We start from the raw sequence: 114,488 nt of genomic DNA, 5'->3' as shown, positions 1-114,488 counted from the left end.
GTCAGTTAGAGCCCTTCTCTGGAACTTTTGAACTTGAGACTATTCCTTTCTGGTAGGAGACATTGTAAGGCTATTAGCCCCACGGGGCCATAACCCCATGGGGTGGCAGATCCCATCTGCAGTAGAAGAGGGTTAAGCTGGCTGGCAGAGAGAAAAGCACACGAGGCTGAAAGAGGGAGAATCCTGGTGGCTCTGTCACTCTCTCTCTCTTCTTCCTTTTGTTATAAGAACTTTCCAATAAATTGCTCCCTGCCCTCCTTTGCATTCTGCCTAAGCTAGTTCAATCTGGGTTCTTGTTGCTAGCAACCGGAATAGTCTTAGCTAATGCAGAAGGCCGCGGTGCTCTCCCAAAGCATCGAAGCTCTTTGGAGTTTAACACAATCTGTATTTCCTGACTTTCCATTTGGTGTATGAATGAAGATGATGACTTTTACGAAAGTGCCTGCTGTGGGTTTATAAATCAATAGTAAGTCTGATCCTGTTCGGTCAGATGCGGCAGCATCTTGCACACCTCTCCCCAGTGAAGGGGTTGGCCTGATGTATACTCTCCTATACTAAGGTTTTTATTTTTCTACCTGTTGATCCAATATGTCCAAATGAGGACTCTTTGCATAGCTCCTCTGGGCAGAGTGGTCATGAGTCCTGGACTCCCACCGAAAGATACTATGGTTACATTTCTTCACTGGGTCTCGAGACTATTCTTTACTCTATATTTCTCTGAGTCTCAGTCATCTTCTCTAAAAAATGAAAGGGATGTTTAGACCTTTAGTACCCTTTCCAACTCTGAGTTGGTCATTAAAACTTAGTCTAATATTAACTCAAGAGCTATCGGTGGCCATTTGCTTCATTGGTCTTTGTGCTGGCTTGCATGAGACAACCCCTGTCATTTCACAGTGTGGAGATCTCTTCCTCAGTTCGCCTCTTCAATGTCTAGTGTCTCACTGCCCCCGCCCCCCATGCCCCCTGGTGTTCTGCAGGACGAAACTCTAGCCCTTGGAATGCTCCTCAATAAAGGAATCATCGATCAAAAACTGCATGTTCTAACCGCCTTGGGGGTTCACAATGCACATTGACAATGTAAAGGCTATGAGAAATGTTTGTAAAGAAACCTGTGTGACTTACCTCGCCCTAAGATTTTCCAAACTTATTCGGTCATGGAACTCTCTTTTTGCAAAAACGCGCGTGGACAACCTGTACCGGGAACTGCTGGTTTACCCTCTTCCCACGGGGTGTCTCCAGTAGAGTGGACGCCACAACGGCCTTTGTGGGAGTGCATCTGAAATGTGATATCATCTTTAATTGCCCTGCTTCCTGAGTGTAGCCGTGTGTGAACTGAATGGTGATCGTACGGAGATTATGATTTTGTTTTATTACTAGGTAGCATCATATTACTCCTTTCCCTGAACTCTAGTGGTTGTGAAGATTCTCCTCACTGACCAGAAGAGGGAAGCAGAGGATCTGGGATGGCATCTGAGGCCCCTGTTGCAACTTGGGAACAAAGCTAAGATAAGGTAGCAGCAGGCTCGGGGCTTGCCTTGAATGCTGCTCATCTCCCACTCAGAGAGAGCCATTCGCATTTCGAGCACATCATCTGCAGAGAGTGAGGCCCCATTGCTGGAGACCATTACCTCACACCATTACATGTTTCCTAGAGCTTCTACGAGAAATGGGTTTCCTTAAGGTTGGGAAGCACCATAATATCCATTGGGAAGAGCCTGATGGAGACAGCAGAAAACCGTGAGGCACAGCCAGCAAAGGAGCAGACATGGACGGTACAACAGTTTCTCAAGAACTGGGTCTTCCTCACAGTGTTTGGTTCCTCTGATCCCCATGAGCGGCCGCTGCTCAGCTGGGCTCAGAGCAGAGTGGTCCCCGCCAAGGCATTAGCCCCAGAGGTCTTACCACAGCAGATCTGATCACCTGTGTTGCTCGTTTGGGGTGAGATGTTATCCTTTTGGGGTAACATTGAGCTTGGGCTTAGAAGTCCACAAGAGAGTCACCACGCTCAGAGGACGGGGTCAAACAAATGCATGCATTTTATTATGGTTCTTTGGTCCCAGACACTACGCTAGGTCATTGAGAGGCTGCAGTAACCACCGAAGGATTTTTTTCCTTACACTTAAAGGCAAAACTCAACATTATGTATAGACCAAGTGACCTCCTTGATACCTTGTGCCCTAAGCTATACCTCTTTCTTGGGCTTCTATATTTTAACTTTCTGATGGCAAGAAAAGATGAATAATCCCAGCATGCTAAGGAAAGGAGAGAGAAACGAGCTCCTCCTAAAGATCCGGAATAGAGATGGTGTAAGTCACTGACCGCAACCCTGCTTAGCACGCCCGAGGTACGAAAGAGACTTTCCCCAGACATGTACATCCACAAGAATACTGTGGCCAATAAAATCCCTTTGAACTTGACTCATCCTCATTACCCTTTTTATCTCTTTCTTCCTTAGATGTGTAGGTGGGAACTAAAGAGGGGGTGAGGTAAGGAAAATGTAGTGGGGAACATAGAGGAGGCCATTTTCTTCCTCCTCCGTCTTTCCCCTCCCACCTGCCTCCCCCTCCCCTTCTTTCTCTCCCATTCTCACCTGCCAGAGCCCCTAAAAGTAAGTTTGAGAGTCACTGTGTTGAAACGTCACCCCCCACGCTGTGTTCTCTTGTACTTTCTGCCTATTATCTCCTGGTGGCTCTGTAAGAATGAGGGGTTTGAGTGTTATAGATGGTGTGTCTTCTCTTCTCCCTCCACCAGCGGAACCCAGAAATACCTGAGCTCTGCCCTATCAAGTGCCCCTTCCTGCCATTAGTTCCCCAAGGGAGTTCTGTGCAAGGCAAGGGGCAGCAGCAAGTGAGAATGGATAGCTGAGCCGACACCTGACAATTCTCACTGAAACGTGTCTGCCCAAATTTATATAAGAAGCCCTCACCTGATGGGACTGTACTGGAGGATAGGACCTTTAGGCAGGTAATTTCGGTTAAAGGAGGTCGTAAGACACGAGAGATCTGGGTGTGTGTCAGACACACAGAGGAAAGGCCATGCAGGGCCCAGCAGCTGTCTGGGAGCCAGGAACAGGTGCCTCCCCAGGAACCAACCCTCATGACTCCTTGATCTTGGGCTTTGTGGCCTCGGAACTGTGGGAAAATACATTTCTCTTGTTCAGTCACCGAGTCTGCGGTAGCTTGTCGTGGCAGCCCCAGCAGACCAATGCAGTGCCACAGTTACCCATCCGCTTCGTCCCAAATGCACACACAGTAATGCCACTGCTGCCCGCTAATGATACGACCACTGTGAAGAGGTTTTTTTATTCTGAAATTAATTTTGTCCTCAAGAGCATATGCTACCAGAGACACACGGTCAAGTCACTGTGTGTCAGAGCCACGTGGACCAGTTTCTTCCCATGCGGTCATGCCACCCTTTAAATACAAGTTAGGGTTGTTTCCTTTTACTTTCAGGAGTTGCCTTTAAATTTTTAAATTTTTTCATAATTATGTACGATATTACAGGATTCTAAAGCCAAATGTGGAAGTCATGCTTTATTTATAGAACCCTATCATTAGCGATCATGTGCCCAATTAACACTGTGTTTCTCCAGAAGATTTAGACTGTACTAGGGGGACATACAGCAACTTTGCCACAGTGGAATTTGTGTCTTCTCTCTACTCACTTTTAATTCTCTCTCTTTTTTCTGCGTGTGTGCTAATTTACCATAATGTATCTAGCTGTAGAGTTCATTTTTGATCCTGCTGAAGACTTAGTGTGCTTCTTGAGCCTAAGGATTTATGTTTCTATCGATTCTTTTTTTTTGGATTATATATATTTTTTAATTATTTTATTGTTGTTCAAGTACAGTTGTCTGCATTTACCCCCCACCACTCCCCTCCCACCTCAGCCATCCCCACCTCCCTTGTTTTTTTCAATTCTTAAAATATCATAATAATTTAAAAATATTGTATGTTATTTTCTTTCATATTTTCTTTTGGAACTAAAACTAATTGCTCCTTCTCAGTCTATCTTTCCTCTTAGTTTCTTTGTCATATTTTCTACCCCTTTACAATTTTTTGTTATATTCTAGTTTTCTCAGATATACCTTCTTAAATGGTGTTTAAATCTGCTATTTAATTTTCCCTTTGAATTTTAATTTCAGTCTTTTTATCATCTACTTCCCTTTATCACATAATCATTTAAAAAATACCTATTTTTACAGTTTCTTCAGACTGTGCATCCTAACCAGTGGATTATTTTGTCACATAGTAATTTTTTCTTATAAGGCGCTCTTCAATGGGTGATATTTTCCTCCTTTGGGCTTTGCGTGTGCTCTTCATCAGCGTTAGCAAGCTTCTCTCTCCCAACAAAGCCAGGTGGTAAATACTTCGGTCTTTGCAGGCCACATCCAGTCATCTAGTCTCTGTCTGTTCTTATTCTTCTCCTCTGCCTCTCCTACCACCCTTTGAAAATGAAAAAAACATTCTCAACACAAGTTGTGCAAAAACAGACCATGGGGGCGGGTCCTAGGGACTTGCTAGCGCCAAACCAGTTTTACTTTAATTTTTTTTACTTGGAGATGCCTCCAACACCTGAGTAGTGGACATTTGGCCTCCACGCTCATGCAAAGCACAAGCTCAAGGTTTTGGTTTCTACAGGAAGAGTTTTTTCTCTAATGAGAGAAAACTCTAAGAAGACTCAAGTTTCCTTGTCTCTTTTCTGTTCCAGGGAATGGTATGTTTCTTGTTCCCAGTTCGTTCCTCGGCATCCCAATTTTATAAAATAATCTTAGTCACAGCCTCCCACTTTATGCAGGCCCCAAACCATACATCCTATCCTGTAATGGAAAAAAAAATCAAGCTGATTTTTTGGCTATTAGAGCCAGTATTAGGGTTTGATACCCCCAACCGCATTTCCTAAGTCATCATTACATCAGTTTTTAATTCTGGCTTTAAGTTCCTTCATTGTTTATATAACTAGTTTTTTCTTTCTTTCTTAGGAGCCCAACTATTATTTAAATTGTGTATATTATAAGTCATCTGCCATTTCTCTGTGTTGCATGAAGCAAGGGGTCCCAGTTAGCTTAGCCTTCCAAGTTGCCAGAGTAACTGAATCAGAAAAAGGGTTGAATTTTATCAAAAGCCTTTATTCATCCATTGTGATTATAAAATATGTCTTACTGGAAAAAAAATCATGCCATTTTTTTTTCTTGAATTTTAAGTTATCCCGGCATTTCTGGAATGAAGCTTTCTTGGATGTGAACCACGAGGCATTTCATACGCTATGAATTCGGTTTAGTAGGTTTATGATTCCAGAGGCATAAATAAGATTGATTTAAAGTTTGACATGCTTTTCTCTTTTTCTTTCTTTCTTTCTTTCTTTCTTTCTTTCTTTCTTTCTTTCTTTCTTTCTTTCTTTCTTTTTTGTGTGTGTGTGTGTCAGATTTGGTACCAGAATTATCTGAGTTCTGTTAAAAAAATTCAGTTGCCTTCTACATGTATTTTTATATGTGTTTTTAAAAAAATGTTTGATTAAATGCTTATTTTTTATACCTTTCCCCCCAAACAACTAAACCTGGATTTTCAAATCAATCCTGTTCTCTTTTTGTTTTGTTTTTGCATTAATTTATTTTGGTTGTTTACTGTTCCTTTCTTCTTCGTATAGTCCTTATTCTAAGCTCTTGAATTAAATGAACAGTTCAATTATTTTCATTCTTTCTTCAGCAATGAGAAAACTTGGAGTCCCTAAGTTTCGCACGTGCTGTGCCCAGCCTCTGACTCTGCCCCAGGCTGCAAGCCCTCCTCTGCTGCAGTGCGCATTCCCAGGTCCTCAGAGGGCAAACTCTTCCTTCTGTCCAGAGCTCAGCTTAAGTGCCCTCCGAGAGGCCTTCCCGACCACGAGTAGTACCACCCCCACGCCAGTAATTCTCAGTCACATCATTGTGTTTTATTTTATTTTGTTAAAGATTCTATTTATTTATTTTTACACAGAGGGGAAGGGAGGGAGAAAGAGGGGGAGAGAAACATCAATGGATTGTCTCTCGTGTGCCCCCAACCAGGGACCCGGCCCACAGCCCACATGCGTGCCCTGGCCAGGTATCAAACTGACTACCTTCCAGTTTGTGCGGCGGTGCCCTACCAACAGGGCTACGCCAGTCGGGGCCTGTTTTATTTTATTAAAGCAAGCGTCACTCCTGATATTTTCTTGTTTTATTCATGTCCTTCTTGCCTAGCTATCTTCTCCCAATCTAGTAGGAACACAAGCCCACAAGAACGGATTCCATCTTTTCAGTGCTGAAGGTCTTGCTTTTAGAACAATAGCTATCATCTAGCAGTGATCAGTAAATGTTTATTACACAAACACATGAGAAGTGCTCTCGATTTCCTTGTTTTAAAAACAGCCTGCCCCGGCTGGTGTGGCTCAGTTGCTTGGAGCATCAGCCCGTAATTGAAAAGGTGAGGGTTAAATCCCTGGTCTGGCCCATATGATCCCCTGGTCCGGGGGCACACGGGAGGCCACCAATCGATGCTTCTCTCTAGCACCAATGTTTCTTTCTCTCCCTTCCTCTCTCTCTCTAAAAACAAGAGAAAAGATATCCTTGGGTGAGGATAAAATAAAAATAAAGTATATAATTTTTATTTCATTTTGTCATAATAACAACCTGGAAGTTTGCCCTTCACCTCAAGTGGATGGTTTATTTGTTTGTTTAATTTCCAGTTTTATTACTCTGTGATATGATAAAACGGCTCATATAAATTTTATGGTTTAAAACTTAGAGTTCATCTTTGTATCTTATCATAAGATCACTTTTTGTAAATGTTCCACCGAAGCTGAAAATGATGGCATTTTTACTCTTTGTAAGAGAAGAATTCTATTTATGATTCAGATTTTCTGTGTTTTTGACAATTTTTGTTTATTTTAAGGGTCAAAGTTTGAGATGTGTGTTTAAGTCTCTCACAAATATTGTATTTCAAGCATTCTTCTTCTCTACATTTCTAACATAGTTGTTATTGTCACAGAAAGCTCCAGCTGTTAGGTCTGTATTGTGGATTATGCCTTTGTTCAGTATAAAATGTTTTTCTTTGACCCATTTAATCTTCTTAACATGAATTCTGTATGTCTGGAGTAGGCCACCCCCAGCTCTTTTGCATGTGTGTGCACGCGTGTTTGTCTGAAGAGAGAATCTGGGAACCTCTGGCCTAGAGCTCTGATGGGTCCAGGAGCCCCTGTCCTTTCGTACAGCAAAAGGTTAAAATGATACCTGGAGGGCCAGGTGAATTCAAAGGAGGATTTAATACAGTGTATATTTCAGATGCTTCTCTTACAGGAAAAAAAAAAGAGGATCTATTGGCGAATCCTCAGGAGTGCTGAAATTACAACTTTACCGGATCCCAATGTTATCAGAAATTGCATACTGTCAACAAGCTTCACAATGTCCTACGATGCCCACCAAGACTGTCACCAGAGTGGCCGCAGTTGGGATTCACCCTGGACTATGTAACTGGCCCTTTTTTGAAGGAGTCCCTGGCACTGACCGTGATTTGAGACAGCCAGACAGCTTCCTACGCGTGGAGAAGGGAGCCAGGATGAGGCGCAAGGTACCGGAAGGCCCGAGTGCTGGGGGAGAGTGCTGTTTGCCCACGCTCCTCGGCTTGGGTGTGGTTAGCAGTGGTTTGGGGCACCCTCGGCCACTCCCACCCAGTCCTGGGCCTGGTAGGGAGGTGTGGGAGAGCTCGTGATGAGCTCTCGTGATGGGGCAGGGCCCTGAGAAGTCAGCATTCTCCATGACACAAAACCAAACACAATGTTCAGGTCTGGCTTCACGGAACCTGGAGATGGTAGCCAAATAAGAAGTAAGCAATACTGTAGAGGCAGAACCTGGCCCGAATGGCAGAAGACCTGGTGTGATTCCCGGTCAGTCAGTGACTTGCCATATGTCACTTTTCATCGTGTGAAAAATGGGCATGAGCAGGCAGGGGAGCACCTCACTGCCTAAGAGCCTTCTGCAAGTGAGTGAGAAAAATGTGCTCGCTTGTGAAGTGTTGGGAGCTGTTAGAAAGAAAAATGTAGTCAAAAATAAAAAAAAGACAAACAGTACAACTGAGCTGTAGAGAAAACTGTGATCTGCCACCAGATGCCCCTTCCCTTTCAATCAAGGGCTGGCTGTCCCAGCTGCGGAGAGCTGTTGGCCAATGACCCTAGGCTGCAGGGAGCCTCCCCCGACCCCCCTACCCCGCCTTGGGCTGGTCCCTGTCTCGGAGCGGCTCACACGCAGTGACTGATCAGTTGAAGGTATAAAGGTCTTGTCATTCTGTTCCAATTTGGGAAGCCCTGAAGGTCAGCTAGGCCCAGAACTCATGGAGGAGCCTTCTGGGCCTTCGCTGAGATGGCCCAGGCTGCCCTGAGGGAGCCCACTGCACCTTGAGCTGGGGGCATAGAGGGGATTATGTATTTCTTCAACGTTCGTTCTCCATCTTAGGAACATCTTAGTAATACATAGACTGATGGGGGACTCAAGAGTTGGGAAATTTTAGTTTAAGGTAACGAGTTATAAGCCTAGCAAGTAATGTATATGCTAAAGCTTTTTTTTTTTTTTTCCAAAAACTGCAGATAAGGCCCGACAGCTGACCTCCTGGGGCACTGCTAAAGATTACCGCCTGGGGACCACTAGAGGCATCCAGGCCTTTGTGTTCCAGGGAGAGATAGACGACCACCCGCCCCTGGGAACAGCTAACTGCCCAGGACAGGAATGTTGCAGCTTCTTTCACCTAATCCTCCCTGCATCTCAAAGCCCTCACCACACCTTGTTTATTCCCTGTTATAAAAAGTCTGGCCTGGAAAGAGAAGGGAAGATGGTCTGTTAGGGTACGAACCTGCCATCTTCTCAGAGAGCCAGCCGGCCATCTGAATAAAGCACCCATAAAGATTCAATCACTGTCGTTGCTTGGGTTTGGCAGTGACAGGCAGCCTGAACTCCGGTGTATTTTCCAGTTTCAAGACCTCACTTAAAGGAACCACCATTTCTGAAAATATGGATTTCTTAAAGAGCTAAAATTGAAGGGAAATTTTAACAACAGCTACAATCAATTTAGCACTTAATATGTGTCAGATCCTAGTAAGTGCTTTATATCCATTAGCTCATTTGTTTCTGAGAATATCTTCTGAGGTAGGTAGATACTAATTTAGTTTCACTCCATAGCTGGGGGAAACTAAGGTGAGGAAGATTAAGTAATTTGCCCAAGTTCACATCTAGGAAGTGGTGGGGCAAAATTTGAAATTCAATTCTGTCTGACTCCACCACAGTAACTACACAATGCCACCTCTTCAGACCAGGCTGCAGCGCGCTTCCCTGTGGTTCCTGTGCACAACCGATTCATCTGAGCACTGAGCCGAGAGCTGGATTTTCCCAAAACATGAGTGGACGCTAAGAACGATGTGAATCCTGGCTGAGCCCCTATCTGCACCCCTATCTGTGACCTTGAACAAGGCAACTCTCTAACCTTCAGTTTCCTCATCCACAAAATGAAGATAATATTGGTCTTCTCAGAACATTCTTGGGAAGATTAAGTGACATAATGCAGGTGAAGCATTTAGAACGCTGCCAGGCACATAATCAATACCCAATCAAAGTCAGCACCGCCGTGATTACAACACTGCATCACGAAGACCTGAAGGTCCTGGAGCCCACCCAGAAAGCTCTCTAAGGCAGAGCCAGCTCTCATCAGCTCTGGCAGCCAGCTTCTGGCACATTGTCCTGTGGCCCCGAGTCCCTGCCGAGCATTCTGTGTTAGCACAGCACCCTGGCAGGTCGCTCCCCGTGGTCTCGCTCTGTGGGGCTGGACAGACTGGACAGACGGGACAGATGGAGAGAGCAAACATGGCAGGCTGTGCAAACCACTCTGGAGAGTCTTGGAGGGGCCAGGGCCTGGTGGGGGGCTGTGAGCGTACCCAGAGGAAGGCATGGCTTCTGTCACGAGGCCCGAGGTGTTTGGTTTAGGGGATGAACACCCTCCCAGCAACAGCTCGGATGATACGATAGAAGAATGTGGCCTGTGACCCAAGCGTTTCGCTCTGTTCTGTCTTACCTGAGGCCAGCGTAGATGAGTGAGTGGCTGACATTGGGATCTGGCCTGCAGTGCCTGATGGGGGACGTGAGTGTCGACATGTGGTTGAAAACTCTGGAATGCTGCCCAACTGGTGCTTTGGGTGTTAAATTCCCAGCAAGGATGCAAAGGAACTGAGAATGAGAGGTGCTGACCTCACCATGGTGCTTACCCATGGGGTAAGGGGTCCCAGTGCTCTTGTTGAAATGCAGGCAAATTTCCTTGTGTGCTTCACTTACTGAAGGGTCAGGAGTGGATTTCTTCAGCAGACTGCGCAGCTGCGGAAGCGAGCGGGGTTGCGCAGAAGGGACTGAAATATCAAAAATGGCCTTGAGAGAATTACCTCTCTTTTAAGAGGTTTAAAAAAACTGATACACTCAAAGTTTTTTTGCTTAAAACTGTCTGTATAAACCAAAGAGGTTGTTGAAATTACAAATAGACCCCTCCCTTTTCAGCAATAGATAAGGCCTATTTTCTGTGGACCCTACTATCCTGCATATTTTGTAAATTCCAGACATATTTGAATATTGAGAAATGTTTCTTGGGCTATTTCCAGTCCTTTCCATGGACATGGAAGACAACAGACGAAGAAGGGTTTCATAGGTTTGCAATGCCTGGCGTCCCTTTTTCCCAGACCAGTGCTGTGCTGCAGAGGCTGTACTGGCAGCCCATGGGCTGGATTGCGTTTAGCCTGCCAGTGTTTTAAAAGACATTTGAAAATCTGAGCCAATATTTAAAATGCAAGAGATTTCCCTTATAAACACATACAAAATTCTAGTATCTCTTAAAAAATGGATACGCCTGCCATCCTCTGATCTCCAATCCCAAAGACTCTGTCTACTGGAGGTAGGTATGAGACACCTCATTAGACGGGGCCTGTCGCCCCCAGTTTCCATGGAACCTAGCAGAGCGGGCTGGTTCTGTTTACCACCTGCGTGACTCCCGTGTGCTCCTGAATGGCCCTGTCCTGCTCTACAGCCTACCATTCTCTGACTTTTGGATGGTAGGTATATCCCTGACCTGTACTGCCCTGGAAACAGAATTTTGGGCTAATACTCATGTATCTTGTTGGTTAGGAACAGAGAACACAAGAATAAACTGGTGATGGTTTGGAGCAACATGGCAGCTAATTAGTTTATGGTTGACACCAAAGTCAGTTCACCTCCCAGGGGAATAGCATGGTGAAGGGGCGACAGGGCAAGCACTGGGAATTTACTCCAGGTTCTGCCTTGGGCTAGCTGTGTGAGCCACGTTGAGTCACTTTTCCTCTCTGCACCTACAGAAGGGAGAGATTGAAGTCGGTGAAGACATTGAGCCAGATGTCAGCTCAAACTCTTCTGTGCTTCTGCTTCTGAGTCAGATTTTCACGTGAGGGGGATCACCCTTGGGAGCATATCTTCCAGAGGCGGGCAAATCTGTAAATTGCCTTCAGTGGGTACAAATGAACAGGCAGGGAGCAAACGACCTTGGCTGTCTCAAGTTCAGAGCAGCAGAGAGGCCATAGCCCCAGCCCAGCGAGCAGAGGTGCGGCCTGAGTCGCTGCAGCAGACTCAGGTGCCAAAGCTTTTCTTTGCTTTAGTGCAGGGTCAGGTCTGGCCAGGGCCCTTATTTAGAAAACCATAATAACGACCACTGAGAACATTTCTTGCCAGAGCAAACATCTCACCGCAAACAATACCACTGGGAACTCTATTCCAGAGAGAGAATTGCACAACTCTCAGGGCATTCAGAGGAACTCACAGGGACCGTGCTGTTTCCTGCTCCCCCTTTAGAGCGCACACTGTATTACAGCAAAGGGAACCTGCTTCTCAAATTAGAGTAACGATGAAAATAAATAGTTACTCCCAAGACTGCACTAAAAGAAATCAAGATAAGTCAAGAGATCAAGCACAGGTCCGTGAAAAAACCCTCATAACCATTTTCCTTGTGTGCTCTTTGGTCCATCTGTGGATCTCCCACTTCCCTGTGGCCTAGCACCATCTGTGAGTGTGAGTTGCACTGGCTTCTGAGAGTAAGCCCTTTTCTCTCTTTGGCAAATGTGGTGGTTGCACGTGAGGTTCAGTTACTTGTCTGAAAACTTGATCTCAGGTATGATTTCCCAGGATCCCCCAAGTGTGAGTAGGTATGAAGGTGGGGACTTCTGGGAGAGATGTGGCTTCTTCTGAGAGCCAGATACCAAATGAGGCTCTTAGAGGCCTCTGTGAGGAGGCCAGCTTGACCTGGGCTGAGCCTACTGGATTGATCTTATAGAACCTTGCATCTGTATCTGGAGGCAGCTGACTTTCCAGCTTGTGCTGGAACTGTGGGTCTCCTAGAACAGGCTTCTCAAACTTTAATACGCATACACATCACCCGCTAGGTGAAGATTTTGATTCAGTAGGTCTGGGGTACGGGCCAAAAGACAGTCTGTGTTTCTAGCAGGGATGATGATGCCCGTGCTGCTGGTCTGGGGATTGCACTTTGAGTTGCAAGGCCCTCCGCTAGTGGTTCTTAAAGTATTCCATCGAAACAACAGCTACAGCACCACCTGGGGACTTATTAGAAATGCGAATCTGCCCTCGCTGGGTGGCTTAGCTGGTTGGAGCATTGTCCTGTACACCAAAAGGCTGCAGGTTCAATCCTCAGTCAGGGCACACACCTAGGTTGCAGATTTAATCCACAGTTGGGATGCATAGGGGAGGCAACTGATCAATGTTTTTCTCTCACATCAATGCCTCTCTCTCTCTCTCTATCTCTCTCTCTCTCCCCCCCTTCATCTCTCTCTAAAGTCAATAAACATATCCTTGGGTGAGGATTTTTAAAAAAGAAATGCAGATCTTAGGTCCCACCCCAGACTTACTGAATCACAAACTCTGGAAATGTGGCCCAGAAATCTGTATTCTAACAAATCTTCTAGATGATTCTGGTCCATGCTAGAGCTTGAGAGCCATAGTTAACATACATCATTATTATTGGTTGAATTGTGTCCCTCCCCAAAAGATATACCGAAGTCCTAATCTCCCATACCTGTGAATGTGGTCTTATTTGGAAATAGTCTCTGTGGATTCAATCACATTCAGATGAAGTCATTAGGGTGGGCCCTAGCCTAATATGACTAAAGTCCTTAAAAAATGACGACCACGTGAAGACAGAGAGATACACAGGGAGAAGATGGCATGCGATGACGGTGGCAGAGATCGGATGCACTGATAAACCAAGGAATGCCAAGATGGCCAGAAAAAAAAGAAAGCTGTAAGAGGCAAAGCAGGACTGTTTTCTACATGGTGTACAGGGAGCACAGCACTGCCCACACCTTGATTTTGAACTTCTGGCCTCCAGACCTGTGCGTCAATACATTTTTTGTTATTTTAAGCTGCTCAGTTTGTGGTACTTTGTTATGGCAACTAGGAGGGACATGCGGCTAAATTCCCGCCATGGGAATGTGAGCAGAAGTGACGTGAGCAGCATCAGTGCCATGTTATTGGCAGAGGAGAGGGTGTGTGCTCCATCTGTTTCCTGCTGTGTGGGGAAGGGCAGCGGCTGCAGCAGCCACCTTACACCAGGGGGGGCCACCACTGCGGGTGTGTGTGGGGGGAGAGCTGCCCAGTGCCTGTCTCTCAGATGACCTCAGGGAACAGCCTGCGTGTCTGCTCTGGACCTGCAGCCTACCCTTCCAAGAGGGAGCATTCAACTTTTGTCTCGAGCCACTGTACCTTCGGCCTCTCTGCAGGACTGTTGAGCCCGTACCCTAACTCACGCATCCAGGGCCTACCTTTTGGCCTGTCTTTAGCTTAGTTCAGGACCACAGATGCATTTACCCAATTTGTCATAATCTGTGTGTAGTTACAGCATGAGGATGCTCTTGAGTGATTTTCCAGTATAAACATATCATGGTCCCCACCTGGCTGTCATTTCTTTTACCTCTTCCTCCCCTCTTTCTCTGCTCACTTGCTCCTTCTTTCACTGTCCAGATGCTTTAAATATTTGGAGAAGAACAGAAGTCACGGATTCATGTGTTTTGGGTTTGTTTTTTTTTTTTGGCCAGGTCACGATGTCTTGGGGAGAGTGGACTGGAAGAGAAAGGGGGTGTGAATGAGATTCTGAGATGGAGATGAAAGCCTTAAGTACCTGGAACTTGGTTAATCACAGCTCGTAATGAGAATGCTTCTACCACATCTTTAAAAGGAAGAAAACTGCAACAAAATGAGCTGTTTCAACCCAGCTGACCCATCTCCACAGCCTGGTGTGATGGGACGGGGTTTGTCATAATGGCTGGGAGGCTGTCTTTCCAAACCTGTCTCAGTCCTGCTTTGTCAACCGAATGTGTTCATATAAACGTATAAATAGAACGTCCACTTTAAGAAACAATGCTAAAATGCTATGGACTGTCCATTGTAAAAAACAATGTCCATTTTAGGGAACCTCTGCTAAAAAGTAGCCTACAAATGTGCAGGGCTTACTGTACAGGATGTTCATTTTAGCAGTTTGCACTACTCAAAACTCTGGAACAAACTAATGCGCATCAAAAGGAAGTTAGCCCTGGCCAGGGGGCTCAGTCAGTTGGAGCACTGCGCCCACTAAAAGGTTGCAGGTTCAATCCCTGGTTGGGGTGCATACAGGGGGTACATTGATGTCTCTCTCTCTCTCTCTCTCTCTCTCTCTCTGTCAGATCAAAAGACATATCTCTGGGTGAGGATTTTTAAAAAACAAGAAGATTAAATTAAAAAGTATGGTTTATCATAGAAGGCAAAGGCAGCCACATCAAAGGAGATAGGTGTGTATGGACTGACTTGCAAAAATGTACTGATAAGTTTTCAGCAACATTAGTATATTTCTTCTAAAAATGAACAACTGATATCTATGTATATATTTTCACATTCCTAGAAAAAATAGTTTGGAAGAATACACACAAAATTATTAATAATGGTTACCTCTGAGGAGTAGAATTAGGAGAGATGGAGTATGTTTTTCATAGTTTACTCTACATGATTCTGTGTTGCTTGAATGTTTTTATAACAGCAGGAATTCACTGGGAGGAGGGGTCGTGCTTATCCTGCTCATTGTCTTCGCGGAGAGATTGTAAGAGGGAGCGACAATAATAACAGTTAAGTTATGTAGCACCTACCATGTTCTAGGATGACCCTTGGACTTTATATATGTTAATCTACATAATTTTTCATAGATATGCTATGAAATAAAGACCATCGTCAGCTCCATTTCACAGAAGAGGAGACAGAGGCACAGAGAGGTGAGCAAGCTGCCCAAGGTAACGAAGTGATGGAGCTGTGGTTGAATCCAGGCAGCCCGGCTCCAGAGACCGCTCTTCACCACCACACCATGTTGTGTTGATTAATTGACGGAACGAACAAATGCTAATAAACTTTTCTTGCTAAATCCCCGATAAGTAGAAGAATCAATGGACCGATAAAGCTAGTTCCCAGAGGATTCTGCTTAATCAAGATTCTACAGTTTATCTTTCAGTGCAAGGTAATGGGCTGTTTATACTCAGAGCCTTCCAAATGCTGAAAAGACACTGATGTTAACAGTTGTCGATGAGTGACGGGGAAAGGGCTGAACATTTTAATTTAAAATAAGTGAAAGAATTAATTGCCAGCAAATTAAAAGGCTTCATCTGTCATTTCTCTGCTCCTCTGTCTTCCGCCTTCCACCTGGAACAATAACAGGGCGCTGTGAGCACAAGCGTGACGGGCTGGCTTTTCCTTTCCAAGCTGCCTCGTTTTGCAGCTTGCGCTTACATCTGGGGATGTAGGGAAACTTCTGTATCCTAGAAACATCTCTATTCCTTAAGAGACTGATGGCACTCTTCCCTCAGGCAGAAAGGCTAAAGTGTAGACATGAGTTCCTGAAGCAGAGAAAGTAGATTTCATCCTATTTGTATCCTCAGGATCGGGCAGATTGCCTGGCACATAGTAGGAGCTTTCCATGGAACTGGCTATCAGCACTGTCAGATCAACAGAAATCGTGATGGTAAAGAGGCTGAGAAAAATAATAAATAATAATAAATAATAAATAGTCCTTGATTGAAACAGTGCTTTCTAAATCTACAAATAACGCTCAGCAAGTAGATACTAAGCACATACTATGCACAAGGCACTGTGAGAGATACAGGTGAATACGAAATAGTCCCCATCTTCCGGAAGCTTACAGTACAGTGAGACACACACACTACGTTGGCACTGTATCTTTAGAGGGAGGAAAAGAATTTTATAAATTTGAAGTCAAGAAAAAGCAGCATCTCTTTCTCTCTTTTTTTTTTTTAATCTTAAAGATTGCTTAGGAGTGATTTTGAGGGTTTATGAAATGTACAAGGTCTGTCCCGAAAAAGTCCAGCCATCTTTAATATAATGAGAATGGTTTGCACAACATCAATGTAATTGGCAGCCAAGGAGAGTGGACTTGGAATGCACGTGCAGGAGCAATGACAACTTCAATGCACTAGTCAGTGGGGGTGGTAGACACCGCTGAGTGAGCATGTGTACTGTGTGGCTGTCATATTCAAAATGACTGAGCGAGCAGAGCTCAGCAAACTTTGCATTTAGCTTGAACATTCCTCTGAGGAAACTATCTGGATGATTCAGAAGACTTTCAGGGATGATACAGTGAGTGCAGCGCAAATAAAACTTTGGCACAAGTGCTTCAAAGATGGTTGAGAATCCGCTGAAAGTGATCCACGTTCCGGAAGGCCTGCAACCAGCAGAACATCTGAGAATGCTGAAAATGTACGGGCTGCAATCAACAACAGTGGGCAGCTGACCATGTGAGAACTAGAAGCTGCTCTGGAGACTCCAAAAACTACTGTCCAAGATTTTGATGCAGGATCTTGGCATGAAACGTGTTGTTGCAAAATTTGTTTGGCGGCTTGTGCTATCAGAGCAGAAGGAACATCGTGCTGCAATTGCTAATGACTTGATTCTAACCGCTACCAGTGAACCAGATTTCCCCAAGAAGGTTGTGACCAGAGATGAATTGTGGGTCTACGGCCACAATGTAGAAACAGAGGCCCAGTTGTCCCAGTGGAAGTCGCCTGGTGCTCCATGCTCAAAGAAGGTACTTTAAAGTCGCAGCAAGATCAAGACCGTGTTAACTGTGTTTTGTAATTAGGAAGTTGTTGTCCATCATGAGTACACCCCTCCAGGCCAAACAATTAATAAGGATACCACCTCAATGTTCTTTGTCAGTTAAGAGATGCAATACGATGAAAACAGCTGCAGCTATGGGCAACTGGTGATTGGCAGCTTCATCCCAACAATGTGCCCACTCATGCCTCACATCTGGTGCAGAGTTTTTTGGTGAGGCATCAAACCACCCAGGTGATTCAGCCCCCCTACAGCCTGGATTTGGTGCCAGGTGACTTCTGGCTTTTTCCAAAACTAAAATCACCTTTGAAAGGGAAGAGATTTCAGACCATCGATGAGACTCAAGAAACTACGATGGGACAGCTGATGGCGATTGGGAGAACGGTGTGAGGTCCCAAGGTGCCTGCTTTGAAGGGGACTGAGGTGTCAGTGTCCTATGTACATTGTATCTCATATCTTCAATAAATGTCTAGTTTTCATATAGTACTTGGCTGGATACTTTCTGGACAGCCCTCATACACGCATGCCCAAACTGAATTTTAGCAGTGTGTGGGAAACAAACAGAATCGCTACCCTAGGACAACTAAATGTGGTTTCCTGGAGAGAGGGGGTTGGTTTATCTGTGCAGAGTTGAATTAAGGGTAGATTTGCAGATAAGCACTCTTCCATGGGAAATTCGATGAAAATCCCACAAGAAAAAGATATAGCCTATTTGACAAGGCAAATGATCTATTTGGAAGAGGGAGAAAGGAGAGGAGAGCTTAAATTAACAACTCTGCTGGCTACTTGATCCTCAATTATCTTAATAGAAAGGGCACGGAGCACTAAGTAACAGGGACATAAAACTGGTGGAGTTAGAAAGTGGTGCGGAATTTGGACCACTCACACTTCTGTCTTTCTCAGAGTGGATCTGCACAGGAACTGAACTTCCGCACTGCCATATGCCAAGGATATTGCAATTCTCAGTTGTTTCCAATCAGAGACATTAACACCTGACTGAATATTCTTCATGAACCTTTGAGTCTTTGGGAAGACAGCATAGCATAGGGGAAGCATTGATGTCAGACTGCCAGTGTTCCAAATTCATCAGCTGTGCTGCCCTGGACAAGGACTCTTGTGTGGATGGTAATATATTCCAAGGGTTACTGTTAAATGAGATGATATACGTGCCATATGTGGCACATCATAAGTGCTCAGTAACTGCTAGCTATTATCATGTTCCATAGTTACAACAGGTGATGTTGCAGAACCTTACTTCACAAAGGGCTTTACAAGCACATTCCAGGGGGGAAGCCCTGGACTTAAGAGTCAAACCTCTGTGCTCATTCACATCTTAGTTCAAATACTGGCTTGCTCCTCACCGACTGTGCAAACATGAGAAGGCAGTTAACCTCGAAGCTCAGTTTCTTCACCTGTAAAATGGGATAGCAGTACAGTGTATAAGGTAGTTGTGAAAAATAAATTAAATAATGTACGTAAGTTTTTGAGCACACACTAAGTGCTTGATAAATGTTCGCAATGATTAATGCCCTATTTCACCTAAGAGCTGTTATGAGGGACCGAAGACTCGGGGCCCTGCACGGTGGGGTTTTTCATGTCAGCTGGAGGCATTCCAGATCACACTCCCGGGCAAGCGGAGCAGCTGGCTGAGAACACTCCCCAGCGCTGAGCCAGCAAACCCTTCCCTCGAGACGGAGAATTGCATTTGAATTTGGCTCAGTGACATAGCCATGTCCTTCACCTCCCTAAATGGGGCCATTAAAAGTGGACATTCTCTTCTGGTCTTATCTCTGGTTATCGGGAAGAAAGGGTGAGGAGGTCATGATAGGCTCTTGATGTGCCCAGAGGGCTCTTGGTTGTCCTCAAACTTCTTGGGGCACACCTAAAATTAAAGGGATGAAGAACATGGAATGGAAGTATGGGGCCAGCTGGGGCCTCTTGGATCAGCCCCACACAGGGCTGTAGGATAAGGAGACTCAGCTCTGAGATCTGCTGAGTCAGAGACGATTGTCTCCTTGCGCAGGCCTGTAGCAATCGAAGCAAAAGAACTTTCTCTTCCTATTGATCCCACCTCCATTCCCCCATTCCCTTTCTCTTTTCCTCTCCAGTTACCTCCCGAGTCGCACTTCCTCACACCCCACACTCTTCCTCTGTAGAGATGCCCGCTCACTCAACTCTGTCTCTGGGTCGCGTGCACACCTAGTCCTCGATGCACAGCTCGCGCTGACGTAGGTGAGTGTCCGCACATGTCTATGAGATTTCCCCAGTGTGCACGTGAATATGTGTATTGTGTGATCCACACACGTAGGTGTCAGACGCTGAAACCAATCGTGACGCCAAACCGAGAGGAAGCCCGCGGGCTTGGCTAAAGCAAACCTGAAATGTGAATCAACACTTCGAAGAAAATGGCTTGATTTAATTTAAGACACGTAATATAAATTTTAAAAAGTCACTCAATTTTCAAGTAGATACATTTACATGATTGAAAAATAAATAAATAGACATAAATGTCTGTTTTCTACCCGTCCTCCGTTGTGTTCACTTTTCACTTCCCCTTCCCGCTGGTAACCGTGTTAATATTTCCTGTGAACCCTTCCACAGACTTCGAACACACAGACCAGCAGATACGAATTTAAAATGCAGTCTCCTCCTGTCTACGCACATGAGAGCGCGCTGTGCGCGTCCTTCTGCGTCGAGCTTTCATTTCCACTTCATGCTCCATCTCGGAAATCTTCGACACCGATTCATTGAAGTGCCCGCGTTCTCTTTTTCCGGCTCCCCGCGTTCGGAGGCGTGGATGTCCAGATGGTGTTTAATGGTTCTCCGGTGGTGGGCATTTGAGGTGTTGCCAGCTTCTCGCCACAGCGAACGCTGCTGCGAGGAATATCCAATTCTCCGGGTCATTCCTGAATTTTTCTCCTAAGGGGGCACCAGTTGACACTGTAGGAGAACGCCCACTTCTCCCTTCCTTACCAACGCTGGGCCTTAAAAACACGTAGGTTTTTACTCATTTGATAGGAAAATGGTATCTCATTGTAGTTTGAATTTGTATTTCTCTTAATATAAGTAAGGGAGGTTGCCTCTTTATGTATTCAAGAGCTGTTAGTATTTTTTTCTGTCAACTGTCTCTACATTTTTGCCCAGTTTTCTTCTGGTTAAGGGAACTTTTTCTTATTGACCTATAGGAGATCCTAAAATATTAAGGACATTAAACATTGTGTGTGAAATGAGTTACCAACAATTTGCTCCGAATTTGCCATTTGTCCTTTCACTTTGCTCAAGGAGATTTTTTGCCAAGCAAGGATTCTTATTTGTATGGAATTTAATTTTAAATCGTTTACTTGATGACTTCTAGATTTTGTATCATAGTTGGAAAGGTCTCCTATACTCTGCATTTATAGAGAAACTTGCCTTTTAGGATGTATTTTTTACATGTAATATGTGATACGTTTGGAATGCATGCTAGAATGATGCACTTCTGCATTTCGGGTGACTCTGAAGAGCAGGGCAAGGTCAGAGGGGCGTTCCCCTGTGGGCTGACGGCTGGGGTCAAACGCTTTGTAAGATTCTCACGGCTGTGCCAGGCTCTCGTGTCGCTGCCCACCCGACCGCAGTCCTGTGGCCCAGGGGTGGGTGTCCGACCCACAGCAGGTCAGTCAGATCCCGTTTCAGGAATTCTCGAACTTGGGATCAGAATGAGAATCAGTTCTTGCTGGAGGCAGCCATAAGAAGTAAATCTTGGGACATCCACGGGCCAGACTTCCCTCCATAGGAAATAGCCGGGCAGCAGTGAAAGACGGAAACCAACACAGAAAAAGGCGGCGTGATGGAACTCTCAGCAATAAACAGGAACGGACGATAGATACACACAACGACACGAATCAGTCTGAGTGAAGGGATCTGGACAAAAATAAGTACTTATCACGCGATTCCATTCACACAGAACTCTCGAAAATACAAACCACGCGATAGTGACAGGAAGCAAATCGGTCGTGCTGGGAAGGGCAGGATCGGGAGAGGCGGAGCAGGGCGGGAGAGAGGACTTACGAACAGGCACGGGAAAAATCTGGTGTAATAGATATGTCCACCGACCTGATTGTAATGATAGTTCCATTTCAAAACTTAACAAAGTGTACACTCTAAGTAGGTAAAGTTCATTTTATGTCATCAATACCTCGATGAAGCTGTTTTTTAAAAAAGCAAATGTGAGGGGGGAAAATTAACACAGAAAGAAGCTGAAATGAGAAGTGTATGTTTAGGAGGGAGGGAGGGAAAACAAGAAAAGGAATGATCTCACGTACTGTCTAGATCTCTTGTTCTGGATACTATCTAGAAAAAGAATGATTTTAGATAGTGTCTAGATGCTCAGCTGCATCTCCAGTTTGCTTTCTTAACCCAAACTTAGGTTCTCAGGATGGTATATTTACCACTTTGCCCGAGCTGTGAGTCTGTATTTTGGAGATAATAATAGAACCATGTGTACCCCCCCCACCAAGACACAGCCCTAAGGTTCCGCTTGGCTCCTTTTCTTCCTTGCCTTTCACATGCAGTTTATCAGCAAGTACAACCAATTCTACCTGCAAACATTCTTGCACGTGTTCTCCCCCATCCAGACCTGTTGGGAGTCCAGCTGCTCATCCTCCTCCAATTAGACTCTTTCCAAGCCTCCCAACTGGGCTCTGTCCTCCCTCTTCCACCCTCCACATTGTTTCCAAGGTTACCTACTTAAAGTATAGATCTGATCCTTTCATCCCCCTTCTTAAAACAATAATATCAACAACCAGTGACCACTTCCCACGTCCCTCACTGCGCCTCGCAGCCTGGCCCCAGAGCCTTCCACCATTCCCTACTCCCCTGGTAGGCACCTAACTCTACCCACCGGGCGTGCCTGCTCCTGAGTAAACCTGTCCTATTGTCCACCTGACACACTTCTAACACATCTAAATCGAACTCAAATGTTACCTTTTTATAGCTTTATTTGGCTGTGAGACTGAGAGGCTGAATTAATTGCTCCTTCATCTGTGTTCCCATAGCTCTTATCATCTCTGTATGGTGATAGATGAGTCTGTCTTTCCCATAAGATGATAAACTTCTGAATAGCAGGAAATGTGTCTTAATTCAATTTTAGAAACCCAGAAACACCATAACTCATAAAATGTAGCAGGCGCTTAATTAATGTCTTTTCATTGATTTAAATCGAGGGGAATCAAAATTGATCAATAGTTGTTCAGTCTTTTTGAACACCCCTTAATAAAAGAAAATGTTACAAGGAATCTCAGTATGTAACTCGGATGAAGGTGGAACTGATCCGGCTGAAGAGTAAATGAGTTTGATCCAGAGGCTATTTTATTCTGGTTTGCAACAGTTTTCTTTCTACCTGCACCCGGGTTTAAGAGGTGTGCTTTTATGCCACCTTCCTCCATTTCCCGGTCTTCTCCACCACCTGATAAAGATGCCACTCACTCTCTCTACAAGTATCCAAAACCCTCCTGGATCACAAAAGACCCAAAAAGACAACTCCCCTGTTTTTCCAGGCATCCCTGCTCAGGCTTTCCTGTGTCCTAAGAAAGACCTGACTGTGACTGAAAAAAGTTTTTGGACAAAGATATCATCACCCACTAAGACAGTCCTTATAAAGGGGCCTCTGGCTATTTGCTCAAATTAGCAAGCTAGTTTCCAAAAAGTTAGCTGAAAGAATAAGTGCATCTCCAAGGTGCCAAGGGGTCAGGGAGTTAAGCCACTGCTGCTGGGTGCTTCTTCCTTTTCTTCTTCCTGAATGCAGAGTCTTCATTTAAAATTTTGAGTCTGTGATCTTTTTCCAGAGTTTCACTTTATAGACTTGATTCTGATATTGTTTTCTCCCATCTTTTACAATTCTCCCCACAGTTTTATAAATATAAAACCCAGTCGGCTACACTGGGAACACATTTGTGGCATGTAGAATTTATGATAAAGATAAAACTGAAGCGATTTCATTGTATTTGCAGGAAAAATGAGGGCACTGGACCAAATGATCTCCAAGGGCTCCTCCAACCTTGCGAGTTTATGATTCCAGAGCAGATGAGAATACATCATAGGTTTTAGGTGAATTATGTGAGAAAATAAATTGTTCTTTGAGCAAATGAATAAAATCTAATGGCAATAAATCTCAGAAAGAACATTTCAAGAATCATCTTCAATGCCTCATTTCTTGTACAGTTTCATTTTTGTGTTATTTTTCTTACTTTCTAAGAAATGCCACTGGCGTAGGGTTTCAAGTGTGATTCAGCAAATGGTATGTCTGCTTGTGAAACCTTCCAGACCCCCGGACAGAGGCCATGGGACCTAGAGTCCTGTTACAAGGTCATCAGGACTACAGAGGAACGACAGAGAACTTTCCCAGCTGCTAAAACAATGTACAGAAAGAAGGAGTTTCAAAAGCTGGTTTGCTGGTAAGAATTCAAAATGCAATTGCCCAAACCATTAAGGTTTTATGGTTAGGTTACCAGGCCTAATTCCAAGAGCCATTTAACTCAAAATATAATATAAGAGGACCATTAAGAGCTTTATTTTGATACATTTAGCCTAATTTATAGCATCTCTTTTTTGGATAAAAATCCATTTCGTGTTTCCTGCTGCAACGCTGTGAACATGTCTCCCTCAGCCCGGTGATAGACACAGACCTGCAGAGCTGGGGACCGCGGCGACAGGGGTTCGCAGCCACCTGCTAACCACACAAGCTGTATATCTGCCCGAGAGAAGGCAAAATTGCTCCCAGCTGGGGAGCCAGGAAAAGTTGCCTTGAAGAGTGGAGTTCTGACTGTCAACTTTCCCATTCTTGTTTAAGTTATTCTATAAATCAAACATTCACAAAGGACTGCTTACCTTTACATTAATTTAAAATCCTGTTTTTTTTTTACCATGATTGAGTACTCAAAGGTTATTTTGCTCTTTGCTATAATTGGTGAATGGTTTTATGTTTCTTGATTATAATTAATTTGTTTTCAAATTTCAATATGATCTCTAAATTGATCATTATCACAAATAGATGTCAGTACTTGGCTGTATTTTCCCTTTTAGCAGAAATAAATGTTCCACATTTTTTTGAATTAATGTCTTGTGGATTTTGTTTTGAACTGCTGGGAGAGAAAAAAGAAACATAGAATGATAAAGTGTATTTTGAACCAAACATGGGCTCAATTATTCATTCAACGAACATTTATTGAGTACCAACTACTCGGCTAAGTCCCATGGAGTACACAAAGATGAATAAATCACACTTCCTGCACTCGTGAAAATCATGGATTACAGGGAATAAAACATATAAATAAATAACTCTACTAAAGGTAAAATGAGTAAGTGCCGAAAGAGATGAGAGTCCCTTGAACAACAAAGGAGGAAGAGAGGACATTTAGTTGAGACGAGAAGTTTCCGGAGAAATTTGTGCATACACTGATTCCTGTTCAAGAGGCAGATCTAAAGTGATAGAAGGGAGTGGAAAACCACCGATGATGTAAGCAAGCAGAAACTTGGTTTCTTTAATACGACCTTTTCTCCTTCTTTCCTTTCGGAGAGAGGCTGGCCTTGTCCAGACTACGAGCATCCTGACTTACCTGCTTCCCCTTCCTTTTCTTGTCTCCTCCGTTAATCATTAAGCCCTCGGGAAGATGAGGTTCTGGATGGTATCAAATGATCTTAGGAACACAGGCTAGGGTCTGTTCACCACAGAGCGAGAGTTTCAGTCAAACTAGAGATAACATCTAGGCCTTAGTTGTGTTTCAGCTCCAGAACAACCCCGCTGCCCACACCCCTGAAAAACCGGGTGAAGTGATGCCATGGCTGATGTCAGGACCAGCTGCAAAGATCAACCACATCCTACCCTCCCGCTGACCAATCACTGGAGGCCACAGTCCTCACCATGACCCTAATACCCTTGTCCCCTACAAAACCCATCCCCTAGAAGCTGGCAGGGAGCCAGGTCTTGAAGCACACCAGCTTACCTGTGCCAGGCTTAGCATCATTTCCTGAAATAATAAAATCTTACATTCTTGGCTGCAAACTCCTGTTCGAGTTTGACTGGGTTTTGATGCATGCAGGCAAATGAACGCCTTTAGCCTAGTAACAGTGACTTTAGGAAAAGTGGCAGGAATTAGCGGAGTGATTTAGACAGCAGACAGGTACTAGCTCAATAACAACTGTATGGATTCAAATGAAATTGAGATGCTTGAACCATATGAGACCGGTATGAAGCATGAGGGGGATCAAAGTTTGCCACACCAAAATATGCCTTTTGGTATATTATTTTAAATGGCTATTTTTAAGAAACAAAAGACTCAGAACCTTTGGCCCTCCCCCTTACCTCCCTGAAGGAATTCAGATAGAAAAACCTGCTTAAGGAAAAGAGCTATTCATCTCAGCAATTCACCTTAGCATAATCACCTTGGCTATATGAACTAAGTAAGAGTGGCAGGCAGGGAAATATCTAGGGAAGCCTGTTTGGTAGACTCCCCTCTGTGTCCCATTGTTTCTGGTGGCCCGGCAAGAATTGGTTCACCACATGTTTGGTCTTTTTCATCTACCTGTGAATTGCCTTCCTCCCCTTTGAAGTCCAAACAACCACACCTCTCTCCAATGGCATATAAGCATCAACTGCCCAATCTGTCCTCAGGGTCCCACATTCTTACAGAACCCCCATTACCTGCATACGTAATAAGGTTGCTTACGAGTTCTCCTGTTAAGCTGTCTCATGTCAGTTTAATTCAAGGCCATCCAGAACTAAGAGGGGAAAGGGGAAATTCTTCCCTCCCCACACTGGAGACTAAGGAAAAGAGGATTTCAGGATCTTATCTGTCTTATCTGTATTCCTAATGCCTGGAACCATGATGGCGCACAGTAAGCTCACAGCAAATATTTCCTGGGTGAATTATTGAAAGACTCAGTGCTGCAAAATAGCTAAGAAGTCGAGGAGTGGGAAAAGCCATTCGATGGTACAATTAAGAGGTTGCTGGGAGGTGAGGTGGAGGGTGGTGTTATCACCCAAGTCAGGGACTTAAAGGAAGTTGTGTTTCTGTGCCAGAAGACAATAGGGTGCAGAGGCAATGGGGAAGGTCAGAAGAATGGATTTTAGTGTGGCTGCGCTGATACAGACAACATAAGGGAGGAGCTGGTGTCCAGGGTGGTACTGAGACAATTGAATAAGGGCTGACACCTAAAAGAAGCACCATAATTATGTGCTAAATTATTCTTTTTGGATCTCTTACAGGGATGTGTGTGTGAGTATGTATGTGTAGATAAGTGTTTGTGCTTCCACATTTGTGGGGGCTTGGGTCCATGAAAGGAGTATCTATTAAAAAGAAATACTGTTTATATCTACCGGGATATATATTTGTGTGAGCGAATTGTAGTCACTTGAACTTTTTGCCTCTCTTCTTTCTTCTCTCCTTCCCTCCTTTCTTCCATTGTTTGCCACCCATTTTTAAAGATCTTGACTCAATAGGCTAAGATACTCCCCTGTAACAAGGTTCTCATTTAGATATCCTAGCAATCAAAGAGGGAAAAGGGAATTCTGACCAATGCCACACCTGACAAAGGCCCAGGGACAAATGGGGGTGGGTGTTGTTTTCAAGCTAAATGGGTGAGGAATCTACTTTTCAATGGATGTGCTGGCAGACTGCCCTTCTTGGAAGGGTGTTTCGAAGCAAAGGTAAACTTGGGTTCCTTCCATTTGTGTCCCCTTTAAACTATTTCGGTCAGAAAATGTGGTCTCAAAAGGCTTTCCCCAACCCAATCGATAGCCTCCAATATCACTTAATGGACAGAATCCTAAAGAAGCAGTTCAATATCTATAACATTTAATCTTTTTCAGAGTGGCCCACCACATTAGCTTTAAGTGTCTCATAAAACAAGGCCACGTCCCAAGTCTGTGTTGCCGTAACATCACCTTTAAATAAAACATCAAAAAGACTTTTTGTCTTGACATAAAACTATCTTCCTGCCCCTATTTTAATACAATTTCCTGAATTCCAGTACATGTCATACCTAATGGAGCAATAATTTTTAATTCATCCATCTGCCCAGTCTGTGAAGATTTACATCATCACAAAAACACCATGCCAGAGCAGTGACTCACCTGTGTCGATGACCTCAAATCAACGAGCCAAGACCCTCCCTTGGAAATGAGTTCTAATTTAAATACCCTGGCAATCACGAGAGGCATGTTTACATTTAGTTTGGAAAGTGCCCAGTGTCTAAGTCAGCAGTGCTGGGCTATGGACACTCCCCCTTGGGGGTGTTTGGAAATGTGTGGGGTTGGGGGGGGTGCCTTTTTGGTTGCCGCAGTGACTAGGAGATGCTTCTGGCACCAGTCACATCAAATCTCTGAAAGCCACCCACCGGGTAGTTTCAGGTCCACATGGATTTGTTCCCTTTTCCCACAACCTTCTGTCCCCTGTGTCAATTGTGTATGTGTTTTTATCATAGTTATTATTGTTGTTATTATGGTAATATACACATAACATAAAATTTACCATTCTAACGTTTTTAAAGGGTACAATTCAGCAATGCAGCGACATGGAGTACATTCACCGATCGTGGAACCGCTACCACTACTGTGGTAGGCGGTTAGACAGACGTGAGCAGAGCAAGGATGAGGGAGCAGGTTTAGAAGGTCACCAGGGCAGAAAGCCATGGCTGCCTAGCAAAGGGCAAAACTGGCTGAGCAGGACCCAGGCTGACCTTTCCTCCCCCAGCACATCACTGGGCACACAGTTTAGACCCCCGACCTTTCATATCCTGGTCACGCAGCTCGGACCCTCCCCTGACCTTTCCTCCCCGGGCACATTGCTGGTCCTGTGGGTTAGACCCCTCAGACAGGGAAAGGACAGGAGGCTGGAGAAGAACCCTGAAGCATCGAGCCCCCAGGACAATGAGGTTCTGACCCGCATCAAATACATCTAGGCCTCAGGTGTGTTTCAGCTCCAAGCCCAGAAAAGCAGCAAAACCAGACAAGGGACGCATGGCTGACATCAGGGCCAGCTGCACTGACGAATGAGCCCCTGCTCGGGCACTGACCAATCAGCAGAGACCACAACTCTGAAAGGACACACTTGGAAAGCTGATAAATATTCTACTGGGCTCCCACTCCGAGACTTCCAGAAAAATACTCTCAAGATAGGGGACCTAGCACCGCAGCTCTCTCTATGGAGCATGCCAGTGCCTTTCCCCATCCCCTTCCTCAAGCTACGTTTTCCTTACCTCTCTCTCTCCTCAGTTCCAAGCACTGTTCTTTGGCCTCTGTACTGTGTTTCCTGAGCCCACTTCTCCTACAGCTTGGAGCGAAAGTCACTTCCGCTACCTCTGTGACTCTCTAAATAAACTTTCTCTCCTAGTTTGCACTTGGCTCTGATTTCTTTCTCAGCCAGAACTCAAGTACCAAGGTTGCTGATCCAACCTTGCCTAGTTCCAGAACATTTTCTTCGCCCCAAAAGGAAACCCTGGAACCATTAAGCAGTTACTCCCCACGTCCACCACCTCCCCAAATCTTCTGGGAATGACTAATCTGCTTTCTGTCTTATGGATTTGTTTATTCTAGATATGTTATAGAGAGAGAACCGTGCACTCTGTGGCCCTTGTGTCTAGCTTCATTCACTTGGCATACTGTTTTCAAGGTTCACCTATGTCGTGGCATATTAGCACATCATTTTATATTATGGATAAATAATATTCCATTGTATGGATATACTTTATTTTGCTTCCCCATTCCTCCATTGATAAACATTTGGGTTGTTTCAACTTTTTTGCTATTGTAAATAGTGCTGCTGTGAATATTTGTGGGCCAAGTTCTTATTTGCACCTGTTTCAGTTTGGGGGGGTATATGCCCAGGAGCGGAATTGCTGCGTCATATGTTCATTTTAAGTTTAGCTTATGTTTAGGAACTGCCAACCAAGTGATCATCTTTTAAGACATCCTTTCTGAAAGTCTTTTTTGACCTGTCCTTTCCCTTCCACCCAAGAGATCCCTCCTTCTATGTATTACCACCCTCTCCAATGTACACATCTCTCCTGGCACCTGTACTTGAACTTAATAACCTTATATTACCTGCCACCTGTTAGTAGGTTGTGAACTCAAGAAAAGAACTCAGGTGTTACTTTTCTTTGTATTGTTTACTGCAATTTGGTGGATTGTAAGCTATCAATAAGTCTTTGCCGGGGAAATGACAGTTCTCGGTGCAGAAAAGACTGTTTCAAAGAGGGTGACTTTTCATTTGGGGAATGAAGAACTGTAGATACTATAAAGTGGTAACCGCTGTTTTTGACTTCGGTGGCTGGGGCTGTGTCAGCACACCCAGGTTGCTAGTATACTTATTTAGGCAGAGAAAGAGTGTGTATATACATGTTTGTTCTGGGTTCAAACTGAACTAGAGCAGTTTGCATTTCTTATCCTGCAGCTTTAAAAAAATGATTTGAGAGAGAGCAAAGACAGGGGAAACAGAGAGAGAGGTCAATTTGCTGTTCCACTTACTTATGTATTCATTGGTTGATCCTTCTTTTTGCTCTGGGGATCAAACCCACTACCTCGGTGTATCAGGGCGATGCTCTGACCAACTGAGCTACCTGGCCAGGGCCTATGCTGCAGCTTTTTTAAAAAATCATTATTGCATTTTGTTTTTTACATTACCTTTTAGTCCCCTTATGCCTGCCTTCCCCCCAGCAATCACCACACTGTTGTCCATGAGTCCCTTTTTCTTTTTCGCTCAATCCCTCCACCCCTCAACCTCCCCCCATTCCCACTGGCTGTCCCTGCAGCTTTTGGACAGTAAGCTACATTTACAAAATCTATTTACCAGCCAAGTGACCTCATCAGTGTGGGAGGAACTTGTCAGAACTTCATCCTCAAATAAGCCTGAGCTGCAGCGCCCCCCCCACTGCTACGGTGATGTCTGAAAATGCACGTTTTATAAACCATAGTTTTGCCTAGAGAGTCTAGAATTGTTGGCAATCTTGCAAAAATCACGGGGTTTTAATTGAATTGCTTTCAAAGAAGCTTTACTTAATGGGTCATAGGACAAAATGTTGAATTAACACAAAGAATTTCCTAATGGAGTGAAAACAAATGGGAGGTGGCTTCCCTTGTGCGCCTCCTGTAATTGGAACCAGCAATCAGTGTCGCATGAGGGCTCCCTAGTGGAGTGATTTTTGTCTCTAAGTCAGCACACAGCATTAAATGCTGAAAAAGGGTTGACTTTCCAAGTGCAGAACTGCTGAGGGTCAAACAAAGAAGTATCAGGCACAACTTTTGCTTGCTAAAAGCTTAAAACCTAGCTAGGGAGGTAAGCCATGGACACATAAAAGATAACTATCAATTTAGGAATACGTGAGAGCTACAGGAGTAGTATAAACAGTTGGTGGTATTGGGGGTGGAGAAGGGGTAAGAAGGGGTGTTACATGAGCAGCCCATGAGCTGTGGAGTGCCCCAGACGGGCAGAGAGGCTGCAGCGTTCCAAAGGCAGAGAAGATGCCTTTCAAGAGCATGCAAAGGTTAAGGGCCATCGAGCAAATGCGTCTAAATGGAGCAGAATATTCGGGTAAGAGAAGACGGGGATACAAGAATGGCGTGCGTAAACTGGGAACCAGATGGAAAAGTGTTGAAAATAAAAATTAGTTTAGACTTTATCTTGCCCAGACTGAAAAACTGGGATTCTGAGTGGGGCCAGTAACACATTGACAGTTATCGTTACGAATACATCATCTAACTAGGTTTATAGACTGGCTTACAGAGCAAAATAATGGAAAAGAGAAATAAGTTCGGAGACTACTGGTGTTACAGAGCAGAGGGAGGGGGTGGTTCCTTCATGATAAATTATTACAGAAAGGATTCCCCCTTTCTGTCTCTGGAGGTTCCTTCCCCCACGCCCACCTGCTAGGTTCGCAATGCCCGCCGCCAGAGGAAAGACGTCTCTCAATGCCAGACACTGGTGAAAAGGAAAGGAATTGTTTATTTAAAAGTTACACAAACTTAGAATAATGACCTAATGTCTTCAATAAGATACTAAAGTCCTCTAGAATACCCACAGATGCACAGTCCTTCCCTCTCCCTGTGCCCAGTCTGGGGTACCGTGTCTCAGGAAAAGAAGTAGAAGTCCGTGATTCAGGCTCCCGGCACCATCAGCTGTGTGGCTGCTGCAATCTCCAGTTAATCCAAAGCCATGTCCATGTGGCACCTTCTCATGGCCCACCAGCAAGAGTCCTCTCTCCCCTTTCTCTATGGCTGCAAAGTCTCTCCTGCTGCCTAAGCCGCGTGGCAAGAAGAAGCACTCCAAAACCACACGGTCCTCTCTACTCTCCTTCAGAACCACGTGGTCCTTTTCCCCACTTCAGAACCACATGGACCTCTATCTATCTACTTGCTTCAGAGCCTCGTGGTTCTCCCTATTTACTTCAGAGCAGCATGATCTACTCCTTTCTCCCCCAAAACATTGTGGCCCTCCTCACTCTTTGAAGCCGCATGGTCTCTTCTTTCTCTATGGCTGCCGGGCCTAGGTTTAAATCCCAGTGCCCATCTTCCTTTGCAGCCCCATTTCCGACTCCTCCTACAGTCAGTTACACCTGCCAGCATCCCTGTATTCTTCCAGCTTTACTGGGCTGCCATAGTAAGTCTGGGCAGGTGTGGCCCCATGGCATGGAGCCAATCATCTCCACGCTCTCACGCAGGCCCTGTAACCAGGGGGAGTTGCTTCCCAGTCCCATCCTGGGTGGAATTTGGTCCCATCCCCCTGGCTCAAAGCAGGGCCACAGCTACTTAACACATCCATGAAACCAGTTAAAGGTTATAGATATGTTAAATGACTGTGCCAGGGGTTAGCTGCAAAGCTGTTGCTACCCAAAACAGCTCTGAATGGCCCTGTTCCATGTGTCCCATTCCCCCTGGCTCAGGCTTGTGGGGGTGAGGACATCCTACATACATTTTTCTAATATGTCCTGGACACCCCGAGTCCTGGACCCCATCACAAATCCCTTCTTGGGGCCCTCCTCTTGGCTGCACCCTGCTTCACTGGGACAGCCCAGCTGAGAACTGAGAGCCTGAACCAGAGCAGTGGCAATGGGGTGTATGAAGGGCGGGGTTAGGAGGTGGATTCACAAATAAAGTTGGGTTTTCTTTAGTTTTAGACAGGCATTATAAAGTGGTGGTTTCTCTGTGTAATTCACTATTTCTACTCCATATTTTCTAGACATTCCTCTGTTGGAAATCAGGACCTCCTTAGCTGATAGAGGGCATCGGGATAGGCTACTCCAAAATACGCCACTTTGGCTTAAGGATTACTTGGAGCAGAAGGCAATTAAGAAACATGCACAGGAGGAACTGTCTGTCCTCCCTCTTACCACCTGAAAGAGGGGCATAAATTTCCCTTTGTAAAGGCATCTCCCTCTCCAGCACCAGAAGCAGAGAACACTTAATCAGGGGAGATGACTCTAATCCTTGAAGACACCCTTAACTTGAGTCTGCATAACAAACCTGAGTGAGCAACCTTTGTTTACCATACATTTCCTGGTCACCCTCCCACAATTTAACGGCCCTAAAAGCCCAAACCGCCCCTGTATTTCCACTGTCTAGTCACTTCTCTGTGATTTTATCACCCTTTGTTAAAGTGGTATATAACCCCCTGGGTCTAACCCCCTCTTTGGATTTTTACTTCTTTTCAGTGAAGCCCCCACATGCATGAAAAATAAAACTTGCTCCTGTTAATCTGTCTTTTGTCAGTTTAATTCACAGTCTCCAGGAACTAAACCTAAGAGGAGAGAGGAAAAGTTTTTCTTTCCCTACAGTGACCATTCAACAATGCCCTCAAGCAACTGGCTGGCACTCAGTAAGGCTGGAGACCTTCCTGGAAAGAAGGAGTAGCTGCAGGAACCGCTGGATGACCTGAAGGTAAAGCTGTCCCGGCTGTGCATCGCCAAAGTGACAGGTGGTGTCTTCCAAGCTCTCCAAGATCCAAGCTGTTTGCAAATCTATTGCCCGTGTTCTCAATGTCCATAACCAGACTCAGAAAGAGAACCTCAGGAAATTCTACAGAGGCAAGAAGCACATGCCCCTGGGTATGAGGCCCAAGAAAACACGTGCCATGTGCCATTGGCTCAACAAACACGTAGAGGAACCTGAAGACCAAGAAGCAGCAGTGGAAGGAGCAGCCAGACCCACTGCAGAAATACTCAGTCAATAAGCACAAACTGGCTGATGTTAAAAAATATACCGCAGTTTGCTGTGTGTAACGCCACCCGCTTTTTTGTATGCATTATACATGGGATTATTATTCTATAATAACCATGGTATGAAATCATTATACCCATGTATAATGCACATCCTTATTTTCCCTCAAATATTTGGGCAAAAAAAAGCACATTATACATGACAAAATACAGTATATATCATTTCTCTTCTTCTTCCTGAGTCACTTTCTCACTCCCTTATTCGTCTGATACGTGTATTTGTTTATTGTCCGTCTCGTCCCAAGAGAATAATGTTGTATCGGGGCAGGGACCTGCTCTTTTTCATCACTCTAACCCCACAACCTGGAATAGTATCTGGTACGCAGTAGGAACTTGGGAAGCAGGCTCTGAGATGGAGTTGGTGTGCATGACTTCTATTAGGGGTGCTCTTGGGACCAATAGCGATAACAGGGAGAGCAGACAGAGAACTTGGGTGGTGAGACAGTCTTAATGAAGGCCTCAGCCAATCTCACAGGAATCCCTGAAGCTGGGAGGGCCCTTCGCAGTTGTATCAAATTGGGGTGGGAAGCCCGTGTAAACTATAGTTCAGTCACTCATGGGGGTTGCCGTAGGAGAGGGGCATGACCTTGAAAGAGGGGTTCTCTTTAGCTAGGCAGCTGTGCAGTGCGCTGGTAGCTGAGCCCTCACTGGACTCCCAGGAGCTGGGGAAACAACTCCTCCTTTTCTGAAGGGAGATCAGGGAGGCCCCTCACAATGCCCACCACAGCACTTAAGAAAGTGGTTGAGAAATGAACTTGCTGACACTGAAGAGCAGAACAGATGGGGTGAGGATTCATGACACGCGACAGAGGAAGGACATGAGACCCAGGTGAGTGAATCCGCCATTCACCTGCTATGTGTGGTGCTCCACGGGATATGATGCTCAGACCACGTAACAGAGAAACCTCCATGGTGCAGAGCAGCGTGGCACAACGAAGCAGTGCCTACAGAGAGAGGAGGGAGGGCCCCTTCTGGCTAGGGGAATGAGGAGCAGGATTGGGGAAGGCCACGTGGGAGAGGCTTCAGAAGCCTTGAAAGAGCGACAAGGTTTTGCTGAGCCGAGCAGGTGGACAGGCAGCTGGCAAGCTAATAGGAATAGATCAAGGGCTCGGATGTAAGAAATCCTGAGCCACAGGGTCGACAGTGCTCTCCCCTCTAAATCCTCCAGCTTCGTTGCTCATGAATCCCTCAGATGCCACACAAGTTAAATCTAAAAGAGGAGAAAGTGTTGCCTCTTTGCCTGCTGAGTCTTTCAGCCTCTGGGGGGCAATTAGTAGGAGTTCTAAGTGACTGGATCTATTTTTAGAACTGTAACGGTCCAATCATCAGAATCATTACACTGCCTATTGTGTTTGAGTGGACTATATAAAGGAAAAACCACACCCGTCTGAAGAGAAACCAGTGGGGCAGGTAGCTGAGGCCCTGGTTGCAAAAAGTTTTGAATCAAATAAATAGGTGTAAAGACCTTCACTAGTGTAACCTTACAGATGAGAAAACTGAGCACAGAAAGATGAAGGGCCCTCCCCAAGGTCACACAACGGACCAGTGTTAGAGGTAAATCCCAACAGTGAACTCACAGTCCCGGGCCCCTTAAATGACCACTGAGATCTTTGGCCAGAGCCCCTCACACGATGCCTGCATTCCCCCTTATTTAATCAACAGCATTAGGAGCCACTGGCCAACCCATTTGCTTAGTCAAGTGGCAGTTCTCACCTAACTGTGACCACTGCAAAGAAGAATGACAGACATGGGCTGCGTTGGCCTGGAGTCCACGTTCCTGCAGTTCATGAATGGCAAGCTGAGAATAGACTATGGGTTGTACTGTTGCGTAAGGAAATGATTCACAAGGCGCTGGCAGCGACCACTGGCCCTGACCACTGGCCCTGGCTCTGACGGAGTAAAGAAAACAAGGTTGTGATTTCAGAGAGCAAAAAAGTCATTTGAAACCATGGTTTCAGCTTGAGATTCCAACGTGGCCTTGTGTTTTCCCGACAGCTAACCAATTTGTTTGCATAACCTAATCACAACCTGAACAGCCACTTCCTCATATGGCTCTAAAATGGCCTTCCCTCCCCCTCCTTATACTATAAATGGATCCACTTTTCTTACGTAACTAGATCCCTTTGTTCCACGGCAACCTCAGTCTTTAGGTTGGAATGCATGGGATATCTTGTGACCAGACCAGGGACAAAGATGGGACTGGGTGCCAACACTGGTCACAGCAGCATTTGACCCCCTGGAGTCAGAAACTTGATGGGAAATGATGTGATTAGAAAGAGACAACAAGCCCACATATGAAGCTGTACAAGTCTGATCACAGGTCTTAATACACTTAAAAGCAGGTAGAGGAAATAAGAGAGGAAGGCCCAAAACTCTGGCAATAAATGTGAAAGTCAGCTGGTGGTTGGTGGCCTCACTCATAGGTCTGCTGGTTGACTAGCTGTCAGTAGAGGTCATGGAGGTTACTAACCTCCCGTGGGACAGAGAAGTATAATCCTCCTCTGAGGAGGAACAACAAATATTTGGTTCCAACTGTTCAATCTTCCATCATTGTCCTTTCTGTTCATGTGCAGCTCTGGGAAAGGACACATGTGGAGCCTAGAGCAGGCTGGGACCTCACCTCACCAGGCAGGCCTGCAACATCATCCCTGGAGCCAAAACAGCACCACACCCAGCCTTTCTCCCCAAACCTTGCATGCATTCTGCTCAGAGCAGAAGGCGCGTGTGTAGTCTGGAGTAGCAGGGTATAGAAAGGAAGGAACAATGGGCCTTATCTACAGGCTGTTATGGGTTGGATTGTGTCTTCCCAAAAAGACATATTGTAGCTCTAGCCCCCTAGTACCTCAGAATGTTACCTGACTTGGAGACAGGGTCTTTACAGAGGTAATTAAGTAAAAATGAGGCCATTAGGATGAGCTGTGATCCAATATGATTAGTATTCTTATAAAAAGGGGAAATTTGAAGTCAAACACATTCACAGGGAGGATGATAAGAAACACAGGAAAAGACAGCCATCTATGAGCCAATGAGGGGGGCGTGGGACAGACCCTTCCCTCACAGCCCTCAAAAGAAACTAACCCTGCCGACACTTTGATGCCTGACTTCCAGCCTCCAGAACTGTGAGACAGCAAATGCCTGTTGCCTGAGCCACCCAGCCTGTGGTACTTTGTTAGGGCCGTGCTTACTTAGCAAACTAACACAGCGAACACCTCCAGTTGCTTACTAGGGACTGTCTGGGTGCTCGTTTGAAAGGGTTTCTAGAGCCACACCAGGCTAGCAGGACAGAGACCCATGATCAACTGGTAAGCTCTTCCACGAATGTGGGGTGCAGAACAGCATTAAATTTAGAGCCAGCCGACCAGATCATGCACCCAGGCTCCAGCACATTGTGACTCTGTGATGGCAGCAGGGGTCACACAAACTTGTGAACTGGCGAACTGATGTCCGGGTCTGCCAGGAGTCCATGCCTGAGGGCCTCGGCGAAGGATGCGGGAAGGGGAATGGAGAGCAAGGACGGAGAGCAGAATGCAGAGCTGGCGATGAGGCAGCCAGCCCCTCCCGAAGAACAGAGCACTAGCAATGGCTAAAGGAATGTCCAAGTCTCGAACAAAATGACATCTCCTTAATATTTAACTAGAGGTCAACCTCCCTTTCAATTAGCCTTTTTGAAGTTTGCTGCATTAAGACCACTGGTCTGCTTTTCCCAGCTCTGCTGAATATTATGAGATTTCTCCACCTCTAGCAGAGTATCATAAGATTCCAAAGCCTTGCTAACTACAAGGCGTTTCCCAGGGCAGGTCTCAGAGTGCGTTAGTGTATAGACAAAGCCTGAAATATTGACGAAAAGGTGCGGAGGTGTGGGTGTGGTAGTTGCTTTTGGCAAGGGAGGGCCTCTCTTTATTTCCTTCCTGCTGGCAGATTCAACAACAAACTCTTTCGTTATAAACTCTGAGGCGTTAGTGTGTGTGCATGCATACACGTGTGTGTATGTGTGTGTGTGTAAATGTTTTAGCATGCTGGGTGCCCCACAGAACACCATTCTAATTTGGAAGCAGGACGGCACTTCTGCTGCAGGTATCAAGGTAAACTTAGCAGGCTCCGCACAGTAGTAGTAATGGTGAGATGCCATCTGAAGTGACTTCAGAGGCAGTGACCTTCAGCGGGAAACTCAGAGCAGAGTGAAATGAAAAGACAGCGTATCTATTGTCTATGTAACCAACATCCCAAAACTAGTGGCTCAAAACAACAATGATTTCATTTGTCCATGATTATGTGGGTCCGTAATTTGGGCTGGGCTCAGCAGGGTGATTCTTCCATCCACCCGTGGTCATTCAGGTGGCTGCAGCCAGCTGTCAGGTGGCGAGGGCCTGGCTGATGCAGGGGACTTCAGCTGGGATGACCCATCTCCGCCCCATGGGCTTTATCACAAGGTGGTGGGAGAGACCCAGCAGCCAGGGAGGTCTAGCCCAAACACACAAGCACTTTACAGGCCTCTGTTTATGTCCCCCTTGCTGATGTCCCAAGGCTAAGCCCAGAGTCAGTGTGGGAGGGGACTGCACAAAGGCTTACACACACAAAGGCGTGATTGTTTGGGGGCCTTCAGTGTGAGAATCTCCCACAGTTTGCCTTTCTGAGAACCTCTGTAACCTGTCCTGAGACTCTCAGAGGTAAAATTTGCGAACAGCTGAAGGGCTACCTTCGGAGGCAGGTTCAAGAGCTACTGAAGTCTTTGTTACTTCCATTACTATGATCCCACCTGTACACACAGCCAAGTAGGCCTGAGGAAACTCACATTATTAACCTTGAACAAATGCCTTGAACTCTGAGACTCAGTTTCCCGGGGGGTTATGGTAAGGATCACGTGAGCTCCCCCGGCCGTCAGTGAAAAGCACAAGGCTGCACACATGAACAGATGCTCCTCCGTCAGCCAGGAGAAGCCGCGAGGGAAGCCTGACGCTGCTGCCCAGGGAACTGTACAGATAGTGGACGGGAACAGACAGCTCCGGGCGAGTGGGCTGTTTAACTCTGTTTTTTATACAGAAGTTCATTGCTTTTATTTATTTATTATTTATTTATTATTTTAAAAATCCTTACACAAGGATATATTTTTATTGATTTTTGAGAGAAAGAAAGGGAGAGAGAGAGAAACATCGATGGCAGAGAGAAATATTGGTCGGCTGCCTCCTGTATGTGCCCCGACCAGGGATCGAACCCACACCTAGGTAAGTGCCCTGACGGGAGGTTGAAGCTGCAGCCTTGTTGGTGTTGGGGATGATGCTCCAACCAGCTGAGCCACGTGGCTAGTGCAGTTTAAACCATTTTTTAAAAAATTCACAAGATCTTTTGGTTCCAGATAGCATTAAGTTAGCCTTGGTCTCTGTTTCTCTCTCTCCCCCCAAGACCAGCAAAGAGAAAACAGATTTTGTATTTGTTTCACACAGCTGCTTTACCTTTTGTTCTAACCCTAAATGGTTTCTCTATCTCATATGCAACCTGTTCTCTCTTGCTTCTAATAGCCTCAACCACTTTAAGACATCTCATCTTACGAGTATTTAATGGATTACACTCCGGATGGATCCCAGCTCCCCCATCCATCAAATGTTACCAAGTCATTTTTATGTATCTGGCGTGGCGCTAGGGCCTGGCGACGCAAAGATGAATGAGGCATAGTTTTTATCCTCTAGGAACTCATAGACTAGTGATGAGATAGATGCACAAACAGGAAATGGTACTATTATCGGGTGCTATGAAAGAAAAATGTGCACCTCTTCAACAGCCATGTTAATGATCCCTTACTCTGTGCATGCCTTATGCTGGTGCGAAATACAAAAATGAATAAAATGTCTTTCTATTTTTTTAAATTAATCCTCATCCAAGGATATGTTTACCAATATTTAGAGAGAGTGGAAGGGAGAGAGAGAGAGAGAATCAATGTGAGAGAGAAACATCAGTCACCTGCCTCCCACCTGTGCCCTGACTGGGGATCAAACCAACAACCTTGGTGTGTGCCCTGACCGAGAATCGAACCAGCAACCTTTCGGTGGTGGATGACACGGCTCTCCAACCAAGTGAGCCACCTGGCCAGGGCAAAATGTCTACTTTTAAGGAGTCTCTAGAGAAAAAGGTGAGCAAGTCAGCAATCACAACTTAGGACACAGAAGTAGGCATGAGGTTCACATGGGGGCCGAGAGTATAGCTCCTATTACATTGAAGTGGTGGTGGAAAGTTTCCCACAGAATGTATATAAAACACGAGAAAGGTGAGCGATAGTTTCAGGCAGAGAAACATGTACAAAGGCACAGTGGCTTGGGAGAGCGTGAGGTTTTCGAGAAACCCCTATACAAAGCAGCTCAGCAGGCCTGGTGCACAAGTGAGGGGGCAAGCGAAAGCACAATCTGGAGCAGCAGGCCGAGGCCAGACCGCAGGCGCTGGAGAACCAGGGTTGCTGTAACCTGGGAAGTGGTCTGATTGGATCTGCATTTCAGAAAGATCACTCCAGCAGCAGTGGGGGGACTGGCACACATAGGGGCACACTGGGAGCAGGACAATGAGGTAGGAGGCTGTTTGATAGTTCTCTTCAAATGGGAAACAATGAGCGATCGAATTTAGGTGATATTATTGGGGACAGAGAGAAAGAGGTAGCCTTGGAAGGCATAGAGGGGTGAACTGTGTCCTCCTCTGAAAAAAATGTTATGTCGAAGTCCCAACCCCAGTACTTCAGAATGTGACTGTGTTTGGAGACAGAGTCCTTTAAGAGGTGACTGTGTTAGAGGTCAGTAGGGTGGGCTCTGATCCCTAGGACTGCTTTGCTTATGAGACTCGGACTCAGAGACATGCAGAAGGAAGACCATGTGACAACACCAGGAGAAGGTGACCGTCTACAAGCCAAGGAGAGAGCCCTCCGAAGAAACTGACCCTGCTGATGCTGTGATCTTGGACTTCCAGCCTCCAGAATTGTGAGGAAATAAGTTTCTGTCACTTAAGACACCAAGTCTGTGGCACTCTGTTATGGGAACCAGAGCAAACTAATACAAGGAGGATGAATCAGGAGGCTTGGGGAGCATGGGGAGGAGAGAGTAGGGGGTGACGTTCAGGTTTCTGACTTGGGCAATCTGGCATGGGATGCAGCCGTTTTCCAAGAGGGTTAGCCCAGGGAGAGCGGGGGGTCACACATGAAAGATGCTGTGTTCCAACTCGGACATGTCCAGTTCTGGGTCCCTGTAGGACCACAAGTGGAGATGACCACTAAGCAGCTGGATGCGCCAGGTGGGGCTTGGTCAGGAGGAATGGCCTGGGGATATCGAGATCTTCAGACACAGGGCCAGCTGAAGCAGAGGAGTGGGCACAGTCACTGGGGACCTCGGCGCTGTGAGAAGGCGGAGGGCTGGACCACAGAGGGCGCCGTCACTTGGAGAGGCGGAAGAAGGCTCCCGGCACAGGGCACAGGGGAAGCAGTGGGCGTTTTCCAGAGAAGAAAGTGTCAAGACAGGCTCTCGGGGAGGAAGGGGACTGGATGAAAGATGGCGAAGGGATTAACTAAAGAACATTTATGCACAACCCCTGGACCGAGACAAGGATTCGAGGATTGATTTAGGGAGGGGAGAGGGTGGGGCTGGGGGAAGGTGGGGAAAGGGAGAAAAAGCCAGAACTGTAATTGCATAGACAATAAAAAGAGAAGAACAAAAAGAGAGGTTCTCAAAACCTGGAGAGATCAATGTTTCAAAGCCTCTTTTCTCTCTCTCCCTCCCACCCCCCCACACACGTTTTTGTTATTCTACCATTTTGCAGTGTTGGCTGTTCCTTTGCAATGAATTTTCCCATTACTTATGTACACTGATCTTCAGATTTCGTGGTCAGAACCAGAGCAATGTCCCTTTCCTTCTCCGGAGGGAGCTCCATGTCCCTGCCTGATAGCACCTGCCCTCCCGGTGGGCGGGCTCCTCCAGCCATCCTCCTGCCAGAAGCTGCCCGTTGGTCACTTTGCCACTCACTCAGGGGCATCTCCACGGGTTGTCTTGTTTATCCCCCAGGGCTCCCCCTAGCCCATCCCTGATGATGATGGACAAATGGAGCTCAGTGACTCTGCTCTGGGTGGCTCAGGAGGGGCTGCTCTGTTTACGGCGCATTGAGGACCTGGGCGGAAACTGTCTGTAGGCTGGGGCCGCCCTGTACAGAAACTACTGAAATCACTGCTCTCCCTACCCCGGCCACCCAGCCTGGGGAGGACCCAGTTAGCACGGGTGCTTTGTAGGTTCCAGGCGCCACCCCTTTACCTACTCTGGGGAAAGGGAAGGCACATGGACCTCTGTCATCTACTCCTGTCCAACTCAGGAAGAGATGCCGCGAAGAAAGGTGCTTTGCCCAGAGTCACGCGAGGAATGAAGAGCCCAGGACTCGGACCTGGCTCTGGCTGACTAAAGATCCTGCCGGTGTTGCATCACCCTGTCCTCTGCTGTCTTCTCCCAGCACCCAGCCCTCCCCTCATGTCCTTTCCCAGCTGTGCACAGGCTGACTCCAGCAGCGCGTGCGCCAACACTGCACTCATCCCACTTTAGTCCTTTACCCTGAAATAAGCGGTCATTCAGCCGGCACCCTGTCAACCAGTCAGCCCATCAGTGGGGGTTCACTATCCAGGGTCCTCCTCCTCCTCCGGGCTATGGAGGGGATGTGGGAAACAATTCGAAGAGAGTGAGCTTTACACCTTAAGAATGTCCTGTCCTGTTGGGAACCCGAACCCGAGCGCTGGGCGAAATGCACAGGTGAGCTTTTCTCTCCAGCCCACTCCCCCAACAGCAATAGCCTATGGAACGCACATTCGGTGTCTTTTTGGAGTCTCAGAATAACTATGAGGTGGTCAGGGCAGGCCCTCTCCCCTGTCCTCTCCCCTGTCACTGAAATGAAACAGAAGAGATGTGCCCACCCAGCTGGGTAGTCTCAGCGCCTGAGGTGAGGGCCGTTTTGAGTGACAAACTCAGTACTCTCGTCGCTTGACCCACAGCCTTTCTGAAGCCCCTCAGTGCAACTCTCCCCCAGGAGAGACACCACTAGTGCTGAGCCGGCCTCTGAGCATCGGCAGCCCGCAGGCAGGGGGACTCCCAGCCTCCCGCTTCCTGGCATAGCCCTGACACTTTGAGCTGCCCCAGTCCCTTCTTACTTGGAGATGAGACCTCTGTCCCTGGCGCCCCTCCCACAGAGTCAGGGGGCCAGACGTGTACTGAACCAGCCCGAAGCAGGGGCCTGGAAAGCTTCTCTGTGTCACTCTCTCACCAGGTCAAGGCTTGGAAAGGCGGCTCTGCGTGCCTGGCCCCTGGCTGGCCGGCAGCAGGCCTCCCCTGTGCCTGCAGGGGCATCTGCACAGCTGTGCGCTTCCTCATACCTGGGCCGTCCACAGCCGCACGCCCCACTCCCGGCCAGGGCTCATTATTTAAGACCAGCACACCCGAGGAGCTGGCTGTGAGTCACAGCACCGGCAGGGCAGAGGCAGCGCCACTCACCTGGCACCCCGGCACGGGGGAAGGGACCGCTCCCCTCACCATGGCATCCCTGGGGCAGATCATCTTCTGGAGGTAGTGCACACTTCTCTCTCCTTGCAGGTGAAGGGCACAGGGGTGGGCTTGGGGGCTCTGAGACTGCTGGGCTGGCCCGTAGCTCCCCACCTGGACTCTTATCTGATCCAGCACTGGGCTGGCAGGAGCCTGGCCAGACAAGAACCTAACTGAACTTGACTTAACATCATACCCCAGCCACTTGGGGCACCTGTTCAGGGTTACGTTGGCTCCGTTGTGGAGGGCTGACACCTGCTGGGACAGCTCTGGACTAAGGAGTGAGGGTGCCTGACTGGGAGCTGCACTCAGACACCAAGGCTCTTGTGGGGGCACCGAGCAGGGTAGCATGGATGCTTGCTAGGGAGGAAGGGGATCAGCGACTGGGGGTGGGTAGGATGCAGGGGAGCACTCTAAATAGCCCCAGGAGGAAGGAGGGGCTGTGTATGCTTGGACCTTTCTCTGTGGATGCCATGTCTCTGTCCTGCTAAGTAATTCGCTCTAACACCCCCCCACCCCCCAGCCCGGGATGGGGTCTCTAGTCTTCCTGGGGCCCCTTGGAGAGGAGACTCCTGCTGCTGCTGCAGCTGAGAAAATAGGCCTTTGTAGGAGGCCAGAGGCAGCCCACCCTGGGGCTGGATGGGGTTCGGGGGAGACAGATAAAGGAACAGCAGGAGTGGGCTGTGTGAAATGCTGCTGAGCAGGTAGATCAGCAGAGCTGAGGGATGGAGAGCCCCACCTGCAGGAGGAGCCTCGATGGGACCAGCCTAACTCCCCAGAGATGAAGAACGAAATCCCACCCCCGCCTACTGCTCCTCTCACTGAGCTTCTTCTAGTCGCCTCTTTTCCCTCAAGATAATCACTTACCTTCTGGAAGGAAAGAGATGGAAAGTGAAGGAAGGGTTCTCCTGAAATGGTTGGTGATTCAATGTCACCACAACTCCTGACAGGGTGTGGGAAGACTGAGTGGTTTGTGTCTCTTCCAGTGAAAGGAAGAAACAGGGAGAGAGGAGAGGAAACCTCAGCTTAACAGGGAAAAGTCTGTGAAGAGATTGAGAGAATATCACTCCCGAGCAACAGCCTAGGAAATTCTCTTCCTAACATAGAACGTCAGCTCTGTCCCCGAGTCCACCTGAAATGGCCCGGCCTGCAGCAAGCACTGGGGTGGGTGGGCGCGGGGGGAGGTGGGCAGCACTGCGCGATGCACAGGGCTGTCCCTGTGCCCTGCGAGGACTCTGCCACTGGAAAGGCAGCAGGTGTGTGTGGGTGAGGGGGAGTTGGTGGGGGTGGCTTTCATTTGGACTCTTCTACCCTGCAAGAATGTCCCAAAAAACACTGACGTCAGTGGAACTGGTGCTGTGCCAGTACCTTCCATCCCCCTGCCCCGGGCTAGGTGCTTTACAGCAGCCCCCCTTAATCCTCATGGCAGCCTGTGAGGGTTCAGTACCGCCTCAGAGAGGTTAGGTCAAGTGCTCGAGGCTACACAGCCTGTAAGAAGCGGGGCAGCATTCACATCCAACCCACCTGACTCTGAAACCCACGCTCTGTCCCGGGCGCCCTGCTCGCCCCGCTCCCTGCCCATCCCAGCTCCTCCAGCCCACTCCTCCATACCTTGGTCCCATAGATGTGAAACAGTCCCCATGCAACAAGTGGCTCTGTTGTCCCAAGGGCTGATGTGTGGGCTTCTAATGATACATTACAACCAGCCTGACTGGTTTTGCAGGAGGATTAGCAGGAGGTGGGTGTTCAAAACGTGGATCCCTCTGCTTCAGAGACCCGTTGGAGTTGACAGAGGCTCCTGCTCTTGGCCCCGGATTAGCTCTTCACGCTCTACAGTTGCCAACGCAGTAATCAGCAGACCCTTTGTGCAAAGGGTCAGCAGATCCTCTGTGCAAAGGGCCACCAGGAAGAGGGTCAATGGGCAGGCTTGCTGGGAAGCAGGGTCTGGAGAACGCGTCCCAGGGAAGCAGGTGGAGCCCACCTGGGGGGACCTGGCGTCCACAGTTGGCCCTAACCAACCCTCTGTCTTTGCCATAATTCCTTAATTCATAATAATACTGTAGTTAAAGTGATCGTGGCCGTTGGTGCAGTAGGAGAGCTCATGGGAGGGCCTGCCGTGCTCTGTGGACCCAGTGGGTTATTCTCCTAAATAATTACGACAGAGCTCACAACCTTCAAACCCCATGCTCAAATGCATGCCCCAAAGGGACAGAAGGCTGGAGTGCAGGTTCCACTGTGCCTGGCCTTTGTGGGACATTTACAAGCTGTGTGGTCAAAACTCCACTCCCCTTTCCCATCACGGCAGTCAGTGGGCACAGCCCTCACCCAGGGAACATTTGCTGAGTGTCTGCTAGGAGTCCAGGGTGGACAAGTCAGGATCTCTGCTTTGTAACGGTTATGTTCTGGTCAACAGCAGTAACTGGGCACTTACTATGTGCTGGGCATTGCACCAGGTCCTGTGGCAAAGATGACTCAGACCCTGACAAGACTACAGGCTAACGGGGAGAAAGGTTACCAAACAGGTTACTCCGTAGATGTTCACAGATCATGAGACAGTCAGGGCAAGATGCGCTTCCCTACCTGGAGGCTTTCAGGAAGGTTTCCTGACCCAGGTGATGGCTGGACTGTCTTTTTATTAGGCGGGGGCGGGGTTGGGGGAGGTGCTAAGTCCTGAAGGGTGAGGTGGTGTGATCCAGGCACAGAAGGGTGGGAAGGACATTCCAGGGCACAGGTGGCAAACACTAGGCGTGCGGGCTGAATCCGGCCCTCCACCTTGTTCTGTCCAGCCCGGCACCTTGTTTCTACCTGGTGGCAGCACCAAGCTCTCACTTAACTGTTAAGGGGTAGTTACATTTATACAGTCCTAAAATTACATTCGGCCCTTTGAAGGCAACCTCAAGGGTGATGTGGCCCCCGGTGAGAATGAGTTTGACACCCCTGCTCTAGGGCCTAGAGTCTAGGCAAAGGAATTGGCTAGAATAAGATAGAACTGGATAGAATAGGATAGGCTAGGATAATAGAATAAAACTCATGAGCTCCCACCGGGGGCTGGAAAGCTACGAGCTACTCTGTCATCATCAGAGCCTGAAGCTTCAGGCAGGGAGATTGAAGGCTCTCGAGCAGGGGACTCCTGCTGGTTTCCCTCTGTGGTGGGTCATCCAGAGGCAGCGTGGAGGATGGCTATGAGGACAGGGAGCCAGGAGGCAGGCAAGGACAACCGCAGGAGAACAGATGCAGTCAGAAACAGAAGGAATGATGAGGACCTGAAGTTGAGAATGATAGCAGGGATCCAGAGGAAGACAAGCTATTTAAGAAACATTTAGGACTTAAAACTGGGGATATTTAATCAGTGAATGGAGGGGCAGGCAGCAGAGGGTGAGGCATAGGGCGGACCCTGGAAGACGCCCATGTTTCTGGATTGGGCAGAGTGAGCTGGGGCAGGAGAGGAGAGATGAGAGTTAGTTAACTTCGGCACGTGCTGACTTTGAGGTTCCCCTGGGACTTCTCAGTGGAGATGCTCAGTGGGCATGGGGAGGTTTGAGGATGAAACAGGGAGAGGTCAGGCCTGGAGATACCACTCTGAGAGTCGATGACCTGGGGTGTCTTCTAAGGAAAGGAGAAGGGCCTGGGATGGGAAACTAAAGGACACTAGCAGTCAATGGTGGGCAGATGAAGCAGAGTCAAAGAAAGTGCTGGGAGTAAATGGTGGGAGAGGTAGGAAGAGATCAAGAAAAGTCTCATGGACCTCAACACAGCAGACTTTCGTGGAGCTCGCAGAGCTGGTGGGGGTGTCATACGGGCCCAGTCTATGCTGGCACTGAAGGGGAGATCCGGTCCGGACAAAACCACGGCCTATGCAGCACTTAAGCAGAACTCTTATGGCTTTGCCTAGAAAGTGAGGAAGACATGCTACCAAGTAGCCCTTGCACCCAAATGAGGCCAAGAAGGAGCGAAGATCCTCTAAGTCTAGGCTGAAGGAGGGCTCGTGGTCGCATTGAACATGAACAGTCAGCAAAGAATACCATGTAGCTGTAACATCTGGTAGCTAGCTCTCCTTGTGGAAAGCAGAGCTACCAGTTAAAACAGAAGTGAGGCCCAGTTGGCATGGATTTCAAATTGCTATTCTGCCATCCTTCCTTCCTCCCATCTCCCCCTGCCTTATTTCCTTCCTCCCTCCCTTTTCCCTGGATTCTTTATCTGTCCCACTCTGGCTCTTCTGTCTGAAGAGAGCTCTTTGGAGCATTTAAAATTGGGGAAAACGACCCATGAGAATGGGACTGATGAAGATCCATCGAAGGAAGAAAGCCACAGGGTGGGGAATGAGCAGGAATCCTCCTACCAGAGAAAGGTGGATGAAAGAGAATGAGGAGGGCTAGAACAAGGGAGGCTCGGGGAGCTTTGCTCATTTGGGAATCTCGGTTTCCCGTTGCCCCAGGGTTTCAAGCTGGTGCCTGGACCAGTCATACCAGACCTTGGTGGCCAGAGACAAGGATGTTTGGCAACCCAATGAAAGTTCACCTGGTGAGAAAATCTTATCTCCAAAGGGAGATCTCAGCACAGACCACGCTGACCCTTGAAACCCCAGTGAGATATAAGAAGACAGGCCCAACTTTCAGACTCTCTAAACCTAGAAAATCTGAGCCTTCAGGGCCTTTGGAGCCCATTCCCATGCACAGGACAGAGAGGTGGACAATGAGATGAACTGCACATTGGAAGAAACACTTAAACAGGTGGCACCGGGTTCCCGTCCCATCAGGAGCACACTATGGTCTGAGCACGGTTCCCTTTCCCCACCTTCACCTGCTGCAATACTGCGCAGTTCTTTCACCATTCGCCCGAATGCCACTTCCACTTGAAGTCTTCCTGGATCTTTCTAGTTGCCATAATTGCTGCTTTTACATTTGCAGTTGGCCATGTTGATGAATAGCTATCTGTGACGGTGCCTTTTCCCTCGGCGGGGTTGGGAGGGTCGGGGTTTCCCTCCGCCGTGTTCCTTGTCCTATGGGGACAGTGCAGCACCAGGGCTGTGCATCTGGGACCTGGAACCAGACTGCATCAGAGGTTCAGATCCTCACGTCCCCTTGAACGCTCAACCTCTATGAGCCTCAATTTCCCTGCCAATAAGACGAGTCTGATAAGAGAACCTGACCCTAGGGGCGTGTGAACGTGGCGATTACGTGCTTGGCACACCCTAAGAGCTATTACTAGAGTCTGTTTGCAACTCCCTCCAAGGCCTGGTTTGTGGCTGGTTCTCCATAAGAATTTGTTCTCCACGACTCCAAAACTCCACGGACTGAAATAGATGTTTTAGTAAGGATATGCTCTGGATAAAGTGCCACTGGGGTCCCTTCAAGGGAGTTAACCCTTAACAACTCCTGGAGGATACTCATAGATACCCAGATTCTCATTTTGAAACCGCCCCCCTTTTGTTGTGTATGCGTCTGAGACACTCCTTCTCTAAACCTGCCGACGACTGGGGTTAGAATAAAGGTCTGGCCCTGCCGATGTGACGCATTAGGCCTGGCGAGTGAGCCTGCCAGGTCCTTGTGTACACGAGCTCGGTGTCGGCACCTTCCTGATGGGGCCTCGCTGACATCAAGAGCCACAGTCTTCAGGAGCAGCAAGAGCTATGCAGCCATGACCAAGCACTGGGCACTAGTTAATTAGCTAAACTGCCTCATGCTCCTAACTAACCCCATTTCATAGACGCAAATGTTGAGCAGCAAGATGACTTGCTCCGTGTTGCCAGCCAGCCAAAGGCAGGAACCGACAAGTTCCTACCTAGGTCTTGAACTGCGTTGCATGAGAAAATCATCTTTCTAATCAGCTCTGCTTCACCTCCTGCCACTTAAAGCAGGACCCATCTCATCACTGGCAAAACTCCCTTCCTCTGGGACCAGTGACTGCCAGGGCCAAGCAGGGCTGAGCCCCTGAGTTATTAGCTGTCTGTTGTTTCAGGTAGCTGCTCCAGACGAGTGAGTGTGGGAGTAAGAAGTAACTGAAACTCAGTGAAAATTATGTATTTTCAGAGCTTAAAAATTCAGAAAGTCAGTACACCCACTCATCACTGGGATAATAAAAAATTAGTTGTGCAGCTTGCTCAAGGGCCATCCATTAAAAATGGGTGGAACAGAGCCATTGCAATGATCTTACATTGTCCATGGGCCTAGCAAAAAAACTGTGTTGGGCCCCGGCTGACCATGATTTACCCAGACCTGAAGGACCCTAAATCTGAGACCACATTTACCTTTGACACAGGAAGAAGTGGGAATGATGCGGACACTGGAGTCAGAGTGACCTGTGTTCACACCCCAGCTCTCACTTCCCAGCTGCCCAGCCTTGAGGAAGTCACTTAACCTCTCTGTGTCTTCATTTCCTCCACGGTAAATTACGATTGGCAATGGTACCCACCTCACAGAGCTGTCGTGAAGGCTAAATGAGTTCATACACGTAAAGAGTTCAGAGCAGCACCGCACGCATACGTAGTTTGCCTTTACGTGTCAGTTCCTCTTATCCAACTGTTCCCTTCCATTGTGTTGACAGAGTAACAAAGGGACTCGGTGGGCGGGAGAGGAATGACAAGTCCAATGGGAGCAGCTGGGTTTACGGGATGTGTGTGTGTCTGAATTCGGGGCTTTCAGTGGACTTTTCCAGTCCTTGTTCTGGGAGAGATGAGAAAATCCTTGGCTGACTGAAGTGGCAATGCTCACTCAAAACTCCAAGTGCATTGTATTCCTGCAAACCAAAGTGAGTTGAAACAGAAGAAATAAATACATAAACAAACAAGCTCAGGGTGCAGTCTCCTGCCCAGCGGCAGGAGCATCACCTGAGCCTGTTAGAAATGCACATTCCCAGGCGCACCCTCAGTACCCACTGATTCGGAAACTGGGGGGCGCGGGGTCAACTGCATTAGTGATCTCTCTGGGCTCCTTGACTCCTCAGGGGAATCACAAGGATTTAATCCACACAGAGAAAAGTTTCACCTGGGATCGTTTATCATTCCGCATTTCTCAAGAAATGTGCTAAAGAGGGAACAGATGGGCCTTGATGAAAACAAAGGAAAAAACATGAAGTTCCCGCAGGTAAGAATCCAGGTTGTATTTCTCCTTATACGAGCTTTTCCCGATCCCAAACCATCTGCCTGGAATGTTTCAGATTTACTGGCGCATCACTTCCAAACTCCTTCCTCCTGCTCCCAGCACGGGAGAAACGGCAGGCCCTTCCCCTCTTCCTTTTTCTGCAGATTTAGAATGAAGAATTTCGGAGAATAAAAACCATGAAATATTTCAGAAACAGAGACAGCATCCATAAAATTTAGGGGACTTGAATTGTCTCTTTTGGCTTCCTATGGGCTGTTTCACACCTCTCTTCTCTTCAGTCTCAGATGATTATCTTGCTTTATCCTTCACTGAGAAAATAGGGGCCTGCAGACAGGGGCTCCTCCATCTTTCCCCAAAACTACCTGCTACGGTCATCCGTGCCCTTTTTCTCTGCCTCCCTTCCCGGTACCAGAGGATGAGCCTCGCTCCTATCAAAGGGCAGCCCCTCTGCGCCCTGGGTCCATCCCAGCTCACCTCCCCCAGCAGCCAGCATCCTCAGTCTCTCTCTGCTGCTCTGTTATGCTGGTCAGCATGCAGCCCATGTGTCAGTGTTTTCTGTCTTAAAAGAAAAATCCTCTCTCAGCCCCACAAGCTCTCCAGCCCCCTCCCCATCACTCTTTTCCTTTCTCAGCAAACTTGTTGACAGCTGTCTGGAGTTCTGATCTTGTAAAGGGAGGGTGATGGGGTTCCCAGCACAGACTGGGGCCCCGCTGCCTGGGTGCAGGCTCAGCTCTGCCACTTTCTACCCAGTGTTCCCCACCTGTGTGGTAGGGATGATCTTAACATTTCCATCACAAAGAGTACAATAATTATGTGGGGTAATACATATAAAGGACTTTGTCAGACACTTACTGTAAACCCTGTATTCTTCTGCTGTGACTCTCCTCCCTTTACTCTAGTTGGATGCTGTCCCCACTATACTGAGATACTGCTCCTGTCAATGTCAAGTCTACTGCTGACTTCTCTGTTCTTATTTTCAAAATAGCATTCGACACAGATGTCCTACCGCCTCCTTCTTGAAACACTGTCTTCTCTTGGTTTCCATGACACTACAGGCTCCTAATTTTCCCCTCCCCGCTCCTTGGTAAGGAAGAGGCGGGCCTTCAGAGGGATTCCCCACCAAGCCCCGGGGGAGCAGTAGCAGCTCCACAAATCCGCTGGCCTGGGAGTCTCTCCTGCTGGCCAGGTTCTACCTGAAGAATTCCCTGAAAATGACAGCCTGACCCTCTACCTCTAGCTGCTGAGGGGCTATGGGGGCGACATCTTCAGCAAGACTAGGGAGACACTTTCCCATGGACACAGCTTTATTATAAGTGAGAGCCAGATTCCCAGGTTAGCCCACAAAAGTCTATGTAGTTCATTCTCAGCTGTTACGGCGTGCTTCTAATAGCAATGCTTTCTGCTGCTCTCCTTTCCCATTATAAATGTACGCTATTTTTCCAACATTGGGGTTGAACGGGTTTTTGAGGCCTTGCTGAAAATCAAGTCATCATTTATAAATAGCATTGCTGTAGGATCCTGTTCACATAACCAACTAAAGTTTACATAACCAACTTAAAGTTTAGAAAATATTCACTGGGGACTGGAAATGCCTGTAGATTTGGGGATCTAAGTGGGTGGCTGGTCCTCCATCTGGAAGGGCAGGTAGAGGCACCATTCTAGAGGTAATGCTTTACCCATCTCTTGGGTATTTGGCCCCACACAGCTCTACAAGGTGGCCAGAGCAACATAATTTACCAAAGTCCTGGCTGGGCGGTCATCTGCTCCTTGACACGATTATCCCACCTGCAGAGAATGAGGAGGGGTATACTGGATTTTCCCGGAGGATATTCTGGTATGGACTCAAAGCTTAAGGAGAAACTGTTTTGTTTTGTTTTTTCACTGTGAGACAATGTAAGAACATCTAAGGAAATTTTGAAAAAAGGAAATGACTGTTTTCTTTTTATTTTTGCCCTTTTCAAAGCCAACTGCAAATAATTTTTATGTAGTTACTAATAGAGTGTGTATCCTTTCATATTTTGCTTTTTCCATGGAACTTAGGTATACTAAACTAAATGTTTGAAAGCAATTTTATAGCTAAAAAAAATCCCTGTATCTTAATACTGCAACAGTTTATACTGTAACATGCATCTCCGTACTTTACTCCACACTGGGCCAGGCCACCTGGAATCTGAGCCCCGTGGCCGGGCAGAGTTCCGCCATCTGCCTGCCCCCCGTCACCCCATTGCATCTGAACATTGCGGGCTCCAAGCTCCATGCGCGATTCAAGCACCTGACAGTCTGTGTTTAAGCATTTAAGACAGTGCGTTCGGCAGACTCTGCGACCGCCAACAAAATTCTCTCCATCAGAGTTCCGTAGTCAAGCAAGGCTGGCAGTCCTGAATAGCGTTAGACTGGACCATATGAAACTTCCAACATTCAATTGATTTTAACCTACAAAAATGATTATTTCACACAGTTCAACCTAGTATGTGCTCCTATGGGACATTCACTATGCAACGAGCATAGTAAAGTCCTAAAGTTAAAAAAATCTATTTGATTGTGATTGCCCCAGTGTTATAAAAATGTACTCCTTTAAAAATACATTAATATACGTCAGGACATGCTTTTGAAAACCAGGGGCTGAAGTAGTTACAAAAGAACAAAAGAAGGCGTGAACAGAAAAAGAGCGCATTGATGTGGGAGCCCAGGGCAGTGTCCAGGGCTGAGCAAAGGCCCAGGAGAGAAAAGGCAGTCTGGTCTTTTCCTTCCCGGCAATGCCCTCGTCTCTGATACCCAAAGGCGTCACATTTCAGAGCTTCCCCTTCTGCAGTAATTCCTCCGTGATCGACCTTCCTCCAAACAGGCTTTTTTTGTAACTGACCTCTGCCCTTCTCTGTCTCAGAAAAGTGTCGGGGGGGTTCGCGAGGTGACATCAACAGCTCACCCCATATTCCTCAAATGACAGGTACTAAATAACACGGGTGTTATTACACCTGCCCTCTCATTATTATAATTATTAATTAGTTCATCTTTTCAGGGTATGATTATCATCCTAGTTCATAGGTGTTCATCTAATTTGCTTACAACTGCGAAGCAAGTTAAGTGAATCTGGGTGCAGGGAGGAGACTCACCCTGGCTGCCGGTGCCTCAGGGACTGTCTCACACGCTCTGTAAGGAATGTGGACACATAGCCAGATTCGAATTTGTTGTTCACCAGGCACCAGAGCCAAATGTCCGAGACTGATACTGGAATTGTTAGACAGGGTAGATTCGGGTAGAGTACAGCGAGACAGTGTCTGGACCAGGACTAAATCCTCGGTGCTTCCCCGCCCTGCCCACCACACACACACTGCCCTCTACTCTCTGGAATCCTTCGCATGTCAGAGCCTTGCACAGGGTTGTCTGTCATTCACATGCCACTGAATGGCCATCGGTGTGACTGACTCTCTGTGCAGTGTCTAGGCATTTCAACATCACTCAGCACTCCCATCGTTCTAGCAGGTCCTAGGTGTAGGCAGGAACTACCCAATACTCTGGGGAAGTGGAAGATAGGAGTTGAAAGGTAGAGCGTTGCTTCCCAGGAGAGCGCAGAGTTGACTTAATTAAAGTTGTTCATTAAAACGGGGTGGAGTTTAGACGACATGAAGTGGGAGCCTGGCAGTTTTGTGCCCTGCAGCAGAAGCCACTGCCCAGGGGGAGCCTGCTGACAGAAGACACTCTTGACCTCTCAGATGCATCACTACAAACACGCAATTACCGGGAAGGGTAAGAACAAGCCCTTTTTGACCTCTCACGACATAAGTGGAAATAAAGCCTTTCACTCAGGCTTGCTGAAGGAGTAAACATTGATAAACCTTGAACAGGCCATGCCATCTTTCAGGTCCTCCCATCTCCTTTGTCCTCTATCCATAAAAGTCAAATATTTATCTTAGAAATGCAGGGGTGGGCACAAGTAGGTTGAGTTGATCGTGTGGGAAAAGGCTGCAGGTTATGATGATGACAGTAGCTTTATTAACTCTGTTTCGCACACCCACAACTGGGAACCTGCTTCCAGCTGCCCACCCGAGAGCAGTGGAAAGGGAAGGGCCTTGCACACCGGCTGCTGCTTCTTTTCAGCAGCACGATACCCTTGACTTTCCTCTCCACATCTGCGTGCAACCCTATGCCAGTCACATTAAGCAAGGACAATAAAGGGGCCTCCCAGCACTGCCTTGAGGACCTAGGTGACTGACAAGGTGCAAAAGATGATCATGCCCGGGACACGGATGGCAACAGAGCTCTCATGCGTTAGCTGACATGTCCACATCTTTCCCTGAGAAGCTGTCTTGCCCACCGGAGTAAGAGAGCTTTAAAAATGCACCAAGACCCACACACCCAGGACCTCAAAATAGAAGTATTGAAAGTTATGGTCTCGCATGCCCATTGTTCATTCCCCTGGGTTCAGCTTGCAGAGTCTCTCTCGTGTATCATTGATGTAGGCTGGCATTCTGGACCTCTCAGCCACATATCATGTCAGTTCAGAGGTTGGCCTTCTTGTGCGATCACCTCACCAGTCCCTGAACCCCATAACCATGGTCCCCGGTGCTGGGTTCCCCCCATGTGCCATTATATTCTGCAAGTTATTATTCATCTAACAAATATTTATCAAACACCTACCGTGTACCTGACACCACAGATCTTAGCATTACGGTCTCATACAAGTTACTGGGCCTACGGTCACTTGGAGTGTGGACTAGAAGGGGAGACGGCTAAGTAGACGCACAATCCCAGGGCAGCACGCTGCATGCCACCTTGGGCCAGTTCCCCTCTCCCCACCCTGAAGCTGCAGCTCCTCGCTCCCCTACCAGCCATCTGAACTCCCCGAAGTAGTCGTTTCTGTGTAAGCCTTTTTCTAGGACCAGCACCAGCTCCTGCCAAGATTTTGGGAAGGGAAATGGCAAATTTTGTATCTAATCCTCCCACTTTTGCCCATTTTTGAGGTTTTCTTTCTAATGTCTTAGCCTCCTTCTTATTAATTTACTGTCCAACACTACCCTCAGTAAAGTAACTAATATGTTCATTTATACCAAGTATCAATGACTAACAACGTAAAATACTGTACTACATATTTTAATTGGGAACAAAATCAAAGGAATAAAGTTCTTACTTACAGAGTTTCACTTACTATCAAGCTAAGGTGAGGGTTACTGTGGGGTGGAGAAAGCCCCAGAGGTGGTAAAACACAGGCCAGTTTTTCCTCCTACTCCTAAAGCTGCCTTTTGCCAAGCCTCCCTTTTCTGGAGCGACAGAGAAAACGGTGAAACATTCACACTCTCTTCTTTCTCCACCCAACTCGTCAGGAAAATCTTCGTGGTTCCTGCTAAGTCTCTCCACCTCCCACTCACAATTACGAATTCAGTGGAGTAAACCATGCAGATAAGAGACTGAAAGGGTGTAAGAGAAAGAAGAGAAGGCAGTTGGATTTGATAGTAGATTTCTGGTTTGAGGGAGAAGAGACTAGGGAGTGGATTTCTGAGAGAATTTTGAGGAAATTGAGGAATTTTGAGGAAGAAGGAAAAGGTTCGGGGAGCTAATAAGTATAGAAGTTGGGAAAGAGGATTTTTTAAAAAAGTTTCGTTGTACACTATCCATGCAATGCCTTTTGAAGTTTTCCTAGCTATCCATTGATTTTAGTTATAACTTTCTGTTGGATTGATATTTCTTTTTTTAAGTATATTTTACTAAGTATGCTATTACAGTTATCCCATTTTTCTCTCCTCTTTATTCCACTCCACCCTGCACCCCCCAACCTATACTCCCTACCCCCTTTTAGTTCATGTCCATGGGTCATCCATATAAGTTTTTTGGCTTCTCCATTTCCTATACTATTCTTAACCTCCCCAGTCTATTTTGTACCTATGATTTATACTTCTTATTCCCTGTACCTTTAACCCCATTCTCTCCCCCTCCCACTCCCTGCTGATAACCCTCCATGTGATCTCCGTTTCTGTGATTCTGTTCCTGTTCTAGGTGTTTGCTTAGTTTGTTTTTGTTTTTGTTTTTGTTTTTTGGTTTTTGAGGTTCAGTTGTTGATCATTATGACTTTGTTGTCACTTACCATTCACAGTTTTGATCATCTTCTTTTTCTTAGATAAGTCCCTTTAACATTTCATATAATAAGGGCTTGCTGATGAGGAACTCCTTTAACTTGACCTACCTTATCTGGGAAGCACTTTATCTGCCCTTCCACTCTAAATGCTAGCTTTGCTGGACAGAGTCATCTTGGATGTAGGTCCTTGCCTTTCATCACTTTGAATACTCCTTTCCAGCCCCTTCTTGCCTGTAAGGTCTCTTTTGAGAAATCAGCTGATAGTCTTATGGAGACTCTTTTGTAGGTAACTGTCTCCTTTTGCTGCTTTTAAGATTCTCTCCTTGAATTCAGGGTGGGGGAAAAAAAAGAAAAAAAAAAAAAAGATTCTCTCCTTATCTTTAATCTTGGGTAATGTAATTATGATGTGCCTTGGTGTGTTCCTCCTTGGGCCCAACTTCTTTGGGACTCTGTGAGCTTCCTGGACTTCCTGGAAATCTATTTCGTTTGCCAGGTAGGGGAAGTTCTCCATTATTTTTTCAAGTAAGTTTTCAATTTCTTGCTGTTATTCTTCTCCTTCTGGCACCCCTATGATTTGGATGTTGAAATGTTTAAAGTTGTCCCGGAGGTTCCTAAGCCTCCCTGATTGGAGTGCTTGTTTCTTCATTCTGTTCTGGTTAAATGTTTATTTCTTCCTTCTGGTCCAAATCGTTGATTTGGAGTCCTGGTTTCCTTCCCTTCACTGCTGGTTCCCTGTATATTTTTCTTTATTTCACTTAACCTAGCCTTTAGTTTTTCCTCTATTTTGTGACCATACTCAATCATTTCTGTGAGCATCCTGATTACCAGTGGTTTGAACTCTGCATCTGATAGGTTAGCTCTTTGTCACTTAGTTGTTTTTCTGGAGTTTTCATCTGTTCTTTCATTTGGGCCATATTTCTTTGTCTCAGTGTGCCTATTACATTGTAAGGGGCTGAGCCTTAGGTATTCTCCAGGGCAGGGCAACCCACGGTGTTGTTGTAGCACTGTATGTGGGGGAGGGGTCCGAGAGGGAACAATGCCACTTGCTGGGCTCTCACCCCACTTTCAGTCACTTCCCCCACTACCCACAAGTGAATTGGGCCTCTTCTGGTGCTGATTCCCAGTTGGGTGGGTTTCTGTACATTCTAGGACCCTATGGGTCCTGCCAACAGACTCTCCTGTGAGACTGGAAGCTTCTCCCACTGCCACAACTCCCACAGGTTTTTATAGCCAGAGATTTTGAGGCTTTAGTTTCCCACGCTGGAACCTTGGGTTGTGAGGTCAGTCTTGCTCCCCAGTTTTCCTCCTGGTTTATCCGCACACAGATGTGGGACTTGCCTGGTCCTCCGACCGGTCCTCCAGCCCCTGCCATGCTGTGCCTCCTCTCTGCCCTGGCTTGGCTGCCTGTCTCCATAACTCCTACCAGTCTGGATGAATGTTTCTTCTTTAACTCCTTGTTTGTTGGACTTTCATACAGTTTGGTTTTCTGGCATATCTGGTTGTTTTTTGCTGTTGTCCTTCCTTTGGTTGTGCGAGGTAGCAAAGCATATTTACCTGTGCCTCCATCTTGACCAGAAGTCGGATTGATATTTCTTTGACAGTGACATTGTCAAAAACTGGACCATAAGATGTCTGGGCTTTATATAGGTTATAAGATCTTGTCTCTGAAGCTAGACACTACTTATGTATAATAATTAAGAGCTAATTTCTAAATGTGTATTATATTTAGTTGCCAATTTTAATTGTTCACACAAAATCCTCCCCAAGTGTCATTTAAGGAGACATAACCCTGAAATAAAAACATGGGCTGCCTCATGAATATATTTTGGTTTAGTAGAAGATGTTCCAGAATCAGACGAACCCAGTTCAGCATTTATCAAATGTCTAGGATGAGCCAGGCACTATGTCTGACACCCAGGGGAGTAAATGTGACAGATATATTGATCCAGCACGACCAATAGTGAAATTTTATTCTCATCTTCCTCTAACCTTTGAAAGGGCACTCAGCAGGGAAATGCATGGTGACACTTCTGAAGCCTCCGATGAAAACCGGGCCTCTCCTTCTGCTGACGGATGTCCCCCTCAGCCCCTGGTTCCCGGAAGGCACACTTCATATATGACTCCCAACCTTCAGGCCCCTCTCCCAGGCAGTCCTGTTGGCTAGGACTCGCCACAGGTCTAGGATATCTGGCCTGTTGGACAAGCTCACATATTCCTTCCCTGATAAAGGGCAGTGACCTCCAGGTGCAGCTCTGTGCCCCCCCTTCTAGACTACATTGAATTTCTCAAGCATGACTTAGGCGCTAGGCTATGGTGTCCCCACCACACCCCAACTTTGTGCTTTGTATTTGTGCATTGGGGAGGGGGAGGAATATGTCCTCATAGCACAGGAAAAAAAAATTTCTCCAAAGAAATAGCTTCGCAAATCTTCTCTCCCTACTTTGAGCCCTTTTTTGTATCCTTCATCTGGTGGAGGTGGCTAAGAATCATGGAACTGGAGGCCAAAGATTCCCTTTTGAAATTCTATGTAGTAATGTGGTTTCTTGCTTTAGTATACAGCAACTATTGTATATTAGAACTTCAGTTAAAACTTTACATTTAATATCCCATTACACAACAATAAAAAAAATGCAAGTCCCTGTTCTTGAGAGATTTAGAGCAGACTAAAGGAGATGCAAATGTGTAAACAGATCATTTCAGTACGCTGTGACAAGAGCTGTGATAGGGAGATGCACAGGGGACAACGAGGACTCGGAGACAGCTTCTGACACACCCTGCGCTGCGCTCCCTAAAAATTATCTAGAGGAAGACCATACATGAAAGAATACAACATCTGTGTGTCTGACAAAGTGACAAAGGGAGTGGAAAGCACGTGATGGCTTCTTGGGAACTTCATGCTTTGGAACAAATGCTAGCACTGTCCCCCAGTGGCTCGAGTGCCTAGGGGGATAACTAAATTATAAGTTCTCGGTAGTACAATGTAATTGGTTAAAGTAAGTAGGGAAAGGATCTGTTTTTAAGGGTTTGAAAGGAGGCCCAGCAATCCCGGCAGCCAAATGTGAAAGTGGTAACCCTCCCTGAATCTGCCTTGCCCTATCATGGAAACAGGGCTGTCCTGGGACCTGGGCCGCTCAGACCAGTCGTCGCATTACCGTGCTCTTGGCCCACAGCGCCAGTGACAGAGGACCTGTGGACAGACACAGCCCCGGATGTTAGAAGTGGAGGGGAGGAAGGGGCCCTTCTCATCCTCTGTATTCTATCTCCTACCCAATTCTTCCTTCTCCTTTGCAATAAATACTTTGTACTCTCCCAACCCCCAAGGACAACATGAAACATGGCATTATAAAATTGCAAGGAAAACACTGAAAAAGACTGGTGGTGGACTTGTTCCTCGAATGCTACTAAGGTAGAGAAGAAGGGAGTTGTGGCCAGTTAAGGCCTCAACCCCAGTTTATGCCGCTGAGTGCCAGCACCCTAGAGATGTCCCATCCACTGGCCAAACAGGCATAACCACTGTACACACCAAGAGGGCCATACCATGGCCGCGTGCCTCAGAGTCCACAGGACTGTTGTAATTTCAGTAATGGTGCCTATTGTCCCACCAAGCCATTGAAATATCCCAGAAGTTCAAATAGTCAGAACCCAAAGTATGCCTGTCAGACCTCTCATGCCTGGAAGTAACACATGTGACCACTGCCAGGCCACATTTCCCATGTTTGGAAAGAGCACCCCATAACCAGAGACCATTCCAGAGCAATGAAGCAGCATCTCATGTGGGAAATGCCGCTTTGGCCCTGCCCAGGGTTTCTCCTACCCACTCTGATGGCAGCCCTCAGAAACCTCATCAGGGATAACGTGGCTGCTTTCACCGGGTAGCAGGAAAATTGCCCAGATGGAAAAGGACCCGCATCCCCAGTCATTCTTGCCTCCTTCTTCCAGGCCTCCTGTCTGCGTGGCACAACCTCATGGTCTTTCCTGGGTTTCTCAGCTCTGGTGGCCACTGGAACTATTGTATTTGACTGAAATGTGAAACATTGTTTCTGACTTGGCTTTGGATAAAATATACCTAGAAAGGGGGAGGATACAAAGAAACATTGTATATGCTATATATGCTAAACTAACAAAGCTTCTTACCCTAACTTCTTACATCTAAGCCAGGATTTGACTTGGCTGGTGCAGCTGTGAGGGCACCAGCTTTGGTTCCTTTCCTCATCTCCGCCTTGCTTAGGAGAGGGAGAGCTGGCCAGTTTCCATAACAGCGGAAAACTGGGGAGGCCCTGCTCCCAGGCCTGGTGAGGATCTCAGTCCCTAACGCAATCTGCTTCTCACTGTCTCTGGAGGAGACCTGCCCCTCACTCTACCCTCCATCCCTTTGGCCTTGACATTAATCCCACTTTGTATCCACACTCCCCCAGGTTCCTGATGAGGGCCTTGCCCTGGTGGTAACAGGAATGGGAAGTAACATTTTTAGTGCATTTGCCAGGCATACCTAACAGAAATTAAACACATACCATGAAGAAAGGCACCGAGTGAAGAGGGTAGTTCTGTCCCCGGCCCTCAAATATTTCTGACCTCGAGCTCAGAAACAATGCCCTGAGCACTAAAGAGAGGCAGTGGTGCCCAGCAATGTCCCTGGCAGAGGGCATGTAATTCAAAGTATAAAGAACACAAAACCATAAAACAAAACAAAAAGGTATACACAAGTCAAAATAGAAAACCTTTCTAGTTATCCTGATTGTAAACATCAGATTAAGTTCATTGAACCTTAACTTTGATCCCTGTTGGCCAGGGGTGGGAACGGTGGGTTGCCACCCCTGCTTTTTCAAGGCCATAGGGACATAGGATGGCCCAGTGCTGCCTGGGCTTCAGGTCACCCTGTGCTGGCCCAGGAAAGCTCTCTTTGGTTCATCTCTTGAAGCTCCTGAGAGCTTGGACCCGTGCACAGCAAAGCTTTATGGACAGCAAATTTGTGACTTGTTTCTCCACGTGGTTTAATATGCCTGAAACAAATCTCTGGATGATTCTCCCCTATGGTGAAATTATACATCTCACTTTTAAGTTTTTTTGAAATAATTTTTTTAAAGATTTTATTTATTTCTAGAGAGAGGGGAAGGGAGGGAGAGAGGGAACCATCGATGTGTGGTTGCCACTCACACGCCCCCTACTGGGGACCTGGCCTGCAACCCAGGCATGTGCCCTGACTGGGAATTGAACTAGCAACCCTTTGGTTTGCAGGCCAGCACTCAATCCACTGAGCCACTCCAGCCAGGGCATCACTTTTAAGTTTTTTATAGCATCATCTAGTAGTCCACTGGGCACGAAGGCTTCATGGTGGGGACTGTATTCTCTTCGCATCATTCAGTGTCTGTAACACCTGCTGGGTTCTGTAGATACACTCTATATCCCCCACTTCCTTCTCTCTTAGCACTTTGAAGATATAATTCCATCATTTTCTGGCTTTCCTTGTTGCTTTGAAGGGTAAGATATTAGTCTAATTGCCAGTCCTTTCTAGGTAATCTGCCTTTTCCTCTCACTGCTTTTAAGATTTTTGCTTTGTTCTTCTTCCTCAGTTTCACTGTGAAGTGTCTTGTAGTTTTCTTTTTATTTACCCTACTTATGATTCATTGAGATACCTGAATCTGAAGTTGGGGATCTTTCATTAATACTAAAAACATGCCCAGTCTTTTTCTCTTCATTTATTGCCTCCCTCTCACTCTGTATTCTGTCTTTCTGGACTGCTGATCAGATATAAATATTAACAGTTCTCATTTTGGTCTTCGGGTGTCTTACCCTGTCTTTAATATTTCAACTCCTTTGCTTAATTAATGCTCTCCTTCAGCTGGATCCAACCTAGTACTTAATGTGTCCAGTGTGTTTTAAATTTCAATTATTTATTTTTCATTCCTTACATGTTCTGTTTGGTTCTTTTTCAGATCTTTATCTGGTCAGATTTTTTAGTCTTTCATTCCTTACTTGAGCTTCCCATTCCCTTATTTGTTTACTCTAACACATTAAAAAGGCTCAATTTATATTCTGTATCTGATGGCTTCGGTATCTGAAGCCTTTCATTCCAAATCTGCTGCTTGTTTCTCCTGTTCATGGTACCTTTTTCTTTGTGTACTTAGTTATTTCTTTATTATGCGCTTATATTTTGGGGAGTTATTTTTTTAATTAGAATTTTTTTACTGTTATTAATTTATTTTTAGAGAGAGGGGAAGGGAAGGAGAGAGGGAAAGAAACATCACTGTGTGGTTGGCTCTTGCACACCCCCTACTGGGGACCCGGCCGGCAACCCAGGCATGTGTCCTAGACTGGGAATCGAACTGGTAACCCTTTGGTTTGCAGGCCAGCACTCAATCCACTGAGCCACACAGCCAGGGCTATTTTGGGGAGTTTTACCTGATGAAATTCTTTGAGGCCTGGGTGGAGAATGCATTTCTTCAGAGATTATTTGAACTTTACCAACTAGGAAACCTTTACATTTAATTCTCGGCTTGGGGTTCTTCAGGACTGGAGGTATTGTACATTCAGACCTCAAATCTCAGGGAGTGTTTTTCTCTCCACCCAGAACTGACACCAAATGAAGTTGTTGTCCTTTCAGGGGATAGGGGGGTCGAACTTCTGTGAGTCTCCAATCAGATTCTCCCCCTTGTGTGGCCCCTTAGCTTTGTCTCTGATCATCTGTATGACTCTGAAGACAGACGCTTTTGTTGCTGGAAGTCATAGAAAGCCACGGTGTTCAGCACTCTCTTACCTGTCTGGGGGTCACATTTTTGCTTAATTTTTTTAGCCTCTGCAAATCTTCCTAAGGTTTTCTTGCTAGCAAAGCCAAGTGTTCAAAAACATGTGTGTGGTTTTCTTTTCTTTATTCAGTATTTCAAGCATTTTTAGTAAGATTATTATTTCTTTTAAGGATATTTCGAGGCACTATTGCTAAAAATTTAAATGTTCGTTCCCTGCAGAGTTCCTTCTTTCTTAATTTAGAGGGACGCCTCTAAGAGTCGGTTGTGGAGAGAAATGACTGAAATGACCAAAGCTGAGCAAGAACTCAAGCGCAGCTGTTATCAATTAAGTCCTCCTCCAGGTTTCCTTCTTGACCCCAGCCAACCGGGTCTTCTATTTCCAACGTTTCAAGGCATTTGTAATAATTCATAGTGTCAGCAAGATGTTACATACCACAATTCCATAAAAGATTACTTTCCTTTAGGGAGAAAGATAAATGAGAGTTTCTCCATAAATGGCTGCTCAAAAGTTAAGAATGTGTTCGTTTCCCCTAGTAACACAATATGGATATTTAATTTATTCATTAATTCGACAAGCTTTAACTACTATCTATTAGACATTCTGAGGGAAGCATTCTCTAAGGTGGAACATTTATTCACAAACAGTTATTAAGTTCCTACCATGTTATGCAAACTGGAAAAACAGCATAAACAAAGAGCACAGGGGCAAGAAACAGCCTGATACCCGCCGGGGCCCACAGGAGTTTCAGCCAGATGGAGCGTGGAGGGAGGGGCCGGGAACTGGGCCAGAAATGAGATGAAGCAATTACAAATTTATGTGAACCCCTTGTATTTGTGTTCAAACTCTTTAGACTTTTAGAATCAGTATGCATTCTTCAATTTTCTTTGCTCAGATCAAGACTTTAGATTTAAATCTTGAGCTTTTACTAACACATGGTGTCTGAACTTACAGAAATCTTCGTCAGAAGAACAACAGACTTCCGTGTTTTATAGCAGCTCTGTTACCAGTCCCTGGGTACTGCCCGGCTCCGGGCCACAGTGGGTTAGGGTGGCCCACAGGGTCCGGGACAGGAGTTGGGGTGGGTGCAGGAGAGCACGGAGGACTTTTTTTGCCCATGGTAGCAGGCCGGGAGTCCCTCCAAGGGGGGATGTGGGAACCATGAATTTGCAGGAGAAAGTTGAGACCAGGGCTCTGGAACTCAGGCGGGACCAGAGGGAAAAGCCAAGCAGCAGAGGGTAAAATCACAAGAAGGCCCCAGGTTCAAGCTCACTCCAGGGCAGAGCGGGTTGCAGATTCCAGAAAAACTAGGGGAACCTCCCTGTGTCAGTTACAGATGGACAGGTCCTGCAACTCAAGGACGACTGTGGATCTTAGGACAGGGGTTATGTCCCCTGTCTTGGATTTCAGAACCCTTCTTGGTGTGGGCAGCCAAGGCGTGTCATGTAAACAGAATGGCCCCAGGTCAGTGAATGAGGGCCCTGGAGGGACAGGCTGGCAGCCTGATCTCTAGACCTCTGTCCTCACAAGTTGTACTTGGCCACACCTGCAGAATGGTGCCCACTCCTTAAAGACGAGAATGTGGGTCCCAGCAGAGGAGGAGCTGCCACAGAACTCCTGGTAGGACTTCGGAGGACTGCAAACATGTCCCCATTGGTTTCCATGATGCCGTGGTCTGCTTTCCACCAGAGAGATTTTCTGGTATTACTGAAGTGAAGAGAGTGAATGGCAGGGGCCTGGGAGCGTACAAACAGGACATTGTATCCCATTTCAGAATACACAGGCATCAGGCTGCCTGAGACAGCTATGTGTGCTTTGGTTGGGAAAAGCTCTGAGGGCGACAGATGTACTTGTTTCCAGGTTTATTAATGAATAAACAACGAGCCGAACCCAGGGCTAGGCTTTCTGAGAGGAGGCAGCTCAAGCACATCTGTGAACGTCTTCAGTGACAGCACTCGTCTTCCGTAGCACGAAAAGGATGAAAAGTCAGTTGCTGTGGCTTTAGGGTGTTGCACAGGTAATCTAGATTATAGATCATTGGAGCTCCAGGGCCATTCGTCTGCCTGAGGCCCAGATCACGGTGACTGATGGGGAGGAAGAGTTAGTGGAAATGCACTCTCCCCAGAGGGAGCCTGCCTGTCCTTCCCCATCAGAGCTTCTAGTTCCAGCTCCTGCCTCCCAGCTCCCAGCCCAAATCCCAGTGCCTGGCTCTCCTCCTCTCTCAGGGGAGCTCAGCCTTCTGAGATTCACCGTCCTACCCCACTCCCTTGAATCCATTAAGGAAAGACAAAGGAAGCATGATCTAGAATGGGGCTTCAGGAAAAGCATCAGAGGCAAATCAGAGCCAGGTAGGCTTTGAATGGGGCCCGCTTCTGATGGCCGGAGAGGAGGTGGAAGGATATTCTAGGCAGAGGGCAAGAGGGGACAGTACAGATCAATCTGACCAGATACAGGTCTGCAGAAGCATTGGGTAGACAGCTTGTGATATTTGGGAATGGTCTCAAATTCTAGGCTTAGTTTGAACTTTAGTCTATAAGCAGCAAGAAGTCGTTTAAATTTGGGATAGTTAGAAGCAGTAAAAATAAGGATCAACATTTGTAAGTCAAAATAATAGCTAATATGTACTCTTTACAAAGCATAGTTTGTTTCTCTGGACCCTTACCGTGGTCCTGTGGAGACGGGAGTGTTTGATCTGGACACGGGTATAAGGCAAATTGCACCTTCCTCAATCTCACAAGCCCCTGCTCCCACTGAGGCCTCGTTAGGAACAGAACACCAACCTGGAGGGTGGGAGGGGGGATAGCAGTGCCTTCTCTTGTACCATCCATTCCAGAAATGACCAGGCTGTCACTGAGCAGTGCTCCTGCTGGCCACGGGTGGGGGGTGATGAAGGCTGCGGGGGAAAGGTGCTGGGACAGGTAGAAGGGGGCTGTGTGAGACAGCAGCCCAAACAACAACTGCCAGCCATGAAAAGGAAGTGCTTATTAGCAGCCAAACCCCCCTCCAGGTGCTGTGAGCACCCCTGGAAATCTCTCCTAAGCTCCGTTTCAGAAGACTTACAATTAGGCTGTTTCAGTTCAGGCCACACAGACAGCTCAGGGGATGCCTGGCCCTTCCAACAGTACAGTCACTTCGTGGGAGGTTCCTAAAGGGTCTGAAAGTGTGTTTGTTACTAAATACAACGGGATGTTATACTGCAGGAGGAATCTTCTGGAAATGCTTTTTCTCTGCAGTGAGAATAAGGAGGAAGGGGAAATGCAGGTACGATTAGGAAAAGGACTAGTAACCAACCTTGCATCGATGTTTGTCCCGCTTTGCTTGTGCCCCTGGAAACAGGGCGCACGAGGCTGATGGCAACTCCTGTGCGCCTCACGGGCAATCGGGGCAGTTATAAATAGAGCAGGCTCGAGAATAAAACAGAACGGCTTTGCCGCAAACTCTCGTATTGTTCAGGGAAAGGCATCCATTTATTAACATTCTGTTCTTTCCCAGCTGAGATTCCCCTTCCGGTTTTCCTTCCAGTCTCAGACAAAGACCCCTCCCGACAGAGGTGGACTTCTTCAATCAATGTCAAACGGGACAAGCTGTCCTGCCGTAGGTTACACCTGTACAGGGCTCGAGCCTGGAAATGAGTCTGAATCCCGGGAGTTACAGAACTTTGCATTCATAGAAAATACAGTATAATAATTAAAGCCACGGACGAGGGGGTCTCGGACCCGAGTCTCATCCTGCTCTATTTTCTCTGGGGGTGAGCCCTTGGATAAGTGACTGGACATTAGGCCTCGGTCTCGCCATCCATAAAGCAAAAATAACAGCGCCTACCTCGTGGGGTTGTTGTGAGGATTCAGGGAGGTAAACGAGGTCCCGCAGCCAGTCAGTCCCAGCTGCCGTTAGGTTACTAACCAAGGTTTTAGGAGGCAAAGCCGAATACCTGACTGTGGCAAGGGCAAGGCCAGAGCGAGTCCCAGGGAAAATCAAATTACAGAACCTTATAATGAACTGCATTTGAAAGGGATTCTCAAAATCACCCCAACCCTTAGCTGGTGCCAGAAGCTCTCCCCTGCCCACACATGTCCCCACGTGGTTCCTCAGCCCTTGTTTGCACACACACACCCATTTACAGAAGGAAGCTCTGCGGTCAGGCAAGTGCCAGGAGCTCTGCTGGGAGGCCTCTCTGCATACTGAACCTCCCAGAACTTTCACCAGCTGGCCTCTTTTCTTCCAGAGTGAGGGAGAAGAGGCCCCTGCGGCACCTTTCAGATTTTGAAATAATCATTGCTACATTTAGACTTCTCTAAATCACAAACTACCCCCGTTTCTTCAACTATTCTTCAAAAGACATATCTTCCCATCACATTGCCACCTGAGTCCTACTTCTCCTACACCAACGCTGCTCAACCGGGTGACATGTCTGGAGACATCCTAGATTGTCACAAGAGGGGCAGGTGCTAGTGACACTTAGAAGGTGGAGGCCAGGGATGCTGCTAAACATCCTACAATGCACGGGACAGCCCCCAACAGCAAAGAATTACCTGGCCCACGTACTCAACAGTGCTGAGCTTGAGAAACCCTCTTTGAAATATACCCATTAGTCAGTGTTATTCTTAAAGCACGGGCCAGAAACCTGCATAGAGGAGTGTCAGCTCACTCGCCACTGCACTGACGATACTTTGCTATTAAATTAGCCTACAGCTCTGGCAGTTTGCAGTTGGTGGTCCGCTGAAGCCCCTTTCACGTGTTGCTGCCAGCCCCAGGACGGCATGCACAGGGCCTGCACACTCACTTAGAAATCACTGGTCAGGGCTGGCACTCTCTCCTACTGAGCCGGAGGCAGGCTTGCAACCCTTCCAACACAATACTCCGGGCCACCACCCTCAATCATTCAAAAGAAACTGTCATGCAAGATAAACTCTATTTGCTGGTCATGTCTCCCGGAAGGACCCCCACGATACTGGGTCACCGTCCTTCGTGGCAGCTTGAAAGAAGAGAGGATGCCTCAGCCTGACACTCGAAGGCCCTCCCTTTCCCGCACACAGAGCCATGGGGTCCACTGTCACTAAAGCAATGTGGGCAAAGCGGGGCTGCCCAGAAAGGAGGCCCTCTCGCCCATACACACTCCTCGGCTCCGTGGAGCAGCCCCCCATTGTCGGTTTCTTCCTGACCCTCCAGTTACTAGTCTTGATGCTCTCCATTCCCCGGACCAAAGCTGGCCTTGATTTTAGCAATGCAAAGAGGTAAAGGGAAGGAATGTAGAGAGGGGAAAACATTCTCTACACCATGGATTCTTCGGGGAAAAAAATGGGTAGACAGCAATCTAAGCTTCTCACAAACCTAGAACCCATACTAATCAATATCTAAAAAAGTGATTACAGAACACATGCTCTCTTCCACGTAGTGTTTAAAAATAATTCTTTTTCTCCATTTACAGGGAAAAATAGAGAGAGAGAAACTTTCCAGAGAGGCTTAAATAAATGTCTTCGGCTTCAGCATTCCTTTACAAACCTGGTCACTTTGTTAGTTTATGAACAAAGTAACACGGTCAATTTATTCAAACATTACCTGGATTTACTCAAATATTCCGCATGGTATATTTACTTTAAAAGTAGAATTCACTCAGATTAATCCCTCGCTCGCTAACTTAATCCAGTTTTCAGAGCTTTACTCATCTGTCAGTTACACAAGTGGAAGTCCGCTGACGACCCACAGGAATGTGGTGCGTCTCAGTCCCGCCAGGGTGGGAGAGGGAGGCAGGAACTAGAGAACACAGAAACCATCGATGTTTTAGCGGAACAACGAGCGCCTTAAGTCTCCCAGAATGAGTGTGCTCCATCCTGGAGCAGACCCAGAAAGCCCTCGTTTTCCGAAGTGCAGCCACAGGACGTGTGCAGGGGTGGCGATGAGGGCAGCCTTCTGAATTTGTCGCCTCCTGCCTGCCATGCGGGACTTTTTCTAGAAGGATGGACCTTAGGAGCACAGGCTGGCGAACTGGACTGCTGGGTTTGAGCCTGGCTCTCCCACTTTTTAGCTGCAAGAGCCTGGTCAGTCACTTAAGCAATGTCGCGGTTTCCTCACCTGTAAACAGTGACAGTGACACTTCTTACCTCGCAGCATTGTCGCAAGGAATGGATGGGCACTGTGTGAACAGCATGGGCACACAGAACGTGCCTGATAAGCATCCGCGTTTTTCGTCTTGTCACCCTCCTGGCCGTCCGATACAATGAAAGTGTGTCTGTAAGACACAGGAACTCTGTCCTAGGGTACTTCTAGGAACTCGGGAATGCTGTCCGTCTGCGGCAGCGCGTGCTCCTACGCCCCGATTAGCGCACACGGCTGGGAAAGAGGGGAATGCAGACGGTCCTGTCACGGGAGTGGCGTGCGTTCGCATGCCCTCTCCCAGGACTAGGGGAGCTGAAACAGTGGAGGAGGGTGACAGCTTCGGTGGGAAGGGCTCACTGTGACTTTCAGTTCTTTTTTTCTTTAAATTGTAAGTGAACACCTGGAATTGGAGAGCTCTCTGCAGAGCAGCACTTCCTGGCCGTGCACATCCCAGGCCCTGCTTCCTTCTGCACCCACCTTCAGGGCAGCCCCTCCGGCTGGCAGCACCCTAACGATGCAGTTGCTGCTCCCTCGGTTCTGCGCATCTGTAGTGTCCCACGAAGCAGCTTCTGGGCCTACCCAGCTGCCTGCTCTGGCCGTCCAATTATCTCCCGAGGTGCCAAATGTTGCTTCTGTTAGAGACTCATTACAAAGTGGTGTGTTCTTAACCTTACTTTTCCTCATAAGCCCTGTTACTTGCGGTTTCCCAGGAGCACAATATATCATTTCTTAACAGAAATGCCTAATTTCTGACAAGTGCTGCAGAAAGCAGCTGCAGCACGAGTGAAGACACGTAAGGAAGAAAGCAAGGCCAAGTGTGGGTGGTTTGCATGGGTTTGGCCGAGCCCCAGACGGCAGGCTGGCCCCTCCCTGGACGGCTTTGAGTTCTGTGGCCCCTGAGAGCAGCTTTTCCCAGCCCAGGGCACTAACATGATGCTTGGGTCTTGGCCCCGTCCAGTGCAGCAGAAATAGCCACTTTTCTCTGTGTTTCTGCTTTGGAGAGAGTGTGTGTAGCAGCATGAATTAACTAAATATATTCCCGAATAAAGCCTTTCTCTTTACTTTCTTTGAAACTTGTTCATGGAAAGGCACTTTGAGTCTCCTTGATTCTCTCAGATTTAAATTCTTGCTACCAACCTAGAATTCCTGTGAGGATGCATTCCTCTCCTTACTGAAGCCCTGACCACATTCCGTCTTGTGTTATTGGAGTGGCGTGTGTGTGCGTGCACACGCATGTCTGCGTGTGCTCTCTGTGCATGTGTGTGTGTGTGTGTGTGACCTCAATTACACTGTAAGTCCTTGGGGGTGGGCACTGTGCTTACTTCCTCTCTGTATTCCCTCCATTTTGCCCAGCACAGTGTCTTTCTCATAGTAAGTACTTAATAAATACTTGCTAAATGAACAAATCCTCCAGAAGCACTAGCTTGCATCCAGGCTCTTCTGTTAGGAGTAACAACTGTGCACTGTGAATTCCAATGCAGTGGTTACAAGACATAGTTTTGCATTAAAATTTTCCTGTAGCATAGTTATTGGAAATTATGCTGGGGAAGTAAAAACCAAAAAGCAATGTAAGAACATCTTACGTGGGATATTTTATTAATCTTTTTAAATAATTAATATGCAGCAGACAGGAATTATTTAATTTGGCTGCCCTGAAAGTTCCTGCTTCGCCTTCCAAGGCGCTGGAAGTTGAGCTGTTTCCCAAGGGAATACCAGTTCAGAAAAACCCTCAAGGTGACTCCTGCTTAGACAGGGACCTTGCCTGTGAAGAGGGAACATGTGGGCCGGGAGGTGAGGGAGACGGGCTCGGCTGCTCTCACTGAAACACCCAATGTCCATAGTCTGGGTCCCATCGGTGAGTGTGTGGGCATCTGTTCCCGGTCTTTGCTGTCCAGCTCATCCCTACTGAGAAGGGGTAGGGGGAGGCACATCTGTGGTGGGGGTGGGATCTGTGATGGTTCTATGTGGCTGGAGTGCAGGGTCCCAGGGGAAGTGTGGGGAGAGACGAGGCTGGAGACAGGATGAGAACCCCTTTGAAAGGCCCCGTGCGCTACATCGCAGAGTGGATTCTGATCCTGAGGACGACAGAAAGGCACTGGAAGTTTTCGGACTATTATGAAGACTGCTATGATCAGTTTCGTAACCATTCTTGCCAATAACTCAGGAGCCACAACAATACCTATCAGTACCACCAAGGAAACGTACACTCCAAGTTAGAAACATGTGCTTGTTATATAAGCAGAGCAGAAAAGCAAGAATGAGAATAGCTAATACTCACTGAAGCTTCCTACGTGCCATGCACTAGTCTAAGTGATTTTTAAAGATGTGTTAACTCATCCTTCACAAGATGGGAGGCTGAGGCCACACACTTAGTAAGCGCTGTGCGGGGACTTGTACCTATGCAGGCTGGGTCCAGAAAGCATGCTCGTGGTCACAGCATTACACCGCCTCGGTGACCACCCCATCCCCCACTTTCAACCAGGTCGTCTCCCCTAGGCCACTGGTATGTAGAAATTCTGAAGCCACCACTGATTCTGGCCGTGTGAACAGTGGAGGTCCAGACTGGAAGCAGGGGGACTGAGAGGAGGGTGTTGTAATAATGCTGGGGACCAGGAGCAGTGGAAGGATACGAGAGAATTAAGGGGGTAACAGGACTTGATAGTTCCAACAAATGTGCAAATGCACTTGGAACACTTAGCCCCAAGCCTGGGACATGCTATTCTAATGTATCAAAACACTATGATGTTTCTATTATCAGTTGGATTATTCTCCAGGTTTAAGTCATTAGCTTTCACTAATAAATTTTACAGCACATAGCTGCAACTAAGCTTTTTTAATAGCAAAAAGCAGTATACAAATAGCCCCTTATGGATTATGCAACATTCATTGTGAAATAATTCACTTGATCTTAAAACAGTCCTTTTGTATCAGATTTGCGGGGGCTGCCGCAACAAAGCAGCACAGCCTGGGTGGCTGGAACCCCAGACGGTTATTGTCTCACGCTTCTGGAGACGAGCAGTCCAGGGGTCAGCAGGCCTGGTCCAGGGGTCAGCAGGCCTGGCTCGGTCTTAGGGCCGTGAGGGAGAATCTGTTCCATGCCTGTCCCCTGGCTGCGGGGTGCTTGCCGGTAATTTTGGCAGCAAACCTAAGGTCACTTTTTGAGGTCCTGGGGGTTAGGACATCAAAATATGAATTTTGAGGGGACACACTACAACCCTTGATAGCAGGTAAAGCAGGAATTATTCTCACTCCCACTTTAAAGGTAAAGACAGAGTCTCAGAGCGTTGAAGTGATCTCCCCCAGGTAAGGGAGGCCCTGGGTCGCAAAGGCAAACCTGCTGTCTGACTCAGTGCTCTGAGAGGGTCGGGCAGTGCCTCTTGCTAGGAGTTTGTCTAGCTGTTCCCTCACACTCGGACCCGTAAGAACTGAGGCTGCAGTGAGGGGAGTAAATAGAGAAGCAGTCAAATGTGGTCTCTTAGAATCAGCTGCGGCTGCCCTATTATTCAACGATTCATTCCGTTATTCAGTTGCTGCCCCTGTGGCTGCACCTCATGAGGCATGGCCTCTAGAGGAACTGTTGACTCAAACTGCTCCTTGAGAGTCTACTGTTTCTCTCTGGTGGGCCCATCCCTGAGCCCAAGGGAGCCGGGCACAAAGAACCTATTCATGGCAGAAAGTAAAATGCTCGCGCTTCCCTCTCTCTCTATAGCATCGTTCTTTGCCTCCCTGTGCCTTTCTTTTGTCCTGCCTATTGAGTAACATCAGTGTGGGTGTGGGCAGTGTGTGGCCTGCCGACAAGAAGACAGTGTGGCGGAGGACACCAGCCTGATGACTCGTGCACCAGGGCAGGCAGCAGGGGGCGAGCTTCCCGGGGGCTGCTCTGCCAGCACCCCAGCTCTGACCTGCGCCTTCTGCTCTGCCTCAGTCACTCTCACAAGCTAAAGCTGGCATCCCCGGGCTCCCCTGGGCAGAGAGGAGAGACACACCCCACTAGTGAGCACCACCCTCCTTGGGAGGCGGAGGCGGAAGTAGTCAAGTGCAGATTCCAGAGACGGATTCTAATCCCAGCTCTGCCTCCTACTGACTGTGTGAGTTTAGAGAAGGAAATTAACCTTCCTGTCATTTTCTCATCTGAAAAAGGACACAGTAACTTTGTTTGCCTCATAAGGTCATCGCACGGATAAATGATACAGTCCATAGATGGTGCCTCGGGCATGTCTGCCACATAATTCTAGCACTCGGGAAGTGTAAGCGACACTTCCTTGTTTATTTCCCTAACGTCATTAGTTAATCTGTTCACTGAAAACTAGTAGGATACATATTAAGAAGTTAACGGTGGTTATGTCTGGTTGATGGAATATTTGCTTATTTGTATTGTCTAAACTTTATATAATAAATACATATTACCTTTTTCATAAGAAAAATAAGCTCCTGTTGAGGACCTATGGGGTGCAGAGGACTGGGGGTGAGTGGGTACAAAGGAAACATGACCACTATCCTTAGTGGAGTTTAAAGTCTATGGGAGGAGACAAAACAGGTAGGTTAATGATGTAAGAGGGGTGGGCAGTAATGCTCAGGGTGGGCTGAGTACAGAGCCAGTGCCCCTCAAGGGGCACCAGGCGGTACAGAGATCTCATTAGTTTTGCGCCAACAGCCTCTGGTATGGTCCTGCCTGGTCTGGGAGCAGGAAAGCAAGACGACACACACAGTCAAACAAAGGCCACTCCTCCAGCCTGCCTCGGAGCCCCAGGGGGCGGGGGCTAGAACTGTTGATTCCTGTCCAGGTGCCTGTTTCTAGGAAATGGCTTGTGTTGCAGAGAAAGTTGAGGTGCTTTATGTAGCACCTCTTACCAATGACATATATGACCTGGGTTGGAATCACCCTGTCGGATGGAATGAAGTAATTTCCTGTTTCTCTGTCTCTCCACAGCATTATTAGCATTATCATTATTTTGGCTGGAGCAATTGCACTCATCATCGGTTTTGGCATTTCAGGTATGTGACTTCTTGCGTTACCACAATCCATTCCCTCTCACCGGTAAGCCCCTGGTCCCTCGGGATGGCAGGAGCAAAAGAGCACAGGCAGGGGACCCAGAAAGCCGCAGAGCGGAGTGCTGGTTCTCCCACTTACCGACTGTATTCTCCTCACATTAGTCACTCAACTCTGTGGGCCTCAGTTCCCTCGTTTATGGACTGGAGGAAACACTGTAACACCAGGTCGTTGAGAGAATCAAACGGAATGTTTATCAGGGTTCTGAGTGCTGTAGAAATTCTGGGATCACAGGTAAAGGGCTGTGGGCAAGCCACTCTATCAGTGGTTGACCTGGGCAGATGATTCCTTTGCACTGAAGCTTCAGCAGAAGTGGTGAAGGATATCGAGTCTTTGTGCACAGGGGTCTTAGATCAAGAGAACACTGGCTGTGACTGTTGTTCCGTGTAGGAAACAGAGGCCACCGCGGCACAGATGCCAGCTAACTGATGTCAGGTGCAAGGAACAGTCTTCTCAATCCTCTTCTGTCTCGAAAGCATCTATTACGGACGCCACATTCATTAAGACACTGAGCGAGCTGGGCCAGCAGCTGTCTTCTGCAGGGCAAGTGTTTTGCTCCACTTTCCTTGAGCTGCCACAGGCCAACACATTTATTTTAACCTAGTCTGTGGCCAAAGCTGTCACTTCATAACTTTAGTTTTGTAGTTTCAGCTGCCTTTTCCCTGTCACGCTCCTCCAGTGTGGGTGTGCTGATGTCCCGGATGACCCCTGAAGAGGAGGGAGATGCAGTGGAAAGGCCCCGACCCTATCGAGTCCTGGTGCTATCAATCATTCACTGGCTGACTTTGAACAGCTCTGAGTAGTGGGAGGGGGAAGGAATCAGACAGAGCTGTTCTTGTCTCTGGTCTGATACTAACCAGACGTGCCCACTGAGGTATAACTTAGCTTCCCAGGAACAGTGTTGTCACTTGCAAAGCAGTCAGAGGAGCTGCGGGGATTAAATGACAAAGTGTTTGTAAAGTGCCTGGCGCATGCGTGCAATAAATGGCTGCCGTGGATATTTATGTTGATGCCATCAGTGCTATTAATAATTTGCTGTTATTAATGCATTCATATAGCACCTCCTAAAACGTGTACAATTTCCTGGCCACACCAGGACAGGCCTCCTCTGAGTCAGGGAGGCCAGAGCAGGAAACCACAGGACACAGCCTCCTAAAAACTTCTCTATCTCTGGGCACTGGGTGAAAGTCACAGTCCCCCCAGAAAGCCAAACAGGCATGTGTTGATGGCACCAAAACAGGAGCACTGAGCAAATCGTATGGGGAAAAAATGATATTTTTAAAAATTGTAGTCATCTGAGAAAAAACCAGCTATTGGACTTTCTTACACCTATTTTATAGCTTTTAATTGTTTTTATTTTTATATGAGGTGGGGATACTGTATTAGTGGGTAGGCTCTTTACATATCTCAGTCTGGCCCTGGATATCAGCAAAACAGGATAGAAAGAGTACAGGCTTAGTACCAGATAAGAGTGAGTTCACTGCTGGCTCCACTCCACCGTTTGGCTAGATAAAGGGTTTTAGGAAAGCCATTTAATCCCATGAAGCCTCCTTATCCTCGTCCACAAAAGGCAAGCTGATAATTCTCACCTCCCACGGTTCTTATCAGGCTTAAAATGAGTCACTATAAGTAAAGCAGCTATAAATTGTTTCTTTCCTCCTGGTGCTCTGATGCAATCTTTCCAGTTAGTAATGGTTACCAATACTATTGATTGCAAGTTTGACATGTGGCAAGTCAGCTACTATATTAAGCCCTTTACCTGTGTTGTGTCCTATAGACCATTCAGGGACCCTCTGAGGGAACTACTATTATTAAACATCCCCATTTTATAGACAAAAAAGCTATGGAATGAAGAAGTTGGAAAACTTCCCCAAGGTCACATATCCAGTTAGTGGCAGAGCTGGGACTTGAGCCCAGACAGCCTGTACCTGTACCTTGTCTCAAACGCTGTGCTCTGCTGCTCCTTCCCTGCCTTGTTCCTTTATCTGGCCTGGCCCAGCATCCTTTCTAATTTCTTCTCGCAGACGCAGCTGCTACCACCAACTCTGCCCTCACAGGTGCCACCCCAGGCTCCGCTGGTGCAGGCTTAAGCCTGTATGTTTCCACCTTTGAGCCATTGCTCTGGTGCCCATCTGGACAGCTGGTTCCAGCAGATGCTGAGTGACCATCTGCTGAAGGCATCTAGTGTGCTCTCTACGCTCCTGAAATCTATAGAACTTGTCTTACTGAGTTGTTTCAAAGAAAAGTTCATTTTCCAGATTTATCCAGTGGTATTGGGCATCCCAGAATCATAGTTTCTGTAAAGAATCCTTGCCCTGTGCTACCTGTAACCTCACTTTCCAAGAGATCCTGCTCCTACGTCAGAGGGCGACTGAGTGGTGCTTTGATGTGGACACTGGCTGGCAGAGCCCGTGTGTTGTGGCTGCGACAGACAAATTCACACGGACTATGGAAGTCCTGTGGAGAAAAAGGGACAGCATGGTCGTTCTCTGAGAGAGAGAGGGTGAGAGAGGGCCCCACCCCCTGCCTGGACAGGCTTTTATTGCTTTTCTGGGTACCTTGCATTGAGGATGGTCCTCATTTACTATGCACAGGTTCACTGTAGGTGATTACCTTTTACTGATAACAAAGGAAAGAATGTTGCTAATTGCTTCAAAGAGAAGGATGTTACAGATCAAGGGGAAAAGTGGTTGAATTGGTTACACTCCATACTTGGGAGGTTTAGCACACATTTTAGAAAGTTACTTTAGAGATATGCAGTAAACATTTGCTGCCTCAATCCAGGGAGTTTTAGCAAAAGCAAGTCTTTTTTTTTTTTAATTGATTATGCTATTACACTTGTCCCATTCCCCCCCCCACTCCACTCCATCCTGCCCACCCCCTCCCTCCCACATTCCCCCCTATAGTTCATGTCCATGGGTCATACTTATAAGTTCTTTGGCTTCTACATTTCCTACACTATTTTTACCCTGCCCCTGTCTATTTTCCACCCATCATCTATGCTACTTATTCTCTGTACCTTTACCCCCCTCTCCCCCTCCCACTCCCCTATTGACAACCCTCATGTGATCTCCATCTCTATGGTTCTGTTCCTGTTCTAGTTGTTTGCCTAGTTGGCTCTCATTTTTGTTTTATGTGTGGTCGTTAATAACTGTGAGTTTGCTGTCATTTTTACTGTTCCTATTTTTGATCTTCTTTTTCTTAGGTAACTCCCTTTAACAGTTCATATAAGGGCTTGGCGACGATGAACTTCTTTAACTTGACCTTATCTGAGAAGCACTTTATCTTCCCTTTCATTCTAAATGATAGCTTTGCTGGATACAGTAATCTTGGATGTAGGTCCTTGCATTTAATCTTGGGTAATGTAATGATGATGTGCCTTGGTGTGTTCCTCCTTGGGTCCAGCTTCTTTGGTAGTCTCTGAGCTTCCTGGACTTCCCGGAAGTCTATTTCCTTTGCCAGATTAGGGAAGTTCTCCTTCATTATTTGTTCAAATAAGTTTTCAATTTTTTGTTCTTCCTCTTCTCCTTCTGGCACCCCTATAACTCAGATGTTGGAACGTTTCAAGATGTCCTGGAGGTTCCTAAGCCTCTCCTCATTTTTCCAAGTTCTTGTTTCTTCATTCTTTTCTGGTTGGATGTTTCTTTCTCCCTTCTGGTCCACACCATTGCTTTGAGTCCCAGTTTCCTTCGCATCACTATTGGTTCCCTGTACATTTTCCTTTGTTTCTCTTAGCATAGGCTTCATTTTTTCATCTGTTTTTCGAACAGATTCAACCAAGTCTGTGAGCATCTTGATAACCAGTGTTTTGAACTGTGCATCTGATAGGTTGGCTATCTCTTCCTCGCTTAGTTGTATTTTTTCTGGAGCTTTGAAGTGTTCTGTCATTTGGGCCATTTTTTTTGTCTTGGCGTGTCTGTTACTTTAAGGGGCGGAGCCTTAGGTGTTCACCGGGGCGGGGTAATGCTGGTCTCTGCCCTGTGACACTGTACGTGGGGGAGGGGCCAAGAGGGAGCAATGGCGCCCGCTTCACTCTCCTCCAGATTTCAATCTTTCACTCCGCTACCCACAATCAAACTGGGCCCCTCTGGTGCTGGTTCCCGAGTGGGTGGTCTTGTGCACGCCCTAGGGCCCTGTGGGTCTCTCCAACAACCTCTCCTGTGAGGCTGGGAGTCTCTCCTGCTGCTGCCCCAACCCCCACGGGCATTTTCAATCAGAGGTTTGAGGCTTTATTTCCCCGCGCTCGAGCCCTAGGTTGCGCGGTCTGCTTCGCTGCCCGCCATTTGTCCGGTTTATCTGTGCGCAAATGTGGTGCCGTGGGGTGCTACCCACCGCTCTGCCTGCCCCACTCTCCGCCACTCTGAGTCCGGCCCTCTGGGTTTATCTGTGCGAATGTGGGGCTGCAGGGTCTGCTAGTGCTCAGACTGCCTGCCCCATTCGTCCCACACTCTGCCAGTCTCAGTCCCGCCACAGCCATGGGAGTCCTCTCCACCCCGGTGCCCGTCTCCGCCCCTCCTACTGGTCTGGATGAATGTTTCTTTTTTTATTTCCTTGGTGTCGGACCCCCTTGCCGTTCGATTCTCTGTCAGTTCTGGTTGTGCGAGGAGGCGCAGTGTGTCTACCTACGCCGCCATCTTGGTTCTCCCCACAAAAGCAAGTCTTATAGCAGCCGAGGTACAATGCAGGACTAATTCCCCATGGGAGAACCTATCAGTGGGCATAGGTCCTGTGTGCCAGACCTTGCTCCCCACTGGCCTTTCCGAGTCGGGGCTGGGCTACACTCCCCATGCCAGGCAGAACGGTTCCCTATAGTGCTTGCCCTGAGAACGGCTCCAATTTTACCTGCTCTCCTTTGCCAGCAGCTCCTCTTTTCCCTGCAGACCAGAGCTGTGATAGTAATACCTCTCACAAGCTAGAGCATTCATTTTCAGTAAGTGATTGGGTCTTCCAACTTTAAAGGCGTTTGATGGAATCTTAGAGGCCAATGGCATCCTTAAAATCTCTACTCATTTAAACAAACAGAATTCTCTATTAATAGGTAGCTGCTTTCAACTCATGTCCTAGAGCCCTTTGGCTCATCGAGTCACACAAGAGCCCTTGGTGGTTAAGAGACCTGGAGGGTCCTGTCAGACCAGTCTGTGCTTCCTAGACATAGCTCCTTGAGCCAATATTTGCTTGCAAGTTTGTATACAGATTTCTTTTTGTGAAAAGCAATAGTTATATGCTGTTGCTTGCACATTGAATTTTATTTTATCACTTTCGATCATCATTTATTCACCTAATAAGTATTTATTGACTGCTTTCTGATACAAAGCAATGGTTTGGTCCTTGGGTTTTGTTAGATCTTACTGGCCTTTACTCCTCCTCTTGATTTGATATAGAGAGGGTGGGATTTAATCAACATTACATGCATTCCATCTGCCACATCTTTAATGCGACCTTAAACGGTCTAGACTAGAGCCTGCAGCGGGTCCCTGGGGCACTCCACAGCTGCCTCCTTTTACTCATTAAGTTCTCTAAGAGGTATTTCAACAAATCCTCCACCTGTGGGCTCCAGGCCAACACATCACAATTAATTCGGTAGCACAATTACCAAACTAAGATATGCCATTACTATTTCATTCTCTCCATAAACTGTGCTAATTATGTATTTTTCCTGAAAGTAATTTTTCAAATCAACTTTAATGGCACTTTATAAACCACAATCAAATATACCCTTGCTCTAATGTAGTTATATTTGCTCCATGATTTTACTAAGGATCTCTGTGTATTTTGTCTTCTTTTCCACTGGCTCACATTTCCCCCAAATTTAGATGTGGTAATGCTGCCAAATGTTCCTCACTCCTATAATCATTTCTGGATAGAACCATTATACAGTCCTTTGATTTCTACTGACTTCCATTCATTCATTCATTTATTCATTCTTTTATTCATTTACTCAACAAATATTATTTTCCTCTGTAGAAACACAGCACTAGGCACTGTCTTAGTTTTCTCAGGCTGTCACAACAAGATGCCCAAGACCTGGTGGTTTAAACAACAGAAACGTATTCTGTCACAGCTCCAGAGGCTGGGAAGTCCCCTCAGGCCCCAGGTGGCCCCATCTCTAAGGCTTCCATCAGAAGGAGGGTGATCAATCTGCTTGACTCCATTTACTCATTCAAATATTATCTCATCCAGAAACACCCTCACAGAGACACCCAAAATATCTGACAAAATGTTTCAGTACCCAGTGTAGTCAGCACATAAAATAATCACCACAGCATTGTAGGAATTACAAATATGTTCACAACACTTTCTGCCCTTGAAAAGCTTACAGTTTAGTGCTGGAGATAGACTGGAGACAAGGTAGAGGGAGACAGCTGCTGTGATAAAGGCAAAGGAAGGTGGCCAGGAGAGTAAAGAGAGAGTCTATTCATTTTGTCTTGGTAGATCACATGAGGGTTTCAAGAAGGTGCTGCCATCTAAATAGCCTTGAATATAAGGAGAACTTGGATAACTGGTGATCACGGAGAGGAGGGAACTCTAAATTGTAAGTGCAAGATCAACAGGGTTGTGAAAGTAATAGTATAATTGTATAACCAGTAGTTGCCTGGGATGTCTTGGATATCAGTCTGTCAAGTAAAGAATAACTGAAAACAAATTAAACCTTCAAAACAGTGTTCAAGAAAATGCTGAGGCAGGGTATGGCGTGGGCTGCATTCATATCACACCCCAAAATTTCATACCACCCTCTCATAACTTCTCTCCCAAACCAACCACATGAATGGCCATGCATGGCAGCTGCTCCACACGCTGAAGCTTCCAAACATCCTCCCGACCCCACCTATGCACACGTGTTTCCTCTGCCCTTTTTACTGGAAATTTTTCTTCCACTAGAAGCTCTCTGTTCTTTCTACTATAAATCCACCCGGCTTAGCTTCTGTAGGTCTGCCCATCATCCATCACCTTCAGCTACTTTATAAAGGCCTAGGACCCAATTAGACCATTCCAACCCCCTACAGGCTAGAAGAGGTGAGAGATAATATCCCTAAGTTTATAACGTTTACCTTTAACATTTGAAAAATACCAAGTATGCTTTGCATGTGTACTTTTCCATTGAAAGCAGAAAATCAATAAATCACTTTATATGAATGGACAGTAAGACTATGAAAGAACATAGTAGCAAATGAGGCTGTAAGGGGAACAATTTATGGGCATTTCCTGTGTGCCATGCAGTATTTAGGTCTGAAGGCCATGCTGGGTAGTCTGAACTTTACTCCACAGCACTTGGGAGCCATAGAAGACTGAAGATTAGAAAAGTAAAATGTTCAGATTGTTCTTTAAGCTCTACCTGTAATTTTAATGCATGTAAAATGTACTGGATGGAGGCAAAGATGAGAGGAAGGAATACCAATAAGGAAGCTAAGAAATGCTCAGCACCCATTGTTTGGCTGTAAGGAAGACAGGTCAGTGGAGACCTTTTTAATACAAGGTATTTTTTTAAAGGGTACTCAGAGATTGGGACAAGAACTAGACCTGAAAACCCTCAGGATCTAAGGCAGCTCTGGGGATGAGGGGGCTCTCTTCATCTTTCTTTCATAGTCTCCCCCCACATATACATACACACACATTTTTGTGTCTGGCCCACTACCCTCTTGAGCTCAAAGACTCATCCTCTCCTTGGCTTCACATCCAAGCTCCAGAAGGAGCCTCTCAAGAAGGTTCAGCTAATTAAATCGGTCTTAGAGGTGTGCCCAGTCAGCAGCCCCCAGTTTACAGAAAGAACAGCTGGTCAGTCCTTCAAAGACTGAGTAGGCTGTTGGCTGGGCAAGCGGGGAAGAGGCAGTGGACATGGATGGCACCATGATTAATGTTCTACTGGTGGTATGTTCTACTGGTGGGAGAAGAGGACATATCTTCTATCTTAGGCCAAAAGCATAATTTAAGTACTATTCTTCATTATGCCATGACTAGCACTATAACCTTGACTGAGTCACTTATCTCCTCTATGCCTTAGTTTCTTCATCATTTAAATAGAGATAAAAGTAATGGTACTTTAGTCCTGGCTGGTGTGGCTCAGTAGATTGAATGCAGGCCTGTGAACCAAAGTGTAGCTGGTTCAATTCCCAGTCAAGGCACATGCCTGAGTTGTGAGCCAGGTCCCCAGTAGGGGGAGCACAAGAGACCACCATACATTGATCTTTCTTTCCCTCTCTTTCTCCCTCCCTTCCCCTGGCTCTAAAAATAAATAAATAAAATATTTTTTGAAAAAAGTAACAGCACTTTAGAATTTAATATTCTTTAGAATTCCTGGTCACATTTAGTTAACACTAGGTTTTACTTTTGGTCAACTAAGAACAACAAAACCTATACGTGTAATTACAGTTTACAAATCTAGTTCATAATCATTTGATTTAATCCTCATAGGAACCCTAGAGGTAGGTAAGACAGATACTACCTTCATTTTTCTGAGATCCAGAGAGGTTACATGATTCACTCAAGGTCACACAGATACTAAGTAACAAAGCCAGCACTTAAATTCTCATCTTCAAACCCCTCGTCCAACACGTTCCCCTCTTGTTATCTCTCACGGATTGGGTTGGTTGGTCTCAAAAAGCTGTGTGGCAGATCCGCTGTAGCTATAAAAACCATTGTCTTCCTGCCCTTTTAATTTTTCTTATGTCTTCTTTGCTATGCCTCTCCTATTCTAATATATTTTGAATTTATTACAGGAGTCTCTGTTTGGCTTTTAGTAATGAAGGATTCCGTTGTAGACGCTCTGAAGCTTCCCTTGGCATTGACCCTTGCTTCCTGAATTGCAGGGACACACTCCATCACAGTGACGACTTTCACCTCAGCCGGGAACATCGGGGAGGATGGAATCCTGAGCTGCACTTTTGAACCTGACATCAAACTTTCTGATATCGTGATACAGTGGCTAAAGGAAGGTGTTATGGGCTTGGTCCACGAGTTCAAAGACGGCAAGGATGATCTGTCAGAGCAGAATGAAATGTTCAGAGGCCGGACAGCAGTGTTTGCTGATCAAGTGAGAGTGGGCAATGCCTCTCTGAGGCTGAAAAACGTGCGACTCACAGATGCTGGCACCTATAAATGTTACATCATCACTTCTAAAGGCAAGGGGAATGCTAACCTGGAGTACAAAACTGGAGGTAAGTTATTTTTAGACAGAGGCAAAGAAAGTGCCAAAAGGTATTTGAGTCTAAGAGCATGGTTAGCTGATGAGATATCATGCTCCTATGCTCAGGAGTGACTATTGCCAGACAGGACCCTCAAAGTCTGTTAGCGGCCGTCCTTGCTGCCCGAGACGCACACCAACTCCAGAAGTAGCCTGCTAGAATATTAGGTCTTCAAAGCTTCTGTTCCAGACTCCAGCTTCTTCTGAATTTTCTTGTATATTCCCTAAAATATTTTGCTAAAATAAATATAGTCTCTTTTATTGTAGCCTCCACTATTGCGAGTAAGAGAAGCCCATTACCTGGGCTGAGACTTTTCTGTGCTACGTAGGCCCTAGCCTGAGGCTGGAATCGGGGCTGCCAGGGACACATGACAGTGGGACTCATTACTGAGAAGCAACGGTAATTAAACACAACGACATTGTCCTGTAAACTCACGAACCTGTCCCTCGATGCCATCCACCCTTTCTCACCAACTACATTTAACACACGTTTTCTGAATGTATGTACAGGGGACTCAGAGAGACGCTTGGATAAGGAGTAAAAAGAGGATTTGCCCTTCCTCTGGCAGAGCTCACAGTGTGGAGCTTATAGAGTTGAGCATTGGGGCAGCCATGAGGAAAATATGCAAATACCTATAATATTTGGTAGAGTGTATCAAATGCTGTAAGAGAAGTACAAATGAAGTGATTTGAGGATTCAGAGGAAGAAAGAAATCTATCCAACACATAGGGATGGAAGGGATAGGAAAGCCCCCGTGGAGAGAATTTGAGAGGCATCCTGAAGGATAGGTAGAAAGAACCCTGAGTCCTCCTAGCCTAAGCTAGCCTGCACAGGCCTTTCGGAGGCCTCCTAACGTGTGCATGTAATGGTTGGAAGCACAGATCTACAGCCAGCATTGGGCAAATACAGCGGCCTGGGCAAGGCAACCTCCCTGGGCCTCAGTTTCTTCATTTTGAATTGGGGATCAGCATGGTCATGTCAAAGGGACAGCGGAGCTGACTGAAAGGACTTTCAGTGGCAAAACTGGAACAACTTGAGGAACAAAATAAACAATATGGTATTAAATTATAACTCTAAGTATAACATACAGATGAGCCCATACTTATATGTAAAAATGAGACAAATGAAACAAATCTTTACAGATGAATTCCAAACAATGTGTTTCGATCTCTCCCCTTGCAGAAAGTGGAGCTTATACTTTCCCCTCCCCCACCTCCCCCCCCTTAGGCTTAGTGAAGTCCTGCTTCCAAAGAAACCTGGCAGGCGTGGCCTTAGCAAGGCGATGGAAGGTGACATCACCAATGATAAGACAGGCTGACAGCACCCACCCTCTGAGGTGAAATGATGAGAAGGGCACTTCACCTCCTACGGTCTTCCTTTCCAGAACCCATAACCTCAGTCTGATCACAAGGAAAACACCCGGCAAATCACAATGGAGGGTCATCCCAGAAAATACTGGACAGTGCTCAAAACTGTCACGATCGTGGGAAACATGGAAAGATAAGAAACTGTCATAGGCCAGAGGAACCTAAGAGCACATGACAAATAAATGCAATGTGGTAATCTGGCCGGGATCCTGGGACAGAAAAAGGACGTTGGTGGAAAAACTGGTAAAATCCAAATACAGCCTGGAGTTTAATTAATGTAAAGTACCAGCGACGGTGTCTCAGTTTTGACAAATGCACCATGGTTATTTCGGATGCTAGCATTGGGAACCTGGATGAGAAATCACAATAACTGTATTAGCGTTGCAACCTTTCTATAAATCTAAAATTATTCCAAAATTAAAAGCTTGTGTTTTTTTTTTTTAATGGGGACAATAATAAATATCCCTAGGACTGTTACGAGGATCAAATGAAATAATGTCTGGAATTTGACACCCAGCACAGGGGACACCCTCAATAAATTTTGTTCATTGCCAGGAACGCTGTTTCCCGGATCACCTCCCACGAGCTTGTTCCCTGCCTGCTCCGGGCATGTGAGTCCCCTCTCCTTTAGTGAGAGCGGGCTCTTTAAGGGCAACACAAGGGCTTTCTTTCACTACTCAGCACCAACACAGTCCTGGGCAAAGGAAGCTGCTGAATCAGTTAATAAATTGTATCTTGTCAGTTTGGAACCAAAAGGCCAGGCCTTAACATTTTCTACAAGTATATGTCTGCCTAGATAGACGGGGAAGCTAGTCTTAATTTCAGAACGCAGTTACCTCCCCAGTGAGGAGCATCTTATCTTGGAAGAAAACAAACACCTGTCTCTAGCTCCGGATACCACAGCAGGACAGTCTCTGCCCAGGCAAGCTCCGAATCCCCACGAGGACGAGGCCTGCGTGTGGGATTTCCCTGGGTGACGGTGAATGCTGTTTGTTTCTTCCTTCTCCCTCTGCCTCCCACCCTGACTATTTTCTCCAGGCAGCACAATACCTAAAGTCCAGGAAGCTTCACAGGTACCTGGGAAAATATCCAATTTCCCTAATGAATGAACTTATTTTTTTGTAATCACTGGAACTCCACTTACTTGGAGAAATTTATCTAATGTAACAATTATACCCAGAACTTAAGTCTCTGGAGTTTGTGACGTTGACCAATGAGTTGTGATGTACAGCAATACCGTGAGCACATCATTATTTGCATCTGGAGTACAATAGGCCACACACAGAGAACCCACTGGGGAAGTGAAGTACTGCGTCACTTCAATGACAGAAATTGCTGTGTTTTTAAAACCTAGTACTTCAAAGCCTACATTGTCTTACCTCTCTGACCTTGACATCTGCTCTTTCTGACCTTCAACCCTGCAGCCTTCAGCATCCCAGAGATGAATGTGGACTATAACGCCAGCTCAGAGAGCTTTCGGTGCGTGGCTCCCCGGTGGTTCCCCCAGCCTACAGTGGTCTGGACATCCCAGGTTGACCCGAGAACCAACTTCTCAGGAGTCTCCAACACCAGCTTTGAGCTGAACTCTGAGAACGTGACCATGAAGGTGGTATCTGTACTCTACAATGTCACAGTCAACAACACATACTCCTGTATGATCGAGAACAACATTGCCAAGGCCACAGGGGACATTAAAGTGACAGGTGGGTTCCTCTGTGCTTTTCGTATGGGTTCATTGGGGTGAGAATCAAACCCCAATTAAAGTCTAATTTCTATAATAGATATATTACGCACCAGGGCACAGAAAGCTCCAGAGTTTTCTTCACAAAGACCCTGATCACAGTTCCAGTTGGGATTATACTCCATAAGAAGAAGACTAATACAAAACACTATTCATGGCATAATAGGTCAAAGATGGCAATTAAGCTTCAACTTCTACGCCTTCTTACTGCCTGGAGAACAGTGTTCATTTAGGATTCTGAGGCCTGCCTCACTCAGTAGGACTGGTTTGGTGAAGCAGTGGGGAAGTGATGATTATTTGACATCTCTGATACATTCAGTTAATATCTATATGAAAAGTCCTCCAACACTGGCTTGGTTCTAGCCTGCCTTTGAGAAGGCTTTCAATCTGAAGACGAAAGGTCTTAGGGTCTGCCTTAGTCCTCTTCAGTGCTTCCAGGACTGGCTCATGCTCCCACTAATACTGGCCCAGGGTTACTCTGAAAGCTCTAGTTTGAAGTGGCCTTCCAGCCTGAGAAGACCAGGGAGGCCCAGCACTCTAGTCTCCCTGCAGTGCTTTAGTGCCTACAAAACCTAGGACTGAGCTAGCACCCAGGACGTTCATAGACTGAATCGGGACTTTTAAAATCATCATCCTGGGGCTACATGAATTCAGACTGTAGTGGAAGGAGTAGGTCAGGAGAACTGCTGTCTTGTATCAAGCACAGCACCATACAGAACACCTTGCACATCGCAGGTTCCCTATAAATGTTTGCTGAATTTAACTAAATAAACCATATTTTCATCAGGTTATATTTTATTTTAAATTATATACATGAAAACCCGTGGAACAAGAGAAAATATCTGCAAATCATACATCTGATAAATGGTTAATATGCAGAATACATAAGAATTCCTACAACTAACTCAACTCAACAACAACAAAAAATCAAATAATTTGATTAAAAAACGAGCAAAGGACTTGAATAGATTTTTCTCAAAAAAAGATATACAGATGGCCACCAAGCAGATGAAAAGATGCTCATCATCACTAATCATCAGAGAAATGCAAATGGAGGCCACAGGTGTTGGTGGGGCGAGGAGAAGTCGGAACCCTTGTGCATGGTAGACGAGATTCCAAAATGATGCGGCCACTAGAAAACAGTACAAAGGCTCCTCAAAAAATTAAAAATAGAACTGCCACGTGATCTAGCAACCCCACTCCCATGTGTACATTCAAAAGAACTGAAAGCAGGGTCTCCAAGAGCTACTTGCACACCCACGTTCACAGCAGCATTATTCACAACAGCCAAGAGGAGGAAGCAAGCCAAGTGTCCATCAACAGGTGAATAACTAAACCAAATGTGGTATGAACATAAAGTGGGATATTATTCAGTCTTAGGAAGGAAGGAAATCCTTGCACATGCTACAACATGGGTGAATTTCCAGGGTATTATGCTAAGTGAAATAAGCCGTCACAGAAAAACAAATACTGTGTGATTCTACTTATATGAGGTGCCGAGAGTAGTCAAATTCATAGAAACAAAGTGAAATGATGGTTACCAGGAGCTGGGGAAACAGAAAAGGAAGGAGAGTTATCACCTAATGGATACAGATGAAAAAGTTGAGGAGATCAGTCTCACAATATGAATATACTTAACACTACTGAACAGTAGACTTAAAAATAGTTAAGATAGCAAATTTTATCTTATGTTCTTTTTTACTACAATAAAAAATATTTAATTAAAAAAGCAGAGCCCTGGCTGATGTGGCTCACTGTTCTGAGTGCTGGCCTGCAAACTGAAAGGCCACCAGTTTGATTCCCAGTCAGGGCACATGGCTGGGTTGTGAGCCAGTTCCCTGGTTGGGGGCGTGTGAGAGGCAACTGATCCATGTGTCTCTTGCACATTGATGTTTCTCTCCTTCCCCTTCTCTCTCTCTTCCCCTCTCTCTAAAAGTAAATAAGTACAATCTTTAAAAACAATTAGAGAGCTCTTCCACTATCCTGTGGGACAAATTGGTGACTGTACTGGTTAGAATGTTGTTAGCTGCCTATAACAGAAAACGTACTCAAACCTAAGCTAAAAGGGGAAATTATTAAAAGGGTGTCAAGATGTGTCATGAAACCAAGGTACATTTTATTCATTTCCATTGTATTCTCTCTTTACTCTGTAATTTACTCTTTCTTCTTATAGTTGCCAACAGTTCCTAGCTTTAAAAATCTTTTTCCCTCAAGAGCATAACCAGGCTGAACCTCAGTCCCTCAGTCCTATTCTACATTTCCAGAAAGACTCACCTTGGGCCAACTGCCCATACCTAGACTAACGAGGCATTCGGTACCTGATGAAAGGCCTTCCCGGGAGAGAAGGGGAATGGAGCACTGGGCATTTGAAATAATGGGTGTTAACCACAGTGTCTAAATTTAGACCTCAATAAAAGGCTCCAAACTGTATAACTAATGCCTTCGGATAGAAAGGGCAAGAACCGAATAAACCACAGAAAGGGAGCCCAGCTTTTATTCAGTGAGCAGATTATTTTTCCATACGTGTTTACTGGGGGCATCAGCACAAGACTAAACACAGCTCCTGGCAGCATGACATAGCTCAAAGCTTAAGAATAAATAACACAATTCCTCCATACATGTTTTTATTTGTTATTTTTTATCCTCACCCGAGGGCATGCTTATTGATTTGAGAGACAGAGAGAGAAACATTGACTGGTTCCTTCTCATAAGCAACCTGACCAGGAACCTCTCCTATGTACCCCAACTGGGGACTGAACCCTCAACTCAGGCATGTGCCCTGACTAGGAACTGAACCCTCAACCTTTCTGGTACAAGGGACAATGCTCCAACCAAGTGAGCCACACAGGCCAGGGCTCCAAACATGGTTTAATTTCCTCATTAAAAAAAGAAACCTGTTTAGGACTTCCAGCCAAGATGGAGGCCTAGGGTAGATACACTATGCCTCCTCACACAACCAAAAGAAGGACAACAACAAATTTAAAAATAAAAAACAACCCGAACTGACAGAAAATCAAACTGTATGGAAGTCTGACAACCAAGGAGTTAAAGAAGAAACATTCATCTAGACCTGTAGGAGGGGCGGAGACGGGCAGCTGGGCGGAGAGGACTCACTGTAAGGCAGTGGCTGGAGGACTGGGGTGGGCAAGGCGGCGGCTTGCAGGCTGGGTGGTCTCACATTCATGTGCAGATAAACCGGGAGGAACAACTGAGGAGCCAGACAGACCCACAACCCAGGGCTCCAGCGAGGGGAAATAAAGCCTCAAACTTCTGATTGAAAACACCTGTGGGGGTTGAGGCAGCGGCAGGAGAAACTTCCAGCCTCACAGGAGAGTTCATTGGAGAGACCCACAGGGGCCTAGAATATACACAAACCACCCACCCAGGAATCAGCACCAGAAGGGCCCAATTTGATTATGGGTAGCAGGGGAAGTGACTGAAAACCAGCAGAGAACAGAGCAAGTGCCATTGTTCCCTCTCAAACCCCTCCCCCACAGACAGCGTCACAGTGCAGCAACCTGGGTTGCCTGGCCCTGGTGAACACCTAAGGCTCTGCCCCTTACTACATAACAGGCCCATGAAGAAAAAAAAATGGCCCAAATGAAAGAACAGTTCAAAATTCCAGAAAAATACAACTAAGTGACGAAGAGATAGCCAATCTATCAGATATGCAGTTCAAAACACTGGTAATCAGGACGCTCCAGGAACTCACTGGGTACTGCAACAGCATAAAAAAGACCCAGGCAGCAATGAAGGTCGCATTATGTGAAATAAAGAAAAATCTACAGGGAACCAACAGTGACAGGAAGGAAACCAGGACTCAAATCAATGGTTTGGAGCAGAAGGAAGAAAGAAACATTCAACCAGAACAGAATGAAGAAACAAAAATTCAAAACAATCAGGAGACGCTTAGGAACCTCTAGGACATCTTATCAACATCCAAATCATAGGGGTGCCAGAAAGAGAAGAGGAAGAGCAAGAAATTGAAAACTTATTTGAAAAAATTATGAAGAAGAATATCTCCAATCTGGCAAAGGAAATACTTTCAGGAAGTCCAGGAAGCTCAGAGAGTCCCAAAGAAGTTGGACCCAAGGAGGAACACACCAGGCACATCATAATTACATTAGCCAAGATGAAAGAGAAGGAGAGAATCTTAAAAGCAGCAAGAGAAAAGGAGACAGTTACCTACAAATGAGTTCCCATTAGACTATCAGCTGATTTCTCAAAAGAAACCTTGCAGGCAAGAAGGGGCTGGAAAGAAGTATTCAAAGTCATGAAAGGCAAGGACCTACATCCAAGATGACTTTATCCAGCAAAGCTATAATTTATAATAGAAGGAGAAATAAAGTGCGTCCCAGATAAGGTCAAGTTAAAGGAGTTCATCATCACCAAGCCCTTATTATATGAAATGTTAAAGGGACTTATCTCAGAAAAAGAAGATAAAAAATATGAACAGTAAAATGACAACAAACTCACAGCTATTAACAACTGAGCCTAAAACAAACAAACAAACAAACTAAGCCAATAACTAGAACAGGAACAGAATCACAGAAATGGAGATCACAGGGAGGGTGGGAAGGGGAGAGGGGTGGAAGAGGTACAGAGAATAAGTAGCATAAATGGCAGGTAGAAAATAGACAGGAGGAAGTTAAGAATAGTATAGGAAATGTAGAAGCCAAAGAACTTGTATGTACCACCCATGGACATGAACTAAAGTAGGGGAAGGCGGGTGGGAGGGGGTGTGCAGGTTGGAGGGAAATAAAGGGGGGGAAATGGGACAACTGTAATAGCATAATCCATAAAATATATTTAAAAAAAAAAAGAAACCTTTTTTGCCCTGGCTGGTATAGCTCTCTGGATTGACTTCGGGCCTGTAAACCAAAGCATCACTGGTTTGATTCCTACTCAGGGCACATGCCTGGATTGCAGGCCAAGACCCCAGTAGGGGGCACTTGAGAGGCAACCACACATTGATGTTTCTCTCCCTCTCTTTCTCCTTCCCTTCACCTCTCTCTAAAAATAAATAAATAAAATCTTTTATAAAACCCTTTTTGATGAAGAAAAAAAGAGAGGAAAATAAATAAATAAATAACACTTTTTAAAATGAGGAAATTAATTTAATATTCTACTATGATATCCAATGTATAATCATACTGTTGGTATCAACAAACATGTTTTTAAACAAGTAGATGAGGCTATAGGGTTTACATCCTCTGTTCTCTGACTATATGGGTAATTCAGGCCATCCATTCAATAAGTATCTGTGTACCAAATATATAAAAAGCAGTATTTAAGTCCCAATAAATACTGAGATAAACAGCACCGTTGTCATAAGAGAAGTTAATCACAGGGCAGCTATGGTGCCTGGGGGAAAGTGTGGCTCATGACTGCAGTGGCTCAGTAGATGAGGCAGGTTCGGGCCTGGGTTTACAGTAGAAGAATGGTTTTGACGGAACAGGAAAGCATGGAGTCAGGAGCTTATGTCAGCATCCAGGGGAGGAATTATGAGGGTCTTAGTGGGAGCAGTGGCCATGGGAAAGAAAGGTAGAAGAATCAAAACTTAATGAAGAAAATAATCTGCAAGCCCTGGCCTGGTAGCTCAGTTGGTTACAGCATCATCCTCATTATGGCAAGGTTGCAAGTTCGATCCCCAGTCAGGGCACATACAAGAACCAAAGAAACAGCCAATGAATGCATAAATAAATGGAACAACAAATCAAGAGTTCGCTCTCTCTTCCTGCCCACCCCCTTCCTCCCTCTCTCTCTCTCCCCCACTCCCTCTCAGACCAATACATAAAATTTAAAAGAAAAGAATCTATAGGACTTATTACGACAAAGGTGAAAGACAAGAGAAAGAGCAAGTCAAATGGGTGTGATATTTCTACCCAGGTTGCTTAGGAGGCTGGTAATGCTACCAACAAACAATTAAAATCAGGAGCAACGTGTTTAGAAAACAGATGAGGGTTTTAGAGATGTTGAAAGTGGCTGCTGTTTACCTAGGTAGAGATGTCCAAGGGTTAGCACAATTACCCAGCATATGAAAGGTTTTGGGGAGAGCGCTCCATCCCTATTCCACCTATTCCCTCCCATGAGAAGAGATTCCCTCCCATGAGAAGAGATTCCCTCCAATGTAACCTTCTAGCCTCTCTGTTCTCCTGTCTTTTATGCCTCACCAGAGAAGGAAGAATTACTAATGTATCTGACTGGTGAGTTTATTAGAAGAAGCCAAACATAAGTAGCTCAGCTCCCCATTTTTTCTTGTCTCTCTAGCTACCCTCAGGAAGTATAACTCCTACTCTGCTCCTCCAAGCTATTAATGTTTCAGGGGCAGAATCGGCCCTGCAGGAGGGAGCCTGCCCCAGTCTGGTGCTGCCTGTACCTGAAGATGTCTGGGCTGCAGCTCACGTCCCTGCAGACAAAGCTGCATCCTTTTTCGGGTTTATTGGTAACAAAGGTGATATTTTGGTCTTCTAGTTGCCTCACTGTTTTGGTCCTACTCTTTAACTGATTCAGAACTAAGCCAGAAAGGGGGGTTTTATTAAACTCCTTTGAACCCCAATAATAGATGGCTCAAAAATATTTACTGAATAATTATGTTTTTTAACTGATACATACAGTGGCAACTGTAAACCCAGATGTGGAGCTCAGGACAGAGTTCACAATAAGGAGGTGGATTTGGAAATGACCAGTCTAATGGAAGCAATGTTCATTAGGCCTGAGTAGGGCCACTGTTACTGTTGTTTTCATAGCTAACATTTATTGAGCACTTACTATGTGCCAGACATACTCTAAGTGCTTTACTTGTATTAACTCATTAACCCTCGTGAGAATCCTGGGACACAGATTATTATTTTTTTTTAAAAAAACTCTTTTTTAATTAAGATTTTATTTACTTATTTTTAGAGAGGGGGGAGGGAGGGAGAAAGAGAGGGAGAGAAACATCAATGTGTAGGAGATACTTGGGTCGGTTGCCTCTCACACACCCCCAACTCAGGACCTGGCCTGCAACCCAGGCACGTGCCCTGATTGGCAGTGACCTTTCAGTTTGCAGGCCAGCACTCGATCCGCTGAGCCACACCAGCCAAGGCTGATTGTCATTTTAGTCCTACTTTATAGATAAAGAAACTGAAACACCTATAGATTAACTAAAGTCACACAGCTAGGAAGTGTCAGAGACAAAATGAGCTAAATGAGATCAGACTGTCTAGGGAGAAAATAGAGTAAAGAGTAATTTAATTTCCTCACTTCTTTTCTCTACTTCAAAATGAGAACAATACTTTCTCATCACTGTGTAGTGATGTCAAAAAAGTCAATAACACAGAACCTGTAAAGGTCACTGCCTAGAGGAAAAAATGTATCTGAAACCAAGGACTGGCCATGGCTATTTGTTCAGCCTATTCTTTATTTGGAAACCAATAATTATCTCTTCATTGGTATAGTTTTTCATTTGGCTGAATGCTAACTGGACTGGGCCACAGAATAGAACTTTCTTTGAAAAAAGGGAAAGCTTGACTTTTACGCCAGTAACAGAAAAGTAGAGACTGGGGTACAAAACTGCCCCCAAATTGGGTACAGCTGAAGACATCCAGCCTCTCCTTTACGACCCTGAACTTTCTCTCTCCCTTTGCAGACTCTGAGATTAAAAGGCGGAGTCACCTAGAGCTGCTGGACTCAAAGGCTTCCCTGGGTGTCTCTTCTTCCTTTGCCGTCAGCTGGGCACTCCTGTCTCTGTCCTTGTACCTAAAATAACGTGCCTTGGCCCCACAGAGACAAGCAACGGCATTGGTGCCACAGGTGAGGAGAATCATGGGCGGTGCGGGGTTCAGCTCAGTGCGTGCTTGTGTTCCTCACAAGAGGCAGGCAGGCCCCAGCGTCAGCTCTGAGGATGACCCCCGCCCTGAAGGGGACACGTCAAGCCCTGTCTCCTTTCTTTTAGCGTCACGTGGTGCCATGCGGCCTTGATACACCATCCCAGTACAGAGAACAAGGCCATTCCTGAATGAGAAATGCACTCCCACAGTGGCAGGCAGACGTTCAGTTCTCCGTGAACGTTTGCCGGGTGGTTGTAATTGTGTCTTACTGCTGTTATTTCCAGAATCCCAGGAACCTGCAGAACTATTTCACCACAAGATATGACCTAGTTTGATATTTCTTGGGGGAAATGAATTCATATCTAAAAGGCTGGAGTGAACATAAAAGATCAAGAAGCAAAAAGAAGCCAAAAGCAAACCGTAGAAGACTCAATATGAACAAGATAAACCTATCCTCAGAGACATGTATTAAAAGTTGGGAAAACAATTCATCTGAACTAGACGAGTGTGTTAAGACTTCTGAGTATTAATAAAACGCATGTGGAGACAAGCGTACCCCCCCCATATCTCAGGGACCTCCCCTCACCCATCCCCATGTGGGGAGTGAGAGTATGGGAGAGTGCGCCCCTTGTCTCAGGATCTTTAGTTACCCTGCTGTGTGGCTGCTCTGAGGAAGTTCCCGGAAAGTTTCTGTTGCAATATATCCACATTTAAACTTCTATGGAATCAGGAAGAAGCTGCTAATCAGCTGCCACTTCACAGTTCAGAGGTGGCTGCACCTTAGCCACAGATCAAATGATTCACTTTTCATTATGACGCTTCCAAGTGTCTTGGCATCTCTTCCCACCTAACAAATACTAAAGAAACGTGGGAAGTGATTGTAATTTCAACATAAAAAATGTAGGGGGGTGGCACATTTTCTAAATTATCTGAGTATCTTCTTTTTAAAAACGAAGGCCATTTCATTTCTCAGATGATGCGTATCCTTGAGTAGTCTCGGAAAGGCCCCTCCCCTTGACTGTATGGGGCATGAATTAAGTCATCACAAGGGTTGAGGCCTCTCCTCTCTGGCCCTCAAGGGCTGTGATGGCCTTAGCTTTCAACAGCATCTGGAGCAGGGAGACTCACCCAGCCAGGGCAATTCTGCAAACCCGCAGGGATGTTTAGAAGTGTTTGAAGACAACTTCAGTTGTCCCAGTTTGTGGGGGAAGGGTGCTACTGGCATCTAGGGAATAGAACCCAGGGACGCTGCTCAGCACCCCACAATGGACAGGACATCCACCCACAACAAAGAACTATCCAGCCCAACATGTCAACCACGCTGAGGCTAGGAGACCCTGAAGCAGAACAGAAAGGACCTTTAACACAGGCGTTAGCCTCTGTCTCTTTGGCTGCTGTCCTAGCCCCGAGAGCCAGAACTCAGTGTGGGGCAACCAGGAATTTCTGATGGGGTTACCTGCAGCTGGCTGCACTTCTGAGTTCCCTTCCCTAATTTTTCTCTACAAATAGAGCTATGTGAGAGAGCTGCTTGGGTTCCACCTCAAGTCCTCTCACTCTGAATTTAGATCTCAGAACCTTGCCTAGTCAAAATTCAAATTAAGGCGATACCTTCCTTGAAACACACAGAGGAATCTGAAAGCAGGGACAGTACACCTTTGAAATGAGGCCTGGAGAAATGCAGTGTTGATAGGAAAAAATAGTTTCTTTCCAGCCCCCTACCCACACCTTTCACATGTTAACCACTGCTTCCCTGGCACTCTGGACCCACCACGACTGTATTACATTTGGTATAGAAAACTTGATTTTATAGTTCTGATCACTCGAGAGAATGATTAAATACACATTTCCTACACTGCTGTCTGCCTGGTTTGTCAAAGAAAGTGAGTGTAAGGGAAGATGGGTAAAAAGTCATAGATCAGGGTCTAAAGAGTAGTACCCAGCCTATGGCAGGCCTTCAATGAATGTCTGTTGAATGAATGGATGAATGAATGGGAGGACATGAGAGGAGACTGCGAACATGGGCCAGGTGCTTGGGTCTAGTTCCTTAGAGAAATTCCGCTAGGCTTTACCAGCCTGGCATGTCCCCATCCGGGAACATAAGTGGTGACAGTGGGCTCGAGGCAGATGAGTGTGGGGAAAACCCACATTTGTCCAGGTGGACAAACCCATTGCTCCAGTGTCAAAAAGCCTGACTTTTACTATTCAGGGAATACCAAATTCTCAAATCTCAGAAGGAAAACTTCAACATCATCGTTTTTGAAGGCCTCTCACTTTTCAGATGAAGACCCAGAGGTGAAGTGTGGGTAAGTGGCTATCTTCAGGGTATATAACTTGCCCAAAATCATACTGGTCATTGGTGGAGGAATACAACCTATAGAAAATTTAATTTTTTAATTCCCAGAGGACTTTTGGAACAAGTCTTCCCTGCTGCATTCTCAGCTTGTTCCCAACTGGCCTTTTGCGAGAAGAAAACACTGCGGAGCCAAATCAAGAAAGCAAACGGAAAGCATCGACACTCCCAACCCAGGCTCATTCTTTGGCCTTGTCCGTGAGCACCGGGCAGAGGCATCATACCAGCTGAGTGCCAGGACCAGAAATCATGTATACCACAAACATCTGGGGAAGCTCAAATCTAGATGCCAAAGGCTAAAACGTTTCAGAAGTATTAACACACTTGAAGGAACAGATGATTCAAACTTCAAAGTGAAGAATCGAAGAATTGACCACCAGCTATGCCCAGCGTATATGAACATTCGTTTTAACGGCACAGTGACCTCAGTCTGTGCACTGTTAATTGGGGGAGGAAGTGGGCAGGGGATGTTATTGCATAATAAGGCTTCTGCCCAATGGCATATGTGATGTGCTTTGGTTCCATTGCTGAAACACATAATTCCCAACCTCCCTCCAGCTGGCGAAGTCTCCATACATCCAAATGGCTGCTCTAATCCAGACTTCTCCATGCCTGAGCTCCTTGCTCCTTTTAACCTTGTTTTATTTCCTCTTTCTGGGGTTTCAGGGGTTTCAGTACGGCAGCCATGAGTGAAAACTAGCAGTCACAAACACAGAACCTTGGCTGCACCCTCCCTTTTCTACCTGTCCTTAAGCAAAAATCCGTCTTTCCCCATGAAGCTGTCTCTGAGCAGTCCTGTTCACCATGATTCCACTCTGTTCTTTCATCTATACGTGCAGTTGAGCCCAGACTCTCACACTTTCTTATTGACGGGTCTTCACTGCTATGTACTTGGATGCCCTTGAAGATGATGACACAATAAGGGTGGGAGCCGAGATAGTCCTTGGAAGTTTGCTCTTAAGAGAGGGTCAGGCAGGTGTTCCGAGGAAGCCTTGTTTACTGATGCTGTCTGCTGGGCCACAGCGGCTAAGTCACGGCCCAGAAGTGGGGTCTGTAGTTAGCATCGCAGGAGCCCCTGAGTCTACCGAAAAGCACGGCTCCCCGACAGAGTGAATGCCTGTGTCTTCTCAAAGTCATAACTTGACCTTCAGCCTTACGTTATCTCTTCCCTTCAAATCAAGCTGCCTGGCCTAAGAGGTATTTTTAGCATTTTCAATTGTAAAGTCCCTTACCCAGAACTCTAAACAATACTTCAAAAAAGAGCTTTATGGATTACTGGGTCCTCTATTCCTTCTTTAGAACAAGACAAAAGAAGTGCTCAGTTCATCCATAATGTGAGTGATAGCAGACTGAGACCACTGTCTTTCTCTTTGCCTTCCATATGAGCAGTTCTCAAACTTTATTGGCAACCACTTATGGGTTATTATTGTAGGGGAAGTATTTAGGTTTTGACAGATAATATTCCGGGACTAGGGCACTTGATATGACTTTGATGAGATGGAGCAGGTGAGGCTAGAAGGGCACCAGGGTGACAACAACAGAAAGCAGTTTCTAGTGAGAGGCAGCAGGTGCCCCCAGAAGAAGCCACGTCACATGCTGCTAAGTGACTATTGTCTTCAATTCCTCTCAACTTTCCTTCTACCCATTTTCTTCCATGTGGCCCATTGGACCCCCCTCTAGGCCCCGACTACTCTCAATGTTTCTACCATTCTTTCCATCAAGCTCTGCCCTGGAAAAAAATGCTCCCCGGCAACTAGCTCCACATGGGAAGGTAGTTTACTGACTACCTTTTCAAAAGCTTAACGTATCGCTCTCCCATGGAGGCAAATCCTTACTTCATTGAAATGGAGCTATAAGTGAAAATATCAAACAAAAACATCAAACTAGTGAGAGATACTTGGGGTATCAAGGTATAGGCCAGGGATTCCTAGCGAGGCAGGCCAAAATAGAAGAAAAAACTAGAAATGAATAGTGAATGACCAGGAGGGGCTTATCAGTTCAATCAATAAACCCTTATAAGAATTTCTATTGATGTAAATTAGGGTATTACTATTCCCCCTTAATTTAACGAACAAAGAGTAACACAAACACAATCAGGAGAGAGATGCACATGTCAAGAAAACGCTTGGCTCTGTTGACATCTCCCCGCACGTCACCCACTTATGAGCCAGAGTTGTCTGCTTGCCTACTTTCAGGGACAGGTCTGAGCATACGGAAGGGAGCTCCTGCTGTGTGCCAAAATTTTACTGGGAGTCGCTGTTCAATAGCACCTGCCTTAGTTGGTAACTATGACGATTAAAGAGCTCGTTCATAGAAAGCAGTTACTACATTGCCTGGCTTAGTAGTTTGCTAGGCCTGCCATAATGAAATAACGTAGGCTGGTTGGCTTAAACGACAGAACAGTTCTGGGACTGGAAATCCAAGATCAAAATGTCAGTAGGTTTGGTTTCTCCTGAGGCCGCTCTCGTTGGCCACCTGCTTATTGTGTTTCTTTGTGCACCTGTATCTCTCAGCTCCCTCATCTTAAAAGGGCATCCACCCATATTACTTCATCTCACCTTCATCACCTCTTTAAGGGCCCTGTCTCCAAATACAGTCACATTCTGAAGGATACTGCAGATTAGGATAACACTGGCAAATATGAAGAAACTAATACAAATTAGCTATTATTAAGTACATGTGTTGGGCAGGGCAAATGAATATCAAAGCAGCCAGACGGAGGAGAGGAACAACTTTGCTTTTTCACCCCCTATATGACCCAGAGTGTTTAAGGTTTCACCAGCTGGCATACAGTGAAAGCTTTGTCCAAAGAGCTAGTCATTCAAACCAGGTCAGAGGACACCTGGTTTGTACTAGAGCACAGTGGCTCAGCAGGTCGGCGCCGTTAAGGGAAGTGAATTGGCTAATGGCCTCCCAAACTGCAGGTTACTATTTTCAACGTTATGAAGGACCAAAGAGCACGGAGAGATGAAAAACAAAACCAGGTGGGTCCGGTCTCCAAAGGAGGAGAATTGAGGGACAGGGGCAGCGAGGCTCTGTGTGACTAAGCTAGATTGCCGAGTACTGAGGCTGTCATTGGGCTAGAGGAAGGTTACTACCTTTTCTGTCCTGGGGCTCTCAGAATAGAAAATAACGTTTTTTCTTTTTCTTTTGTTTCCTTCTCACTAAAATCCTTTTCGCAGTTCTTGCAGACAGAACACATCTGTGGTTGACCAGAGTCACGCAGAAGGGACACGCACACGCTTACCCCTGGTGCTCAGTAATGTAGACGTGCAAGAGGGCTTGTCTGGGGAGAACTTCCCAGCAGAGTCGAAGGCAGGGCAGCCCTCTGGGCCCTTGTTAGAGCGGCATGCCTGGGACACGCACAGCTACACTGGGCTCGCTGGGGCCATGGGTGCAGCCAGAGAGTGGTCAGCTGCCCCATGACTGTAGAGAGTGGCCCCTCCCCACAGCAATGCTCTGTATATTTGTAGAAAAAGAAGAGAAGCCAACCACGAGGCCATGAAAGCCCTCAGTTGAGGAAAGGGCATTGTTAGACAGGCCCCCCCCCAGTGCTCAGGACCTAGTATTAGGGTGTCCTCCCACCAAGGGCTTCCCGGGCCCCCCAGATGCGCATCGGCTCAGTGCAGGAAAAGGGACGATCACATTACCCATCTACCGGCCACTGCAGTAAGGGTCAGGCAATCCTCGCTACACGCAAATGGCATCGGACTGTTCGTTGCAATGGCATCACCAAGGGTGACTGACTTCCTCTAAGAACTTCCACCTGCCTGCGGCCTCGCTGCACCAGCGCCCTGTGGGTGAGGAAAGAAGAGGCCTGCAGGACTCTGCTCGGAGGTGCATTGGGGCCCAAGCTGTAATTTTAAAACAAACAAACAAACAAAAACCGAAACCCCTCTGGAGTTACACTGCCAGAAAGGCCTGGCAAAGTGGATCCCTAAGTTCCTTTTTGTCATTTGAAGACCACACAGTCTCTCATTCCCGAGCACAGAGAGCTTCCAAACTCACTGAATGGCCAAATCTTTGCCTTGTCCTCTGTGTTTCAGGCACTCGGCTGCTCCTTGGCCCAACGGTGGTCCAGAAGCCTACTGTGAACAGTGTAAATGGTAAAAATGTCTCAAACATGTACTGTGGAGCATCTGCACCAAAGGAAAATTCACACCAAAGGAAAAGGGTTACTTTAACCAACAGATCACATACATTTTTAGTAGTTTAAAAAAATCTGATGATTATCAAAATTTTATCTTCACCTGTCATCACTCCTGATCACAGCCATTCCCACCTCCATCCGGTTACCTCATTTTAAACCAATCCAAAACGAGCTCATTTTTGTGAGTTGCGGTATCACTGAAGTCATCCAAGCTAGGACTCTCAGGGTCCTCTTTGACCTCTAAAAAGTCCTAATTAATCGGTCATCAGTTCTTGTCAATTGTACTGCAAAAATGCCTCTATAATCTATCCACTCCCTTCATCCGTATTGTTCCTGCCTTAATTCAGCATCTGCTCTCAAGCGAGCAATTGCCCAGCCTTTCAACTAATCTCTCTGCTTCCAATTTCATTTTGGTGTTTTGATTTTTGACCTAAGAACCACTCCTTTGAGGCATGGTGGGAGTATAAATTTAACCTCTCCCGAACAAAGTAATTTGTTTCAGTAGGATAAAAGCACAGACTCATTACACCTGATTCACAAGAGAGGACTGACTAAGCTAAGAAAGGAAGGAACGAGTCTTTCCCAGTCAGTGTGGCGTGGTGCTGTGGTTTGACTCAATGACTCCGGCAGGGTTTCGTGCATGTTTTTGAGAGGAGATGGGGAAGAGATGTTCTTGATGGGCAATGGGAAGACAGTTGGAAGTGGCTACTCAACCCTTGGTTTTCCTTAATTAATGGGCAGCAGAACCTGGCCGTGTACATACTCTAAACATTATGGGCCGTTTTTAATTTGGAGGGCAAAAGTCACTCCTGACTCCGCCTCTCTAAGGATGAGCATCATGCCTGTGCATGCCCTTCCCGTCTTTGTCCGCGGTGCACACATTTCCTGTAGCTGCAATCACAGCCTTTGTTTCGGGCAAATACACGGATAATACCCACAGATCCGCTAAGTCAGAAAAGCACTGACCTTACCTCATCTCATGCACTTCACCTGAGGAATTTTCAGGCTGGAGTACGTCATTCATGAGAGAGTAGTCCCTGCTGGTGACAGGTGATGTTGCAGCCAGGGCTGTACCTGCACAATTTGATACAAAGGAAAGGTATGAAATTTGGGAAGGTGCTATAGATTTTAAATTGGTGGAGCCCAGATGTGAGGAGAATGCCTAAAGTCTAGGAAATAAAAAAGAGGCCCTCTTACCTTCCTAGCACATTCTGGCTTTTATTAGGAGCATCCTTTAAATGGGGTTAATACTATCTACTTCACAGGGCTTTTGTGAGGAGGAAGTTATGTGAAATTGCATTAAAAATGATACAAATGTAAGGGGAAACTATTAGTATCATTCATATCATTCACAAGCCTGTATCTCTCAATAAACCGTAGACTCCTGGAAAACAACACCCTCACTTCCTGTCTTTGTATCGCCCCGCCCCCAAACCCCACTCTCCGCCCCCGAGGGCACTACAATACAGGCAGAAACAGAGCTCTGTTGGAGCTGAAAGAAACACCAACTCATTTTTTCTGGGATTGTCAGGGACATTTCACCAAGAGTTGGGTAAAACCCAACTCTTCTGGGAGTTATTTTTAGCATTTAAAAAAGTCGAACCTGAAATGATACTGTTATCAGCAGTAAAGCTTTACAAGCTTAATAAAATCAAGGTTTTATTTTTGTTTTTCCTTTTAAACAGAATTATACAAAACCATATGCATCTCATAGATAAGTTTATGGTTGCTTTATTCAATAAATATTGTGTGAGGCCCTGTGGGAACCGCAGAGGACGGATTAAAAAAAACAAGTCATAATTCTTGCCTTTAAGGAACTCACAGTCCAGTGAACACAGGTAAGTTTAATGTGCAAGTACAATGTTATATAACAAGGGCCAAATAAGGACAATCACAATAAAGGGAATGTATGCAGGACGCTTACCCTAGACTTGAGTGGGGCTGGGTGGTCCTGGGAGGCTCTCTGAAGGAAGTGAAACCTTAAAACACTTCTGGGAGTTATCCAGGCAAAGGCTCTTCACGAAGGACAAGGACAAAGGGGAGGCCAGATGATATGTCCAGGCAGAGGCAGCAATAAATGCAAAAGGCCAAAGGTGAGAGGAAACCTGTCACCGAGAAACTGTGGTTCCATAGGGTCCCCATGTAGAACGGGGGTGTAGGGGTAGGTAGAAATAAGGTATGGAGAAAACGGCATTTTACTCCAGCTGTTATTTTGCAAACGTTCGCACCTAGAAAACACTTGAGAAAATAGCACAGTGAATATCTATACACTCTTCACGTAGATTATGGGGGAAAAGAGAAGAAAGAAGAGAGGAAGGGAGGGAGAGAGGGAGAGAGAATATGAATGAATGAATGATGAATGAATGAATGAGTTCGGCAAAATGTTAACAATCGGTGATCCATTGGTGGTGGAGATTTTTAACACTTTCAGATGCTCCCTCTCCCGCAAACTGTAAATGGAAATCTTTCTACATCTTTTTTCTATTTTTTTCCTCCTCTCCCTCCTTGAGACACTTGGAGATTAATTGGTTATAAAGATATTCTGTTGATATGTGCACACTCTAGGAATATCTGGTCCAGATAAACCAATGTTTTTCAACCTGTTTTTCATGACCATACACCAAGAATCAATTTTTGTCCCCTTATGGGTAATATCACTCCCATGGAGAATGCATGAGATAAACAGATCTAACACAAAAGAAACATCGACTGGATTAAAATAAAATAGCCCCAGCTGGTGTGTCTCAGGGGATTGATTAAGTGCTGGCCTGCAAACCAAAGGGTTGCCGGTTCAATTCCCAGTCAGGGCACGTGCCTGGGTTGTGGGCCGGGTCCCCAGTGGGGTGCATGAGAGAGGTGGGCACACATTGATCTTTCTCTCCTTCACTTTCTCCCTCCCTTCCCCTCTCTCTAAAAATAAATAAATAAAAATCTTTTTAAAAAAGATTAAAAAAATAAACACATTCCAATTGAATTTTAGGAACAATATTAATACATGATTCACTTATATAAATGTAAAGTAAGATAAATTCTAAGATTTCTAACAAAAAAATGTTTTTACCTCCTAATGCTTTGTTGTGGTTCTTCCAAGAAAAACCTTTTTTACCGTAAGCCACTTGACTGCGTACACCATATTTGTATGCTCCAGAGCACGCAGTACAGTGGTAAAGGACCTACTTAGTTAAGTATCTGCTGGTCTTAACAAAATCAATCTAATAGTGTAAGTTTCTGTTGGGTGGGGGAGGAGTAGTGTGGGGGCAACAGAGAGGGACCAAACTAAGGCAGGAAAGCCGAGGAGAAGGAGAATGCTCTTTGCAGGAGGCAGCAAAGCTCTGGCAGGTGCGGAATGAACAGGCGTCAGTGAAGACTGCCTCACCAGGCTGACGCGGTGCTGTCCCGCAGACACTCGATGGGAGCAGTCTATATAATTTTAATTTAGGAGCCACATTAAAAGTAAAAAGGAATATAATAAATAATTTTATTAACATATTTTATTTAATAGATTTGTATTAAAATTTTATCCCTTTTAGATAAACTGTACTACATTCATATATTGGAATATTATTCAGTACTAAAAAGAAATGAGCTATCAGGCCATGAAAAGACATGGAGGAAGCTTAAATGTATATTAATAAGAGAAAGAAGCCAACCTGAAAAGGCCACATACTTTAGGATTCCGATTATGGGACAGTTTGGAAAGGCTCTAGACAGTAAAAGGATCAGGGGCTGCACAGGGTTTGGGGTGGGGGAGAGATGACAGACGACGCGCAGGGGACTTTCGGGGCAACGCAACTATTCTGTTTGATACACTAATGCCATTACACATTTGCCAAGCGTACGGAATATGCAACACCAAAAGCGGACGCTAATGTAAACGATGGACTCTGGGTGATAATTAGATGCCAACGTTAGTTCATCGATTATAACAAATGTTAACTCCCCAGTGCAGACTGTTGGTGGTGGGGGAGGCTGTGCCTGTGTGGGAAGAGAGGGTACATTGCTTTGAGAACCCTGCACTTTTCTGTTCAATTTTGCTGTGAATTTAAAGCTACTGAAAAAAAAATAAAGTCTACATTTTTAAAATATATATATTTATAATATATATGAAGTATATATTTATAATATATATGAAGTATATATTAAAATATATACTTATAATATACTTATAATATATACTTACATTGATTGCAATATGCAATCAATATAAATCTCTGAAACCGGCATTGTTTTACACTTACACCCTTGCTAACTCGGAATACCCCCATTTCAAGGGCTCGAGAGCCACCTATGGCTGATGGCTCGCGGAAAGGACAGGGCAAGTCTACAGCAGTGCGGCGTCCAGCTACACTGGACACATATTTAAGGAAGTGGTGCTGTTGCTGTGCAAGGGCAGCTTCCAAACCAGTTTCTGAATCTCCTTTCCAGGCAGACTGCCGCCTCTCAGCTCCTCACCCAGCAGGCATTCAGGAGCCTCCTCCCTCCAAGCCCCGCCCACTGTCCGGCCCTCCTTGCGGTTTCACTCCAAAGATTTTTTTGATGGGATTCTGTCTAAAAGAGAGGCATGGACCACTGAAGAACAGAAGGGATTTGTCACACCAGTTTCCTGAAAGCACCGTGTATAGTCCTCATTAACAACAGGAGGAAAAGCGTTTAGATCCTGCACACTGTGCAAAAAAAAGTGAAGAATTTATTAAAATGCAGTACAGATTACAATGCTACCTAGAAAACAGGTACTTAGGAAAACATAGTTGCTGTCAATATAGAAATAAAGAATTAGGCTTTCCCTCAGTTGGTGGAGATTATTTATATCTCCTTGCAACTAGGCACATTATTTATTTATATTTCCTAGCAACAATCCTGGATCTAATGTATAGACTTCTGCGTATGCCATAAAATACTATAATCTACTCATGCTCTAAATGCTATTACCAAGATGTGGGTGCACTTTAGCTCAGAAAAGTTAGCTGTCTTTTGAATTAGAAAAGGCACTATGTTGAATCACAGTCTGCCACTTACATTCATCATTTTCAGGTTCTGTCACTTAGGAAAGTGAGGAAGAAAGGCATTACTTTGCTTAACATGTCTAACAGCTCTTCCAAAAGAAGGAAAAGAATAGAAAGGGGACTGACTAGAGCAAATACACACTCACACAAACAATCCCACAGAATCCTACAAACAGCATGACACAAAGCAGAATACAGACAGGTAAGTTTTATTTATAGTCACCAAGGTCATTGTTAAATGCCTAACTCCCATCTGAATCCTCTTTGAAGTGAAGAAGGAAATTAAAAAATAAATTGGGATTAGCTGTTACTGGCATTTCAAAAACTAAGTCTACATGGAAAGTAAAAATAGTTTCCATCTTTACATCTAAGCCTTTTCAAGTAAGTGTCTTAATATAATCTTAGTATAATTTAATAAAATGGCATGATACCTTGGATTTGATTTAAATATACCAACAAAAATGATAATACAAGTAAAAGAGAAATATATAAAACAAGGATGACAGAATTCTGTTAACTGGTGAAGTTTGAGAGATAGGTATTTGGGTGTTCATTATACTTTTCTCTCCACACGTTTATAGCTTATATCCGAAGTTTTACAAATAAAAAAGTTAAAAACTTGTGGGTAGTAAGTTGTATCTTTAACAAAAGAAATTAGCTGGTTGTTTCTGACTCGGAGTCTGGTTTAGGAAATGTATTATTTCCTATACTCTTTAAATTATTCACATGTTTTTATCAAACATAATTTTCTCAATTAAAATATTTCTAAACATGTATGTATACACAGACACACACACACATATGTACTAGTGTTTTGGTAAGTGCAGAGTGCTTAGCACTCCCTAAGATACTGGTTACCGCATTTGGTTCTGTGCCTTATTAGCTGTGGGTCCTGAGGCAAGTTACTTCTGAGGCTTCTTAAGTAAGGATAACGTTTAAATGAGCGAATACTTTGAAAACGCCTAGCACAGTGCCAGGCACAATACGGCTATTCATTTAGTGTTGGATAAGGTAACGCAATGCGTGGGGAGAACCAGATTTTTTATGGAGGTCGTCTCCCCCTACCATTTTTATTGGCCACGAGCAAGAGGAGAGACAGACATCCATCCCATGGCCTGTTCTTCTTTCCAAGTGGAGGGGCCTCCCACGCATGTGTGTAGATACCCTAACGAACTTGACCACGCTCCACCACCATCAACAACTGCCCTCTGACCACTGCTGAGACCCAGGCATGCACATGCTTTTCCTGTCTGTACCTGAAGAACCAGCTGCACAGCCCCTGGGAGTGGGCTCCCTGCTTTCTGTCAGGGAATTTCAAGCATACCTGACTAGCTAGAACCTACTCTGAAATGTGCGTGTTTGCGGGGAGACGGGGGGTTGGGGGGAGGAGTGAGGAGATGTACTATTAAAATTCCATAGGCCCTGGGAAAAAATGTGACTAGGAATGGGCCAGAATGAGTCCTTTCAAAGCACAGGGCACAGGTCAGGAGACTCAGGTGCCCAGACAAAAAGCAGTACTGATTAGAGACAAGGTGTTATGTTAAACCACTCAACAGAGTAGGAGTCAGAAGACAGGGATTCTTGCCCCAGTTCTGCCGGTAACTTCATGCATGACCTTAGGCCAATGTCTTAACCTAGCTGTGCCTCGCTTCTCTCATACACCCATTTAACAAATACTTATTGGGCTCCGATTATGGGCTAGGCATGCATCTGGAGACTATGGATACACAGAGAATTCAATAGACTTACCATCCTGATAAAGAGCAAGCCATGCAGACACCTGGGGCAAACGTAGTCCGGACATATCAAAATGTTCGTGATTAACCTTGGGAGTTGATGTGCTCATTAAATATAAAGATGGAAGAATCCTAAGAGGAAAAAAACTGTCTGTTAAGTTATAATGCAATATTTTATGATCCATTCTTTAACACAACATTACGAGTGCTCCAAACTGCTGTTAATTTTAATCACGAGAATTATTGCCATATGCAATGCAAAATCTAGTCTCTAAATGTGCTATTTTCTTTATATTATTACCCATTTAACAGTGTATATTTTATATGGAAGATAAATTTATATAAAAGATAGGGTAGCATTTATCCAAATTAATTTCTTAAATAAACACATTAATATAGTGTATCGGTTGCTTCTTAAAACATGTATTTCGAAAAGGTTAATAATGAGCTTTATTACTTGATAAACACAGAAAAAGGGGCTCGCAGAAGGAGATGAGTAGAGGGTGCAGTGAAGTATAGACAGCCTAGGGCTACCTGCACGCTACCCCCGTGGAGGCTGGGCGCAGCCCCCTGACTGCACCAGCTGCACAACGTGTGGGTCGCAGGGGAGTGTCCGGTCGGACAACCAGGAGTCAAATGAGCAGACAAGGTGTTGGAAGACCTCGGGTAGGAGAGTGAAGAACTGCTTCCAAAAGGAAGCAATAATGGAATAATATTCCATTATTATTGCATAATAATGGAAACTTGCGTCTCATCTAGTTCCAGCCTGACCTAAAAGCAGCTCCACAAGGAGAGCTCCAAGCTTCAGGTAATTCTAGCTCTTTCACCCTACACCTTCTCAAAATGGGAGAGTTGCCCACTTATCACAAAATATCAGTTACAAGAGACTATTTATGCTTGTTAAATATCACAGTTAGAATTATCTCAGGGCCTCGTGAAAATCTAGATAAAAATCAAACTACCATAATTCAATGCAAACAAGTTCTCCCTTCTCTGTCCCAGTTCAAAATAAACAAAACAGGAGCGTGCACTGTCCAGGCTTTGCAAGTTACACCAGTTTTTCATTGCAGCTACTGCCACTAGATGGCACTAAAGACTCTGTTTTAGGAATCAGACCCAAAATCAGAAGGCAAAAATGATCTGAAGCAAACAATAAATTCCCTGGTCATCTGTCCTGCTATTATGACTGGTTTCTCAGAGATTAACATGAATCTCAGTTTACTCATTCATTTATTAACTGTACTGAAACATATTTCAGCCACCGTGCCCAATATTAGGGATGCAGAAATAAAACATGGTTTCTTATCTTTAAGAGTTCTCAATGTGGAAGGTGAGGGGGCACAGTGAGGGCAGAGGGAAAAATCGGATAAGCAAGCATTACACTGAATGTAGAATGTTACAGGCTCACTAGAGGGTATCACGGAGTACCTTCAGTACCACCTAGAGGGGCACCTGATACAGACTTGGTCGATGGAGGATTCCTAGAGAAGTTGATGTCTGAAAACTGAGCTTTGGAGAATGAGTAGAGATTAATTATGCAAAGAAGTGCAGGCAGGGTGTCCTAAGTGGAACCAGTGACTTGGACAATCACAGAAGAGGCTGAAGCTCAGGGTGCATGCTGGTGTCAGTCAGGGTGGGCAGTGTAAGAAATGAGGTTGGCCGCGATGGCAGAGGGAGAGTCCAGGGAAGCCCCTCCTAGAAGATAATCTCCATGACAGCAGGAAGTTTTGCTTGTTCTACACGATGATAGATCCTGGCACATAGTCAAAAGCCCCGGCCTCATGGAACTAACTATTCTAGTTGGGGGGGTGGGTGGGACGGGGCAAGCCATGAAGACATTCAGAAAAAAACACATTCCAGGTGCTTAAAGGGTAGTTAATGGATAAATGAAGGTACTGAGTAGACACTGAAGCTCAAAATCAAATTGGAATTTCGGAAAGGTACCTCACAGGATTCGAGAATGGGTTGGAAATGATGACCCTAATTAGTAACCCAAACAAAGTAAAAGAACTTGAACTACAGCAGGACTAGTGTGGAGGAAAGGGAAGTCAATTCAGATATGATATGATGTGGTAGTAATGACAACAATTAAAAGAGACCCCATATAAAAAGTGGGCTGGGATTTTATATACATCACTGACAAATCTCATAACAATCAAGGAAAGATGAAGTTTTTTGTTTGTTTGTTTGTTTTATTTTTTAAAAAAGAGCTAAGAACTCTGGGAAATAGCAATGTTTAAGAGCCAGGAGGAAGAAGTAGAGGGAGACAGAAAAGGAGAGGTTAGAGAGGCAGGAAGAGGAAAGAACAAGAACGGTGTTACGTCAACCAAGGGAGGATAAAGCTTTAAGAAAAATCTTGTCAATGTCAAAGCTATAGCAAATTGTTAGATAATATCATATTTTCCATGTATAATGCACAGGTTTTGCCCAAATTTCTGAGGGAAAAATAAGGATGTGCATTATACATTGGTAGTACCTGAAATACCTTGTATCTGTTCTTATGTTTTGTAATTATTTGTTACATAAAATTTCTTGTACCATAATATGTTCAAAAATAAATACTAAAATCCCTTTATAATACAAAAAACAAGATCTAAACATAAATAAATAATTGAATTAAAAAATTAAAATCAAAGGGTTTTTTTTTTCCTGAAAGTCTGGGCCAAAAGCATGGGTGTGCATTACACACGGCAAAATATGGTAACTGAAAAGTACCCACTGCAGTCAGCAGGAAGGAAGCTACTGGGGACTTTGACAGAAGCAACTTCAGAGGAATGGTGAGAGCAAAAGCCAGGGTGTACTGTGTTTGGGAGTAAAATGTGAGGGGAGTTAGAGAAGCGAGTGAAGACTATTATTAAGAGGCAGAGAGAAATCAGGAGCTAGAGAAGGGCATAGCCTCGAAGGAGACTGAAGCATGGGTATGAGCCAAAAGAAAAGATCCACAAGAAGGGAAGAGGATGAAGACAGAGAAAGAGCACGCAGATAAGGCTGGGCTTCAGAGCACAGATCTTAGGAGACAGGATTCTCCTACCTTTGAAATAAGGAGGAAGGATGGAGAGTGATGGAGTAATGGTCAGATAAATGTGATTTCACTCTCTGGCTCACTTTCTATATATTCAGTGGTGCTGATCAAGCAAAATGTCCAAGCCAGATCTGCCCGATGTCCTGATGGGTCATTCCCCCTTCCTGGCCTTCTTGCCTTTGGTACTCACCATGTCTGGGGCTGCAGAAGTGGGCTGAAATTCTCTAGACACTTTAATGGACCTGATCATTTTCAACAGTCCTGTTCCTCTGATCCCATGACCTTTGTGCTTCCTGTAACTATTTGCAGTATGTGAGAATGGAATAAAAACCCAAACTCGTTCTGGGGAAGGAGAATCCTTAACTAATCCTCTCCCGTGATCTTGACCCATGTCACTTCCGGTCTGCCTGGTCCACAAAACCCTTGGTTGCATGTAGTTCTGCTTGTTTTCCTTTATCTGAGACCATCATTCCCTGCCTCATGAATAACAGTCTGTATTAGACATCTACTGTGAAGGCACTAGGTTGGTTGCCAAGAGTGTTTCATACTAATAGGGAGGAATATATGTGCATATGGTGTGTATATATCCATGTATTACATTATATATGTATACACACATGTACACATATATACATATATATACACAATAAATAAAAACACTTGCTACCACAATGCAGCACAAACTTAAAAGTGAAAGGTATAGGCAGAGAACTATTGGAGCTCAAATCTGAAGCCTCAGAGTAACAGGGAAAGGGTACACAGGAGGAAGGGTAGGTTTAAATAAAGATGAACAAATTCTGCAGACGAAATTGGCAAAGACCAAGAAGGAAGCTAAGTAATGCTTAGGGAATAACTAACAGGCCAGTTTTCTGGATCTGTTAAGGAATCCAGATTTTATCCTACGGAGATAAGGAGCTACCGATGCTTTTAGAATGGAGACTGACTTGTACCATATTTTTACATGTGTTTTACAATTAATTTGGAAAAACTGTGTAGAATTGATCAAAAAAATGGAGGGGAAGGATAATTCAGACTATTGTCATATTTGAGGTGAGGATGATCAAGTCCTGTATCATCCTAAAATTCTACATGGTAAGCTGTTGGCAGTGAGGATGGAAAGAAACTGGCACCTGTCTGGATATGGAAAAAGAGGAAGGAGGCCAGGAACACTATAAAGTTTCAAGCTGGAGGGAAGGGAGAATGATGGTATCTTCGAGAGAATAAAATCCAGAGAGCACAGTTTAATGAGTAAAAAAGGTCAATGAAGTTTTTAAGACATGTGGGACTTAAGGTGATGCGGACACACTTGGGTACAGATTTATAATAAATGGTTGTGACCAAAGCTTGGAGAGAGTTCAGTACTGAAAGTGGGAACCTGGGAGTCACCTGCATAAGAGAAAATGTAGAGAGAAAAGGGAGGGGAGAAAATGTAGAGAGAAAAGTGGATGAAGGGGAACCAGTGAGGAAGGAGAGTGTGAGAAGCAGCTCAAGAGGTTAGAATGCCGGGGAAGTAGAGTATTTCAGAAGTCAAGAAGGAAGCAAGTTTTAAGGATGAGGAAGTGCATAACAATGGTGGATACCAAAGAGAGTGCATTTTGAGAAAAGGCCAGTGACCACATCACTTGTGACCTACAAGAGAGACATTCTTGACAATAGGAAAGAGGAGTCAAAAGTTAGTTTACATGGGTGGTGGTGATGACAATGGGAAGAGGATGAGGAAAGCAGAGAGTGAGGCTACTCTGAGAAACTCACGCTGCAAGTCACGAAGTTGAAAGGCCATGGGGGGAGTCAAGGGGGGATCTGCAACCCCCTTTAAGACTCATTGTAATTCTTGGCAGAAGAACATGTTAGTGAAGAACTGATTGAATCATGAGAATGTAAAGTACAACATAGGAAATACAGTCGATAATATTGTAATAAATGTGTATGGTGCCAGTTGGGCACTAGAAATATTGGGGGAACACTTTGTGAAGTGTATGATTGTCTAACCACTATGCTGCACACCTGAAACTACTAGCACAAATTAATATTGAATGTAAACTGTAATTTAAACATTTTTAAAAAATAATTGATTGAAAATGTAGAAGCAGCAAGGTCTTAAAGGAGACAGGGGAGGCTGGGATTAAAGGGCAAAGGTCTTCTATTCTGACCTTGGAATAGAAGAAAGGCAGGCAGAGGGGGTATGAGAGGAGAGGTGATCAATGGGATTTTTAAGTAGAAAGTGAGGAAGTTCTCCAAATGGCTTCGCTTTTCTCACTCAATTAAAGGCTAAGATGCTTTATCTAAAAAAAAAACAAAAATTTTTTTTTACATAACCTGCTGAGATGCTTAAAAAGCTGGGAAAGGAAGGGTAGAGGTGGTTGGGGTAGAATCTGGACCATGGCCTCATAAGACTGAGTTCAGGTCATCAGACATATTGCCTTGGGCTGGCCACCAGACTGCTCTTAGAGTTGTTAAAAGATGAAACAAGATAATGCACATATAAGTTACAAAGCACTTCTTAAACAAGAGAAGCTTGGAACATCTACATGGGAAATGGGATAGTGCATGAATAAGAGATGAAGAGAAGCATCTCCGCCATCAGAGAGGGTCGAGGTGAAGTTTGGAGTGAGAATATATAGCAAGCGCAAGTCCGTACAGTTACTCACCCCAGCACACTGGAGCGGGGAAAGCAGGCTCTGAGTCAGGGCATGTGTGCAGAGGACAAGAAGCTCAAGAAATCCAGGTAAGGACTGTTTAAGACATTTGTAGGCATGCTTACTTTTGGGAACCACATGTAATTTTTATATACAGGGTGGAGGCAGAAGTAGGTTTACAGTTGTGAATATGAGAAAGTTCATTTTAATTTTATTATTGTATTATTTTTCATACAAACTGTAAACCCATTTTTTGCCCCACCCTGTATAACTGGCACTGCACTCATTGACATGTTATATGTATTTTGGAAATAGCTAAACATTTCAACTTTTATAAATAGTTTGGGGGTTTTTTTTCATATTTTGGAGCTGACAAGTTTGGGTTTCATTTTTTCAGATTTCCATAGTTCTAAAGCCTAGGCTAGGCACTGTGCCTATAGTAGAAATGGATAACGAAGATATCAATGAAACCAATCAAACACGGAAGGTCAGGAACAAAGCAAGCAGTGAGAAAATGGAACCTACTAGGCAGGCTTAAGCGGCTGGAGATAACGTGACCGGTGCAGAGTGAGGAGCTAGTGCTACCATTTCCGGAATCTTGGAGATATAGGTTCCAGATCCCAGGTGTAGCAAAGCCCCCACAACGCCGAACCAGGAGACTACTGTAAGGACACTTGGAAGAGGAGACAGAGAAATTAAGGGTGCTCAATGAGTTCATCTTCCCAATTAGTTAGTGAGCCCACAAAGGGCTTATCCCTCCTTGACACCCTCCACTATCCCATTATGACCAGTCACGGGCCCTCGTTGATTGACGGCTAAAAACGGCGGGACAAACCTGCTCCGTTTCTATTATGCATTACTGGAGAATTCTGGGTGACAAATGCTTAACCCCTTGGGTCATTTGCAGCCCTGGCCCCGATGGGTGAAACAGCGGCTTCTCCAGTCCCAGGGAATCGGGAGCTCCCGGCGCGCTGGCCTCATGAAGGCCTCCTTGCCGGCCCTGGGTTCAATGGGTCTCAGAACCAGAGCCTGAGGAGCACCTAGTGCCGGAAAACGTCAGGTGCTAACAGGCCGTCGAGGCCCTGGTAGCCTGCACTCCACGCCTGGGAGACTCGCAGGGTCACACCCTCGCGGAGCAGGAACTTCCGTAGTCGAATCCAAGGCCTCCGCAACCAGGAAAACTTTTTATCCTACAACTCCCAGAATACCCTGCGATGACTGACATCCCCGTCCACCAATGGGAGAGCCCAGTGTGGGCTCTTGAACCCAATCCGAGGGCGCAGAGGAGGCCATCTCCGAAGCATTTCAGCGCGACTTTATTTGTGGTCCTCTGGCCTCTCTGGTCAACACAGATATAAAGAGAAGGACAATCCCTGCGAAGTGGTGACGCTGGCTCTACTATGCTGCTCAATCCGCCCCTTGCTTTGTCCCTCCCCTGAGCCCCTAGCCCTCCTGCCGCCCGGCCTCCGGCTCTCAGTTTGGTTTTCCCCT

At 45.9% G+C, this 114,488-nt stretch overlaps 1 protein-coding gene, 1 long non-coding RNA gene and 1 pseudogene across 2 annotated transcripts; 2 read left to right on the top strand and 1 right to left on the bottom strand.

The window, feature by feature from the left end:
* Positions 1-4,027: 4,027 nt before the first annotated feature.
* LOC139440387 (uncharacterized) lies at positions 4,028-44,607 on the bottom strand. The gene is made up of 3 exons (XR_011650609.1): positions 44,557-44,607; positions 43,813-43,986; positions 4,028-4,445 (listed from the first exon to the last, which is right to left on the bottom strand). It is a non-coding gene; the product is annotated as an uncharacterized lncRNA (long non-coding RNA).
* Positions 32,976-33,406, top strand: LOC112313994 (large ribosomal subunit protein uL29 pseudogene; annotated as a pseudogene).
* On the top strand, positions 42,751-95,989 carry VTCN1 (V-set domain containing T cell activation inhibitor 1). The gene is made up of 6 exons (XM_024570598.4): positions 42,751-42,969; positions 73,883-73,947; positions 82,807-83,154; positions 85,973-86,251; positions 93,920-94,083; positions 94,385-95,989. Exons 1-5 carry the CDS (start codon positions 42,938-42,940, stop codon positions 94,036-94,038), a joined length of 843 nt encoding a protein of 280 aa, XP_024426366.2. The 5' UTR covers positions 42,751-42,937; the 3' UTR covers positions 94,039-94,083; positions 94,385-95,989.
* The last annotated feature ends 18,499 nt before the right edge of the window (positions 95,990-114,488 follow it).

Source organism: Desmodus rotundus, chromosome 12 (genome assembly GCF_022682495.2).
Source record: "Desmodus rotundus isolate HL8 chromosome 12, HLdesRot8A.1, whole genome shotgun sequence".
Lineage (NCBI taxonomy): Eukaryota > Metazoa > Chordata > Mammalia > Chiroptera > Phyllostomidae > Desmodus > Desmodus rotundus.
This window is presented reverse-complemented; position numbering and strand designations above follow the sequence as displayed.

What these genes read in the sequence shown, in the direction of transcription:
- VTCN1 (XM_024570598.4), top strand. Translation starts at nt 42,938, where the DNA reads ATGGCATCCCTGGGGCAGATCATCTTCTGGAG. An exon ending in CCTGGAGTACAAAACTGGAG is followed by an intron (nt 83,155 to 85,972) that starts GTAAGTTATTTT and finishes TCAACCCTGCAG; the next exon opens with CCTTCAGCATCCCAGAGATG. An exon ending in AGGGGACATTAAAGTGACAG is followed by an intron (nt 86,252 to 93,919) that starts GTGGGTTCCTCT and finishes CTCCCTTTGCAG; the next exon opens with ACTCTGAGATTAAAAGGCGG.